The sequence below is a fragment of the Salmo salar genome, chromosome 14 (genome assembly GCF_965601325.2).
Source record: "Salmo salar chromosome 14, fSalSal1, whole genome shotgun sequence".
Classification (NCBI taxonomy): Eukaryota; Metazoa; Chordata; class Actinopteri; order Salmoniformes; family Salmonidae; genus Salmo; species Salmo salar.
This window is the reverse complement of record NC_138304.1, coordinates 15,757,585-15,901,763: the sequence shown is the minus strand read 5'-3', so window position 1 is coordinate 15,901,763 and position 144,179 is coordinate 15,757,585. Positions and strand designations below refer to the sequence as shown.

The 144,179-nt window shown below is 43.8% G+C and overlaps 4 protein-coding genes across 6 annotated transcripts in view; 2 read left to right on the top strand and 2 right to left on the bottom strand.

Moving 5' to 3' along the window:
- LOC106568923 (roquin-1) overlaps nt 1–42,937 on the bottom strand; it is a 43,706-nt gene extending 769 nt beyond the window's left edge. The window contains exons 1-20 of one of the 2 annotated variants that reach the window (XM_082960771.1): nt 42,751–42,937; nt 40,098–40,475; nt 35,811–35,931; nt 32,362–32,601; nt 31,830–32,005; nt 31,306–31,506; nt 27,419–27,551; nt 18,309–18,427; nt 16,267–16,379; nt 15,739–15,981; nt 15,305–15,525; nt 14,738–15,126; nt 14,114–14,257; nt 13,571–13,726; nt 12,765–12,990; nt 12,047–12,137; nt 11,832–11,928; nt 11,426–11,584; nt 5,985–6,085; nt 1–3,850 (exon numbers count right to left, since the gene is read on the bottom strand). The exon at nt 1–3,850 is cut by the window's left edge and continues 769 nt beyond it. In XM_082960771.1, the coding sequence (XP_082816897.1) occupies nt 3,691–3,850; nt 5,985–6,085; nt 11,426–11,584; nt 11,832–11,928; nt 12,047–12,137; nt 12,765–12,990; nt 13,571–13,726; nt 14,114–14,257; nt 14,738–15,126; nt 15,305–15,525; nt 15,739–15,981; nt 16,267–16,379; nt 18,309–18,427; nt 27,419–27,551; nt 31,306–31,506; nt 31,830–32,005; nt 32,362–32,601; nt 35,811–35,931; nt 40,098–40,328 (3,321 nt within the window). In that variant the 5' untranslated portion in view covers nt 40,329–40,475; nt 42,751–42,937 and the 3' untranslated portion in view covers nt 1–3,690. Of the gene's footprint in view, nt 3,851–5,984; nt 6,086–11,425; nt 11,585–11,831; nt 11,929–12,046; nt 12,141–12,764; nt 12,991–13,570; nt 13,727–14,113; nt 14,258–14,737; nt 15,127–15,304; nt 15,526–15,738; nt 15,982–16,266; nt 16,380–18,308; nt 18,428–27,418; nt 27,552–31,305; nt 31,507–31,829; nt 32,006–32,361; nt 32,602–35,810; nt 35,932–40,097; nt 40,476–42,750 lie in introns of both variants that reach the window. The other variant, XM_082960770.1, reaches the window with a different exon arrangement.
- A 20,753-nt stretch (nt 42,938–63,690) lies between these two features.
- Nucleotides 63,691–70,127, top strand: LOC106568924 (T-cell acute lymphocytic leukemia protein 1). Of its 2 annotated transcripts, none has more exons than XM_014139762.3 (4): nt 63,691–63,831; nt 65,385–65,925; nt 66,566–66,654; nt 67,865–70,127. In XM_014139762.3, the coding sequence occupies exons 2-4, from the start codon at nt 65,453–65,455 to the stop codon at nt 68,356–68,358; spliced, it is 1,056 nt and encodes a 351-aa protein (XP_013995237.3). In that variant the 5' UTR covers nt 63,691–63,831; nt 65,385–65,452; the 3' UTR covers nt 68,359–70,127. The 2 variants fall into 2 exon arrangements, with proteins under 2 accessions (XP_013995237.3, XP_013995236.3); XM_014139761.3 differs by having other exon boundaries at nt 66,566–66,684.
- Nucleotides 70,128–87,345: 17,218 nt separating this feature from the next.
- Nucleotides 87,346–91,764, bottom strand: otol1a (otolin 1a). Its single transcript, XM_014139950.3, has 4 exons — nt 91,171–91,764; nt 90,858–90,947; nt 89,168–89,239; nt 87,346–88,996 (listed from the first exon to the last, which is right to left on the bottom strand). The coding sequence occupies exons 1-4, from the start codon at nt 91,730–91,732 to the stop codon at nt 88,107–88,109; spliced, it is 1,614 nt and encodes a 537-aa protein (XP_013995425.2). The 5' UTR covers nt 91,733–91,764; the 3' UTR covers nt 87,346–88,106.
- Nucleotides 91,765–103,926: 12,162 nt separating this feature from the next.
- On the top strand, nt 103,927–135,461 carry LOC106568925 (protein phosphatase 1L). Its single transcript, XM_014139763.3, has 4 exons — nt 103,927–104,851; nt 122,579–122,753; nt 124,265–124,426; nt 133,744–135,461. The coding sequence occupies exons 1-4, from the start codon at nt 104,453–104,455 to the stop codon at nt 134,094–134,096; spliced, it is 1,089 nt and encodes a 362-aa protein (XP_013995238.1). The 5' UTR covers nt 103,927–104,452; the 3' UTR covers nt 134,097–135,461.
- The last annotated feature ends 8,718 nt before the right edge of the window (nt 135,462–144,179 follow it).

The window sequence follows — 144,179 nt, the reverse complement described above, 5'->3', positions numbered from 1 at the left end:
AATTAGGTTCAGGTCCATCTTTGCCATTGATTTGGGGATTGAGGCTTATAGCTGGATCTTCACAACAGATGGCATGGAATGTGGCCTCAAGTCAACAGACCACTTTTGATATCTAAAATCATTAGACAAATTTGAAGTGAACTCTCTCTTGAAGGCTCACGGCTGGAGGGACTTAAGAGTAAGCACATTTTCATGACTATTCTGAAACAAATGACAACCTGTGTGTGGATAAGTTTGACAGTTCCCCTGTGGATGGACATGATGCTTCGCCTTGGGATGCGTTATATAGATCACTGTAAGACTTGGAAGTAAGTGATTTCACTCAACGACAGGAAGAAAGAAAAACAAACCCAACTAGTCAATTACATTTTCCCCAGCAGAAACACATTTTTTGTTCTAAATATGACAAAACATGCGTCTCTGCCTGTCATGTGATTAGTGCTGGTTGTGACAAAATTAGTGTGCCAATTAAGATTGCTTTCAATTTGGTTAGGGTGCTTCCAAATGATCTCATACTGTTGGAATGAATGGCCTAGGAGTTTTCCTTGAGAATATGAAGCAAGCCTTTGACTAAATTAAAGGCTTACCCGGATTACCTCTTAAAAAGAGAAAACCCCAACACATTTCTAACATTTCCAAACCGTCACCCAGTACAGCACACTTTACTTTGAAAAAAAAGACTGTACATTTTCTACAACCTAACACACACAAAAACTTTTTTGTTGTTGTAAATTTTCATCATTAAAGGTGTCTTCTTTCGGAAGCATATTTCAGTAGAGAACTTATCTTTGTTTGAACACAAAAAGATTAAGTGAACACACGTCAATGTGCACAGAAGTCCTTCAACTGGGAAAGGATAAAGTCTGTTGGCAACCAGTGGAGAAATAAAATAAAACATTTAGCTGATTCTAAGTAGAGATCATTTAATATAAATGCTGAGCGAGTAGAATAAGAGGTGGCACATTAACAGTGCTTAGTATATTAATGTATGTATACATACTCATATGTATAAGTGAGTTGTTTACCTAAACAATAAAATATAGCAAAGAGTAGCCCAAGAGGCATGAAGTGTGGTTGAAAAAAAAAAAACGAAAAAAAAAAAAAACACCCTATAACTGACCCTGGTCCTCAACACCCATCTACACTGACAAAAACCTGACCCGTTTTTTTCCTGAACCCAAATTATGAAAACCGATCGTCACCTACATTCCGTGGATTCGTAACCGTTTGAGCACTGGGATCCACCTCTTTGCATTTCAACTCAGTTTTTTTTTCAATGGCCAATCATGACGATTGTTTACAAAAGGCAGAGAGCTCCTTAACGAGCATCAGCGATAAACATTTACCATGACAGGAACATCAATAATAAAGTAATAATGCTAATAATAAAAAGCATGAGCTGGCGCACACCCAGAGAACATTATTTAGTGTAGAGGTTTTGACTAACGGTGAATAAACTGTAAGCTACAAAAACAAAGAGAGTCGCACACTCCATACGTTTTACCTCCCAGTAATTTATTCAGTAAAAAACGAAAAAAAACACTAACGTTTCAAAAGGCACAGTAATGCCGAAAAATGTGTTTTTTTTTACCCAATAACTTACTGTGAGGTTATACATATGGAGTGTGCAACTCTTTTGTTTTTATAGCTTACAATAATAATAACACCAGAAAACGATATAGTGAAAAATATCATTAAAAAGGTCAAGACTTTGAGTAGAGGCTTTTTGAGGGGCAAGACACACTGGCTGCTTGCTTTAAGCCTCACATGTGTGGCCCAAGGTTCTGGGTTTTGAATCCACTAAGATAACCTGAATATGTGTCTTGATACAGACTTGTTCTAAAATGAACTAATAGTACACGGTTAAAAACAAAAAAGGGATAGAAGGACTTTTTTTTAAGCCTGTAGAATGACAATTATTTAAGACACTTCGCTACTCTTTAACTGTTGACATTGATGCACAAACCATTGAAAGGACTGTTTGGCAGACTACAGACACCTTTTACACACGCATTAAGAACAAGAGGACCAAAAATTTGCATATTAAACCATTTTACTTCCCCTCCAATTACGGACTAGCGTTCAGGCAGGCCACACCCCCTTAATCGCGATTTACCCTAGCAAAAAAACAAACAAGGGAACGCAACTTCATAGAAGTTAAGGAGAACCAATGACAAGATAATCCCAATGGGGAGGCCTTTTCAATGACCAGATAAGGAGCTCTGAGGAAGATGAGGAACAAAAATACCAATCACCCCATATGATTAAATTCACACTGGGAGGGGATTCAATCTCTCTCGCAACATGGAAAATGTTCTTCCTGCAGTGTGAAAATTAATGTTGTGTTACACTCCCTGGAATTTGCATATCCACACTGCAAGTTCTATTGAATTCCAGCCCATCAAAGTACAAACAAGACATTTCTGCAGCAAGTCACACCACATCCCACGAGAAGCACATAGCATGTTCCCTTATAGAAAACATGAGAAAAGCTCATTATCAAAAAGATACATTTTGCAATCTTTAAAACAGAATGCTTTGGTTAATAAGATACTGCTTTTCAAGTATGAAACAGACATATGATGTATTCATAAAATGCACTAATAAAAATCAGACTTCTCATGGCGGGTTAAAAACGGCATGCGGCTTGAAGCGACATGGTCTTGTTTGGCTCTGAGGGTTGACTGAGCGTTGGTGGAACGTTTTCACTCCCCCCCCCCCCCCAATCTGGTCAACCACGTTTTACGATTCAGGGGGTGGCGTATTCCTGAACACTAGCCTTTATTACTGAACGCCAACAGAATGGTTACTACACTGACTAACCGTTAGTTAGCTGTCAAAGGTATCAGAAAGAAACACGTGTCATACCGGGGCGGCAGGTAGCCTAGTGGTTAGAGCGTTGGGCCAGTAACCGAAAGGTTGCTAGATCGAATTCCCGAGCTGACGAGTTAAAATCAAAAAAATAAAAAAGCGGCCTTTCTGCCCCTGAACAAGGCAGTTAAACCCACTGTTCCTAGGCCGTCATTGTAAATAAGAATTTGTTCTTAACTGACTTGCCTTATAAAATAAAATATCAGGCTATAATGCATTATAAACAGACACTTACATGATACTTATGACAGCTGACATAACTACGTCGTAAAACACCAAGACTTTTGTTAGCTATGTAGTACATAAGACCAAAACGACCATAACTTGAGTTAGGATTCGATACTAAATTGGTTACAAAATTGAACGTTTACATTTCACAGCCTTAAAACCATCTTTGGGGGTATTAAGGTCCCTGCAAGTTGCTTACCCTGGTAATGTGCACAAAAATAGAGGGGGAGAATTGAGAAATACTCCACCCTTCGATCCACTACGTGTCTTGGTATGTGATATCTATGTAGGATTGATAGCCTTCTTTGAACAATTATTATCATAATCTGCTTTTTTTGACATATCTACTTTGAGAGTCTTGTTTTATAATCCCAGTAAAAAAAAACACAAGAGAAATAAATGTCATCAAATGGTTTCCAGGTGATCAAAGTCATTAAAAATAAAAAAATGCTCATTCACAGAACAAAAAGAAAGAAAATTCATATCACGGCAGATACTGCTCATCTTCTAAATAAAACAAGTATGTGTGTGCATGCTTTAGAACAAAGGCTCTGAGTGTGTGTTTGTTGTGTGTGTCGCAGTGTGTATGGTCTAGGAGCAGGAATGGACCACACCGTTCTTCTGCAGATCGGAGCCCCCGGGCCCTGGCTCAGAACACAGGCTAAGCGATGACGCCTTAGTGGTCAGTGATAGCATGGCTCCGCCCACACCGCCGTCCTGCCCTAGACCGCTGGAGCCATTCGACACCTCACTAGAGACGGGGAGAAAGACGGAGAGAGAGAGACGAAACAGAGAGGATTAAGATCAAACGGTTGAAGTCGGAAGTTTACATACACTTAGGTTGGAGTAATTAAAACTCGTTTTTCAACCACTCCACAAATTTCTTGTTAACACTATAATTTTGGCAAGTCGGTTAGGACATCTACTTTGTGCATGACAAGTAATTTTTCTAACAATTGTTTACAGACAGATTATTTCACTTATAATTCATTGTATCACAATTCCAGTGGGTCAGAAGTTTACATTCACTAAGTTGACTGTCCCTTTAAACAGCTTGGAAAATTCCAGAAAATTATGTCATGGCTTTAGAAGTTTCTGATAGGCTAATTGACATCATTTGAGTCAATTGGAGGTGTACCTGTGGATGAATTTCAAGGCCTACCTTCAAACCAAGTGCCTCTTTGCTTGACATCATGGGCAAATCAAAAGAAATCAGCCAAGACCTCGGAAAATAATTGTCTGGTTCATCCTTGGGAGCAATTTCCAAACGCCTGAAGTTACCACGTTCATCTCAAACAATAGTACTGTGGCGTACAGCAGGTCAGCCACCAGGGGGAGACTCGTAGAGGCCTGGTGACAGACGGAGTACACATCACGAGGCGATGGCGCCATCTACTGGACGTGCCAGGTCGACAGGCTCTCCGGCCAGGACTAATTGGGGCTAATTGAGAGCTGGTGAGTAATCAAGGGCTGATTGCTCACCAGTTGTGCAAGAACCATAACGCTGCCAGAAGGGCAGCACACAAAGGAGAGCACTCCTGTATAGCTGGGGACGGTTACAGAAGTATGAGGAGGGAGTTCAGTTTTTGTGCCCGACAGGATACAGCAAGACCCGGAGCCCAGAAGACGGTATCGCGGAGAGGGTCTCATGGGGGAGACCTATCCTTTTCATTTTGATTTATTAATTAAACACCCTTGAAACCGAGCTAATCACACTCTGTCCGTGTCTGATCTGTGTAAACGTCTTGACCAAACCCGCTGGTCTGCCACAAGTATAAACACCATGGGACCACGCAGCCGTCATACCGCTCAGGAAGGAGACGCCTTCTGTCTCCTAGAGATGAACGTACTTTGGTGCGAAAAGTGCAAATCAATCAATCCCAGAACAACAGCAAAGGACCTTGTGAAGATGCTGGAGGAAACAGGTTCAAAAGTATCTATATCCAAAGTAAAACAAGTCCTTTATCGACATAACCTGAAAGGCTGCTCAGCAAGGAAGAAGCCACTGCTCCAAAACCACCATAAAAAAGCCAGACTACGGTTTGCAACTGCACATCGGGACGAAGATTGTACTTTTTGGAGAAATGTCCTCTGGTCTGATGAAACAAAAATAGAACTGTTTGGCCATAATGACCATTGTTATGTTTGGAGGAAAAAGGGGGTTGCTTGCAAGCCGAAGAACACCATCCCAACCGTGAAGCATGGGGGTGGCAGCATCATGTTGTGGGAGTGCTTTGCTGCATGAGGGACTGGTGCACTTCACAAAATAGATGGCATCATGAGGAAGACAAATTGTGGATATATTGAAGCAACATCTCAAGACATCAGTCAGAAGTTAAAGCTTGGTCGCAAATGGGTCTTCCAAATGGACAATGACCCCAAGCATACTTCCAAAGTTATGGCAAAAGGACAAAGTCAAGGTATTGGAGTGGCCATCACAAAGCCCTGACTTCAATTCTATAGAAAATTTGTGGGCAGTACTGAAAAAGCGTGTGCGAGCAAGGAGGCCTACAAACCTGACTCAGTTACACCAGTTCTGTCAGGAGAAATGGGCCAAAATTCACCCAATTTATTGTGGGAAGCTTGTGAAAGGCTACCCGAAACGTTTGACCCAAGTTAAACAATTTAAAGGCAATGCTACCAAATACACTCAATTAGTATGTAAACTTCTGACCCACTGGGAATGTGATGAAAGAAATAAAAGCTGATTCTAACTGACCTAATACAGGGAAGTTTTACTAGGATTAAATGTCAGGAATTGTGAAAAACTGAGTTTAAATGTATTTGGCTAAGGTGTATGTAAACTTCCGACGTGGTATTATCCTTCAGCATGTCATCTGTCTTTATACACGTGTTCTACTATTGAGTTGTGTGTCTCCACTCACCCCAGCGCCAGAGCAATCTCCTCCAGCTGGGCCTTGTGGTCCTGCTGGCCATTCTCTGCAGTCTTCGTCTTGTACAGGACCTCATGAGCCACCTGGCTGTCCTGTAGAGACCACATCAATACACTGTCAACTCACATGTCATGGGGTGGGTGTCTGTGCACACAAGTACATGTGATGTGAATGTATTGTAATGTTTTTAAAATTCTATAACTGCCTTAAATGTTATAGAATACCTGCTGCCTTGGCAGTAGCTAATGGGGATCCATAATAAAATACAAACACATGAACACAAACCAGCTATAATACCAGACGACAACATCAATGGCGCCGGATGAGATGGCTGCCGTTTCAAGATCCCCTAACCAATTGTGCATGTTTTTTTGCGTTATTTGTAACTCGTTTTGTACATAATGTTTCTGCCACGGTGTCTAATGACCGAAAAGAGCTTCTAGATATCAAGACAGCGATTTCTCACCCTGTACTGGAGGAAAACTTTCTTTAACGACTCTGATGGGAAGAATTTACTTCAGACCCCGATAAGGCCCTCATCCTCATCATTCGCAGGAGAAAGAGACATCGGGGACAAAGGTCTGGGTGCCATGTAAGGATCCGATGACGAGCAGGTAATCGCCCTTTACCATTACTCCTATTAGCCAACGTACAATCAATAGAAAATAAAATCAACAAAATACACGTATATCCTACCAACGGGACATTAAAAACAGTAATATCTTATGTTGTTTCACCGAGTCGTGGCTGAACGACGACATGAATATCATACAGCTGGCGGGTTTTAAGCTGTTTCGGCAGGATAGAACAGCAGCCTCTGGTAAGAAATCTAAAGAAGTCTCGGTTTTGCTCGCCTGAGGTAGAGTATCTCATGATAAGCTGTAGACCACACCATTTACCAAGATAATTTCCATCTATATTCTTCGTATGCTGTCTATTTACCACCACAAACCGATGCTGGCACTAATACCGCACTCGATGGGCTCTATACGGCCATAAGCAAACAGGAAAACACTCATCCAGAGGCGGCGCTCCTAGTGGCCGGGGACTTTAATGCAGGGAAACTTAAATCTGTTTTACCTAATTTCTATCAGCATGTTAAATGTGCAACCAGAGGAAAAAACTTTAGACCACCTTTACTCCACACACCGGCATGCACAAAGCTCTCCCTCACCCTCCATTTGGCAAATCTGACCATAATTCTATCCTCCTGATTCCTGTTTACAAGCATAAACTAAAGCAGGAAGCACCAGTGACTTGGTCAATAAGAAAGTGGTCAGATGAAGCAGATGCTAAGCTACAGGACTGTTTTGCTAGCACAGACTGGAACATGTTCCGGGATTCTTCTGATGGAATTGAGGAGTACATCACATCTGTCACTGGTTTCATCAATAAGTGCATCGAGGACGTTGTCCCCACAGTGACCGTAAGTACATACCCCAACCAGAAGCCATGGATTACAGGTAATATCCACACTTAGCTAAAGGGTAGAGCTGCCGCTTTCAAGGAGCGGGACTCTAACCCGGAATCTTATAAGAAATCCCGCTATGCCCTCCGACAAAGCATCAAACAGGCAAAGCGTCAATACAGGACTAAGACTAGCTCCGACGCTCGTCAGATGTGGCAGGTCTTGCAAACTCTTACAGACTACGAAGGGAAGCAGAGCCGTGAGCTGCCCAGTGACACAAGCCTACCAGACAAGCTAAATCACTTCTATGCTCGCTTCGAGGCAAGTAACACTGAAACATGCATGAGAGCATCAGCTGTTCCGGAAGACTGATCACGCTCTCCGTAGCCGATATGAGTAAGACCTTTAAACAGGTCAACATTCACAAGGCCGCAGGGCCAGACGGATTACCAGGACGTATACTCCGAGCATGCACCGACCAACTGGCAAGTGCCTTCACTGACATTTTCAACCTGTCCCTGACTGTAATACCAACATGTTTCAAGCAGACCACCATAGTCCCTGTGCCCAAGAACACTAAGGTAACCTGCCTAAATGACTACCGACCCGTAGCACTCACGTCTGTAGCCATGAAGTGCTTTGAAAGGCTGGTCATGGCTCATAACACCATTATCCCAGAAACCCTAGACCCACTAATTTGCATACCGCCCAAACAGATCCACAGATGATGCAATCTCTATTGCACTCCACACTGCCCTTTCCCACCTGGACAAAAGGAACACCTATGTGAGAATGTTATTCATTGACTACAGCTCAGCATTCAACACCATAGTGCCCTCAAATCTCATTACTAAGCTAAGGACCCTGGGATTAAACACCTCCCTCTGCAACTGGATCCTGGACTTCCTGACGAGCAGCCTCCAGGTGGTAAGGGTAGGTAACAACACATCTGCCACGCTGATCCTCAACACGGGGGCCCCTCAGGGGTTCATGCTCAGTTCCCTCCTATACTCCCTGTTCACTCACGACTGCATGGCCAGGCACGACTCCAACACCATCATCAAGTTTGCCGATGACAACAGCGGTAGGCCTGATCACCGACAACGATGAGACAGCCTATAGGGAGGTGGTCAGAGACCTGGCCGTGTGGTGCCAGGATAACAATCTCTCCCTCAACGTAATCAAGACCAAGCAGATGATTGTGAACTACAGGAAAAGGAGGACCGAGCACGACCCCATTCTCATCGACGGGCTGTAGTGGAGCAGGTTGAGAACTTCAAGTTACTTGGTGTCCACATCACCAACAAACTATCATGGTCCAAACTAGAGGTTGACCGATTAATTAGGGCCGATTTCAAGTTTGCATAACAATCGGTAATCGGTATTTTTGGACACCGATTTGCCGATTTTTTAAAATCTTTAACTAGGCAAGTCAGATTAAGAACACATTCTTATTTTCAATGACGGCCTAGGAACGGGGTTTAACTGCCTTGTTCAGAGGCAGAACAACAGATTTTTACCTTGTCACCTCAGGGATTCGTTTTTGCAACCTTCCGGTTACTAGTCCAACGCTCTAACCACCTGCCTTACATTGCACTCCACGAGGAGCCTGCGTGGCAGGCTGACTACCTGTTACGCGTGGGCAGAAAGAAGCCAAGGTAAGTTGCTAGCTAGCATTAAACTTATCTTATAAAAAACTATCAATCTTAACATAATCACTAGTTAAACTAGTAATATCATCGACTATGTGTAGTTATCTAAAGTGTCGTGCGTTGCATATAATCGATGCGGTATCTGCTAATTTCTCATTGAATCACAGCCTACTTTGACAAACGGGTGATGATTTGACAAACGGGTGATGATTTAACAAGCGCATTTGCGAAAAAAGCACTGTCGTTGCACCATTGTACCTAATCATAAACATCAATGCCTTTCTTTAAAATCAATACACAAGTATATATTTTTAAACCTGCATATTTAGTTAATATTGCCTGCTAACATGAATTTCTTATGACTAGGGAAGTTGTGTCACTTCTCTTACGTTCCGTGCAAGTAGTCAGGGTATATACACGCAGTTTGGGCCGCCTGGCTCATTGCGAACTGAGTGAAGTCCATTTATTCCTAACAAAGGCCGTAATTAATTTGCCAGAATTGTACATAATTATGACATAACATTGAAGGTTGTGCAATGTAACAGGAATATTTAGACTTATGGATGCCACCTGTTACATAAAATACGGAACGGTTCCGTATTTCACTGAAATAATAAACTTTTCGTTTTCGAAATGATAGTTTCCAGATTCGACCATATTAATGACCAAAAGCTCGTATTTCTGTGTGTTATTATGTTATAATTAAGTTTATGATTTGATAGAGCAGTCTGACTGAGCGATGGTAGGCAGCAGCAGGCTCGTAAGCATTCATTCAAACAGCACCTTCGTGCGTTTGCCAGCAGCTCTTCGCAATTCTTCAAGCATTGCGCTGTTTATGACTTCAAGCCTATCAACCCCCGAGATTAGGCTGGTGTAACCTATGTGAAATGGCTAGCTAGTTGGCGGGGTGCGCGCTAATAGCGTTTCAAACGTCACTCGCTCTGAGACTTGGAGTAGTTGTTCCCCTTGCTCTACATGGGTAACGCTGCTTCGAGGGTGGCTGTTGTCGATGTGTTCCTGGTTCGAGCCCAGGTAGGAGCGAGGAGAGGGACGGAAGCTATACTGTTACACTGGCAATACTAAAGTGCCTATAAGAACATCCAATAGTCAAAGGTATATGAAATACAAATCGTATAGAGAGAAATAGTCCTATAATTCCTATAATAACTACAACCTAAAACTTCTTACCTGGGAATATTGAAGACTCATGTTGAAAGGAACTACCAGCTTTCATATGTTCTCATGTTCTGAGCAAGGAACTTAAACGTTACCTTTATTACATGGCACATATTGCACTTTTACTTTCTTCTCCAACACTTTGTTTTTGCATTATTTAAACCAAATTGAACATGTTTCATTATTTATTTGAGGCTAAATTGATGTATTATATTAAGTTAAAATAAGTGTTCAATCAGTATTGTTGTAATTGTCATTATTACAAAGAAATAAAAGTAAAAAAAATTCGCCCGATTAATCGGTAACGGCTTTTTTTGGTCCTCCAATAATCGGTATCGTCGTTGAAAAATCATAGTCGGTTGACCTCTAGTCCAAACACCAAGACAGTTGTAAAGACAATGCCTATTCCCCCTCAGGAGACAGAATTTTTTTTAGCATGGGTCCTCAAAAGGTTTTCCAGCTGCACCATCGAGAGCATCCTGACTGGTTGCATCAATGCCTGGTATGGCAACTGCTTGGCCTCCGACCGCAAGGCACTACAGAGGGTAGTGCGTACGGCCTAGTACATTACTGGGGCTAAGCTGCCTGCCATCCAGGACCTCTATACCAGGCGGTGTCAGAGGAAGGCCCTAAAAACTGTCAAAACTCTAGCCACCCTAGTCAGACTGTTCTCTCTGCTACCGCACAGCAAGCGGTACTGGAGCGCCAAGTCTAGGTCCAAAAGGATTCTTAACAGCTTCTACCCGCAAGTCATAAGACTCCTGAACAGCTAATCAAAGGGCTACCTAGACTCCTCTTTTACACTGTTGCTACTCCGTTTATCATCTACGCATAGTCACTTTACCTATCTACATGTACATATTACCTCAACTAACCGGTGCCCCTGCACATTGACTCTGTATATAGCCTCACTAATTGTTATTTTACTGCTGCTGTTTAATTATTTGTTACTTTTATTTATATTTTTTACTTAACACTTATTTTTCTTAACTTCTTAAAGCATTGTTGGTTAAGGGCTTGTAAGTAAGCATTTCACTGTAAGGTCTACTCCTGTTGTATTTGGCGCATGTGACAAAATTTGATTTGATATGCCATAAGGCTAGCAATAACTCTATAGGGCATTGGGAGCAGGGCAGAATGATTGCCCATTGTAATACAGACAACCTACTACTCTCCACTCAATCCATCCCCCTCACCATGTCCATCTCGCGGGTCCTCTTGCCAATCTCCCTCTCCACCTGGTGGAGCTCCATACTGAGCTGTTCGCTGGACACTGGGGCAGCGCTGCCGGAACCCCCTGCTGGACCAGGCCACTTCCCCCCCTGCTGGCCCTGGTTCTGACCTGGCTGGGAGAGCTGGTGGAAGAGGGAGTCAAGGGTTAGTAAGGTCAGTTTTCCCCCCTACAATTAACCCCATTCTCTACCAATATTTACAAGCTCGGATGCCACGCACCCCAAAAAAAAAAACACTAGGTTTTTGTCTCAATTTCAATGCAAAATGTTGATGTTGCCAGGCCTGGATTCTGGTTGAGGGTGTCTACACATGAGTTTTACAAGTGTTTGTCCCATCTCTCTGTTTGTGTGTGTGTGTGTGAATACACACCTCCATGCCGTGGATCTGAGACTGTTGGTTGATCTGCTGGTTGACCTGTTGGAGCTCAGTCTTCAGCTGCTCTCTGTCCTGAGTTGGCATAGGCAGCCTGAGAGAGAAGAGAACCGTCCCGAATTACTGATAAATATGCATTAGATGGAAGGAGTGAATGAGTGATTGATGGATGAGAGGATAGATAAATGGATGAGATGTGTGTTCGGCCGTACCTTTCACTGAAGTGTCCCTGAGAGGAGGAGACAGTTTGGTGGGAGGGGTAGGAGGCTCCGCCCCAGCCCCCGTGGTTCCCATAGGAGTACTCTGCTGTTGGCAGGACAATGACGCGTTAACCACCAATCATGTCTTAGAAACTTGGTTCAACTCTGGGTCCTATTCATTGAGGCATGCAACGGAAAACATTTTGCAACTGAAAGCGAAATTAAGTGTTCCTTAAAGGGGTTGTTCACCCAAATCACAAAATGACATTTGTTTCCTTACCCTGTAAGCAGTCTATGGACAAGGTATGACAGCAATCGATGCTTTGGTTTAGGTTACCTGGCACAAACCCCATTGAAGTCATTGGACCGATATTAGCATTTTTTGAGCATCCTGTTCAAATAATTTTATATGGGACTTAAATGAGCTTCAAACAATTTGAGACTTTAGAATGATTTGGACATGATGTGCGAATGCTAAAATGTTAGCATTTGGAACCATGCCAGGTAAATAAAACCAAAGCATGGATTGTGGTCATACCTTGTCCATAGACCGCTTACAGGGTAAGGAAACCAATGTGTCATATTGTAATTTGGGTGAACAATCCCTTTAAGGCCAGGTAGTCTAGCCCTGTTTCCTTCTGTTTGGTGCCTAATGAATACGCCCCTGATAAAGGTGACGACAGTGAATGGTCAAAGTAAAGTTGCAAGTGCCAAGTGTGAGTAACCTTACCGGCTATGGCCATGTGCTTGGGGTTGGGTCCCTGGGCGGAGCCCAAGGCCTGCATGGGGCCTGTCGTCTGGTAGCCTGTCTTGGAGGTGCGTGAGATGGCCCCGAAGCGCGACACAGTGGGCTGGGGGCCGAAAGGGATGATGGGGTCGTCGTCCTTGACCTCTGTCCCCCGCCTGACCTGGGCCTCCATGGAGGGCTCCCCCCGCCTACCTTTACCATCCACATTCTAGAGAGAGGGGGGGCATTTAGAATGGTCATTTAGCAGGCCCCTTATTTAGTCAGTAACAGTAACAGGCCCTTCATTTAACAATCATTTAACAGAGTCATTCTACAAAGAGACGCGGGAGAGAAAGATAAATAAACAAAAAGGCTGGGTTGAGAAAGAGAGCGTAGGGGCACATTTTAGAATTTAGACATTTATCAGACGAGCTCATCCAGAGTGAAATACAATAAAACAAAATGGAGAGAGGGAAAGATGGGGTGAAGGGGGAAAGATGGGGCGAAGGGAAAGTGAAGGGGGAGAGAGGAAAATGACAGCGAAAGGCCGAGGGGCAATTAACAATTTAACCATTTAACAGACGCTCTCAACCAAAGCCAATTACAATAAGTAATAGGGGAGGAGAGATGGTGAAGTAAGAAGATAAAAAAAAGTGAGGAAAACATTAGGAACAATAGAGCTCATGTAACTTATTGTTCTAATCCTCCTCATCAAGCACAACACTGCTCCTGTGACATCTGAACCAGTAACACTTTCAGACACATACGTCTCACTAAGACCCACCGGCACTATCCCGACTGTCACTCACCATCATCTCCATGGCACCGGGCGCCATGACATCTTTGGGCTTGGAGTCCTTGGTGCCGATGTAGGAGCCGATGGTGTCACAGGACCAGGGAGAGTACTGGCCCGCGTAGTCAGGCTCCCTGCACTTCCCAAAGGCTTTGGAGCTCTCCTCCCCATACTGTGGAGACAGGCAGGTGTGTTAGAAACTTACTTGTATACCCATGCTAACTAGGAAACAGCATTTAAACATGCTAAAACATAGGCATTTTGGAAAAGTGTATATAAGGGCGGAATAATATAAAATATTGAATTTTACTGAAACAGGGTCATCGCTAAATGAGTGTCATAGCTAAAACAGCACCAGAAGCCCTGTTTTGAAACTGTTAGAAATAGACAGTAGTTTCACTTCCCAATTAGATAATGTCATGACATTAAAACTACCAGTGGGGAGCTTTGAAGGCCAACACTAGTCACTTAACAGTTTGTTTCTGGACCAGGCAGAACTCTGACTTTAGTGTGTTGACCCTGAGTGACATTCTGCGTGTGTGTGTGTGTGAGGTCTCACCTCTGGGGGGTAGTCACTGGGGAAGGTGTGGGGGAGGGTGGGCGAGGGAGCGATGACCTTCCTCTCCTCCAGCTGGGCCATCAGCTCCTTACGGCGGTGGTGCAAGTAGTCTAGGCTGGGCTGGGAGGAGCGCCCGTACGGCTCCTAACAAACCACAGGACAACATTTCTAATGATTAGTTACAATTAAATAGAGTGTACACCAATGGTGCAGGTCGTCCAGACTGGGCTGGGAGGAGTGGCCATACTGCTCCTAGTTAACTCACCTCGGGACACAGTTCATGAGACAACTATTCAATATTAAATACATCGGACTTCTGGCCAACTTCTAACGACACAAATGTATAACTCAAGGGAGATGCAGCTCATATCTTATGAGCCATAAGACAACCGCATAGTAGTCAGTGTGTATGTTCACCAATGGTCACCAACCTGGACAGTTACAGGGTTTGCTAGCTTTTTGCTGAGCCCAGTGGCAACACAGCCGGATTCAACTGATCAACTGTTCATCAAGACCTTGGACTGGTTGAATAAGGTTTTACCACTGGTCCGGACCAAAAAGCCAATCTACCTTGTAACTCTCCGGGACCAGGGTTGCTGACCACTGTGGAGGAACCAAACTCACTCTGACGTAGGACCTCAAGGGTTGGGGCTGGGTCCCCGGTGGGTAGAATCCCTCTGGGGGGTACCTCTCCCTGGCAGCCTGCTCCTGGTGGTAAGGGGGCCCTTCCAGGGGCGCGGGGCTCATCCGGACCATGTCGTCCCTCTGCGAGGGGTAGGGCTGGGGGGGAGGAGGGGGGCTGGAGTAAGGGCCGTGGCGGCCCCGGGTGTCATAGTGGGATGGTGGAGGGTAGGAAAAGGGAGGGCCCGAGTGGGGGGCCGGGTAAGGGCGATCGGGTGGGCCGTAGTCGGGGTAAGGGTCCTGGTAGGGGGGTCCGGCGGGCTCGCTGGGAGGAGGGGGGTTGCGGATGTAGCGCTGGGGGGCGTACTGGGTGGGCTGCTGGTAGGGGTAACCTGTGAGGCGAGGGGGAAATGACATGTTGATTTTCTTCACACTTTTTTCTTCATATTGGTCATTCAACAATACGTTCAAAACACAATCAATGAAAGCATTGAAATAAGTCAAAGTAAAAACACGTCAGAAACTAATCAGATGTTTCAATAGCACAAAACAAGCGTTGAGCAGCCTCACCTTGGGGGTACTGCGAGGGCTCGTACTGCGAGGCGGAGGGTGGGGGGCGAGAGTCGGAGTAGTACATCTCAGGTTGCTGCTGCTGTGGGTACATCTGAGGCCCCCGGGGCACCACGCCACTGGGCATCTGCTTGGGCATGGACATGTGGTCTCCTGGCCCCCTGGAGTAGCCCATTGCATGGGGTGGCTGGGGGTACCCTTGTTTGGGCCCCGAGTCCAGACTGAGGGTAGAAAAACAGAGTGAGAGTTCTGGATACAATGTTACATAAATCAATCAAGTTTTTGCGTCAATGTAAAAAAAAAAAATATATATATATATAATTTTATTTAACCAAAACAATATAGCTAAAACACACATTTTCTTCTGTTACGAAATAGATTAACCAAATAGATATAATTATAAGGTTGGCTGAAAGGCGGTGTTTCCCACTTACGAGTCAGGGGGCGATCCCGGGGAGCTGTTGCTCCCGCCGTCCATCTTGGGCTTGCGCAACAGGTCGTAGGTCACAAGTTCAATGCCACGGGCGATGAGCTGGGGCATGGGGGGTACGGCTGAGCCGTTGGTGAGGGGCGAGGGTTTCCGGGTCACCCCCACGTCCAGAGAGAGTCCATCGTCCTGCAACAGGCCAGAGGAGCCGGGGAGGCGAGCTACCAAACGCTTGTTCATTTTACGGTACCTACGAACAGAAAATACAGTTTTACTTCTGGCCTTGGTGGCTTGCTATAAAATACAAAATACAGTTTTAATTTTACAGTAGCTATAAAACAGAAAAGTCATCCTACCGTAGATTTCAAAATAAAAAATCTACACCAAGGGGAAGAGGTTTTTAAAACAGCACCATTCTAAGTGATATGTTTAGGTGTATTGATTTAAAATGGGAAAGAGGGCAGAGAGTGCACTACTCCATTTCAATCAAAAGGGTGGTGGTTGTGAGGGGTTTATATTCCTGAAAGGGACTTACTTCTCCAGCTCCTCCTGAGAGTGGGCGAAGGTACAGCTGGCTCCTCGGGGACAGCCTCCCTTCTGCTTCATGTCCCGACACATGTAAGTCTTGTACTTACTGTGCTGGGGGGGCTGAAAAGAGAGACATTTTACAGTAACCACGTTTCCAGCCACAGTTTTAATTCGACAGCTGTGATGGAAAGTTTCAGTAGAATTTTATACATGCAGACAGATCATTTTTTCGTTCGACATGGTGGGATCTTTTTGTGTCTGTAAAATTATGTGAGAAATGACTCGGAAACGACTCGGGAAACCATGCAGTTTACAGGTTTTAAATATTGAGGGTTTTATTCTGGTGACCTGATGATCGATGCTTAACTGACAAATAAAAATATTATTGCGCTTATCCATAATAATGTCATGTAGACTAGCCTACACGCACAGCCTACCTGCACTGTAACTGTGAGCTGTTGGCTAGAAAGCACGTGGCAAGACCAGAGTGGGCACATTTGCTATTTAACACAACAGCTTCTGACATAACTGTCCGTAGAGTTGAAAATGCGATGGGCACACACTGCACTTTAGAATTTTATTCGGTACATGAAAACTTGAAGTGAAAAGGTACATTGTTTGCTCTATTTTCTTTATACACATTTTTGATCATTTGCCTGAAAATCTGTCACAAATTGGATGGAAACTTTCAGTGCCTTCAGAAAGTATTAATACCCCTCGACTTATTCCACATTTTGTGTTACAGCCCAAATTTAAAACGGATTAAAATGATATTATTTGCAGTTTTACTTCTTGCAAACAAGACAGATGTTTTGGAATATTTTTTATTCTGTACAGGCTTCCTTCTTTTCACTCTGTCAATTAGGTTAGTATTGTGGAGCAACTGCAATGTTGTTGATCCATCCTCAGTTCTCTCCTATCACAGTCATTACACTGTTTTAAAGTCACCATTGGCCTCACTGTGAAATCCCTGAGTGGTTTCCTTCCTCTCGGGCAACTGAATTAGGAAGGACGCCTTTATATTTGTAATGACTGGGTGTATTGAGACACCATCCAAAGTTAAATTAATAACATTACCATGCTCAAAGGGATATTCAATATCTGATTTTTTTATTTACTAATAGGTGCCCAACATTGCGATGCATTGGAAAACCTGTGTTTGAAATTCTCTGCTCTACAGGATAGAAGATTCTCCCAATGAGCCAATATTGTACAAACTTAGAAAATGTGAAATAATTCTGATATCTGTATCTTATCTTTAAAGTAGATTTTGAAACACCTACGCCATATTAAATCCCTTTTTGACAAAGTCAGTTTTGCCACATATTATTTGAAACATGACAGGGCAATCAATAGTACAATTGGGAAGTACATTACATTTTAGCAACATTTATATTACTCTATACAGTGCCTTCAGAAAGTAGTCACACCCTTTGGCTTGTAATCATTAAGTACTGGGGATCCTAGAGGAAAACGTGGTTCAGTCAGTCTGCTTTCCACCAGACACAGAGGTGAATTCACCTTTCAGCAGGACAATAACCTAAAACACAAGGACAAATCTACACTGGAGTTGCTTACCAAGAAGACAGTGAATGTTCCCGAGTGGGCGAGTACCAGTTTTGTCTTAAATCTACTTGAAATTGTATTGCAAGACCTGAAAATGATCAACAACCAATTTGACAGCACTCAAATCAAGTTTGGTTTTTCAAATCCATTTTGGAATAACGACTGTCCAAACAGCAAGTTACAAGGTGACCAAATCGGATGTGTGTTCAGACAGCAGTCATTGGCTGACATGGCTACGCTAGTTGTCATAGTAACGACAGGTGGTGTAGGCTGATTGGCGTTAGTCCTCGTGGTCCCTATCACTCAGAAGTTCAAAATCTGTAACACAACATGTGGAATAAATCAAGGCGTATGAATACTTTCTGAAGGCAATGTATATATTTTTTTCTCTCTGACATGTCACGACCCACTTTGGGTTGTGACCAATAAAGGCTGCTGTAGAGTGATCAGACATAGCGGGGCAAGGCGTGTGTGCTACGGTACCTGTTGTGGGTCGGCTCCCTTTTTGCTGTGGTTCTGGATGAAATCCACCAGGCCGTGGACTACAGTCTTCACCGCCACCAGTCCTTTCTCCAGCTGCTCCCACGTGGGAGGAGGGGCGTCTGGAGACCCAGAGGACGGAGGGAGATAGGAGTCAATATTTGGCTTGAAGGAGTATAACAGAGCATTACAATAGTGAGGCTGATATCTTAGACATCTTGGTCGGTTATGTCAATGATAAACAATAACAAAATATAAAGTATTTATAGGCATTGTGCTCAAAGTGCTTAACAGCCCCAAAAATAAAAATATGCACAGTGCATTTGGAAAGTATTCACACCCCTGGACTTTTCCACATTTTGTTACAGCCTTATTCTAAAATGTATTAAATCGTCCCCCCCCCCTCCCCCACCCCCCCCAAGACAATATCTCTCTCATAATCACTAAATGCCTAGGTTTACCTCCTCTGTACTCACATCCCACCATACCTTTGTCTGTACATTATACCTTGAAGGTATTTTATCGCCCCCAGAAACCTGCTCCTTTTTCTCTCTATTCTGGACGTCACAGACGACCAATTCTTATAGCTTTTAGCCGTACCCTCATACTTATTCTTCTCTGCTCCTCTGGGGATGTAGAGGTGAATCCAGGCCCTGCAGTGCCTGGCTCCACTCCTACTCCCCAGGCGCTCTCTTTTGATGACTTCTGTAACCGTAATAACCTTGGTTTCATGCATGTTAACATTAGAAGCCTCCTCCCTAAGTTTGTTTTATTCACTGCTTTAGCACACTCTGCCAACCCGGATGTCCTAGCTGTGTCTGAATCTTGGCTTAGGAAGTCCACCAAAAACTCTGAAATCTTCATCCCTAACTACAACGTTTTCAGACAAGATAGAACGACCAAGGGGGCAGTGTTGCAATCTACTGCAGAGATAGCCTGAAGAGTTCTGTCCTGCTATCCAGGTCTGTACCCAAACAATTTGAACTTCTACTTTTAAAAATCCACCTCTCCAAAAACAAGTCTCTCACCGTTGCCGCCTGCTATAGACCCCCCTCGGCCCCTAGTTGTGCTCTGGACACCATATGTGAACTGATTGCCCCCATCTATCTTCAGAGCTCGTGCTACTAGGTGACCTAAACTGGGACATGCTTAACACCCCAGCCATCCTACAATCCAAGCTTGATGCCCTCAATCTCACACACAAATTATTAATGAACCCACCAGGTACAACCCCAAAGCCGCAAACACTGGCACCCTCATAGATATCATCCTAACCAACGTGCCCTCTAAATACACCTCTGCTGTTTTCAACCAAGATCTCAGCGATCACTGCCTCATTGCCTGCACCCGTAATGGGTCAGCGGTCAAACGACCTCCACTCATTAACTGTCAAACGCTCCCTGAAACATTTCAACGAGCAAGCCTTTCTAATCGACCTGGCCCTGGTATCCTGGAAGGATATTGACCTCATCCCGTCAGTAGAGGATGCCTGGTTATTTTTTTTAAATGCCTTCCTCTCCATCTTAAATAAGCATGCCCCTTTCAAGAAATTTAGAACCAGGAACAGATATAGCCCTTGGTTCTCCCCAGACCTGACTGCCCTTAACCAACACAAAAATATCCTGTGGCGTTCTGCATTAGCATCGAACTGCCCCCGCGATATGCAACTTTTTAGGGAAGTTAGAAACCAATACACACAGGCAGTTAGAAACGCCAAGGCTAGCTTTTTCAAACAGAAATTCGCTTCGTGCAACTCCAACTCTAAAAAGTTCTGGGACATTCTAAAGTCCATGGAGAATAAGAACACCTCCTCCCAACTGCCCACTGCACTGAGGATAGGAAACTCTGTCACCACCGATAAGCCCACTATAATTGAGAATTTCAACAAGCATTTTTCTACGGCTGGCCATGCTTTCCACCTAACTACCCCTACTGCATTCAACAGCACTGCACCCCCCACAGCTACTCGCCCAAGCCTCCCCCATTTCTCCTTCTCCCAAATCCATTCAGCTGATGTTCTGAAAGAGCTGCAAAATCTGGACCCCTACAAATCAGCTGGGCTTGACAATCTGGACCCTTTCTTTCTAAAATTATCTGCCGAAATTATTGCAACCCCTATTACTAGCCTGTTCAACCTGTCTTTCGTGTCGTCTGAGATTCCCATAGATTGGAAAGCAGCTGCTGTCATCCCCCTCTTCAAAGGAGGTGACACTCTTGACCCAAATTGCTACAGACCTATATCCATCCTACCCTGCCTTTCTAAGGTCTTTGAAAGCCAAGTTAACAAACAGATTACCGACCATTTCGAATCCCACCGCACCCTCTCCGCTATGCAATCTGGTTTCAGAGCTGGTCATGGGTGCACCTCAGCCACGCTCAAGGTCCTAAACGACATCGTAACCGCCATCGATAAGAAACAATACTGTGCTGCCGTATTCATTGACCTGGCCAAAGCTTTTGACTCTGTTAATCACCACATCCTCATCGGCAGACTCAGTAGCCTTGGTTTCTCAAACGATTGCGTCGCCTGGTTCACCAACTACTTCTCTGACAGAGTTCAGTGTGTCAAATCGGAGGGCCTACTGTCTGGACCTCTGGCAGTCTCTATGGGGGTACCACAGGGTTCAATTCTTGGGCCAACTCTTTTCTCTGTATACATAAATGATGTCGCTCTTGCTGCTGGTGCATCTCTGATCCACCTCTACGCAGACGACACCATTCTGTACACTTCTGGCCCTTCTTTGGACACTGTGTTAACAACCCTCCAGACGAGCTTCAATGCCATTCAACTCTCCTTCCGTGGTCTCCAACTGCTCCTAAACACAAGTAAAACTAAATGCATGCTCTTCAACCGATCGCTGCCTGCACCTGCCCGCCTGTCCAGCATCACTTCTCTGGACGGTTCTAACTTAGAATTTGTGGACAACTACAAATACCTAGGTGTCTGGTTAGACTGTAAACTCTCCTTCCAGACTCACATCAATCATCTCCAATCCAAAGTGAAATCTCGAATTGGCTTCCTATTTCGCAACAAAGCATCCTTCACTCATGCTGCCAAACATACCCTCGTAAAACTGACCATCCTACCAATCCTCGACTTCGGCGATGTCATTTACAAAATAGCTTCCAATACCCTACTCAACAAGCTGGATGCAGTCTATCACAGTGCCATCCGTTTTGTCACCAAAGCCCCATATACTACCCACCACTGCGACCTGTACGCTCTCGTTGGCTGGCCTTCGCTTCATAATCGTCGCCAAACACATTGGCTCCAGGTCATCTACAAGACCCTGCTAGGTAAAGTCCCCCCTTATCTCCGCTCACTGGTCACCATAGCAGCACCCACCTGTAGCACGCGCTCCAGCAGGTATATCTCTCTGGTCACCCCTAAAGCCAACTCCTCCTTTGGTCGTCTCTCCTTCCAGTTCTCTGCTGCCAATGACTGGAACGAACTACAAAAATCTCTGAAACTGGAAACACTTATCTCCCTCACTAGCTTTAAGCACCAGCTGTCAGAGCAGCTCACAGATCACTGCACCTGTACATAGCCCATCTATAATTTAGCCCAAACTACTACCTCTTCCCCTACTGTATTGATTTATTTTATTTATTTTGCTCCTTTGCACCATATTATTTATATTTTATCTCTGAACTTTCTTCAAACTACAAATCTACCATTCCAGTGTTTTTCTTGCTATACTTTATTTACTTTGCCACCATGGCATTTTTTTTGCCTTTACCTCCCTTATCTCACATCATTTGCTCACATTGTATATAATCTTATTTTTTTTTTTTTTTTTTTTTTCTACTGCATCATTGATTGTATGTTGTTTTACTCCATGTGTAACTCTGTTTTTGTATGTTGTCGAACTGCTTTGCTTTATCTTGGCCAGGTCGCAATTGTAAATGAGAACTTGTTCTCAACTTGCCTACCTGGTTAAATAAAGGTGAAATAAATAAAAAAATTAAAATAAAAAAAAATCTACAAACAATACCCCATTATGACAAAGCAAAAACAAGTTAAATTTTTTTGCAAATGTATTAAATATTAAAAACTGAAATGTCACATTTACATAAGTACTCAGACCCTTTACTCGGTACTTCGTTGAAGCACCTTTGGCAGCGATTACAGCCTCGAGTCTTCTTGGGTATGACGCTACAAGCTTCGCACACCTGTATTTGGGGAGTTTCTCCCATTCTTCTCTGCAGATCCTCTCAAGCTCTGTCAGGTTGGATGGGGAGCGTCACAGCACCGCTATTTTCAGGTCTCTCCAGAGAGGTTAGATTGGGTTCAAGTCCAGGCTCTGGCTGGGCCACTCAAGGACATTCAGAGACTTTTCCCGAAGCCACTCCTGCGTTGTCTTGGCTGTATGCTTTGGGTCGTTGTCCTGTTGGAAGGTGAACCTTCGCCCCCATTCTGAGGTCCTGGAGCAGGTTTCCATCAAGGATCTCTGTATTTTGCTCCTTTCACCTTTGCCTCGATCCTGACGAGTCTCCCAGTCCCTGCCACTGAAAAACATCACCACAGCTTGATGCTGCCACCACCATGCTTCACTGTAGGAATGATGCCAGGTTTCCTCCAGACATGACACTTGGCATTCAGGCCAAACCAATCTTGGTTTCATCAGACCAGAGAATCTTGTTTCTCATGGTCAGAGTCTTCAGGTGCCTTTTGGCAAACTCCAAGCGGGCTGTCATGTGCCTTTCACTGAGGAGTGGCTTCCATCTGGCCACTCTACCATAAAGGCCTGATTGGTGGAGAGCTGCAGAACACTTATCTTGGGGACCTTTCAATGCTGCAGAAATGTTTTGGTACCCTTCCCCAGATCTGTGCCTCGACACAATCCTGTCTCGGAGCGCTACGGACAATTCCGTCGACCTCATGGCTTGGGTTTTGCTCTGACATGCACTGTCAACTGTGGGTCCTTATATAGACAGGTGTGTGCCTTTCCAAATCATGTCCAATCAATTTAATTTACCACAGGTGGACTCCAATCAAGAAGTAGAAACATCTCAAGGATGATCAATGGAAACAGGATGCTCCCTAAGCTCAATTTCGAGTCTCATAGGAAAGGGTCTGAATAAATAAGGTATCAGTTTTTAATTTGTAATATATTTGCAAACAGTTCTAGAAACCTGTTTTGACTTTGTCATTATGGAGTATTGTGTGTAGATTGCTGAGGGAAAAAAAATATTTAATACATTTTAGAATAAGGCTGTAAAGTAACAAAATGTAGAAAAAGGGTCTGAATACTTTCCAAACGAACTGTATATAAACTATATATACAAAAATGTGTGAACCTCTTCAAATTAGTGGATTCGGCTATTTAAGTCACATTAGTTGCTGACAGGTGTATAAAATTGAGCACACAGTTATGCAATCTCCATAGACAAACATTGGCAGTAGAATGGCCTTACTGAGGAGCTCAGTGACTTTCAACGTGGCACCGTCAAATTTTCCGGATTGACTGACCTTCATGTCTTAAAGTAATGGACTAATTTCTCTTTGCTTATTTGACTTTTCTTGCCATAATATGGACTTGGTATTTTACCCATCTTCTGTATACCACCCCTACCTTGTCACAAAACAACTGATTGGCTCAAACGCATTAAAGAAAGAAATTCCACAAATTAATTTAACAAGGCACAACAGCTAATTGAAATGCATTCCAGGTGACTACCTCATGAAGCTGGTTGAGAGAATGCCAAGAGTGTGCAAAGCTGTTATCAAGGCAAAGGGTGGCTACTTTGAAGAATCTCAAATGTATCTTGATTTGTTTAACACTTTTTTTGGTTACTACATTATTCCATGTGTGTTATTTCATAGTTTTGATGTCTTTATTATTCTACAATGTAGAAAATAGTAAAAAGAAAAGAAAAACCCTGGAATGAGTAGGTGTGTCCAAACTTTTGACCGGTACTGTACGTTATTAATATTTAATTCAGTGATTTAAATGACGACCCCCAGCCTATTGCAGCAGGCTATTGGGAAACACAAGCACTTCTTACTGCGAAATTGCCTCGCAACTCATGAATAAATTAGTCTTAAATTGAACTAAGCAAGCTGCTAAATCATTCAGTTTACATCTTGCCAACATCTTGTCTAGGCTACTGTAAACTATCTGAAATTAGATGTAGGCCTATCAGGGGCTATAGGCTACCTGCCTTTATCTAAGCAAACTATGGCTAAATGTAATTACAATAATAAAACCAGATTTTAGTCTGTAGCCTACGCCTATTTGAATGAAAAGTCAATCTCGCCAATGGGCCATTTATAACCGTTTGTAGTCTTATCTGGCACACAATTGCCAGAGAATAGACTAATATTAGTTTATGTTCATCCAAGTGTTTCTTGCTCAGAGATTGAGATCCTCTGTCCATCTTTCATCACTCAAACTCTGTCGGATTTATCTATAGTTATGCAAATGCACAAAGAGGGTTGATTTACATTTATAAACTTGGTTCGAGCCCTGAATGCTGATTGGCTGAAAGCCGTGGTATACTTTTTACTGTTCTATTTACAGTTGTAACCAGGTTATAATAGCAATAAGGCACCCCGGGGGGAATGTGGTATATGGCCAATATATCATGGCTAACGACTGTATCCAGGCACTCCGCTTTGCATTGTGCTTAAGAATAGCCCTTAGTCGTGGTATATTGGCCATATACCATAGCCCTTGTGCCTTATGACGTAATTCGCCCTTATAAAACTCGCCATATAATTTTCCATCAATGGATGCCGATTAACTCGTTTGACTGCTATGATTAAGCAATGTCATAGCTTGCAATAATTATTATTTTGAGGAAAACCAAATTTTGCTTCTAACGTGATAATCCTTAATTAGCTTGATAAAGTTATGGAAAAAGGGTGTATGGCAAATGATCTCGATGCAAAAACCCCCCAAAATAGGGCTAGATTTCAGGCCTTCTGGGCAGGGTTTAAATGGTCATTGAGCTAGAATGTTTTAGCTTGACCTGGCAACCCTGCATATACATTCTTATGGTACATCTTCCCCATATCATTCATGGGTTTACAAACTCATGGTAAAACACAGTGTCCTGTAGGCCTAGATGCTAACCATATACACCCCCCTTGTCTATTACTGCCACACACACACACACACACACACAAGCCAGGGCCTAAAATGAACACCTGCCACGTGCGGGTAGATTTTGGCATTGGCGGGTGAGATGTCTATTTCACCAGGCACATCGGTGTGTGATCTGGGTTCCACAGTGCGAGCATGTCACTTGCATTTGTGAATGAAAATAGTCAAGTATGATCACATTTACAGGATAATGAAAACAGCTACAGTTACATGTAAAGTATTTCTGCCGTTTTGATTCATAGCTGGTAAATTAATCGCACAAAATAAAGAACTACGAATTTTATATAGCCTATTCTACCTCGCGCTGCAACACTGTCTGGCTGGGGGCTGAGCACACGTTAAGAGCTGAGTGAAAGACTCATTCTTTAGAAGAGGTGAGCACAGGCATAAAAGTTGGTCTAATTTACTTGAAACTAAAGTCTACTGAAGTGAGACTTTGTTTTGTTCACAAGCTAGGTTGATTTTCTATGTTAGAGGTTCAATTTTTAGGGAAGAGAACAGAATCCTTCTACTAGTCAGACTCAATCTCACACGCACAAACATGACTCGAGTCGCTTTACCACGGTAACCTCCCGCCCTTAAAGGGGCAAGTGAACATTTGTCTCATCTGTGATATTTTGGTTAAAAGACACCGGCCACAAAATGAACTGAAACAATATACCACATTAGTTCTTGCTAGTAATTTATTTATTGTTTGAGAAACATTACAAAGCTCACTCATCCTCTATTTTGTTTTGGTGTAATTTTAGCAACAACAACCAAAAATCTGGTAAAAAATCTGAGTGGCTGGTAGATTTTTAAATCTACCTGTCACCGTGGCTTATAGACCAAAAAGTTAATTTTATGCCCTGATATAGGCCCCACCTGATAGAATACAGGTCTTATCTCTCTATCAGTACTAGCCTAGTTCAAGAAATAAGAAAGCTGCCTGAAAAAAGAAGGGTCACACATGCACACAAGTGCTTACACAGCCACTAAGAACCCAAATCTGATTTTCTTTCCATATCAATTTTTTTTCTGACTGTCCACACTCAGAATTACATGTGACCCATATCAGTTTTGCACACTCACACTGATGTATCCTCTGAAGTAGTACACCGATGCAAAGGTCATTTCATGTCACTTTTCCTTAAACATTTGGGGTGGTTGTCATGGTAACAGCAGGTAACGTGCAAAACAAAACCCACTTCAGAGCAAAATGATCTTATCTGAGAGTGTAGACAGAGGTCGCAAAAGGTGGATCCGGTTTGTATCAGGATTGAGATCCACATATACAGGTGGTATAAAAATCGGAAGTCAAAAGACCAGATTGCATGTGGTTGTTAAACATAAGGAAAAATACCAGATATGTATCAGATATGCAAATAATTGGGAAAAGAATTTGGCTGTCTGTGTACTTCACTCCCTCTCTTTCAAACATAGGCTACTGCTTAAAGGGCTCTGTGCTTCAATGAAACGGTACTTAACCATGATTGGAATGACAGATAGTCAAAATCCATAGGTGAGATGAGTCATAAGGGCCAATGAGTCATGCCCATTTGAATCAGTCTGATAACATCACAACTTCTCCCTGACCACAGCCACATGCAGCTCAAACAAACAAACCCAACCTGTTCTACACTGATTGATTGATTCTTTACCACTTAACTATTGGAAAGCACTGGGCTGTTATTCATTCCAGAAAGTTCAAGAAAACTCCCTCCCCTATGCACTTGTTCCCTGCCCTTCGAGGGTTTGATGGGACCTAAAAGGGGAATGCAATAATTTGGCTAAGTTCCTGGTAATGCTTTCAGCTATTTAGTCCCATCAGTCCCATAATGGGGACAACACAAAAACAGGAGTGAGTTAGAGAACAATTTTGAATGCAGAAAGGCAGCCCTGGTGTGTCTGTGGTTCGAATACAATCTTCAGTTGCATGCATCATTGTCAAGCTTTGGCCCTGAGCGGGGTGTGTGATGTGCATGGGAGCCAGCGTGTGTGTGTGTGTGTGTGTGTGTCTCTCACCGGGGCTTGGGTCGATGTTGGCCAGGAGCTCCAGGTGTGGTCGGAGGCGGTTAAGGTTGGCGGGGTCGCCCGTCCTCTGCAGGGCGATGGTCAACTCCTGGACGCTCTGGGCAAACGAAGCCGGCGTCTGCAACTGGAGGGGACACGGGATATTAATGAAAATTCTCATCAGCATTTGAGTGCCTGCGCCTGGATTTTCTACCACTCCTTTGTGGATATGATCATTCCTGCTATCCTGTATCCTATCAGCATTGTTTGCAATAACATGTTTTCTATTGTGAAGGATCGACTCACAGACAGAGTGCTGCTCCTTTAGTGGAAACTTATGGTTATTTTGTGGTTTCATGTGTGCACACAGACAGATATATAGACAAATACACAAACTGATAAGTAGATGTTTACATGAGTGAATGTGGGATTTTTGTGAATATGCGTAACTGACACATACCTCGTTGATAATGGACTGACGACATACAGTAACAGTCAAAAGTTTGGACACACCTACCCATGCAAGGGTTTTCTTCATTTTCTACATTGTCGAATAATAGCGAAGACATCAAAACTATGAAATAACACATACGGAATCATGTAGTAACCAAAAAAAGTGTTAAACAAATCAAAATATATTTGAGAGATACTTCAAATAGCCACCCTTTGCCTTAACAGCTTTGCACACTCTTGACATTCTCTCAACCAGCTTCACCTGGAATGCTTTTCTAACAATATTGAAGGAGTTCCCACATATGCTGAGCACTTGTTGGCTGCTTTTCCTTCACTCTGTGGTCCAACTCATCCCAAACCATCTCAATTGGGTTGAGGTTGGGGGATTGTGGAGGCCAGGTCATCTGATGCAGCACTCCATCACTCTCCTTCTTGGTCAAATAGCCCTTACACAGCTTGGAGGTGTGTTTTGGGTTATTGTCCTGTTGAAAAACAAATGATAGTCCCACTAAGCACAAACCGTATGGGATGGCGTATCGCTGCAGAATGCTGCGGTAGCCAGCTGGTTAAGCAAAGCACCCCCACACCTCCTCCTCCATGCTTCACGGTGGGAACCAAAGGACTGGTTTCCACCGGTCTAATGTCCATTGATCGTGTTTCTTGGTCCAAGTATGTCTTCTTATTGGTGTGGTTTCTACGCAGCAATTTGACCATGAAGGCCTGACTTACGCAGTCTCCTCTGAACAGTTGATGTTGAGATGCTTCTGTTACTTGAATTCTGAAGCATTTATTTGGGCTGCAATTTCTGAGGCTGGTAACTCTAATGAACGTATCCTCTGCAGCAGAGGTAACTGTGGGTCTTCCTTTCCTATGGTGGTCCTCATGAGAGGCAGTTTCATCAAAGCGCTTGATGGTTTTAGCGACTGCACTTGAAGAAACTTTCAAAGTTCTTGAAATTTTCCAGATTGACTAACCATGTCTTAAACTAATGATGGACTGTCGTTTCTATTTGATTATTTGAGCCGTCCTTGCCATAATATGGACTTGGTATTTTACCAAATAGGGCTTTCTTCTGTATACCAACTAGAGGTCGACCGATTAATCGGAATGGCCGATTAATTAGGGCCGATTTCACAACAATCGGTAATCGGTATTTTTGGCCACCGATTTTCCGATATATATATATTTTTTTAATTACAACTTTATTTAACTAGGCCAGTCAGATTAAGAACACATTCTTATTTACAATGACGGCCTAGAAACGGGGGTTAACTGCCTTGTTCAGGGGGATTCGTTTTTGCAACCTTCGGTTACCAGTCCAACGCTCTAACCACCTGCCTTACATTGCACTCCACAAGGATTAACAGGCTGACTACCTGTAACGCAAGGGCAGCAAGAAGCAAAGGTAAGTTGCTAGCTAGCATTAGACTTATAAAAAACTATCAATCTTCACATAATCACTAGTTAACTACACATGGTTGATGTATTACTAGTTTATCTAACGTGTCCTGCGTTGCATATGATCGATGCGGTGCCTGTTAATTTTCATTGAATCACAGCCTACTTCGACAAACGGGTGTTGATTTAACAAGCGCATTTGCGAAAAAAGTACTGTCGTTGCACCAATGGACCGAACCATAAACATCAATGCCTAACAGGAATATTTAGACTTAGTCACCCGTTAGATAAAATACGGAACGGTTCCGTATGTCACTGAAAGAAAAAAACTTTTGTTTTCGAGATAGTTTCCAGATTCGACCATATTAATGACCCAAGGCTCGTATTTCTGTGTGTTTATTATATTCTTATTAAGTCTATGATTTGATAGAGCAGTCTGACTGAGCGGTGGTAGGCAGCAGCAGGCTCGTAAGCATTCATTCAAACAGCCCTTCGCTGTGCTACAAGCATTGCGCTGTTTATGACTCAACCTGAGTGGGTATAATTTGTGGAACGTTCCAACAGGAATCTATTCCAAAAACTTCGCAAATAACAAGGTTTCCAAAAAACAACGCATACAAAGTTGTATAGCGGCAGAATAAGATACCGGGTAGGGAGTGGTCTATTTCATTGTGTTTTTCACTCATCACGTTTATTTCGAAAAATGTCTGTCCTCACATGTCTGTTTGCCTATGGACAAACATTAAGAATAAGCTACGTGGTGAGTTGATGTCTATTCGGCAGCTAGTTAGCGAGGTTTGTATGTGTTGCTACTTTGTATGCGTTGTTGGTTGGCAACCTTTTACTTTACCTTCTTTGGAACAGATTCCTGTTGGAACGTTCCACAAATTATACCCACCCCTTCAAGCCTATCAACTCCCAAGATTAGGCTGGTGTAACCGATGTGAAATGGCTAGCTAGTTAGCCGGGTGCACGCTAATAGCGTTTCAAACATCACTCGCTCTGAGACTTGGAGTAGTTTTTTCCCTTCCTCTGCATGGGTAACGCTGCTTCGAGGGTGGCTGTTGTCGATGTGTTCCTGGTATGAGCCCAGGTAGGGGCAAGGAGAGGGACGGAAGCTATACTGTTACACTGGCAATAGTAAAGTGCCTATAAGAACATCCAATAGTCAAAGGTATATGAAATACAAATCGTACAGAGAGAAATAGTCCTATAATTCCTATAATAATATAATAACTACAACCTAAAACTTCTTACCTGGGCATATTGAAGACTCATGTTAAAAGGAACCACTAGCTTTCATATGTTCCCATGTTCTGAGCAAGGCACTTAAACATTAGCTTTCTTACATGGCACATATTGCACTTTTACTTTCTTCTCCAACACTTTGTTTTGCATTATTTAAACCAAATTGAACATGTTTCATTATTTATTTGAGGCTAAATTGATTTTATTGATGTATTATATTAAGTTAAAATAAGTGTTCATTCAGTATTGTTGTAGTTGTCATAAAAAAGAAGAAAAAAACAAATCAGCCGATTAATCGGCATCGGCTTTTTTGGTCCTCCAATAATCGGTATCGGCGTTGAAAAATCATAATCGGTCGACCTCTAACACCAACCCTACCTTGTCACAACACAACTGATTGGCTCAAATGCATTATGAAGGAAAGAAATTCCACAAATGTACTTTTAATAAGGCACACCTGTTAATTGAAATGCATTCCAGGTGACTACGTCATGAAGCTGGTTGAGAGAATGCTAAGAGTGTGCAAAGCCGTCAGGGCAAAGGGTGGCTACTTTGAAGAATCTTAAATATACAATAGGTTTTGATTTTAACACTTTTTTGGTTACTACATGATTCCATACGTGTTATTTCATAGTTTTGAAGACTACACTATTATTCTTCAAAAAAAAAAAAAACATAAAAACACCCTGGAATGAATAGGTGTGTCCAAACTTTTGACTGGTACTGTAGGTGACAGCTACTTCTAGGACTAGTAACAGACCTAAACAGACGCAGACACCTTGTCGAAGACACACAGGTACCTTGTCGATGATGGACTGCATGTGGGACTTGTGTGACTGGTCCCCGTAGAGCAGGGAGGACCACTGGTCAGGGGCGATGCGGAGGCCGCCCTCCATGGCGATCTGGACAATCTGGGAGTCGTGTTCGCGCCGCAGCGCCTCGTACGTCCGGAACTCCTCCTTCAGCTGCATCAGCGACGAGTCCTCGTCCCGCTTGGTCACCTAGACAACCGGAGAGAGGGCTTTAGGTTAGAGTTTCCTAAAAACATTGGGTCAGGATCTACTGATTGGTTATAGATGGTTTAGAGAATTTTAGGGAGGTCATAGCCCAAAACATGTTTGTGAACCACGTGGCCTATGCTGGGTCATATTCATTGGAGCACAGTCTAGCAAACGTTCCAAAACACTATACAAAAGAAAACAAAACAGTGTTTGTTATTGGAGAACGTTAGATAGTACCTCTCCATTTCACTCCGGTTTGTACCAAATGAACAAGAACCAGCTCTTAGAACCGTGTTTGTGTATGTAGGTAGAGTCAGAGCTACCTTAAAGCAGGAGGCCCTGTAAAGGAGTTGCACCACGTGGCCTATGCTGGTTTTGGAGGCCTGGGGGAAGCGTGGCTCCAGCCGCTGGACCACGAACAGCACCAGGACCTTCCTGGACAGGGCCGAGCCGTCCTCCAGAGCCAGCAGCACCAGCTTCAGAGCCTCCTCCTGCATGGCTGGGAGGGAGAACGCATACAAGTGGGTTTAGACCACAAGCACACCCACAGCATTTGAGAAGATATTTGTGCAAGTTTGACAACATACAAACATTTACAGTAGTAAATGTCATTGTATAAGACAGTGTTTCTAACCTATCCTTGGGGACCCCCAGATGTTTCACAAATTTGCTGTCGTCCTGAACTAGCAGTGATTCAACTAGTCAAGAGCTTGAGGATTAGCTCTGGACGATCTGGGAGTTTGCTACGGAATAGATCAACTGGAAAATGGAATGGCTGGGGGTCTCCGAGGAGAAGTTGAGAAATTCTGGTATAGTCAAGGAGGGTGTGTGTGTGTAAACTAGATCTCATCCTACCTGGACCCAAGAACTGGCAGCCCCTGGCCCGGACGGCGGCCCACAAATTGGACGACAATTGCTGGGGGTTTTGGTGCTGCAGGATGAGCTCTGTTACCGTGCGCTCCCCCAGAGACCTTGCTGCCCTCATGGCCCGCACCCGGCCCTCCTCCTCCACCAGCTGACAGTGGACCAGGGTCACCAGCTTCCTCTGCATGGGTCGACTCAGCATACTCAGGGTCGTGCTGCTCAGGCCCACACCTGGTGAGAGACAAAGGGAAGGAGGTTGGGGGGTGGAGAGAGAGACACCATGGAATGGTTTTTTATAAAGAAATATACAGTTGAAGTCAGAAGTTTACATACACCGTAGCCAAATACATTTAAACTCAGTTTCACGATTCCTGACATTTAACCCTAGTAAAAAATGACCTGTCTTAGGTCAGTTAGGATCACCACTTCATATGTATAATCTTTGTAAATGATATTAAAAAAAAAAAAACTCAAAAAATAGTTTTTTTTATCAATTTGTATATTTGAGTTTAACCATAATATTTGTTCTGTCTTTTCTGGTGGATTAAACTGAAATTGCAATCAACTTTCTAGGCTTGTTTTACAAATAATGACATTTGAGATTATTTCATATTCAAATAACCAAGAGAGAGAGGTTCTAATCTGAATAAAGGGGAAAAGGCCATTCTTGAACATGGGGTGAGACATTCTTACTAATCTGCTAGAGAACCAGTATGAATTTAAGTATAACTTTTGTATGACTGAAGTCTTTAGATGTCTAATGCTTTAATATTAAAATAATTTCTGCCCTCCAAATTCCTATTCATTATATGAATAGGCCCAAATTAAATGAAATATTTTTTGCTGATTTGTTGTATTTTTTTTTTAACAAGTCGCTAGGTCTAGGCAAGGCCATAAGCACGGTAAATTGGCAGGTAGCCTCGTGGTTAGAGCGTTGGACTAGTAACCGAAAGGTTGCAAGATTGAATCCCCGAGCTGACAAGGTAAAAATCTGTTGTTCTGCCCCTGAACAAGGCAGTTAACCCACTGTTCCTAGGCCGTCATTGAAAATAAGAATTTGTTCTTAACTGACTTGCCTAGTTAAATAAAGGTAAAATAAAAAACTAAAATAAAATGTTTTGTGATCAAATACGTAACAGTGCAATTGGTTGTAATCCAGAGAGATTGGAAAAGTATCTAGATCCTCATGAGGCTGTGGATGGATCCAAATTGTGGATTTAAAAGAAAACATGAATCAGTGTACAATGGCACCTTTGTTTTTAAGACCTGGATTTCTAGGCCCTTGATATTGTTGGATCTGATTTTAATAGCTGACATTTCAATGGCCATAATAAATAGATATGCTGATTGTAGACAACCTTGTTTTACGCCTCTGGACAGTTTAATACTTTGAGAAGTAGCCATTATTTACTACTTTACATATGGGGTTACTATACATAACTTTAACCAATTGTATATGAGAGATTCTCCAAAATGTAAATATTCCAGGCTTTTATATATAAATTACTGTCGTACTTTATCAAAAGCCTTTCCAAAGTCAGCTATAAATACCAGGCCTGGTTTCCTAGATTTTTCATAGTGCTCCATTGTTTCCAGTACTTGTCTTATATTATCTCCAATATATTGTCCATGTAAAAACCCTGTCTGTTTAGGATGAATAATACCCGACAATACCTTTTTAATTCTATGCATATTGCTAGAATTTTTGCATCACAACACTGAAGTGTAAGGGGCCTCCAATTTCTTAAATGGACTATATCTTTATATTTACCACTTGGGTCCTGTTTCAGTAATAATGAAATCATTGTGTATCTGATAATCTACCATTTTTATAGGAGTGGTTAAAATATGCTAATAACGGTCCTCTGAGTAGAACAAAAAAAAGTAAGGTATACCTCCACTGGTATGCCATCCAGCCCTGGAATTTTCCCAGCCTTAAAGGCCTTAATTGCATCAAGAAGTTCCTCCTCTGTAATTTGACCTTCACATGAGTCTTTCTGAACAGCTGTTAATTTTACATTATTAACATTTTTAATAAATCCATACAATTTAACTTGGGTTAGTGGAAATGGAGACAAATGAAAAAATATGCTTAAAGTACTTTGCTTCCTCTTTCAATATATTGTTTGGTGAATCATGGGTGACATTTGTAACAAGTTTCAGTACATTTTTGGCAGCATTTCTATTTTGAAGATGAAAAAAGAATTGTGTATTTTTCTTAACATTTCATCCAGTTCACTTCATTTTTAAAAATGTATTACACTTAATCTTTCTTGAATAAGTTCCTCCATTTCTTTGAGTTTTTCCTATAGTACAGTTTTTATCGCTATCCATCTGTACTGTTAGTCCTTCCATTTCCTTTGTTAATATGGACTCTTTTGACCTAAATTGCTTTGTTTTAAAGATGAGTATTGAATTGCATGGCCTCTAAAAGACACATTTAAAAGTGCCCCATACAATAAGGAGACCTGCTATAAATTATTCTGTCCTGGTTAAAAACAAGTTGTCATCCAATAGGCTATGACTAAATGTCCAATACCCTCGCCCATGTGGAAATTCTCTAAGAATAATATACATGCCAATTATTTGATGGTCCGAACGCATTCTGTCCGCTATCAACACTTTTTTTTCTTCTTTTTTTAAACTTTTGGTGCTAGCAAGAATGACATACGGAAGTAGTCAAGACGACTAGCTTGATTGAGCATCCGCCATGTATATCTCACTAGGTCAGGATATTTAAGCTTCCATATATCCACTAGTTCCAATATATCCATGATAATCGTGATTTCCTTAAGCGCATGATGGTGATATTTTGTAGTGTGATTTGTTTTACTATCCATTGAGATAATCAAAACCATATTATAATCTCCCACCATAATATTAGAGTCTATTATCATAATATATGTTTGTAAACTTACCATTAAAAAGTACCATAATTATTGAGTGTCCATATATGACACCATGATATTTGCATTGCTACTAAGTAAATCTCCAATTGCTAAACCCCCCCCCCCCCCAATCCCAAATTGGATTGTCATCCCAGTGACCGGCAGACCACCCAGATCCCCCCAGAGACCGGAACCAATCCTTCAAAAAGAGCACACAGTGCCACCCACAGGACAGAAGCAGATAAACCGGCAAAAGCATTTCCATCAACCTCACCTCGATTGTATTATATACAGCTATAAAAAAGAGATTCAATCTTGCGTATCTTAATTGCCACAATTAACAAAGAAAATGCGGAATAATGTGGGCAGTTCTAATGCTTAGGATGTTTACCTATGCACCAGGATTGCCATTACAAAAATTACATTTTTGGCAATCAATTTATATTTTAGCAAACAATTATTGTGATTCATGAATTGTTAATTATTTACAATATTGTCATCATTGTCCTGAGTCAGAGTTGGTTGAACACTGTGTATGCGCGTGCGTGTTACCTCTGGTGTTGCTGAGGGGTTTGAGGTAGAGGGCCAGCTCCTCCACACACTGACTGGCCTCCTCATAGTGCTGCGCGTCTTCTGGGCTGGTGATAAGGGCCACCGGCTGGACCTTGGGAACCTGGAATTGACGGGACACACAAGTGGCACAATGGAATATTAATATATGAAAATAAACAATTAAACACGTGTCACATTTAATAGGATGCTGGGAAGTGATTAAATGGGTTAATTTACACAGTCAAATAATCAAACAAAGACCTTTGTTGGTTTATAATATAATTAGATTACGTAATCAATACCGTTGTGTTGGAGCATTGAGTGTGCAGGTTCTACTTTCCCTATACGCAGTGACATATACTGAACAAAAATATAAAACGCAACATGCAACAATTTCAAAGCTTTTACTGAGCTACAGTACATAAGGAAATCAGTCAATTTAAATAAATTCATTAGGCCCTAATCTATGAATTTCACATGACTGAGCAGGGGTGCAGCCATGTATTCAGCCTGGGATGGCATTGCCCCACCCACTTGGCAGCCAGGCCCACCACAGTGATCGTGAGGTGATATAGAGCAGCAGCTGTTGCATCCTGAGGTATCTCTGCATGAAAATACATGATCTGAGTGACTGATAGTTGGTATTCGGCAGTCATAAAAAGTACTTTGAAGAACTACAAAAGAGTGATTGTCAGACAGCAGCTCTATAGAGATTAGATTTCCTAGAAATAATAAAGTAATCAAATAAAACAAATGTAATATACACAACTGCACTGACCACACACCCGCCACCTAAACCCCTTTTTGATCCTGGAAAAACCCTGTAGTTCTTATAACTGTGTCAATGGGCATAGACACGCACTGAGCAGAGAGAATTGACCAAACTTCACAGTTATAGCATCTTTGACACCCTTGGCTGGCTATGTGTTGACACTTCCAGTCAAATTGTATCACAGATTGTCACTCTTAATAGAGGAAACAGTGTGATGACAGCGCGTCTTGGCAGTAATAGTAATGTTACCTGACAGGCCATCTGTCAACTTCACGAATAAATGGATCAATATCTGCCACACCCCTCTGCATCAGAACAATGTCCTTTCACATCGACAACATAAGCGATCCCACAACACTACCATGCCATCACCACGCCTCAAAAAACAATCCAATAAAAAAATCGAGACGCCCTGATGAGTAACATCCCAAACAGAAACTGCCTTTTGTGATTTAATATATAGTCAGGTTTCCATTGACCCAGGTTTATTCGACAAAAGCAATCTGTAATGGAAACGGCAGATATAGAATACATTTTCTAAAGGAGAGACATTTATCAATCAAATGTATTTATAAAGCCCTTTTTACATCAGCAGATGTCACAAAGTGCTATACAGAAACCCAGCCTGAAACCCTAAACAGCAAGCAACGCAGATGTAGAAGCACGTGGCTAGGAAGAACTCCCTAGAAAGGAAGGAACTTGCCAGTCCTCTTCTGGCTTTGCTGGGTGGAGATTATAAGAGTACATGGCCATTTAAGGCCAGATTGTTCAAGATATTCAAACGTTCATAGATGACCAGCAGGTTCAAATAATAATCAGTGGTTGTAGACTAGAGGGTGCAACAGGTCAGTACCTCAGGAGTAAATGTCAGTTGGCTTTTTATAGCCGAGCATTCAGAAGTCGATACAGCAGGTGCGGTAGAGAGAGTCGAAAACAGCAGGACCGGGACAAGTTAGCACGTCTGGTGATCAGGTCAGGGTTCCCTAGCAACAGGCAGAACAGTTGAAACTGGAGCAGCAGCACAACCAGGTGGACAGCCAGGAGTCAAGGGTGGATTTTTCTTTTGTTAAACTTTATTTGCGACAAATAGTTTTTCTTATAAATGTTAATTGCCAAATAGGTTTGGAAGCTCCACTCCACATTTAATTTGAAATACCCACTGCTTGCAAAATCTATTTTAACTATATAAAAATATATATATTTGCAGGACAAGGATTGTCCTGACTTTCAAGAATGCCTGAATTGCTTCAGCTTGCTTTCTGGTTGGCTGGCAAGTCTCACCATCAAATTATTTCAGATCTACAGGAGTGCAAGTTTCACCATGGCACGGACCGTGGTGATACTATTAGAATTATTATTAGAATACGGCAAATAAGTAAATTATTGCATTCTATCCATGCTGGGTTTCACAGACTACCTGAGGTGAGATGGCATACAGGCTGTTACCAATTTATTAATGCACAATTTGCCTAAATGGGTAATGGAAACCCTTCAACCACAATTTTTATGTAGTTTTATTTTTTTTAAATATTTTTTAATAGGTGTGATGTCATTACATCCAGGTGTTTTTAAATCGACAAGATAGTTAAATGGTAACGCACCCTTGTGGGCAATTATCACATCTATTTTCTTTGTGAACTTCCTAAATGTTGACGACAACAACAACAAAACAATCACTGGACAAGTTAATAGAAAACATAGGTAGTGAACTGAATAGGCTATTACTCTCAGACCATCTCTGACACACCTTTAAGTAGGGATGGGCATTTGACATTTTTTGACTGTTCTGAGTACTCACACGATTGTCTGTTCTGAGTACTCACACGATTGTCTGTCCCCCCGAGTACTTGAATGAAAAAAAGTATCTATTTTAGAACACAAGGTCCGCACTGGAAAAAAAATGGCGTGCATTTATCTGTATACCAACGGGGCGCAACATGCCTAATTTTTCAGAACATTACAGATAAATCCTAATTGTTAAATTGACCCATATATATATATATATATATATCAATAACAAAACGGTGCCATTTAAGATTAATTTACTGAAACCGTATCAACTGGTTATATTATAGCGTGGAACGCAATCTTCAAAAAAAGGCACTAACCTCAGCAGTGCTCTTGCTTTTCGCCTTATGTTAGGAATCAAAAGGACTATGTAATGCTAGCTTAAGTAATTCAATATGAGCTGAAATCACATTTCCCCATACATTTTCAGTTAATAAAAACAAGTGCCATTTGAGAATCATTAATTGAAACTGTAATGAGCTGTGTTACCTGCTCGGCTCTGGCAGGGTCAAGGCAGTCCTTTGCGGTGGCAAAAGATGTGATGCGAGATTTCTGCTACTTGTCCCCCTCTGAGAACGTTTCTTTGTGCTTGATAAGCATATGATTTCTTATGGAACTAGATGTGCTGTGATAGGAGAGCTTGATATTGCATAGTTTGCATTGCACATGGGTTTCATCAGTTTGATCAAAATACCTTGCTTCCAAACCTCACTGCGTTTGGCCACCATGCTGATAGTGCCCAGTTCGCGCTATGCGCCTGAAACAGACACCCCACAGTCAATCAGAAGCACTTGACATAAAATAGTTATTTCGATTTTTGAATCTTAAATAAGTTGTACGGTGATAGTTAATCCCGCTCTGAAAATATAACAGGTTTTAAATGTCAATGTCACGTGCACAAGTAAGGTGACATTTCTTGCAGGCTCTAAATCCAACAACGCAGTAATTAATAGCAATGCAGAACTAAAAATAAGATAAAGTAGAACAAAACCACACAATAAAAATAAGAACGAGAAAGTAAGAAGCTATATACAGGTTCAGTTCCAGTACCATATTTACAATGTGCAGGGATACTGGAGTGAGAGAGGTAGATATGTATAGGGATAAGGTGACTAGGCATCAGGGTGTATAATGAACAGTGTAGCAGGAGCGTAAATGAAGATTGTATGTGAGTGTGTGTGCGCAGTCAGTATAAATGTGTGTGGATATTATGTGTGTGTTGGTGTGTCAGTGTGTGGGAATGTGTATTGGGTAGAGCAGGAGTTCCGAAATAAATCTGACAAATAGTATTGCAGTATTTAAAGAAAAACGTGATCTCTGGGTTAAAGATAGAGTTGAGACGTACGTTCGAGTACTCATGCCCATCCCTACCTTTAAGGCGATCAGGTACATACACCACAACTACTGACCAGAAAGATCTCTGAACAACACAGATCACAAATAACTCCCCATTAGCTAGGTCTTCCTCTTATCATTAACTACTCTGTTTCTTCACCCTAAACATCAACAATCAGCTCCTAACTATCACATCTGATGGATTAATCTCCAATACTATTCTGTTGGTAGAATTCCCATGATCCTGTATCCCTAACCCTAGAGACCTTGGCACCTCATCTGAAATACAAAAGGGGGAACACTGTGGTGGGACAGCGCAAAGAACAGATTCTAACTGAATTGAGCCACCCCCCACCAACCCTGACGCCCCTCTCCCAGGTCTTACGACTCACCTGTCCCCCCACCAGCTGCAGCAGGGCTGTGTTGACGGGCAGCTGCTCGATGTCAGTGGCGATGGCCGTCTGGTCGAAGGGGCAGGCCTTGCGGTGCAGCTTGTTCAGGCACATCTTGCAGACTGTGTGGCCACAGCCCAGCGAAATGGGCCGCCGCACCGTCTCCTCGAACGTCTGAGTGCAAATGGGACACAGCAGGAACTCTGTCCATTGTGGGGCTTGCACGGGCATGGCTGGGCAGCGTGTGTAGGGGTTGGGTGGGTGTGTGTGCAAGTGGTAAAAAAATATTGGAAGATTCCACTGGAATCAAGATTTTTCTTCCGAACTCAATTGTTCTTCAAATGTGACACATCGTGGATGCGCATTACGTCACAAATCCTGAAAGAGAAGGAAAACAATCATAGTGGGTTAAAAGCAATTAATTATATATACACTAGAAGACAAATAGGGGGCGCTGTGTTGAAGTCACCATCTTGGCACGCCGCCATTGTAGCTATAGAAATCCATTTATTAATGTCTACATTCGTTTTTGGACACATTTATTATATTAGACACCTTAATGAATAATTTGAAATATATGTGAGCTAAATATAAAACTACAAAATGAAAACATTTATAAAATCATTCGATAAAGTATAATTTTTTGAGACTGCTAATGTTACTGTCCCCACTACAACAACAAAAATACATGTAATTTTCTCCTTGAAACATGTAATTGAAATACTGTAGAATTCCATTCATTCCTATAAAGGACTGCTCCTACTGGGAAGAGCCATTATGGCTAAACGGTGGCTTCACAGCCTATCCATTGCCAATACATAGCATCTGCAATCCAGGGTTTACAGAGAGAAATAGTAATGGCGTCTTTTTGTAGGCACTAACACCGCCATGGTTCGTTGGACAAAGCCTATGAGGAAAATTAATCCCATTTTTTGGATAAACGCTGAAAATAAGGTCTGTGGTAAACACAAGCTTAGGAAAACTTTAAACATTTGATTATGAGAATCTTTATCAGCTAACGTTCCTTGTGAATTTTTAAGAATTCATGTTGTAAGAAAAAGCACATAAAGGCTTCATAATTCATAAAGGTTATGTTAACCGACTGCTATAATCTCATAGCACAAAACGTATAAAATCTCCTAAACCTGTGTTAACCTCTAACCTTATTTTCGGCATTTAGTCCAAAACCTTATTATTTCCCCCATATCGATGTTTTTAACTAACCAAAGGTAACTCATTTCCGGGTTTTAGGACTACAAACTGGCGAACTCTATATACATCATTGGTTAAAAGCCTGTGGGTTATATTGTGTTGACAGTGACTCTTGCACAATGTAACATTAGCCGAGCCAATTACCTTGATACAACAGATGACTCAAACCGTCATTGTTAACATTTATGGCTGGCAATAAAATAACGTTGGACAAATCCATTGGCCAGTGTCCTGTTAGCTGACAGAAACGTTAACGTCTAGCTAACTATATTTTCATTAAAATAATACCAGGCACAATATGAACAGCTTCAATGAACACGCCTAGAGAATAGATTCTGGTTAGCTGCACAAGGCAAGTCAGTTCAATACCGCTGCCTTACAAATTCAAAATGGCTAGGTAAAAAGACAATCCACCACCGGCAAGCTGAATAGTTAGTAACGTTAGCATGATTGCCATCCAGCAGTGTCGTCTTTAGTTAACCAGCCAACTACCTGATTAAACCTGTTCTAGGTGGTTCAATAATTTTCAAAGCGCCAGAAAATTCAGCCATCAGATACATAATGAATGGCTGGCCACCCAGACGGGCAAATAACAGATCAAAACAACGACTGACGTTGTTAGCCTATGGCCTGGCTAGCTAGTGGACAAAGACGAAGAGGCGACGAAGCTAGCTACTTATGCTGCTTGAACTAACGTAGCTAGTTAGCCAACTTATGCTGCGCAGAATTAGTTAACAATTTCAGCCTGCAAGATTAGGTACAGCTTCCATATATTCATGCGTTTTATTTCAAATACCAATTGGTTAAACACGCAACACAACACGTCTAGCTAGCTTTATGGCAAGTCGCTAAATAGTTGAGTTAAATTCGAGCGACAATTAGCTAAAGATAGCTAACTGGCTACTATATATGGTAAACAACCTTCGATATCTAGCTAACGTTAGATGCTTTCATGACTGAAATGAAAACAAAAACGCATGAAACGAATGTAGTTAACGAAACTAGGTAAGTTAGCTAGCTGTTAACAAACTAGCCACATTAACATTACAAGTAAAACAAATAGCTAACTACAAGGGAAATAGGTCCTAGCTAGATAACGTAAAGCCTTTTCATGTGGCAACAGCTAAAATTGTGTTAGCTAAGCTAGCTAGATTTAACACTACTGTTTTACTATATTATACGTGTAGTTAACTGAATATTAAAGATTTAGGTAGCTATCGTTGTGTGGCAATGCAATTACTAAACCAGATTGCAGAATGTTGTTGGCAAGTAAATTGCAATTAGCCAGTTAACATACTGCTACGTAGTTAGCGAGCTGAGTGGAATACTAGCTCCCAGTCATGCCAGCTGGCTAGGCTAGCTCAGAAACAAGGCGTCGTTAACTAACATGTATTGTTTACTGTTCATAACATTTTAGCGTTTACATGCACAAATTACTCACTCATTCCAAAACACTTGGAAGACTTTTATCTGTCTTTAGAAAAATCTTGTGTTATTTTATCGATCGCCATGTCGACTATGCAGCTTGGCTGCTGCCGAAGTTTGAGGGTGTCAACTGAGTGTCTGGCTTGTTAGCTAACATTGGAGTTGGACGAAGAGCGACTGCACCCCCGGTTGGTGGGAGAATGCCAGTGCACAGGAAACATGTCGGGCAGCATCGCCATCTGTCAGGTCTTGTGTATATGGCCAGACAGGAAGCGGTAGCGGCCCATGTCGGTGGAAAATATGTGTCCCTCCAAGTAGGTGGCGTTTTTCGCCTACCAAGCAATGCTTTTTTTTGTATGGAGATCAATGAGAGTGTCGAATTTGGTCCAAAAAAAGGAATGGGTTATTTGCTATTTGCTATTGGTTTATTTGATTGAATAGACGTTTCTTAATGCTGGTTGTTACGAGTGTACTGATATAAGTAAGACACGTGACATCCCGGCAACTCTGAGAAAAACATATTTATTTCAGAGTTGTCACGGCATGGCTATTTATATTCATGACTGAGACCAGTAGCATAGTACCCCTCTCCATTGAATACAGGCAGTTGACGTCAACAATCCTAATCGTATATTCAAAGATATTAACCCTCCTGTTGTGTTCGTTTCGTGTTAATTAATTCTGTGTTCCCGGTCCAGATGACCGCCCCATTATAGCTGATTATAAATCCATAATAATACAAACATTATCACCTAATGTCGTGTTAGATCTTTTTAACTTAAGTTATTGTGAACATTACACGTTTTGAACTTCTATTTGCTATTTATGGCCTGTCGGCCTCATTGACCTGAGCTCATACAACTCGTTTTTGAGTAAAATGTATGGATTATTTTGACTATAACAAATACTCAGATGAAATATATTGTGCTATTTATCATAGACTACTTTGTGTCAAAGTTTAACAAGGACTCTCTCCTCCTCACCAGTGTCATGATCAAAAATATGCTCAGGAGCCTCACATACAGTATATCGTTTGATCATTGTGCTGCCACAGAATGAATAGTGAGCAAGGCCTCAAAAAAGCTATATACCAGAGCTACTAGAAAAGTTCCATGTATTATTGAAACAATGTTGCGATTGTTTGTGAGAATGCCAACAGGCTTGGTTCCCGTGGGGGAAGATTCTATTGGGGAAAGGTTCCCGTGGAGGTTGCCATGGATGCTAAGAAGGGGAGTAAGGTGTGTGCTCAAACACACATGCATGTGGGGGTCTGGGAGAGGAACTGTGTCCATCTGATGAATGGGCATGTGCCTGAACTCAATTTTATACACAAAATTTAGTCTTTCTCATTCATTTCTAATGACCGGTCATTTTTTTATACCAGGAACACCACAGGTGTACAAATGTTAAATAAAACACCCAACATTTAATACAAATCATCAAAATGTATATTGTGTGTTCAGATGCCCTGTGTGGACAAAGTCATGGAACCTTATGACAATCAGATTAAATGAACTACATTTTTCAGAGAGAAAACTTGTAAATCAGTCGAATTGGACCGATTTACAAGTTTTCTTCAAGGGTGGTGGATTACATCTGTCCAGGTAGGTAATTGACCTTGTTCAAATATTTTATAGTCATTTAGAAATTATTTTGTGATAGTGTATTTTTATCCTCTGGTACACTTGAAACTCAATGTCAGGGGAATTCTTTCAATTGCAAATAGGTAATTCCTTCATGTGTGATAGCCTACAGTTGGATGCTTAGTAACAAATAATTGTTGTCCTTATACTATTTACTTTTATTAATACAACTGGACAAATCCTGTGCCTAATCATTCTGCAACTGATAATAAAGAAAAATTGAACAAAATTACAAGTTATGCACTTTTTATATATATACTACTCAAAAAAATAAAGGGAACACTTAAACAACACATCCTAGATCTGAATGAAAGAAATAATCTTATGAAATACTTTTTTCTTTACATAGTTGAATGTGCTGACAACAAAATCACACAAAAATAATCAATGGAAATCCAATTTATCAACCCATGGAGGTCTGGATTTGGAGTCACACTAAAAATTTAAGTGGAAAACCACACTTCAGGCTGATCCAACTTTGATGTAATGTCCTTAAAACAAGTCAAAATGAGGCTCAGTAGTGTGTGTGGCCTCCACGTGCCTGTATGACCTCCCTACAACGCCTGGGCATGCTCCTGATGAGGTGGCGGATGGTCTCCTGAGGGATCTCCTCCCAGACCTGGACTAAAGCATCCGCCAACTCCTGGACAGTCTGTGGTGCAACGTGGCGTTGGTGGATGGTGCGAGACATGATGTCCCAGATGTGCTCAATTGGATTCAGGTCTGGGGAACGGGCGGGCCAGTCCATAGCATCAATGCCTTCCTCTTGCAGGAACTGCTGACACACTCCAGCCACATGAGGTCTAGCATTGTCTTGCATTAGGAGGAACCCAGGGCCAACCGCACCAGCATATGGTCTCACAAGGGGTCTGAGGATCTCATCTCGGTACCTAATGGCAGTCAGGTTACCTCTGGCGAGCACATGGAGGGCTGTGCGGCCCCCCAAAGAAATGCCACCCCACACCATGACTGACCCACCGCCAAACCGGTCATGCTGGAGGATGTTGCAGGCAGCAGAACGTTCTCCACGGCGTCTCCAGACTCTGTCACGTCTGTCACATGTGCTCAGTGTGAACCTGCTTTCATCTGTGAAGAGCACAGGGCGCCAGTGGCGAATTTGCCAATCTTGGTGTTCTCTGGCAAATGCCAAACGTCCTGCACGGTGTTGGGCTGTAAGCACAACCCCCACCTGTGGACGTCGGGCCCTCATACCACCCTCATGGAGTCTGTTTCTGACCGTTTGAGCAGACACAATTATCTCCTGCTCCTCCTTGCATAAAGGCGGAGGTAGCGGTCCTGCTGCTGGGTTGTTGCCCTCCTACGGCCTCCTCCACGTTTCCTGATGTACTGGCCTGTCTCCTGGTCGCGCCTCCATGCTCTGGACACTACGCTGACAGACACAGCAAACCTTCTTGCCACAGCTCGCATTGATGTGCCATCCTGGATGAGCTGCACTACATGAGCCACTTGTGTGGGTTGTAGACTCCGTCTCATCCTACCACTAGAGTGAAAGCACCGCCAGCATTCAAAAGTGACCAAAACATCAGCCAGGAAGCATAGGAACTGAGAAGTGGTCTGTGGTCTCCACCTGCAGAACCACTCCTTTATTGGGGGTGTCTTGCTTATTGCCTATAATTTCCACCTGTCGTCTATTCCATTTGCACAACAGCATGTGACATTTTTTTGTCAATCAGTGTTGCTTCCTAAGTGGACAGTTTGATTTCACAGAAGTGTGATTGACTTGGAGTTACATTGTGTTGTTTAAGTGTTCCCTTTATTTTTTTGAGCAGTGTATTTCAATGTCTTCATCCATTGTCTTTTATGGCAACACCACTTTTTTATATGGTCAGTACAATGCCAGCTATCACACATATGTTTCTTATGTACTGGTGGCTTATTTCCATTCTAAATGATTATCCATTATCCTATGTAGTAATCATTTGATAAAGGGTAGACATTGAATTAAATCCACTACTTTAGATATCCTAGTTCTAGTGAGTCTATTTTACCAGCTGCCTGCAACAATTAGTGATCCCTTTCTCCTCGTTAGGTTCCAATCAATCTCTACATTCTCCTCTTCTGTCTCTGCTGCTAAAGCCACTTTCTACCACTCTAAATTCCAAGCATCTGCCTCTAACCCTAGGAAGCTACCTTTGCTACCTTCTCCTCCCTCCTGAATCCTCCTCCCCCCCCCCCCCCCCCCTCCTCCCTCTCTGCAGATGACTTCGTCAACCATTTTGAAAAGAAGGTTGACGATATCCGATCCTCGTTTGCTAAGTCAAACGACACCGCTGGTCCTGCTCACACTGCCCTACCCTGTGCTTTGACCTCTTTCTCCCCTCTCTCTCCAGATGAAATCTCGCGTCTTGTGACGGCCGGCCGCCCAACAACCTGCCCACTTGACCCTATCCCCTCCTCTCTTCTCCAGACCATTTCCGGAGACCTTCTCCCCTTCCTCACCTCGCTCATCAACTCATCCTTGACCGCTGGCTACGTCCCTTCCGTCTTCAAGAGAGCGAGAGTTGCACCCCTTCTGAAAAAACCTACACTCGATCCCTCCGATGTCAACAACTACAGACCAGTATCCCTTCTTTCTTTTCTCTCCAAAACTCTTGAACGTGCCGTCCTTGGCCAGCTCTCCTGCTATCTCTCTCAGAATGACCTTCTTGATCCTAATCAGTCAGGTTTCAAGACTGGTCATTCAACTGAGACTGCTCTTCTCTGTGTCACGGAGGCTCTCCGCACTGCTAAAGCTAACTCTCTCTCCTCTGCTCTCATCCTTCTAGACCTATCTGCTGCCTTTGATACTGTGAACCATCAGATCCTCCTCTCCACCCTCTCCGAGTTGGGCATCTCCGGCGCGGCCCACGCTTGGATTGCGTCCTACCTGCCAGGTCGCTCCTACCAGGTGGCGTGGCGAGAATCTGTCTCCGCACCATGCGCTCTCACCACTGGTGTCCCCCAGGGCTCTGTTCTAGGCCCTCTCCTATTCTCGCTATACACCAAGTCACTTGGCTCTGTCATATCCTCACATGGTCTCTCCTATCATTGCTATGCAGACGACACACAATTAATCTTCTCCTTTCCCCCTTCTGATAACCAGGCGGCGAATCGCATCTCTGCATGTCTGTCAGACATATCAGTGTGGATGACGGATCACCACCTCAAGCTGAACCTCGGCAAGACGGAGCTGCTCTTCCTCCCGGGGAAGGACTGCTCGTTCCATGATCTCGCCATCACGGTTGACAACTCCCTTGTGTCCTCCTCCCAGAGTGCTAAGAACCTTGGCGTGATCCTGGACAACACCCTGTCGTTCTCCACTAACATCAAGGCGGTGACCCGATCCTGTAGGTTCATGCTCTACAACATTCGCAGAGTACGACCCTGCCTCACACAGGAAGCGGCGCAGGTCCTAATCCAGGCACTTGTCATCTCCCGTCTGGATTACTGCAACTCGCTGTTGGCTGGGCTCCCTGCCTGTGCCATTAAACCCCTACAACTCATCCAGAACGCCGCAGCCCGTCTGGTGTTCAACCTTCCCAAGTTCTCTCACGTCACCCCGCTCCTCCGCTCTCTCCACTGGCTTCCAGTTGAAGCTCGCGTCCGCTACAAGACCATGGTGATTGCCTACGGAGCTGTGAAGGGAACGGCACCTCCATACCTTCAGGCTCTGATCAGGCCCTACACCCAAACAAGGGCACTGCGTTCATCCACCTCTGGCCTGCTGGCCCCCCTACTTCTGAGGAAGCACAGTTCCCGCTCAGCCCAGTCAAAACTGTTCGCTGCTCTGGCACCCCAATGGTGGAACAAGCTCCCTCACGACGCCAGGACAGCGGAGTCAATCACCACCTTCCGGAGACACCTGAAACCCCACCTCTTTAAGGAATACCTAGGATAGGATAAAGTAATCCTTCTAACCCCCCCCCCCCCCCTTAAAAGATTTAGATGCACTATTGTAAAGTGGTTGTTCCACTGGATATCATAAGGTGAATGCACCAATTTGTAAGTCGCTCTGGATAAGAGCGTCTGCTAAATGACTTAAATGTAAATGTAAATCAAACTTGTCTTCTTTGCCTTGTCAGCCAATGGAGGAGGAAAAGGTGCAAATCACACAAATATCGCCTTCTGCCAGCTCTTCGCATCGGACAAAAGCCTCTGATGACCGGGGCCTCCGTCTGAGCCTCGTCCTCGAGCCTGGCACGCTCTCTGCCTCCTCTCCCTTACATTCCCCCTCCTCCCCCTCTGCACCAGGCTCTGCCGTCCATGCCCTGCAGTTCAAGGTGAAGGCACTCTCCCAGAAATCCAGCGGGAGAGAGAGAAAGAGGGAGTGGGAGGACAAGAGGGACTTAGAGCTCCAGGCAGGGGGCCCTGTCTCATCCCAGGCCCGGCCCAGGAAGAAGGCCCGCAGCAGGGTGGAGTTGCCACAGCCCGTGCCCTCCCGGTGCTTTGACCAAAGGAGGAGCAGTAGTGAAGACGATGTGGTGCAGGAGGTGGTGGCCAGGGTACAGCTCCACACCTACCTGACTGAACCACAGAGGGAGCAGGAGAGCTGGGGTACCATGGGGAAGGCAGCAGAGAAGGGGGAGAGGGGAGGCCCGGCTGGAAGTGTGCCAGGGCAGCCTCGTGGGTTCGGGGAGGGGGCCAGCTTGGAGAGCTTGGACAACATCCAGTCGGACAGCACCGGCGGAAAGAAGGAGGACCCCCCTCCTTCTCCAAAACCTGCTCCTTCATCCCCTTCTACCTCTTCTTCCTCCTCGTCTCCCTCCTCTCACAGACACAAGGCACCCCCTAAAGGCTTCTGGAGGGTGGCACGCCCAGAGACTGAACGGAGTAGCCACTCAGTCTGCCTATAGTTTTGCCCCCTATATATTCTTTATTTGGTTCAAAAATAAAATATTTTCCTCACTAGCATCATGCACACCTGAACGTTGCATTGCCATGAGGGACATGGTTGAAGCGTAAATCATTTTGAACAAATCAATGAAAGCAGGCTGGCCACAGCTGGAAAACCATGTCAAAATGAATTTTTGTCAGAGCTACAGATTGAAACATAGGCTACGTAAAGATGCTAAGAAAGCATATGACATCCGATCACACCTCTCCCATGAGAGTGGAAGTAGTGGATAAATACGAAGCATTACAAAGCTAAGCTACAGACACAACATCTTCCTCCATTTTCCTTACATTCAGGAGTCGATGAGTATGCAAATGACAGGGATAAGGGTGTGTCATGCTCTCTTGGCAACTAAAGCAGATAGAGCAGAGGATTAAGTGGAATACAGTGGATAAAGTACAATACAGGGGCTAAGCTAAGCTATTGGGCATATGACGCTCCTCTCCTAATGCTCGCCACCATGCTCCAGTCCTATCTGATTTTATATAAGAAGGCTTAATGTTGAAGATTCGGGCGTTCATAGCTCCACTCTCTATAAGTCTATCCGTAGGGCACATGATGTTCTCTGGATATGTACCGGTGCAGAATCAGCTCGGTACAACTGAAGGCCCCAGATGTGTGGTGCAGGCAAATGAGTTGAGAGAAAAATACATTTCAATCGTGTGGGTTCGGATCCCACCGCTACCATCAATTGTGCAAGGCGAGAATTCAGTAAAGGGTAGGGCAACTTCATTCTTCAATGGTGTTGTAGCAATATCATAGAGGTAGATAGACAGCGCACTTAGACCAAAAGCCTGATTTAGCATGGGCAGCGCCATTGAGGACATTCACAACTTCGAACTAGGTGGAACTTGCTATTGGTTTATAAGGAAGAATCACAGAATTCCAACCAGGTCAGCAGCTTTAAAACTGTTCAGACTATACATTCTCCAGCACATTAGGTGTTGGTATGCACCTCTTTAGTTTACAAACCGCTAATACACTAATAGAAGAAGAATAAATGGACTACTTTAAAATGGAGCTAGCCCCCAATGGTGTTGCCCATGCTGTAACAGAAGACACCTTTACGAAGATAAAAGGTGCGCTATCTTTCCATATCTACGATCAATCAATAAACAAACATGCTACCACTTCAATTGCTAGCTCAAAGACAACCCTGATCCCAAATCATCCCAAAAAACTATTCAAGTATCCCACAGGGTGATTACACCCTCTCCTGGCAAGGATTGGTAAGACATTTATATCACATATACATATATATACTATTTCTAAATCTCCCTCTCCCATTTACCCTTTGTCTCTGTGTGATTGACAGGTCACACTTCAACCCTGACAAAATTCCCCTGAGCCCCAGACACGAGTGGGCCATGCTACTGCTGGAGAAGGCTCGGTTAGAAGCCCGCTTCAATCACGCCAAAGGGGAACGCCCCCCAACCCGCCGTTCCCATTCTGCCCAGAGATATAACCCGTAAGTCAGCTGTGCCCTGCTGTCAATCAACTGTATTTGTTCCTTTGTCGATCTCTATCAACACCCCCTTCTGTTCATCTGACTACCTGTCTGACTACCTGTACCTATTGAGAAGTGTAATTTGTTCCAAAAAAGAGCACGTTTAACATAATAAAAAACATGTTTTCCCATCTCAAGAGCTTAAATTAAAAAAAAAGACTATAGTAAGTGCCTATTAAGTACCAAATAAAGTAACAGGGTTGACCGAAACAGGGTTGACCAAAACAGGGTTGACTGAAACAGGGTTGACCGAAACAGGGTTGACAATTGAATCATAAATCAGCCATAAATCCTCTCGTGACAGCAGTAATGGAAGCTTTTTGTGTGCAACAGAGAGTGGCAATTGAAGGCAAGCTTCACCAAAAAAAACTGTAATTTCTAGCCTGTCTATCTACTGTAAGTGTGCTTCCCTGTTCTATTGAGCAGGAGGCAGCAGTCTGGGAGTGGTTCACCACCGGTCCAAAAGGCTGTGGCTGTATAACCCAAAGAAGAGCTAACAGACCCTCCTTCACCGGGCCCACTCCTTATCCCACAAAGCAGAGACCCCTCCCCTGGGGGGGGCGTAATCGTCAGTATGGGAACTCGCCCACGCGGGAGCAGTTTGAGGACAAATCAGAAAACGAAGCGGCGTCTTGCTACCTGGATCGGAGGAGGGAGCGTGGGCGGGCCACGGACCAGAAATCCAGGGGCATTCTGGAAAAGAAGACAGAGCGTAGAATCAGCATTACAGACCCTACTCCAACACAGGAGGACGTCGGTTTCACGAATGCTGCTTCTACCCAGGTGACGGAGTTAGGGATGGTGGTGAGGAAATGTGAAGCTTGTGGATCTAATCTTAGGGATCCTCCGGTGCCCGAACCACAGACTGCTACGGCCCAGCCCGGCAACCCGGAGGAGAATCAGGGGAAGAAGGTCACTCGCTGTGTCCTACCACCTCAATCAGATGGGATCCCCCAACTAGAACAGCCCAGCAGTGTCCGCCCCAAAGTGGCAGGGGTCACCTTCGGGGAGGTCCTGATTCTGGGAGAGGACAACGGGGCTGGGGGTGGATGGGGGAGAAGGCCTAAGGTTTTGGGAAGCTGAGGAGACGCAGCAAGAAGGGAGAGAGCCGGCTGAAATGGGTCGGATTGGGTCACGGCCCCTATGGTGCCTCGTAGGCCCTCCGTCGAAATTCCAAACCCAGAATCAGGGTCAATGTGGGCAGGCGAGCCGTCACCTTTGCTCTGGGCAGCCCTGTAGCTCTGGACCGTCCTCTGGTGGGAGACTCCGGAAACAGCATCCCCAAGGACAGGGACGCCCCCACCCCGACGCTGCCCATTAGGTCAGCTCTGAAGTCAGGCTCCAAAAGCAGGGCAAGTGGGCAGCGTGCGGTCAAGCTCCTGCCTTCGGTTCAGTATTGTCTCATCAATCTGGATGAGGCCGGGGGGCACGATGACCTCATCACCGCAGACCTGCATGGAGAGGGTCCTATCTCTGCCCCCCCAGGGTCTCCCCCTAGCTCCGCCTTGGTCCCCTGCATCAGGCCATCCTCCCTCAGGTACTCCCCTGCCAGGATCACCCCTGACCTCCCTCCTGCGGAACTCTGGGATACTGCTGCAGATGGAGCTGGTAAGTTGAAAATATGTATTGCACTGGAAGGAAGTAAACTTGATGTGATGTGCACATTACTCTAAAATATTTTGTCCACTGAACGTCTTTCAGTCACACATCTAAAATCGCTCTCTCTTCCAGGTCTGGCGCTCAGTGGAGAAGTGTGTTGAGAAATGTTGGTGGCTCTTCCATAGTGTCGCCCTGCGCTGTGCTACTTGTCCCGAGCCAAGTCACCCATATACAGCGGTCCTGTGTGTCTCAGTCGGCATAGCATGGCGTTTGCAATGCCAAAGGTTGTGGGTTCTATTCCCGCTGGGTTCACCCATATGTAAAAATGTATGCGTACACGACTGTAAGTCGCTTTGGATGAAAGCATATACTGAATGGCATATATACTGAACAAAAATATAAATGCAACACACAACAATTTGAAAGATGTTACTGAATTACAGTTCATATATAAGGAAATCAGTCAATTTAAATTAATTCATTAGGCCGTATCTTTGGATTTCACATGACTGAGAACACAGATACCTTAAAAAAATGTCTGGTGAGTATGCAGCCCATGGAAGAACTGGGACATTTTCAGCTTCCAGGAATTGTGTACAGATCCTTGCAACATGGAGCCATGCGTTATCATGCTGAAACATGAGGTGATGATGGCAGATGAATGGCACGACAATGGACTTCAGGATCTCGTCAAAGTATCTCTGTGCATTCAAATTGTCATCGATAAAATGCAATTGTGTTCACTGTCTGTATCTTATGCCTGCCTGCCCATACCATAACCCCACCGTCACCATGGGGCACTCTGTTCACAGCGTTGACATCAGCAAACCGCTCGCCCACATGACGCCATACACGTGGTCTGCGGTTGTGAGGCCGGTTGGACGTACTGCCAAATTTTCTAAAATGACGTTGGAGGCGGCTTATATTTAATTATCTGGCAACCGCTCTGGTGGAGATTCCTGCAGTCACCATGCCAATTGCACATTCCCTCAAATCTTGAGACATCTGTTGCATTGTGTTGTGTGACAAAACTGCACATTTTAGAGTGGCCTTTTATTGACCCAAGGACAAGGTGCACCTGTGTAATGATCATGCTGTTTAATCAGCTTCTTGATATGCCACACCTGTCAAGTGGATGAATTATCTTGGCAAAGGAGAAATGCTCACGAACAGTGACGCAAACAGATGAGTGCAAAACATTTTAGAGAAATATGATTTGTGTGCACATGGAACATTTCTGGGATCTTTTATTTCAGCTCATGAAACATGGGCCCAACACTTTACATATTGAGTTTATATTTTTGTTCAGTTTATATATACAGTACCAGTCAAAAGCTTGGACACATCTACTCATTCCAGGGTTTTTCTTTATTTGTACAATTTTCTACATTGTAGAATAATAGTGAAACCATCAAAACTATGAAATAACAAATATGGAATCATGTAGTAACCCAAAAAGTGTTAAACAAATCAAAATATATTTTATATTTAAGATTCTTCAAAGTAGCCACCCTTTGCCTTGATGACAGCTTCGCACATTCTTGGCATCCTCTCAACCAGCTTCATGAGGTAGTCACCTGGAATGCATTTCAATTAACAGGTGTGCCTTGTTAAAAGTTAATTTGTGGAATTTATTTCCTTCTTAATGCGTTTGAGCCAATCAATTGTGTTGTGACAAGGTAGGGGTGGTATACAGAACATAGCCCTATTTGGTAAAAGACAAAGTTCATATTATGGAAAGAACAGCTCAAATAAGAAAAGAGAAACTACAGTCCATCATTAGTTTAAGACAGGGAGGCCGCTCCAGCAGTCAATCCGGACAATTTCAAGAACTTTGAAAGTTTCTTCAAGTGCAGTCACAAAAACCCTCAAGCGCTATGATGAAGCTGGCTCTCATGAGGACCGCACAGGAAAGGAAGACCCAGAGTTACCTCTGCTGCAGAGGATAAGTTAATTCAAATTAACTGCACCTCAGATTGCAGCCCGAATAAATGCATCTCAGAGTTCAAGTAACAGACACATCTCAACATCAACTGTTCAGAGAAGACTGCGTAAATCAGGCCTTCATGGTCGAATTGCTGCAAAGAAACCACTACTAAAGGACACCAATAAGAAGAAGAGACTTGCACGGGCCAAGAAACACGAGCAATGTACATTAGACCGGTGGAAATCTGTCCTTTGGTCTTTTTGGTTACAACCACTATGTCTTTGTGAGATGCAGAGTAGGTGAATGGATGATCTCTGCAGTGTGGTTCCCACCGTGAAGCATGGTGGAGGAGGTGTGATGGTGTGGGTGTGCTTTGCTGGTGACACTGTCAGTTATTTATTTAGAATTCAAGGCACACTTAACCAGCATGGCTACCACAGAATTCTGCAGCGATACGCCAACCCATCTGGTTTGCGCTTAGTGGGACTGTCATTTGTTTTTCAACAGGACAATGACCCAACACACCTCCAGGCTGCTCTGTCTGTATGCATTGGTAATGTGTGTGGGAGGTCTATGGCAGAGCGGGATGGTAGAACCAAACTCTCACTGCGACGGTTCTTCTCCTACGTTGGGCTGCACAGTGTGAGCAGGCTGGTGAAGGGAGGGCTGGTGAAGGGAGGGCGGTCCAGCAGCATGGAACAGCTCAGTATCTCAGCGCCTCTGGCCAGCTCCACCCACAGGCTTCACCCCAACGTCCGCCTGCAGAGGACCCCCTCGCTACAGGCCCTGTGCACAGTAAGCACCAGCCCTTCAATTCAGTTCAGGTCAGTTGTATTCTCACTAACTCATTAAGCAACAGAAAGGCCTATGACACTTTACTTTTATACCATTCTTTAACATTTTCATGTTGAGATGCAATTTTCATTGCTGACATACAAGAGACTGTCTGTGGCTGTCAGCACTCAGGAGACAACATCAACTGCACGGATGATGACACCTTGTTGCAATGTGCTTCTCTGTCACCAGGTGTCCCCACTGGCCCAGCTTCGGAAAGCCTCCTCTGTGCAGAGTCTGGAGAGGAGAGTGGAGAGTTCGACCATTCTGGGAGGGGTGCCCGTGCCTTAAAGCCTGGCACCCAGGTACAGAGAGAGAGAGAGAGTGTGTGTGTGTGTGTGTGTGTGTGTGTGTGTGTGTGTGTGTGTGTGTGTGTGTGTGTGTGTGTGTGTGTGTGTGTGTGTGTGTGTGTGTGTGTGTGTGTGTGTGCTTGCGTGTGTGTGTGTGTGCTTGCTTGTGGAGAGAGAGGACAAAAGAGATTTATCATTGTGTATAGGCTCTAAATCAACCCGCTCTGCCAATAGAATTCTGTACTTTACAATCTTTCAAACGGTAAAATAAAAAACTATCATGAAACAGAAATTCAATTCCAATCAAGAAATTTCAGGACAACATAAGGAACATAAAGGGAAAGGGGGAACGTGAATACTGTCATCCTTTTTGACACAACATTACAAACACAGGCAGTTCTTCATCATCTACACAGAACAAAAATATAAACTCAACATGTAAAATCTTGGTCCCATGTTTCATGAGCTGAAATAAAATATCCCAGAAATGTTCCATATGCACAAAAACCTTATTTCTCTCAAATGTTGTTGAGAAGTGTGCTCTTCACGGATTAATCCAGGTTTCAACTGTACCCGGCAGATGGCAGACAGCGTGTATGGCATTGTGTGGGCGAGTGGTTTGCTGATGTCAACATTGTGAGCAGAGTGCCTCATGGTGGCGGTGGGGTTATGGGCAGGCATAAGCTACGGACAACGAATAAGATTGCATTTTATCGATGGCAATTGAATGCGCAGAGATACCGTGACAAGATCCTGAGGCCCATTGTCGTACCATTCATCTGCCGCCAAAACCCCATGTTTCAGCATGATAATGCAAGGCCCCTTGTCGCAAGGATCTGTACACAATTTCTGGAAACTGGAAATGACCCAGTTCTTCCATGGCCTGCATACTCACCAGACATGTCGCCCATTGAGCATGTTTGGGATGCTCTGAATCGACATGTACGACAGCCTTTTTCAGTTCCAGCCAATAGTTGGAGACTTCTATCTCCCTCACTAACTTAGGCGTCAGCTGTCAGAGCAGCTTACCGATCGATGCAGCTGTACACAGCTCATATGTAAATAGCCCATCCAACCAACTACCTACCTCATCCCAATATTTGTTTTTGTTTTTCTGTTCTTTTGCACACCAGTATTTCTACTTGCACATTGTCATCTGCACATACAGTTGAAGTCGGAAGTTTACATACACTTAGGTTGGGCTAATTAAAACTCGTTTTTCAACCACGCCACAAATTTCTTGTTTACTAACTATAGTTTTGGCAAGTCGGTTAGGACATCTACTTTGTGCATGACACAAGTAAATTTTCCAACAATTGTTTACAGACAGATTATTTCACTTATATCACTTGTATCACAATTCCAGTGGGTCAGAAGTTTACATACACTAAGTTTACTGTGCATTTAAACAGCTTGGAAAATTCCAGAAAATTAAGTCATGGTTTTAGAAGTTTCTGATAGGCTAATTGACATCATTTGAGTTAATTGGAGGTGTACCTGTGGATGTATTTCTAGGCCTACATTCAAACTGAGTGCCTCTTTGCTTGACATCATGAGAAAATCAAAAGAAAACAGCCAAGACCTCAGACAAAAAATTGTAGACCTCCACAAGTCTGGTTCACCCTTGGGAGCAATTTCCAAATGCCTGAAGGTACCACGTTCATCTGTACAAACAATAGTACGCAAGTATAAACACCATGGGACCACGCAGCCGTCATATCGCTCAGGAAGGAGACGCGTTCTGTCTCCTAGAGATGAACGGACTTTGGTGTGAAAAGTGCAAATCAATCCCAGAACAACAGCAAACGACCTTGTGAAGATTCTGGAGGAAACAGGTACAAAAGTATCTATATCCACAGTAAAACGAGTCCTATATCGACATAACCTGAAAGGCCGCTCAGCAAGGAAGAAGCCACTGCTCCAAAACCGCCATAAAAAAGCCAGACAACGGTTTGCAACTGCACATGGAGACAAAGATCGTACTTTTTGGAGAAATGTCCTCTGGTCTGATGAAACAGAAATAGAACTGTTTGGCCGTAATGACCATCATTATGTTTGGAGGAAAAAGGGGGAGGCTTGGAAGCCGAAGAACACCTTCCCACTTGTGAAGCACGGGGGTGGCAGCATGATGTTTTGGGGGTGCTTTGCTGCAGGAGGGACTGATGCACTTCACAAAATAGATGGCATCACGAGGAGGAACAATTATGTGGATATATTGAAGCAACATCTCAAGACATCGTTCAGGAAGTTAAAGCTTGGTTGCAAATGGGTCTTCCAAATGGACAATGACCCCAAGCATACTTCCAAAGTTGGCAAAATGGCTTAAGGACAACAAAGTCAAGGTATTGGAGTGGCCATCACAAAGCTCTGACCTCAATCCTATAGAAAATTTGTGGGCAGAACTGAAAAAGCGTGTGTGAGCAAGGAGGCCTACAAACCTGACTCAGTTACACCAGCTCTGTCAGGAGGAATTGGCCAAAATTCACTCAACTTATTGTGGGAAGCTTGTGGAAGGCTACCCAAAACATTTGACCCAAGTTAAACAATTTAAAGGCAATGCTACCAAATACTAATTGAGTGTATGAAAACTTCTGACCCACTGGGAATGTGATGAAAGACATAAAAGCTGAAATAAATCATTCTCTCTACTATTATTCTGACATTTCACATTCTTAAAATAAAGTGGTGATCCTAACTGACCCAAGACAGGTCATTTTTATTCGGATTAAATGTCAGGAATTGTGAAAAACTGAGTTTAAATGTATTTGGCTAAGGTGTATGTAAACTTCCGACTTCAACTGTATATCACTCCAGTGTAAATTGCTAAATTGTAATTACTTTGCCACTATTGGCCTATTTATTGCCTTACCTCCTTACTTCATTTGCACACACTGTATACAGATTTTTCTATTGTGTTATTGACTGTATGTTTGTTTATCCCATGTGTTACTCTGTGTTTTTGTCACACTGCTTTGCTTTATCTTGGCCAGGTCGCAGTTGTAAATGAGAACTTGTTCTCAACTGGCCTACCTGGTTAAATAAAGGTGAAATAAAATAAATTAAAATATCCAGCAACTTTGTACAGCCATTGAAGAGGAGTGGGACAACATTCCATAGACCACAATCAACAGCCTGATCACAACAAGGCAAATGGGGGTCACACCAGATACTGACTGGTGTTCTGATCCACGTCCCTACTTTTTTTTTAAAGGTATCTGTGACCAACAGATGCATATCTGTACTCCCAGTCATGTGAAATCCATTGATTAGGGCCTAATTATTTTATTTCAATTGACTGATTTCCTTATATGAACTGTAACTCAGGAAAGTCTTTGAAATTATTGCATTGTTGTCACGGCTGTTCAAAGGATCGGACCAAAATGCATCGTGTTTCATAGTTCCACATATTTTATTACCGTGAAACAAAATGCAAACACTAAATACTTGAATACACAACACAACAAACCATGACGCAGAGAGAAAACACACTACTCAAGAATTAATCACCCACAAAAACAGGTGGGACAAACATCAACTTAAATATGACCTCCAATTAGAGACAACGACAACCGGCTGCCTCTAATTGGAGATCATACCAAACAAAACCAATACAAAACTAGAAACTGAACATAGAAATACAAAACATAAACAAACACCCCCGTCACGCCCTGACCTACTCTACCATAGAAAATAATAACCCCCCCCGAAAGGTGCGGACTCCGACCAACAACAAAACCCAAAGGGAGGGTAGGGTGGGTGACAAAAGTCTATGGCGGCTCTAGTGTTACACCCAGAACCTTCCTCTCCCTCCGATCCTCCAGCAATGGAGATGGCTCCGGCTCAGGGCGTGACCCCCGTTCCGCCCGCAGATCCCTCCGCTTCTGTAACACCGGCCTGTGGATCATTATCAGAGGAATCGGACTGTAAATCATTACCAGAAGCTCTGTGCTGCAGACCACACCTGGAGGTTCTGGCCTACAGACCGCCGCTGGAGGATCCGGGCTGCAGGCCGTCGCTGGAGGCTCCGGACTGGGGGACGTCGCTGGAGGCTCCGGACTGGGGGATGTCGCTGGAGGCTCCGGATTGGGAGGCGTTGCTGGAGGCTCCGGACTGAGGAGCGTCGCTGGAGGCTCCGGACTGGGAGGCGTCGCTGGAGGCTCCGGACTGAGGAGCGTCGCTGGAGGCTCCGGACTGAGATCCGTCTCAATAGGTTCCGGACTGTAGACCGTCTCAGTAGGGAGCTCTGGACTGTCGCCGGAAGCTCTGGACTGGGAATGTGCACTGGAATCCTGATGAGTGGTACTGGCATGGGTGGCGCCAGACTGGTAACCCCCACCTCAGGACGAGTGCGGAGAGCAGGAACAGGACACTTCGGACTGGGCATGCGCACTGGAGGTCTGATGCGTGGGACTGGCCTAGGTGGCGCCAGACTGGTAACACGCACCTCAGGGCGAGTGCGGGAAGGAGGCACAGGACGTACCGGACTATGGAGGTGAACTGGAGACCAGGCATGCTGAGCAGGCCTACTCCTTCCTGGCTGAATGACCATCTTCGCCCTACACCGGTGAGGAGCTTGCACCGACCGCACCGGGCTGTGAGTGCATATGGGCAATATAGTGTGCATCACACCATAACCCATTGCTCGTTCATCCACTCTCTCCTCAGCACGCCCACTCCGCAGTGCTCTCGATGCAAGTACCTCTCTCCGGAATCTTGCGTCGAGCTCCGCGCTTGACTCCTTGACTGGCTCCGGTTCACTCCACGGCTCTCTCCGATAAGCACGGGAAGTTAGGTCTCCCCCCTGACATCACCAAACTCTCCGTGTGCCGGCTGCCTCTCAGCCTTGCCTCTCGGTGCATATAGAGCCTCGTAGTATCATCGCGATAGAACCCAATTTCCAATAGGAACCTGATTTTGACGAACTGCCACCAATTTTTCATGAAGGTAAATATACGCCCACTACATTTCACCGAAATGTCTGTATCCTACTATCTCTACAGTGATCCAGAGAGCCCTGAGTGTGGAAGAGGTGTTAGCCCCACGGGTGGTGCGTCCCATGGGGAGGGCTTGTCCAGTCCTTCCCTGATGGGACCCTTCTCCTAGAGCTCACCAGACCCCCAAATGGCCCCTTTGGTTTTGTCATCTCACGAGGCAAAGGTCGACCGGTCACAGGTAGATTAAAGCACCTTGACGGTATAACTGGGTTCCATTAGATGTTCATGTTAAAGTGTGGATGTGAGGGTGCATATTCATGGAACACCTAATTGAATGGATTTTAGTTGGGTGCTTGGATGGGCATTTTACCTGAGTGTGCAATGACATACTATTTCATGATTTTGAATGTACATATTCTGGTGTTTGTGTACCAATGCCATTACCTATTGTGCATATTCTTAGGCTTTGTGGAGAAAGTAATTGTGTCCTCTATTCTTTCTCTTTCTACCTTCTTCCCCATTTATCTCCATCCCTCTATCGCCCTCCCTCCACCCTTCTCTCTCCACCCCTCTCTCTCATCTCAGGTGTGTATGTGGAGCAGGTAGGGGATGGTTCCTGGGCGCTGGGGATGAGATCCTGGAGGTGAACGGGGAGGCGGTGGCTGGACTGACCCTGGATCAGGTGTCACGTCTCATGACCCGCAACAGCACCGCCTCTATCCATATATCCTGCCACTGCGCCTCTATCCATATATCCTGCCACTCAGTCGGAACCAGCGATGAGCAATGCAATACTGGAATATTCCATTGTCCATTTAAATAAATAAAAACACATTGGACACTGCCCCGTGATGATGTCATGACGAAAACATGAGAATGGAAATAAGCAAGCATAATTCGTTTTTTTTAACTCTGGGAGAACCAAAGGAAGGACATAATCAATCTAATTATACTTGTCCATTAAAGGCCTAGTCTTTGAAGATTCAGGCAAATGTAAGTACCGGTAAATCAAAACTGATGTCAGATAAAACAGAGGAGAAAGAAGATGCTGCACCTAATGGTCATTTTGCATTTCACAATAAATAACAACTTGTTTCGAAGGTGATAATGAAATCTGTTTATTAATTAGGCTACCTGTTTAACCTGCACTCACTCGTCCTATGCAATATTTGGTAACTTGCTAAATTACAGTGCAACCCAATAGTTTACCGTTTTCCAAAACACAGCCTACCTTACGAATCTAATTGCAAGCTTTGTTGAAAAAGCTAATTCATCAAATATGTCTACTACCGAGTTAGCGGACTTTCTTATGAACTTTACCAACAGCTTGGAGCTCGAGACCAGGCTTTGTAGAATCTAGCTCCAACTACATTGATTCGCCGAAGGTCAATACTTAAATATATATATATATATCAAACGTTCACCTTGTACCTATGTTTGCACTCTGTAGTTGCGTGCCTTTCTTTGTTTGCTGAAATCCTTTCTCAATAAAAGTTGTAGGCTATTTGATTAACGTTTATTGAAAACGTATCGATTTCAGCAAACAAAGAAAGGCACGCAACTACTGTGGGCAAACACGTACGAGGCGGGCGTTTCCTAACGTACTTTTTATATTTTTATTTACCTTGGGCGAATCGATGTAGCCTGGTCTCAGTTCCACGCCGTTGGTGAAATTCATCAGAAACTTAATTCACAATGGAGTGAAGTTTAGTCCGCTACTACCAAGGTGGTTCATTTCTTTCTCAAAAGTTATTAATCAACGCTATAGACCTACCGTATGTTATTCTTTATTTTTTTTGTGTGGCAGTGTCTCCTTCTGCAGTCAATGTATTGACTTTAACGAAAAAGGTTGGGAAATAGGCTAGTGTTTGTTTTTCTCTTTTTGTATAGCCCGCAGCTTGCCCAGTCTGCTTTTACTGGATGTAGGAGGATGCTTGTCTTGACCAGTGATCCACAGCACGTGATATTATGTCAAAGGTCGTGACAGTCAACTTTCAAGGCCTGAAAACAGAGAGCTAGTGAATGAGTGGACATTGGTGGGGATTTTTATCAATGCAAGTGGCTCTAATGTGTTCCGTTTATCCGACGACGGTTTCTCCACAGTCTGAAGCTTATACATGTCAGTAAATATGTCTCTGGAGGCGAAAGAAACGCACACCTGTTTAGGCGAGGTGCTGGCTAGCGGAGTAGAACACTTGAAAAAGAAAAGGAGAGCCGCACACTCCGTCTCAACTTGTCTTTGTAGAATAGGCCACATATTAATGGCCAAGTAAGTCTTATTATACATTATACTAAGTTTAAGAATAGGCCTAAACCTTGCCACCTCTGATGGTTGGACAAAGTAGGTTAGGCTATAGACACAGACTGTAAACCAAGGCCTATATTCCTAATCGTAGCCTACTAGGCTATAGCCTATCCTTATCGAACACGGGGTAAGATATTCCAATAAAACTGAATTATGATAGGCTAGTTGCGCCCTTCATTTGAATTAACAAAAAAAGCGTGGAAAATACCTGACCATTTAGCCTATAGCCTATGCTGTATGTCCTCCAGTGATGGTGCGTCACTGCTGATTTCTCCCTCCGCTTATCCGATGAAAGCGAGCTGATATGGGTTTTTATCTCTCTCAGCCATGTCACCCCGGGGGACTCCCGCTAAATTTGCTACGAATACCAGGCATGGCTACCCCACAGATAAGCTACATAAAAACAATGACAGTGAACAATTCCTCCCAGCATCAGAAGTCATTTGGTATTGGGTCCATTTGTGTGTTCAACTTAGACAAAAAAAATGACACATTGGTCATCTCCAAAGTACTGATGTTGAAATTAATAGAATAGAATATTAGAGAATAGGCCTAGATTCAACTGAAATGTATATTACTACAGCCTAATGATTATGATTAGTTTATAATTATGATTATTAGGATATTATTGTTATATCCTATGACTATTATTATCAGTCTCAGTCTACAAATTATAGGGTTTTATTGCCTAATTCTAATTGGAAATTAAGCCTTATGCAGGACAAAGATAAACATATTGTACCTTAAAGACTTGTTTGTTTGTTTCCCAGGGGCGGAATAATATCAGAAAAATATAACCACCTAGATTCACCTCGCATCGTTGTAGTTATTGGAGCTGCATCCGTATGTCTTTATGCTTTGCCCTCCACAAGCCTATATAGCCTACGACAGCCAAATAATAATGAATCATTTCATAAATAATGGGTTTAGTGGCTTATCAGGAACGAAGAGTCCGCTGCCGTGCGCTTATCTCGCCTGGCCACATTGCGCTCGTGTTCCGCTCCCCATACTGAGCGGGCGCGCTGGACGCAGTGAGGAATAACTCAAACCTCACTTCCAGTTCCACACTGCACTTCACCGGCACTAAAAAAAACCTCAGACATGGATGACCCACTCACAAAATGGCTCCACTTTCACACTAGCATCAACAAGACGTCGGGAACGGTAAGCGCATAAAATTAATCGATATTTCCTTTTTCCATGCCTGGGGTTTGACCGGTAAATATTTTTGAATTACAATTAGGAGTGTGTTTGAAGTGTTTTTTCGTTATTATTCGTTGGTTGGCCACTTTAGAATACATTAGGAACGCATTAGGCCCTATTATTTTCTTGGATTTATTTTTAAACAATTATAGGCTAATCATAAATAATTATGTGGCTATTGGTTCGAAACGGTTTTGTGTGATTGTTTTGGCCTATTTTAATGATTGTATGAATAGGAATAATTATTGTTATTGTCTCATTGACAATGGTAAGCTATATTATTATCCTACAGTTCAAAATGATTGGCTTGTGGTTTCTTCGTTGTTTTGGGTTATGGTGGGCTACACATGTCAGTACTACAGCATCGATAGAACCAAAAAAGGAACGAAAAATGAATCAAACATTCGAACAATAGCTCGGTTATGTCAACCTTTGTTCCAAATGTCTGATGCAATCTATAATCGAAGTGACTGCCTATTGAATCGTAAGCTATAGCTTTAACCATAGAAAAGAAAATCCCCCAGAGAAAAGCCATTTTGATGAGGTTTGTTTCAACAATAACGACAATTAAGAATGAGATTCACTTACTCTCTTGTTAATAATACATTCATTCATATGATCAAATTAAATAGGCCTAATAGCAAATATTTCAAGTTAATGCTCACAATTCAGGCGGCTTTTCTCACAAAATGTTTTTTTTTTTAATAGGATTTGAATATAAGGTCATTTTCGAAAACAGCAGCACCAATTTTCATTTCAAATGTCACATTGAATGCTTGCTCCATATAGGCATTGGTCACTGTTTTTCAAATGACAATAACGGACGTTTAAAAACAGTAGTTTGAGGTGGAAAGTATTTCGCTGAACAACACCATTGACCATCAAAAGCAGTCAATTATGTTTTTGACTGATCTCTCGTAACGTGCACTGCGCTTTATTCACATTCATTGTGTTTGCTATTTACATTATATTTATTACTTATTTTCGGAAAAATATTCAGTGTGGTGCACTCAAACATGCCCATGGGTAGGCTATTTGGAGAATTACAAGGCCTAGTCTATTTTTGTTCTTAATAGCGAACCCTTCGATCAGCCTTATAGGATTTATTTGTCCCCCAAAATGTGGGGGACAAATAAAACAACCATAGCCTCCAAAACAACATGGCAACGAATTGCGAATCACAGTATATTTATAGCGTTGATGAGGACATTTACCTCCAGTTGTGAAATGAAAGCATGTTAACAATTGGTGCGCGGATGCCTGCATTTTAGGGGCTATTTTCTTGATGGTCTATACGGAATGAATACATTCTCTCTTTAAATGTGGTGCTTTATAGGCTACATGTAGGCTTATGCCAACTGCCCTTCACAGAGTAATAACAGCCTTATAATGATGGAATCATGGAGTGATGAAATTATCGGGAAATGCCTGCCTTGACCTGAATCAAACACAATAATGTTTCTATATCAGTCCTCTTTATTGCATGCATTTACAAAGTGTTTTCTGCCCCACAGTGTGGTGTTTTCGACAGCTGATTTATAGAGAGACATTTCATAGGATATAACTGCAACGTGATGAAATTATGGAAAAAATGAAGCTGGATCTTTGTCCTGGAAGTCCCGGTGCCAAATCGTGCATCCCGCCGAAGCAGGATTCCGTCAGGGAGAATGGATGCCAAGACCTGGAGGACTCGAAGGAGGGGAACTTCACTGGGGAAGGGGTTAAGACAGATGACGTGCCTCTGCGGAACACGCGCAACAGGACCATCATCCTCAACGGCGTTGCCAAGGAAACCGCTTACGACGCCCTTGACCTGAAAAGGGAAGTACCAGTGATCGAGCTCTTGAGGAGAGACGATATAAAGACGGGACAGCAGAGAACCGACAGTCAAACGGTACCGATCACGGAGCTTCGCAGACCACCCGTGCCGTTGCCGCTGCCGCACCGAGACGCGCTGATCGACGCTCGAATGGTTCAGCTGAGCCCAAACGCGTTCCCTCTCCCGGCGCGAGCAATGCTCTACAACTTGGCGCAACCTCTCGCTGCCATCAACAGGTAAAGTAAAATAAACTATAAAATGGCTTTGAAAAATATTATCCTGATTGCCTCCCCCCCCCCCCCCCCCCCCTAAATAATATAGCCTATAATTATAGCCTATAGACGTCTATACGTTATTCATCTTCGTTTATTTTTGTGGCAGAATAGGCCTAATCCTTTGTAAGCTATTACTTACAGGTATAGCCTATATCAAAACATGTTTTTTTTTATATAGCCTACCTATAAACCTAAATAACGGAGAAACAGAAAAGTGAATGTAGTAGCTTGTTATCTAGGCTATTGGCTCATTCACCTTCACAAAGGTATTTGTCAGAGCCTTCACCTCTAGGCTACCTGTGTTGATTAATTGCAGTCAGATTTATTTCTGTTTATTAGTTTGAATAGCGAAGATTTCAGGTTAGACTACTTGTGCCTATAATACCCTTACACTTTATGTGTTTTTGTTGCAATTTTGGACACAGAGACCATCTCTATGTCATATATTATACAGGCTATAATAAGGCTATCAATTTCATGAAAGATTTTGGTATTGCCTATGCCTCATATTGGTAAGCTGTTGTATATGTGCCTGTGTGTAAGTAGTTTGTGTGTATTGTAGTGTGTGTACCTATTTCTCATATCTATTCTCTGCCACTAGTCTTGGAGGGGAGTCGGAACAGTACGGCATGTACCCCAGCAACAGGGTAAAGCGCCGTCCTGCGCCTTACGAGGTTGAGCTCGACGAGGGTAGGCGCATTTTAGATCTTTCTAAGTATGGTAAGACGCACCTCTGCTGTGTCCTCCTGCTGCTTACAGTCTTCTTCTCAATCCTCTCCTCATCCCCATATCATCCCATTCTGTTAATCCAACGACATGGCCGCAACATGGGCAGGAATTGAAGAAAACAGGCTACCGACCATCAATTTATAGAGCACTCCGAAACATATCTCCAAAACTAGTCAATGATGTCGTATATGATACCTATGGTTTTAGCTTATTAGAAACATCTGTAAGATACAGCATCTCGTGTTCTCGATCAACCACTCACAGTCCAATAGCATGGGGGAGGGTGGAGGGAGTTAGCTGCCACCTTGCCAAGGCTTTGCTGCATAGTAAACTGGCAGATTACGGGTGGCTGGGTGTGTTCCGAGAGGAAGAAATGGTATACTGTACACCAACGGGATATTGGATTTCTCAAATACATCCCACAGTTTCCGACGCGAGACGCAGGTATCATTCATTGGCTATATGTACCATTATATCCAAAACCACATTGGGAAATATAAGATAATGGATACCGTACATTTATGTTACCCACTGCGTCTCCTATCCCACTTCTGACATCAATGTAGCAAAGCCAAGATTAGAGTCCATCCAGCGGCACTGTGCTTGCCAACCCAATAATGTAATCGGTGTGACAAACTCAGGAACCTCTTTACATATGGCAGAGCATAGACAAATACATGTATACAGATTATAAAAGTGCCGTTGTCTAAATAAGTTGGTCAGCTCACTACGTTATATCTTGTGCTAGTGTATAAAGAGTCCCACTTCTGGTTGCTTTACAATACATAACCAGCTCGTTAACCAAGGCACCGTATAGCTGTCTTCAGAAATGGAAAATGCAGTTACCCGTCACCACCTTTACGCTGGCTTCTGTCATGCCACTATTCTCGTTTTGTATCTCACTCGACTACTTTACCACCATTAAAACATTCTCATCACTTTGTCGCTTTTCAATTTACTTTGTGAAGAGGAAGGATTACATCTAAAGTGACCAAGTATATTCTGTAGAGCAGATAAGACAAACATCAAGCCAGAATTCGAGAGAATTCAACATTTGGACTGACTGAGTCTTACTCTTCATTTGTGCATCCCCTTTCCCACATCCCGTATCTTTCCCATTACTCCTCCTTCCTCCCCTCCACTCCCCTCCCCTCTTCCTCTCCTCCGCCAGCTGGCCAACCAAAGATCGTAAGGCGGATCTTCACCAACAGCCGGGAGCGCTGGCGGCAGCAGAATGTCAATGGGGCGTTCTCCGAGCTCCGCAAGCTCATCCCCACCCACCCACCGGACAAGAAGCTGAGCAAGAACGAGATCCTGCGTCTGGCCATGAAGTACATCAGCTTCCTGTCCAACCTGCTGGACGACCAGGACGGAGGGGCCACCGTGGGCGTGGGTGATGGGACAGGGCTGCTGGTGGGGGGCCGTGAGGGTGGACCCCAGGGCCCCCGTCAGGACGGGGTAGGACTGGCCAGAGAGGACGACCTCCTCCTCCAGGGCACGTTGTCGCCCGGGTCCAGCTGCGGGAGTCTGCCAGATGGGGACGGCAGCCCCGAGAGCTTCACCGAGGACCAAGACTCACCTCCAGCCCCGAGAACTGTGCCCGTCCCGCGCGGTAGGGACCTACGACGCAATGCACGGCCACAAGATGGCGGCAGCCAGCGATGACGGTGATGATAATAGTGGTGGGGATGGTGGTGACGTGGTGTCGGTGATGACGATGGTGGATAAGGAGTTGGAGGAGTTGATGGTGGACCGCAGGAAAACAAAGGGATTGACTTATGTCCCCAGAAGAGGGATGACTCAAATATGGATGAGTGTGAGAAGGGCCCTAGCATCTCTGAGCTCTATCTAAAGAACGGTGCATCAGGTTCTGGGAGCATGCTGATGCCAGAATTTCACTTTATCAGGATTCTAATGTCCTTTTTTGGTCCTTTTTTGGTCAGTTGGTTAACAAAATGAAAGACTTGTAAATTCTGCATGCTTCATGCTGTCTAGGACCTGGGTTGAGGAACACCTCATATTTCCTGCATTATGAATGTTCAAATATAGTGTGCTTCTGTTACACTATCATGTTATCAGTACGCATCCTATGTCATCGTCATAAAAGTAATTGATGCCGTGGTACCAGCAGGCGACGCATCAGTCGACACCAGGAAATGTCAATAGGAATGCCATCATGCTCTCACCTTGGGTTAAGAATAAGATCAATCTTTGCCAGTTGTCAATGAGGGGCATTTGAACTGTTCAGAAAGTTTACGACAACACGACAACAACATAACTGTTTCGCTGATAGCAATGCCTTGATGCCAAATCCTCACAAAACAAAAAATGCACATTTAATCACACATTGAAGACCATTATTATTTGCTTGAAAATGTGTTATCTTTAGCAAGGATTTAGCACTCTCAACACATGATCAAACATGTACATATAACATTAGCCTACCTTCCAAAATATTTTGACAGTGGTTCATGTCAAGTGATGTGATTAGGCAGTTTGATATAGTGGCCTATATTTTAGACAGGGCTTTCAGGCAGGTGGCTTTTTGAGAAAGATTCTGCTCTGTGCTCCTGATGACATACTATTCATTCAACAGTGGGTGAACAACAGGTCAACTAGAAAATGAATGTCAAACTCATATAATGATATAACAAATGTGGTACCTTATTTATTTATTTCCGTCACACATAACTGATTAGCGTTGAGTAAAACGATGCAGAGTAACATGGCAACTGACCGTTAAGCACGCACACACACACACACACACACACACACACACACACACACACACACACACACACACACACACACACACACACACACACACACACACACACACACACACACACACACACACACACACACACACACACACACACACACACACATATCGAGTACAATCTGTGTGAACAATTTTGATTTCTGAGACACATTGCCTAAGCATGTAGATGGACATATGTGCGTAGCTAGCAACTACAACAGCCACAGGTCTAAAAATTCAAAATGAATCATGTCACGAGGTACAAATAGTATTTCTGTAACTGAGATCCAGTGAAATCAAACGCTCACTTCCAACCATTTTGTATATTATAAATATCTATTTTAATGTTTTTCTCACTGTATTGCAGTTGTGGTTTGGTATGGTACACTAAGTATATCGCCTCCTAAATACGCCCTCCTTCTCTCTGTTGGAATGATCAATAACACCAGCAGTTTTTTTGTCAGTAAGCAGTGAGGTGTACATCACTGTAGTTTGGTTATTTCATTACGGCTTTTTCAACATACATTTAGTAGCCTATCTTGGTACCTTTGGTTACTATTTTATGAACTACAGTAAAGCAAAGGGACATTGTATGTTCTGTTTAGTAAAAAAAATAACATGTTTGTTGTATGATAAATATATCTATGACTATATGCAATGTTAACTTGATGACTTTTATATAAAATGCTGAATAAAATGAACACAGGAAAAGGCAACAAAATACTGATTATGTATGTTATAAGTCATGTGTATCACATACTATTTTTTTCCAGCGTTCTTATGATTCAGTTTTCTTTATTTACTTTTTTTTTTTTAGGAAGCATCACCCATCACATAATTCAGACTATTGAACAACAATTGCAAGAATTAAAAACCAACTCATTCCTATATTTTGGGGCTAAATTAAGCACAAATGCAGTGAGCCACCCCCTTCAACACAGCCTGGACAGTGTGCAGTAAATCCATATCAAGGCATGTAAAACACTCCCACTGGAGTCTGGAATCCTCACTTCCTCTTAGCAAGTGACAACTTCCTGCAAAGGTCAGAGTGGCTCAGTGACCTTCAGGATATCCTGCCATTGTGAAAGTGGTTCACACTCTTTAGAACTTCCACACTCAGTCCGTCTGGAGCATTACCAAACAATCACATGAAACATGAAGAGTTATTCATTCATGATGATGCGGCACAAAACTAAAAAGTAAACTACAGAAGCCATTATAATGCATAAACGCTACATCGACCATTTAACTTAACGATCATCTTGCAGTAAAAATATGTTTCCTGTTTTTGTATGAATTATTGTGATATCGGCTCCACTTGCAGATATAGCAAAACCAAAGTGCAGTGTTTCTGGTAAAGCGGAGGCACCCAGGTGTTCTAGGACCTCTCCAGTATTCCACATCAGGCTATGACTGACTGGACTGTGACCTCGATAACTAACTCTGTGGCTCGACTGCCAAACATTTACCTGCAGCCTGGAGACTGCAGTCATACTGTCCATCCAAATAGAGAAACAGGAAAACAGGGACAGAGAAGTGCATGAGAGAGAGTGACAGAAAAAGGCAGGGGGGACTGTGTGTGTGTGTGTGTGTGTGTGTGTGTGTGTGTGTGTGTGTGTGTGTGTGTGTGTGTGTGTGTGTGTGTGTGTGTGTGTGTGTGTGTGTGTGTGTGTGTAGTGTGCGTGCGTGCGTGCGTGCGGGTGTCTATGTGTGTGGGTGTGTGTGTGTACGTGCATGTGTGTGTGCACGTGCGCGTGTGAGCGGATTTATCAGCTCAGTGCAGATGGATGGCAGAGTGGCTCTTGCAGCCAAATGATTCTGTATGTTAATGAGTTGTTATCTCCTGCGCTGCAGGAACAATACACTGCCTCTCACACAGTGGGGATCCAGCCTGCTGGGTACAGATTACACTGCCTACACCGCCATGGCAGTTATTTATATTTTCACACACAGTATATACCAACACACACACATACACACACATAAATGGTTTATGTCTTTTGACCTGGAAAAATAGGACGGTGGAAAGCTGCTTTTCTCGTTCTCTACCCACAGGTGGCGATGTCACTCCTTTTTATGGTTTCTATTAAATGACTCAAGACCGTTACCAGGAGAAGGGCTGACTTGTGATTTACTCATCATCCAAGTGATGGTACACACACAACTGAAATTATTTCCTTTATTTGGACTTTGATCAAACGTGGTCTTCTTGTGCATGGACATTCTATGGCCATAATATCCTATATACAGAGAAAGGGTAAACAGCACAGGCAGTGCTGGTGCACAAATATCAATCAATCAATCAAATGTATTTATAAAGCCCTTTTTACATCAGCCGATGTCACAAAGTGCTGTACAGAAACCCAGCCTAAAACCCCAAACAGCAAGCAATGCAGGTGTAGAAGCACGGTAGAAGCATGTGAGGCAACATAATCAGTTGGTCAGCAGACAGAAGCAATTGAGTCTAAACCTGGCATGAGATGATTGATTAGATGTGATGGCTAGTATAACTGGTTTGTTAGACTTGTCACAAAGTCCCATCTACCTTTTCTTGCACCCTTTTTGTTTTTATGCTGGTGTTGTATTTTTTATAATATTAAAAAAAAAAAATGTACAAATTAAGTTTAGGCGCTTCTCATTCACAGAGCAATACTGGCAAGAGAAGAAACCTTGAGAAGAACAGATAATTGTAGATGAAGACAACCACTTGAAGAGATAATTTACAACAAATAAAAATGGTCAGAAAAGCGAGATTGGAGTTTGTTTACACCCGTTTGGGTAAATGTGTGCTGTCGTTCTGCATGCAATGCCTATCAATAACACGATGAGCAAAGTCTACCTAAAATAGGCTATGTATCATGTGAAAGTCTTTGTCGCAACAAGCAGAGTGAAGTAAAAAAAAAAAAAAAAAAAAAAAAAACGGTCCCAGTTACCATTTATTTGGCATCGTTTCGGTTTCTATTTTCACAAACGCAGAACATTTAAAAAAAAAAAAAAACCATGGAGGATCACATTCATTATTTTAATTGCCCAGGTCAGTAGGTGTAACAAAACAGGTACGCAGGAGACAAATGTTTCAAACAATAACACTGTTTTCTTTTTTATATTTCATTGTGTGAAATTCATAGTCACTTCTATATAACCTACTACAAAAATATTCTTTATTGATTGCATTGATAGAAGTTACTGTTTTCTATTTTGTTCGCTAGTAATGATATGGGTCCTCTTTTCCTCTGATTAGCACGCCTGTTTAACGTAACTGTTTACATTGTTCCTGAAGGTTTTAAAATAGAAAGTATTTGACACAGATTGTAAACAATGACCTGAATCCTTTCATCTAATCCTCCAGTGACAGTTGTTTTCCAGTCACCCACTTCGCGGTTTAGGTGTTAATACCAGTAAACATTGTTACTAAGTGTCACATTTATTTTAAATAAAATAAAATTGTATTGTATTTGTCACAAGCGCCGAATACAAATGGTGTAGATCACAAAGTGAAATGCTTGCTTATGAGCCCTTACCAATAACGCAGAGTAAATTTTTAAAAAAAAATTATGTCTAACATAAAAGGAATAAAATACACAACAATTAAATTGTATTCAGGGATGAACAGATTCATGCGCAGGGTTACAAGGTGTTTGAGATAGATATGTACATAAATGCATGATGAAGTGACTAAGATTCACAATAGATAATAATAGTAAGAATAAATAACAGAGTAGCCACAGCGTATGATGAGTTAAAAGTGTCTGTATATGTGTGTGTGCGTTATGTGTGTGTGTATGTAGTGTAAGTACAGTATGTGAATGTGTGTGGGTTTTGTGTGAGCGTGTCAGTGTAGTGTGTGTGTTTGAGTGTGTATATACAGTTGAAGTCGGAAGTTTAAATACACCTTAGCCAAATACATTTAAACTCAGTTTTTCACCATTCCTGACATTTAATCCTAGTAACAATTCCCTGTCTTAGGTCAGTTAGGATCACCACTTTATTTTAATAATGTGAAATGGCAGAATAATAGTAGAGAGAATGATTTATTTCAGCTTTTATTTCTTTCATCACATTCCCAGTGGGTCAGAAGCTTACATACACTAAATTACTATTTGGTAGCATTGCCTTTAAATTGTTTAACTTGGGTTAAATGTTTTGTGTAGCCTTCCACAAGCGTCCCACAATAAGTTGGGTGAATTCTGGCCCATTCCTCCTGACAGAGCTGGTGTAACTGAGTCAGGTTTGTAGGCCTCCATGCTCGCACACACTTTTTCAGTTCTGTCCACAAATGTTCTATGTGATTGAGGTCAGGGCTTTGTGATGGCCACTCCAATACCTTGACTTTGTTGTCCTTAAGGCATTTTGCCACAACTTTGGAAGTATGCTTGGGGTCATTGTCCATTTGGAAGACCCATTTGCGACCAAGAATTTACTTCTTGACTGATGTCTTGAGATGTTGCTTCAATATATCCACATAATTGTTCTTCCTCATGATGCCATCTATTTTCTGAAGTGCACCAGTCCCTCCTGCAGCAAAGCACCCCCATAACATGATGCTGCCACCCCCGTGCTTCACGTTTGGGATGGTGTTCTTCAGCTTGCAAGCGTCCCCCTTTTTCCTCCAAACATAACGTTGGTCATTATGGCCAAACAGTTCTATTTCTGTTTCATCAGACCAGAGGATATTTCTCCAAAAAGTACGATCTTTGTCTCCATGTACAGTTGCAAACCGTAGTCTGGCTTTTTTATGGAGGTTTTGGAGCAGTGGCTTCTTGCTGAGCAGCCTTTCAGGTTATGTCGATATAGGACTCGTTTTACTGTGGATATAGATACTTTTGTACCTGCTTCCTCCAGCATCTTCACAAGGTCATTTGCTGTTGTTCTGGGATTGATTTGCACTTTTCGCACCAAAGTGCGTTCATCTCTAGGTGACAGAACGCGTCTTCTTCCTGAGCGGTATGACGGCTGCGTGGTCCAATGGTGTTTATACTTGCGTACTATTGTTTGTGCAGATGAGCGTGGTACCTTCAGGCGTTTGGAAATTGTTCTCAAGGATGAACCAGACTTGTGGAGGTCTACAATTTTTTTTCTGAGGTCTTGGCTGATTTCGTTTGATTTTCCCATGATGTCAAGCAAAAAGGCACTGAGTTTGAAGGTAGGCCTTGATATACATCCACAGGTACACCTCCAATTGACTCAAATTATGTTAGTTTGCCTATCAGAAGCTTCTAAAGCCATGACATCATTTTCTGGAATTTTCCAAGCTGTTAAAAGGCACAGTCAATTTAGTGTAGGTAAACTTCTGACCCACTGGAATTGTGATACAGGGAATTATAAGTGAAATAATCTGTCTGTAAACAATTGTTGGAAAAATGACTTGTGTCATGCACACGGTAGATGTCCTAACCGACTTGCCAAAATTATAGTTTGTTAACAAGAAAATTGTGGAGTGGTTGAAAAACGAGTTTTAATGACTCCAACCTAAGTGTATGTAAACTTTCGACTTCAACTGTACACTTTCAGATTTTTTTTTGATGTTGGTCAGGGGCCGGAACATAATAATAAAAAAAAAAAAATTGACTGCAAACTGACATCATGAAGCCTAAACAGATAAAAAAAATTGACTAAAACATAATCACTTCAAACCTTGATTATATTTGGGAACATTGTCCTGCGTAGGGTACCGTCTTTCAGATTGGATGTTAAAACGGGTGTCCTGACTCTCTGTGGTTATTCAAAATCCCATGGTGCTTACTGTAAGAGTTGGGGTGTTAACCCCGGTGTCATGGCTAAATTCCCAACCTGTAAACTATCAAAATAAAGAAAGTCGCACACTCCATGTATAATCTCCCAGCAATTTAATGTGTATTTACCAACGTTTCGGCATCACTGTGCCTTCCTCAGGGTAATGTCATGAATACTTGAACCAAGTTATGTAGACATACAGTGCAATTAGTGTAACCAATGACAGTAGTGAGGGGTGTGTCATAATGATTAGGTTAATTAAAATGAATCGGTGAAACTGTTAAAAGATTGTATATGGCATATTAAATATATTACGCTATTGTTATCATATAGAAACATAATGGAATATTGTACATCATATTAGCATCAACATACACTGTTTCATTCAATTTCACATAATCATTTCATATTTCATTTTTGTTAATGTAATCTTTTGGTTCAACCTTAATATATAATGAACATCAACAGGGGGAACATATAAGGTGTACGCTAATAAGCTGTAAAAAATATTTTTCAATTTATAACACTTGTTCATTGAGGAAAATGGTGTTCATAAGAAAGGCCTGAGATCAAAGTCAATATTCAGACTGCTAGGGGTCAATGTTTTTAGATAGGATCTCCAGTAAGCCTCTCTTTGTAGTAGTAGGGCCTCAATGTTACCTCCTCTCCTTGGTAGAGCAACATGCTCAATGCCTGTGTGTTTGAGGGAGGAGATGGGATGGTTAGCTTCAACAAAGTGAGCTGCTACTGGAGAGTCAATGTTCTTACACCTGATTGAGCTGCGGTGTTCAGCTATGCGTTGTTTTAATTGTCTTTTCATTTGTCCTACGTAGGCTTTTCCACATGAACAGGTGATATATTACTCCCTTGGTCTCGCATGAGATGATACCCCTAACAGGAATCTTTTGACCTGTATGTGGGTGTCTGAAGAAATACGTTTTTATAGTGCTATTGCACTGCGCATGAGTCACATTTGTAGTTCCCATTTGCAATAGGTGTCAAGAGTGTCTGAATAGGCTCAGGGGGCAGGTCAGAGCTCATCAAACTATCTCCAATATTGCGACCACGCTTATAGACCACCAGTGGGGGTTCCTTGAAGAGGTGTGCGATTTTTTTGTCTGATTGCAGAATATGCCAGTGCTTTTTCAGGATTGCTTTCATTTTCTCTGAACCCTTGGTGTGTTTAGTGCAAAAGATGGTTGCGTTGTTTTTCTCCTTTAGTTGAGTTTTTAGTAATTCCGCTCTTGGTTTTTGAGATATTTTCATCATTGCAGCATCAAGAGTTTTGTCTTTGTAGCCTCTCATTTTGAATTTATCTGTCATTTTTTTTGCATTGCTGTCAAAATCTGACTGGTAGCCACAGATTGGTTTAACCCTGCATAACTGGCTATATGGTAGACCATTCTTGAGGGGAAGGGGATGCATACTATCCGCACATAGCAAGGTATTGCGGTCTGTGGGTTTTGTATATAAGTCTGTGTGTAATGCATCATTCTCTTTGATAATCCATAAGTCCAGGTAGTTTATTTATCTCTCATCAGTCTGCATGGTGAATTTGAGGTATTCAGAGCTCTCGTTTAGTAGAGTTTGGAATTAATTTAGTTCCTGCTGACTTCCTTCCCAGAGCACAAAGACATCATCTATGTATCTCTTCCATAGAAGTATTTTAGAAAGTAAGGGGTGTTTCTCTGTTTTATAAAGGAATGCTTCTTCAAATTGTCCCACATACAGGTTTGCATAGTTGGGGGGAAAAGGGGAGCCCATGGCTACACCCCGAATTTGAAGGAAAAAGTCTTACTCAAAGACAAAGTAGTTATGGGATATTACCAGTTCAGTAAGTTGTAAGATGCAATCATTGGATGGAGCAAGGGTAGAGTCTCTCTGCTGAAGGAAGTGTTGTAGCGCCTGCAAGCCTCCAGTGTGTGGGATGTTAGTGTACAAGCTCTCCACATCAAAAGTGGCCAGCAGGGCGCCCTCTGGTATCCTTCCTAAGCCCTCTATCAATGAGATCATGTGATCATCCGTTTAATTTGGTAATCCACAAATTTACAAATATTGCATGTCATAGAGTCGATTGCTGCTACAATGGGTCTACCTGGAGGAGGAGACACTTGTTTGTGTAATTTAGCGACTGTATAGAAAGTTGGTATCTTGGGAAATTTCACACATAGAAATTCAACTTCTGTTTTAGTGATTTGTCCTGATTACAAACAGCATTCCACTGTGGATGAGATATTTTGCTGGAATTCCAGGGTTGGGTCACAATTCAGTTTGCGATAGAAGTCACCTTTAGATAGTTGTCAGCGACATTCATTCACATAGTCACATTTGTTTTGTACACAAATTCCTCCTCCTTTGTCACATTTTTTAATGATAATCGAAGGATCTGACTTTAAGTCCTTAAGAGCCATTCTCTCGTCTCTGCTCAGATTATAGTAGGATTTGTGTTTCCGTTTGTCTTTCAGTAAGTCACCTACATTATTTTCAACAATCCTACAGAAGGTTTCTATGGATGCATTACGTTTGGGGGAACTACAAATGAACTTTTTGCTCTAAATGTGGTTCTCTCAGAGTTCTCAGATAAATCAGCTGGGTTAATGGCTCCATCTCCTCTTTGACCCACGGTAGGACAGGTAAGTCTATTGGACAGCGTGGTAGACCTATGTATACATCTCACTGAGGATGACATTTCAACTGGAGTCATGTAAGTTTCACTCTTATCAAAGAACTCATGCAATCTCAGATTACGGATAAACTTGAATAGATCTATCTGGACATCAAAGTCAGTGGGTACAAATGTTAACCCCTTATTGAGATCACTGAGGTGAGCTGATGTCAGGGTCATAACCCCTTATTGAGATCACTGAGGTGAACTGATGTCAGGGTCTTACTTGATCAGTTGAAGACATTTAGCTCCTGTTGGACTGGGGGCCGTCCTGGGTCTCAATTGATAGGTGTCGCGGGATGGTAGTGGATTTCTTCCTCCGACGTATGCGTCGAACCCTCTTACGTGCTGGGGGTGTTGGCCTCGACATTGTCCCCGGTGTCCCCGCCCTCTGTTGTAGAAAAAGCGCTTGCCGTTGATAGAGGAGCCAGAGTTAGCGTTGTCTGCGGATAGTTGGTCTGACAGAGGCACACGACGTCTGTCATTGGCTTGTCTCTTCCGTTTTTGGGGTTTCTTGGGCTCAGAGTCTCGCCAGAGATATAGTAGTTCGTTGTTGTTATCTTCCAAAACGCGTTATACTTCTTGATTTTCCTCTCCTTCAGTTCGGTCGAAATCTTAGTCTGAAGGTCAGCGTTACTCTTAATGAGATCATCCAGTTTAATAGGGTCATTAAGCTCGTCTCGTAGTCTACGAGTCGTAGAGCTTTCTGTGAATTTTCAACTGAGGTTGCGATCTCGGTAATATCATTTTTAAGTTGTCATCAGGTCCAATGAACATTTATTTATTATAGCACACCATCGTTCAAAAAACATTGAGCCATAGTGCTCTGAATATTGACTTTGATCTCAGGCCCTTCTTATGAACACCATTTTCCTTCATGAACAAGTCTTATAAATTGAAAAATATTTTTTACAGCTTATTAGCGTACACCTTATATGTTCCCCCTGTTGATGTTCATTATATATTAAGGTTGTACCAAAAGATTACATTAACAAAAATGAAATATGAAATGATTATGTGAAATTGAATGAAACAGTGTATGTTGATGCTAATATGATGTACAATATTCCATTATGTTTCTATATGATAACAATAGCGTAATATATTTAATATGCCATATACAATTTTTTAACAGTTTCACCGATTCATTTTAATTAATCTAATCATCATGACACACCCCTCACTACTGTCATTGGTTACACTAATTGCACTGTGTGTCTACATAACCTGGTTCAAGTATTCATGACATCACCCTGAGGAAGGCACAGTGATGCCGAAACGTTGGTAAATACACATGAAATTGCTGGGAGATTATACATGGAGTGTGCGACTTTCTTTATTTTGATAGTTTGTACTTTATTCTACGTTAGTCCGCACCTCCACACACACTATTATTTTTTGCATTGTTTATAACTTATTTTGTACATAATGTTGCTGCTACCATCTCATGTGACCAAAAAGAGCTACTGGATATCAGAACAGAGATTACTCACCTCTAACTGGATGAAGATTTATTTTTTGAATGAGTACGACACCAAGGATATACTGCTTCCCTGAGACCAAACCCATATCCCCATCATTCACGTGAAGAAAAGATGGAAATACAGGGGGTTAAGATCGGGGTGCCTTGTGAGAATTCACGGCGAGTGGGTAAGCCGTCTCTACCATCCGTTTTCTTGGCTAACGTGCAATCACTGGAGAATAAACTGGATGATCTCCGTTCGAGACAATCCTACCAGCGGGAGATTAAAAACGGTAATATCTTATGTTTCACCAACTCGTGGCTGAACGACGACACGAATAATATACAGCTGGCTGGGTTTTTCCGTGCATCGTCAGGACAGAACAGCTACGTCTGGTAAGACGAGGGGTGGGGATGTGTGTATATTTGTAAACAACAGCTGGGTCACGAAATTTAAGGAAGTCTCGAGGTATTGCTCTCCTGAGGTAGAGTACCTCATGATAAGCTGTAGACCACACTATCTACCAAGTGAGTTTTCATCTTCTTTTTTTGGTAGCCGTCTATTTACCACAACAAACTGATGCTGGCATTAAGACAGCACTCAACGAGCTGTATAAGGCCATAAGCAGACAAGAAAATGCTCATCCAGAAGCGGCTCTCTTACTGGCCGGGGACTTTAATGCAGATGATGTGGATGCTACGCTACAGGACTGTTTTGCTAGCACAGACTGGAATATGTTCCGGGACTCATCCATTGGCATTGAGGAGTATACCACCTCAGTCACCAGTTTCATCAATAAGTGCTTCGACGACGTTGTCCCCACATTGAGCGTACGTACATATCCCAACCAGAAGCCCTGGATTACAGGCAACATCCGCACCGAGCAAAAGGCTAAAGCTGCCCCTTTCAAGGAGTGGGACACTAATCCGGGTGCTTATAAGAAATCCCGCTATGCCATCAGATGAACCATCAAACAGGCAAAGCTTCAATACGAGACTAAGATTGAATCCTACTACACCGGATCTGATGCTTGTCAGATGTGGCAGGGCTTGCAAACTATTACGGACTACAAAGGGAAACCCAGCCACGAGCTACCCAGTGACGCGAGCCTACCAGATGAGCTAAATGCCTTTTATCCTTGCTTCGAGGCAAGCAACACTGAAGCATGCATGAGAGCACCAGCTTTTCCGGACAATTGTGTGATCACTTTTTCCATAGCTAAAGTGAGCAAGACCTTCAGCAGGTCGACATTCACAAAGCCGCAGGGCGGATTTCAAGCAGATAACCATAGTTCCTGTGCCCAAGAAAGCGAAGGTCATCTATCTAAATGACTACCGCCCCGTAGCACTCACGTTGGTAGCCATGAAGTGCTTTGAAAGGCTGGTCATGGCTCACATCAACACCATCATCCCGGAAACCCTAGATCCACTCCAAATCGCATAACCCCTAACAGATCCACAGATCACGCAATCTCAATCGCACTTCACACTGTGCTTTCCCACCTGGACAAAAGGAACACCTATGTGAGAGCGCTCTTCATTGACTACAGCTCAGCATTCAACACCATAGTGCCCACAAAGCTCATCACTAAACTAAAGACCCTGGGACTAAACACCTCCCTCTGCAACTGGATCCTGGACTTCCTGACGGGCCGCCCCCAGATGGTAAGGGTAGGCAACAACACATCTGCCATGCTGATCCTCAACACGGGGGCCCCTCATGGGTGCGTGCTTAGTCCTCTCCTGTACACCCTGTTCATCCACGACTGCGTGACCAAGCACGACTCCAACACCATCATTAAGTTTTCTGATGACATAACAGTGGTAGGCCTGATCACTGACAATGATGAGACAGCCTATAGGGAGAAGGTCAGGGACCTGGCAGTGTGGTGTCAGGACAACAACCTCTCTCTCAACGTGAGCAAGATAAAGGAGATGATTGTGGACTACAAGAAAAGGAGTGCTGAACACGCCCCCATTCACATTGACAGGGCTGTAGTGGAGCGGGTCGAGAGTTTCAAGTTCCTTGGTGTCCACATCACCAGCAAACTATCATGGTCCAAACACACACAGGTTGCATCAACGCCTGGTATGGCAACTGCTTGGCATCTGACCGTAAGGCGCTACAGAGGGTAGTGGGTAGAGCCCAGCGCATCACTGGGGCCAAGCTTCCTGCCATCCAGGACCTATTTACTAGGCGGTGTCAGGGGAAGGCCCAAAAAATGGTCAAACACTCCAGTCACCCAAGTCATAGACTCTTCTCTCTGCTACCACACGGCAAACGGTACCGGAGCTCCAAGTCTAGGTCCAAAAGGTTCCTTAATAGCGTCTACCCCCAAGCCATAAGACTGCTGAACATTAAATCAATTGGACCCGGACTATTTGCATTGACCCCCCTCCCTCCCCCTTTTGTTTTTACAAATGCTATTTGATTTGATTTGAAACTTTTGAGCATGAAAAACTCTGCAGTGTTGCAGTTCTTGACACAAACCGGTACGCCTAGCTCCTACTACCATACCCATTCAAAGGCACTTACATTTTTTGACTTGCCCATTTACTCTCTGAATGGCACACATTCACAGTCCATGTCTCAATTGTCTCAATGCTTAAAAATCCTTCTTTAACCTGTTTCCTCTCTTTCATCTACACTTATTGAAGTGGATTTAACAAGTGACATCAATAAGGGATCATAGCTTTCACCTGGAATCACCTGTTCAGTTTATGTCATGGAAAGAGCAGGTGTTATTAATGTTTTGTATACTTAGTGTATATTTTTATTCTTGACTCTCATCCAAAAGCTACACACCGCATATTTATTTATATACTTGACATAGCTCACTCTAGTATACTCTCAGTTTATTAGGTACACCACCCCGTTCATGAAAATGGTTCGCTCTTACAATAAGTGAGTCACATGGCCGTGGCTTGCTATTTAAACCAGGCAGACAGGCATTGAGGCATTCAGTTACTGTTCGATTAAACGTTAGAATGGGCAAAATGAGTGACCTAAGCGACTTTGAGCGTGGTATGATTGTCGGTGCCGGGCATGCTGGTTCCAGTATCTCAGAAACGGCCGGCCTCCTGGGTTTTCACGCACGACAGGGTCTAGGGTTTGCAGAGAATGTTGCGACAAACAAAACACATCCAGTCAGCGGTAGTCCTGTGGGCGAAAAAATCTCATTGATGAGATGTCGAAGGAAAATGGCAAGAGTCGTGCTAACAGGCGGGCCACAAACAGGCAAATAATGGCACAGTACAACAGTGGTGTGCAGAACGGCATCTCGGAACACACAACTCGTTGGTTCTTGTCACGGATTGCCTACTGCAGCAAACAACCACCGGGAAAAGTCACTGGAGGGCGCCATTGGTCAATTTATGGAGGTTTTAAAAAATATGCAGAATTCACTCTATGTTCAAATTCTCTGTTCATTGCACTACGTTTGGCTGTGGGCATGGTGATTGAATGGGTTACAAGGCGTAGATTTAACTTGTTATGGATAGGGGGCAGTATTTTCACGGCCGGATAAAAAACGTACCCGATTTAATCTGATTATTACTCCTGCCCAGAAACTAGAATATGCATATAATTATTAGCTTTGGATAGAAAACACTCCAAAGTTTCTAAAACTGTTTGAATGGTGTCTGTGAGTATAACAGAACTCATTTGGCAGGCCAAAACCTGAGAAGATTCCAAACAGGAAGTGCCCTCTCTGACTATTTCTTGGCCTTCTTGATCATCTCTATCCAAAACAGGGGATCTCTGCTGTAACGTGACATTTTCTAACGCTCCCATAGGCTCTCAGAAGGCGCCAGAACGTTGAATGATGACTTTGCAGGCCATGGCTGAAAAACAGTAGCGCATTTGGATAGTGGTCGATCTGAGAACAATGAGACTGGGGGCGCGTGCACGAGACGACTCCATGTTTTTATTTTTTCGTCTTTGAACGAAAACAGGGTTTCCCGGTCGGAATATTATCGCTTTTTTACGAGAAAAATCGCATAAAAATTGATTTTAAACAGCGTTTGACATGCTTCGAAGTACGGTAATGGAATATTTAGATTTTTTTTGTCACGAAACGCGCCGGGCGCGTCACCCTTCTTTACCCTTCGGATAGTGTCTTGAACGCACGAACAAAACGCCGCTATTTGGATATAACTATGGATTATTTGTAACCAAACCAACATTTGTTATTGAAGTAGAAGTCCTGGGAGTGCATTCTGACGAAGAACAGCAAAGGTAATCCAATTTTTCTAATAGTAAATCTGAGTTTGGTGAGTACCAATCTTGGTGGGTGTCAAAATAGCTAGCCATGATGGCCGGGCTATCTACTCAGAATATTGCAAAATGTGCTTTCACCGAAAAGCTATTTTAAAATCGGACACCGCGATTGCATAAAGGAGTTCTGTATCTATAATTCTTAAAATAATTGTTATGTTTTTTGTGAACGTTTATCGTGAGTAATTTAGTAAATTCACCGGAAGTGTTCGGTGGGAATGCTAGTTCTGAACGTCACATGCTAATGTAGAAAGCTGGTTTTTGATATAAATATGAACTTGATTGAACAAAACATGCATGTATTGTATAACATAATGTCCTAGGAGTGTCATCTGATGAAGATCATCAAAGGTTAGTGCTGCATTTAGCTGTGGTTTTGTTTTTTGTGACATTATATGCTAGCTTGAAAAATGGGTGTCTGATTATTTCTGGCTGGGTACTCTGCTGACATAATCTAATGTTTTGCTTTCACTGTAAAGCCTTTTTGAAATCAGACAGTGTGGTTAGATAAAGGAGAGTCTTGTCTTTAAAATGGTGTAAAATAGTCATATGTTTGAAAAATGTAAGTTTTTGGATTTTTGAGGAATTTGTAATTCGCGCCACGCCTATCATTGGATATTGGAGCAGGTGTTCCGCTAGCGGAACGTCTAGATGTAAGAGGTTAAAATATGGTTTTTAATGCATTTAGGGGGGATCCAGGCCTTACTGCCCGCTATTGGAGCACCCCACTACGGGCCCAAATCAATGGGGGCTGCCCCTAGTGATTTATGGAGGTTTTAGAAAAATCTTCAGAAAAACGACTATGTCCAGTTGTGGGCCTGGTGAATAAACGGGTCACCACGTCTATATTTTGGGATGGTTCTTAATGGCTTCAGGGGGGTGTAAAACAGCATTCTGACTACTACCCTAAATATCCTTGCTCCCGAAAAAAACATGAAAGTCACCTCACAACACTTCACCCTGGTTCACTGATGCACTGCGCAGAAAGAAGACTCTTGGCCGTAAGCTTGAGATGCGTTGGAGGAAGGATGGCCTCACTGCCCATCTACTGGCCTACAAAGACCACCAAGCAAGCTACTATGCTTCCTTAAGCACAACCAGCCTTCTACTCCACCACGATTGACAAGATCAAAGATAACCCTAGAACCTTGTTCTCAATCATCAACCGCCTTCTCAACTCTGCAAACTCATGCCCTCTTGCGGCCTCATCTGAGCAGTGCAATCGTCTCTCAGAAAATGTTCAAGAGTGAGATTTTCAGAAGAAACATCATGGCCTCTAAGATGACCTGCACGCCACCTCCTGAGCCCCCAACTCAGACTGCCCCTCCCCACAGCAACTTCACAGAAGTCACATCCACTGCTGTGTAGTCAATCATCTTTAAAATTAAGGCCACCACTTGCTCACTTGACCCTATCCCTACATACCTACTCAAAACCTGCTCATCTAACCTGCTTCAGTTTGTCACCACCCTCATCAACAAGTCCCTGCTGCCCAGGGAGGTACCTTACTGAGGAAACTCAACTTTGGCCATGACATCCTATTCAACTACAGGCCCATCTCCAACCTTCCCTTCCTATCAAAAGTACAGGAGAAAGTAGTTGCAAACCACCTTCAATCAGCTGTACAACGTTTTCCAGTCTGGTTTCCGGCCCTTGCACAGCACTGAAACGGCTCTGGTGAAAGTTACCAGCAACCTACTGATAGCTTGAGATTTTAGATCATCTTGCCTCCTCCTCTTAAATCTCAGTGCTGCCTTTGACACCGTTGACCACAGCATCCTCTTGCCGTGCCTCAGAGAGCACACTGCAGTGCTCCTCCTACCTCTTCAACAGGAAGCGATACATCACCATTGGAGAGTCCAGGTCGGAGGAGTCTACAGTCACATGTGGTGTCCCACAGGGGTCAGTGCTGTGATCTATTCTACATGCTCCTTCTCGGCCAAATCCTCAGAGACTATAACTATAACTTCCACCGCTACGCTGACGATACCCAGGTATATATTAACACCAAACTGGACACCATCTCAGCCTTATCAAAACTTGGCAGCTGCCTAGATGACATCAGGGCATGGATGAAAGAGAACTTCCTCCAACAGCAGCAAGACTGAGGCTATGCTTATTGGGACACCCAAGCTGGTCACCAGTGGTAGAAACATCTGCCCTACAATTGACGGTCAAGCCATCCATATGTCTTCTGTCATCTCCAACCTGTGAGTCAAGTTTGATCCTTCTTTGTCATTTGATGCCCACATAAAACATAACTGCAAAACATATTTTTTCCATCTAAGAAACATCGCCCAGCTCAAACCATCGCTCTCCCAGCCAGATGCAGAGAAACTCGTCCACGCCTTCATCTTCTCTCAGATCAACTACGGCAATGCTCTGTTTGGGGGCCTTCCAGCCAAATCACTTCAGAGGCTACAACTTCTCCAGAATAGTGCTGCTAGAGTCCTAACCAGGACCAAAAAGTTATCCCACATTACTCCCTTCTTTGCTGAACTCCACTAGCTACTGGCCAACTATAGGATTGACTTTAAAATCCTCCTCCTCGTGTTTAAAGCCTTGAATGGATTGATTCCCACCTACAACAGCGATCTAATTTTTATCAAAGAGCCACCTTGCACTCTCCGCTCCAGCAACTCACCACTACTTCAAGTCCCGAAGACACGTCTCCGTACTATTGGGGACTGGGCATTCTACTGCCTTCCCCCTCGACCTATGGATTGCTCTCCCTGACCATCTGAGACCACTCCATCAATCAGAACTTTTAAAATGAGCCTTAAAACACATTTCTACAGACTGTCTTTCTTATAGTCCTAATCTGGAAAGTCATTTTAGCACCTAGCCTACTATTGCTTTTTCCTGCCTTGATACTAAATGTATGATGTTTTTATAGTTTTTGCTGTTATTTATTTTTTCATTATTTTTTCCTATGTAGAGCTTTGAGATAACACTGTAATTAAAAGACCTATACAAATGAAATGTATTATTATTATTTTAAAAATTATATCATACACCAGCTTAAATATTCAAAACAAAAATACTTGAAATAGAAATTAAGTTATTCTGAATGATATTTTCTTCCATGCATTTCTGTTTAGCTTTTTTTAATGGCTTTTTAAATAATTAATATCATAAACAAATAGTCTGCTTCCCCTCCATCCAACTCCAAGAAGATGACATCATGTAGTTATAGGGAGGTCATAGACTGGTCATAGATTCTGCGTTGCATCGTGCCGAAGAACAGCCCTTAGCCGTGGTATATTGGCCATATACCACATCCCCTCGTGCCTTATAAAAACAGAGTATAAACCTGCTTTATTTAGATTTCTACTTCTATTTGGCTATCGGTGCTTGGATAGTGTAACACAAATATGTATAGCATGTGTGTTTGTGCTGTTGATATTCCTTTTCAGGAATATCAACATTATTTTCATGTATTTAAACATGATGTTTTTACATGATACCGTACAATCAATACAATCCTCATTCAGCCCTCCTCTTCAAACTGTGATATCCCAGTGCCCTCTAGTGGGAGAAATAAAATGTACGTTTCAGTCAGACACATTTTGGTGGTGACCATATACTAGTACATTAGTAGGCTGTAATACATAATGCATTCATATATCAACCACCATCACTCCCAGACCTTGGAGCTGTAGTTCTATGACACAACAATGATGAAGGCTCATTACTGTAAGGAGCACATTCAAGTAGTACTGGGTGAAACTGTCCCTAATCAGAGCTGGGATTGGGCAGTTGACAAAAATCAGATCCGCTTTAGCAGTGTTGGAGGTGGAACTGCATTAGAGCTGTCATATCCACAAGTAGCTCCTGATATTATACCTAAACCGGACATTGCCATTGGCTGCATGGAGACGCATTAGGAGAAATTCCTTGCAGCCTTGTTTACAAGTTCAAACACTGGAATGTGAGATGTAGTCTACACCTCGATTAGGCTAATAGAAATCCTCATTATTTTGTTTTATGATTTTGCGACATTGTTTATGTATAGACTACACTTTCTCACTCTGAACTTCTAATGCGAGTTGGACAGGTATGGCTTTGTGACAATTATTAAGAGCAGCTGCTCACCGACTTGACAGCTCCAACACAGCTACATGTCTGACACCGCCAAAACATTAGCTATGCGGGTGTTGGCTATCGCCGGTTAACGCTTGATCTGATTGAATCTAAGGCTAAGATCAGTAAAGTCTAGATATGTTCAAATCCATAAACTCACACAATATTCATTTCAAGCATTAGCAGTGTTTTATTGCATTGTCAGAACGCGTAAGCGTTGCATAAAGTGTTACAGCCTTTCCCATCCAAATACAGCAAGCATTTGGTCAGATTGTTTTGATAGCAATACGCAGAAACATAGGCAGTAGCAGTAGCAATAGCAATATTGACAGAGATGATTTAGCAGAGTAGTGCAAAGAGTTTGGAGGGGATGCGGAGTTGTCAGATAAAGGTTGTGCAGAGGTCAAGCCGGGTTCACAGGCGAGGTCGTAGGTCAGGCCTTGGGGTCAGCATAAAGCAGGAAGCCAGTGAAGGTGCTGTCGTCTTCGCTGCTGGAGTAGACTCCGTTCCAGTCCCTCAGCGTCTCCAGCCATACCTGGTCCCCTGATGCCAGACGCAGCAGAGCCAGATTGGACGCCTGGTCGATGTCCTGACCGTACAAGGAGTCACGCGTCCGCAGCTTCTTCACGCCGTTAATCACCAGTGCGGCACGCAGGGGCCGATTGCGCACGGTGATGTGGTAGGAGAACACATAGACCCCGGGGTGGGTGCAATTGAACTTGCTGAGCATTGGGTCCCAGTGTTCCTCTTCGTTGTAGAGGACCTTGTCAAACTTGACGGGAAGGCCTGGAGGGGGGAAGGACTTGCTGGGGAAGAGGCCCACGCTGAAGGCAGAGCGTATTTGCTCTGCGGTCTCCCCCTGGGGGCCCTTGGGACCCCGCACACCTCGTGGGCCCTTGGGGCCTTTCTCTCCTTTCGGCCCAGGCATGCCCCTCAAGCCTGGGGGACCCGGAGGCCCCCGCCCCCCTGCCTCCCCTTTCCCTCCCGGGGAGCCTAGCTGACCCCTCAGACCTACAGGCCCTGGTAGACCATTGCTTCCATTTACTCCCGGGGGTCCCACCAACCCCCTCGGCCCAGGGGGGCCAGGTAAGCCCACCTCCCCTTTCTCTCCCTTCTCGCCAGTTGGACACTCCCCCATCTCTCCCTTTTGGCCATTCTGTCCCATTGGGCCAGTCAACCCGGAGGGACCTGCAGGGCCTATTCTACCCAGGTCACCTTTCTCGCCCTGGGTCCCATTCCACCCAGGCTTTCCCCTTTCTCCCAGGTCTCCTTTCAAGCCAGGGAGGCCTGTTTCTCCTTTTTCTCCTTTGGGGCCCAAGTCACCTGTGAGAAGGAAATTAGTCACTTACTGTAGCAAGAAAGTCTGATAGTGAAACAACAGTTGACATTCAGTCTAATAAGATGACTGTTCTCCTCTAATAGAGTGTGGTCTTCTAGCAATAGCATTATACTAGGGCTACTCTACTCTGATGATATCTAAGGAACATTGTATACCTTTCTGCCCCTGTTTCCCAAGTATCCCTGGAGCACCAGGCATCCCTGTGTCTCCTTGATCGCCTTTGTCACCTATCAAATAGAAAGAGAGAAGGATCGGTGTCTTAAACGTGTGGGTATAGATATCAGCCCCCAGCATTAATGCGCCATTTTAGATCAAAGTTACAGATTTGTTGAAATCAGCACCAGAAAGCGACGTGTTCAAGAACGAGATAACAGATGGTATAGTAGCTAACACTTTAGAAATCCACTTTTTTGAGCTGAAAGATGATGGCCAGAGCTTACCCATGATGTTGAACAGCGATTTAAGTCAATAAGTCTTCCTTACTTTTAGTCAAATTATGATATATTTGGGCTTGAAGTGACAAATCTGAACTGCCCACTTTGTGAAAATCCATGTAAATGCGGTGTCTTTACAAATGACTTTCTCTCTAGGTTTCAATTCAGGGCTGGGTTTTGTTTTAATGTCACCCCCCACCAGCATGGAATTGTTAATGAATCAGAAACAGCTTCAAAGTTATTCCTCTTTGTGACTGAGATGATCGAAAAAGCCTTGTGTCCCCTTGGCCGCCTGATCCATGGCGCAATAAACGTATGTTTTTGCACCTCCACATTCTTTACCAGAAAATTATCATAATCCATTGGATAATTTTTCAATTTGTCACTTATTTTTAAGCTCGTCTGTATAAAACATATATATACACTACCGTTCAAAAGTTTGGGGTCACTTCGAAATGTCCTTGTTTTTGAAAGAAAATCGAATTTTTGGTCCATAAAAATAACATCAAATTGATCAGAAATACAGTGTAGACATTGTTAATGTTGTAAATGACTACTGTAGCTGGAAATGGCAGATTTTTTTATGGAATATCTACATAGGCGTACAGAGGCCCATTATCAGCAACCATCACTCCTGTGTTCCAATGGCACGTTTATCATTTAAAAGACAAATTGATCATTAGAAAACCATTTTGCAATTATGTTAGCACTGCTGAAAACTGTTGTCCTGATTAAAGAAGCAATAAAACTGTCCTTCTTTAGGCTAGTGGAGTATCCGGAGCATCAGAATTAGGGGTTCGATTACAGGTTCAAAATGGTCAGAAACAAATAACTTTCTTCTGAAACTCGTCAGTCTATTCTTGTTCTGAGAAATTAAGACTATTCCATGCGAGAAACTGCCAAGAAACGGAAGATCTCTCATAACGCTGTGTACTACTCCCTTCACAGAACAGCGCAAACTGGTTCTAACCAGAATAGGAAGAGTGGGAGGCCCCGGTGCACAACTGAGCAAGAGGACAAGTACATTAGAGTGTCTAGTTTGAGAAACAGACGCCTCACAAGTCCTCAACTGGCAGCTTCATTAAATAGTACCCTCAAAACACCAGTCTCAACGTCAACAGTGAAGAGGCGACTCAAGAATGCTGGCCTTCTAGGCAGAGTTGCAAAGAAAAAGCCATATCTCAGACTGGCCAATAAAAAGAAAAGAGTAAGATGGGCAAAAGAACACAGACACTGGACAGGGGAACTCTGCCTACCCAATTTGTGAATATGTATAAATAGCCTTCGTCATTCTTCGGAGGTCAAACCAAAATGGGCATTTCCTCTCTAGGTCATGAAATTATGTCGAAATAGTGGCCTCTGGGGGGGGGGGGGTCCTTTAAAAGCTGTATTTGAGAGATGGCAAGCTAACCTTTATCTCCTTCAAGTCCAGTAGCTCCAGGCATACCATCCAGTCCAGGAGGTCCCATGAATCCCACATCACCTTTCTCTCCAGGTACACCTGAAAGACGACAGGGGGAAGGAGCGGAAGAGCAGAGGTAGGGGAGTTGGGGATATGAGGAGCTATTTAGGAGTACACACCATGCACACACACAAAATACTGTATGCAAGCTCACCGAACACAAACTACGAGTCATGGTCACTATCCAGTACAGTCACGATCCCGATGTATACTTTTAGTCACTCTGTACTAAAATCAACATAATTTATATTCTTTAGTCTACCTGGAAGTCCCCTCTCTGCTCCAGGCCCTGGGGGCCCCCTCTCCCCTGGGGGCCCCATGGGGCCCTTTTCAGGCGGGCAGCACTCGCAGACGTTTAAGTAGCAGTGGCTGTAGTCCAGGGTATAGTTTCCCATGCCGGCCCCAGGGAGCGCCATGGAGTCTGTGTGGAACTCTGTGGGGTAGGCGTCGCCTGCGTAGGTGGTGCTGTCAGTGGGCGACAGGGAGTAGGCGTCCGTCATGGTATCCTCTGTGGTCTCGTCGGTGCCCAGGCTACTGGAGGGGGCCATGGTGGTGGTGGTCTGCCTGAAGCCCAGACGGGCCGGCTGGTCACCACCTCCTCCCCCTCCACCACCTCCTCCGGTACCACCTCCACGAGGGGGCTTCTTGGTATTCTGAGGCTTTGGTCTGCGGGTTGTTCTGGTTGCGGACGACTGGGTCGCCATCAAGACTACCGCCAGCAGGGTTGTGAGAATGGCGAGCAAACGAAGAGAGGGCATGTCAGCGGTTTTTGGTGTGCATTGATCTGAGAAGTAGAGAGAGAGAGAGAGAGAGAGAATAAACATAGATGAAGGTAGTAAATCACATTTAGTAACAAGTAGCTATCAATTCATGAACAATTCTGAGGACTGACCTAAACAAAAAAGTTACCTCACATAAAAAGTGACCTCAAATGAAGCACTCTGTGCTTACCTTTAAATTAAATGGTTTGCTGTTCACTCCATTCCCTGCATTTGGTAGTTTCAACAACAAACCTCTTCCCTTTTATTGTGTCTGCTAGCCTCTTGCCTCCGTAGCTTGACCAATGAGAGGAGACTTAAAGGACACACTGGGGATTTGGAGGAAGGGTGGGTTGGCACGGACACAAGGTGAGAACCTGAGGGATATGGTCATGAAGTGCTAGAATAACATACTACAACACAGGACTTTCTTTCCTTTCACCTTGTGTCTTTGTGATGTGTGATATGATGTTCTATATGGCTGCCACAAACAGACGTGCATGCATACGAACACACACACACACACACACACACACACACACACACACACACACGCAGACACGTGCACACACACACACCTGTTAGTAATGGATCATACCCCATATGAGATGGTGGCAGGACCGTACGGTCAGGCATCAGGGCGACCACACCACATTGGCACCGCCTCAAAGCGGAAGGGACCACAACACAACCGCAGAGGGAGGGATACATTTCTCAAACGAGCGTCCATAACCACCTTGATCTAACATCCCACCAACTTTTAGGAAACCCAGTACTGCTGACTTTTACAACTCCTCTCAGAGGGCTTTATAGGTAGGATGTCAACCCTCTATCTTGACACCGGATGGTTTGAGGTTTGAAGTTTGAACCCCCTCTGATGCTGTACTGTGGCCCCGTCTGTGAAACCAACACCAGCAGTCGCTATTGGCATGTGCTCCTCTGAAGCTTTAGGTGCCTCATGACAGGTTCCTTCTCAAGGCTCTGATGAAGGTCTCCTACGCCGAAACATGACCCTGGCTTTAGAACTCTAATCACATTCTCAATGTGCTTTTTTTCTGAATGTCCACTAGTCATGAGCTACAGGGTTGGGGTAGGCCGCAACTATGTTCTTCATTCAACAGAGAGGGAGAGAATCAACCAAAGGACGTTAAGATAGAGAGACCTTTGTTAAACAAATCTAGGCTCACATTTGATATCCAGCGGCTGTTGCCTTAAGATCTTATTCTTGAAAGTGAGAACGTCTGATGAATATGCATGTGTGACCATTGTGTGGCGCAAAATTGCAGTCAATTCTCTGGGTTCGACCATTTCTGTCTTGTGGAGTGAAACCTGCAGACCCACGGCCTTCCAGGAATTGAGTTTGACACCCCAAATCCCCAATATATATCTCAATGAGAGCTTCGTAATAATTCGGTCCATATTATAGCCTGGCTAACCCTTAACTCAAAGTATTCCTGACTTCAGAGTCTGGAAAGGCTCCAGAATGTTGTATGCAAGATTAGTCGATAATTACTGATTGGTTCTCCTCTGTCTCTTTCTCACTGTGACGACCCTCCCACTCTGTCTGCCGTATTCTCTTTGTTCTTGTTTCCTTATTAGGATGCCGGTGGGCGGAGTTGGGAGGGTCGTCAGCGACATGGGAAACACCTGGGCCCGGGTGTGTCCCAGGATATATGCACCTCTTCCCCATTCATTGGGGAACTCTCTCCATGCAGAAACCATAGATTTTGTTGTGGTATTTTTGTGGCCTTTTGGTTGTTTGCTTTGGCACCTTTCAACACCCAGCATTATCACATTTATGCATGCAAAACACTCACATTACTGATTACACACACCATTGTTAATTGCATTTAGGTTACCTCAGTTAATAAATATATATTTTGTTATTCCTTGTCTCCATGTTGTCTCCCTTTTGTTACGAACTTTGAGCCGGTTCGTGACAAGTGGGGGCTTGTCTGGGATTTTGAACATATTGTGTTTGGGAGAAAACGTGGAGTTAAATTCTGTATGTGCTTTGTTTGCATATTTTGTTAGTTTGAGTTTGATAGGCCCAGTATTGGTTGCCTTTTGTTGTTTGGTTTGTGTGCTACGTTGGAGAGAGTACAATGGTTAGTTTCCAGGCCCCTGCCCAGCCTGGAAACTCTTGCTCTACTCGCTGTTGGGACATTGGTCTGAGGTGAGTACAATTGGCTGTGTACCTCGGTGGGAGATTTGGGTAGGGTAGTCAAACTTGCTACCCGGAGCTATAGCCTTTTTCTCCTGATAGGCGTAGCGACATGTTTAATTTTTGGAATATGTTGGGCATGGATAATGTTTTATTTTTGTGTGGTGTCTGTGGACTGAGCAGTTGTCTCGGGCACATCCGTGGCTTGGGGGAATCTGCCAGCGTGCTGGGGGGTTTATTTCCTTGCCAGCGGGCTACAGTGTGTAAATACCCACCGCAAATCCGCACTGACTAGAGTTGAGTTATTGCAGGTTTTGGGGAAGCTCCGTATCATCTCTTCTGTGGTGCCCAGTGTGATTGTCATTTCTCTGGTTGTGGTCTGGTGTGCCCAGCAGAGGGGAAGAGCGAGATTTTTCTTTTTTGTATTTTCTTGTGACTATGGCGTCTTGTGTAGACGAGTTCATTGACTTTCCATCAGAGGAACTGTTAGACTTATGTACTAAAGAACAGCTGTTGAAGGTCACTGAACACTACAAGGTTGAAATTAGTGATAAACGTCTGAAATTCTATAAGGTTGATATTGAAGGCCAATCAGATGGAGAGTGGTATTCTTGACGTTACCACTGGGGCAGCCTCTGCTGAGGACTCGCCGTCTCCCTGTAACGTTACAATGGCCATTCCATCGGTTAGTCCTAGTAGTCTTCTTTTTGAACAGCAGAAAGAACTGCTGTTCTGCCTGCGGCTATGGAACCCTGACCTGTTCACCGGACGTGCTTGTTGCACCCTCGACAACTACTATGATTATTATTATTTGACCATGCTGGTCATTTATGAACATTTTAACATTTTAACATTTTGACCATGTTCTGTTTTAATATCCACCCTGCACAGCCAGAAGAGGACTGGCCACCCCTCATAGCCTGGTTCCTCTCTAGGTTTCTTCCTAGGTTTTTGGCCTTTCTAGGGAGTTTTTCCTAGGGAGTTTTTCCTAGCCACCGTGCTTCTTTCACATGCTTTGCTTGCTGTTTGGGGTTTTAGGCTGGGTTTCTGTACAGCACTTTGAGAATATCAGCTGATGTACGAAGGGCTATATAAAAATAAATTTGATTTGATTCTGTTACAGCTAGAGCATGATCGTGAGAAGCTAGAGCATGATTGTGTAAAATATGAAAAGGAATTGGCATTTAAACAAGATATGAAGCGTGCTAAAATCAAGCTGCAACAAGAGCGGATAGAGTTGGTTAGGGAAGGAAAGATCTCAGGGGAGAGTTTGTTCTGGGAAGGTGACCCAGATTTACCTAGGGGTCGTTCCTCTTTTGGTCGTGCACCGGACACATTTGATATTGTTGGGAACTTACGGTTGTTGCCTCAATTTAATGAAAAGGACCCTGAGACATTCTTTTTGTTGTTTGAGTGTGTTGCTGAAGCTAGGAGTTGGCCTGATTCTGACCGCACTTAAATGTTGCAGTGTGTGCTGACTGGTAAAGCACAGGAAGCATATTCAGCTCTTAGTGTATCCGACAGTCCCAGTTATGATAAGGTTAAAACAGCTGTGTTACAGATTTACGAATTGGTCCCTGAGGCTTACCGCCAACAATTTAGAACTTTAAAAAGGGATGATAAACAGACTCATGCTGAGTTTGTGCGAGAATTATCTTCACAGTTTAATTACTGGTGTTCCGCCTCTGCAGTTATGACTTTCCAAGGGCTGTGTGATCTGATTATGTTAGAGCACTTTAAGGACACAATCCCTGATCGTATTGCCACGTACATTAACGAACGAAATGTAAAGACTGTCACTGAAGCTGCGGTTTTGGCGGACGTATGTTTTGACTCACAAAAGTGTTTTTGCAGAACCCCGTATTCGGAGTGAGTGGGGGCGTTCGGAGAGATTTGGGCCTCGCTCACCGAGATACTTTGGTTCACGGGCAGAGTTTCATTCAGCTAGGGTTGAGCCTGTTCCACATCAGTTCACTCATGACACATTGTCTCATGCCCAGGGGCATGTGAAAGTCCATACTGACCCAGACTATTTACCTTTCATTACGGAGGGTTTTGTGTCTGTTAGGAAGTAAGGACCTAGTGCCAGTGAAGATCCTAAGAGAGACAGGTGCCTCTGAATCGTTTGTGTTGTAATCTGTGTTACCCTTTTCTGCTGAGACTGATTCGGGGAATAGTGTTCTAATTAGGGGAATAGGTTTGAACACTGTCAGTTCCATTACATAAACTGATGTTGGATTGTGGACTGGTGAAAGGAGAAGTTGTTGTGGGGGTGCGTCCTTCATTGCCTATTGAGGGTATCGACGTTATCCTTGGGAATAACTTGGCTGGTGAGTGTGTGGCCTGTCGTGTTTCCATCTCTAGTGGTTTCCACTAAGCCGTCATTTGTTGGGATTCCTGATGAGTGTACAGAGTTTCCCAGAGGTGTTCTCTGCGTGTGCAGTGACGCGGTCTATGAGGCGTGGCGAACTGGTCACTGCGCCGACTAATGAGAATAACACAAAGAAGTATCACTGCTTTCCCTGTTATCCCGTGATCTGAGCGGGTTACAGATATAATCAATGCGCAACGGACTGACCCCACATTAGAAGAGTTGATTGACCAAATTGTGCCTGTGGAACAGTTGGGAGATGTCGCCCATGGCTATTTTCTCCAAGAGGACGTCCTGATGAGAAAGTGGATGTCTCATGGTAGTTGTTTTCTGGGGAGGCGATTAGTCAGGTTGTGGTGCCAGTGAAGCTTCGTGAGTTGGTGTTGACAACTTCTCACAACGACATTGCTGGACATATGGGTGTGAGGAAAACCTACAATCGCATATTAAGACATTTCTTTTGGCCTAAATTAAAGAGGGATGTTTCTGATTTCATCAACTTGTCACCTGTCAATTAACTGGTAAAACTAGTCAAGCTATTAAGCCGGTACCACTGTTTCCTATTCCTGTACTCAGCCAACCTTTTGAGTATTTGATTATTGACTGTGTTGGTCCTCTGCCTCGTTCTAAAAAGGGTAGTAATTATCTGTTCACTGTGATGTCAGACCACTAGGTTCCCTGCTGCCTATCCTCTCTGGTCTATCACCACTAAGTCTGTGCTAAAAGCTTTGACTCAGTTTCTCTCACTGTTTGGAATCCCTAAGGTTATTCAGAGTGATCAAGGATCTAATTTCACATCTAATCTGTTTGGTCAGGTTTTCCAACAGCTCCATATTAAACACAATTTGTCTAGCGACTATCATGCTCAAAGTCAAGGAGCGCTGGAACGTTTCCACCAAACACTTAAGTCTTAGAGCTTATTGTAGTGAGATGGATAAGGATTGTGAGGAGGGGTTGCCTTGGTTACTGTTAGCCGCTAGGGAGGTTTCACAGGAGAGCACGGGTTTCAGTCCAAATGAACTTGTGTTTGGACATGGGGTGCATGGACTTTTATCTGTTCTCCAGGATGACTGGAAGTCTCACGAGCCTCGTCAGTTCCTGTTATCATGTGTGATTTCCGGCGACGCTTGTACGCTGCTGGTGAAATGGCTAAAGAGAAGCTATCATCTTCACAGGACAGGATGAAGGGCATATTTGATCGCCGAACTGAGCCTCGTCACTTTAGTCTGGGTGACCAGGTTCTTACTCTGCTGCCAATTGTTGGTTCTCCTTTTCAAGCCAAGTTTCAAGGTCCATATACAGTGGTGCACCAGTACACTGAGCAAAATTATCTAGTTGCCACTCCAGAACGGAGGAAAGCACACCAACTGTGCCATGTAAATTTGTTAACCCTATTATGCACATTCCTTTGCGACTGAACAGTGGGAGTTTACAGAGGATGGTAAAACCTGTTCGTTTGGCTGTTACCGTTATTTCCCTTGGTTCTTGTAATGCTAGGTCTGTGCATGAGGAGGAAGATGTTCCTGGTCCCGATGATTGCATACTGCAGAGTAGACTGAAATTCAGAGACACTGGATATTTTAGACAGCCTTCTCACTCATCTACCTGTTGATGGGCGGAAAGAGATGGTTGGTCTGATTGTGAGATTTCCAGGCTTGTTTTCTAATACACCTACACGTACAAACTTAATAGAACATGATATTGACATTGGAGATGCTGAGTCCATTCGTCAGCTGTTCTATAGTTTCTGCAGAGAAACTGCGTTGTCTGGATGCTGAGGTCAGGTACATGCTGGAGAGTAAGATAGCAGAGCCTTTCTCCAGTTGGGCTTCTCCCTGTATCTTGGTCAGTAAACCGGACGGAAGAAACAGATTTTGTATGGACTACCGTAAGGTAGTGTCACTAAGCCAGATTCATTTCCTCTTCCTCGGATGGGGGACTGCGTTGATCAAGTGGGCGCAGCTAAGTTTGTGCAAATTTGACCTGTTAAAGGTCTATTGGCAGGTGACACTGACGAGTAGTGGACACGTGAAATCTCTGCCTTTATTACACCCTCTGGTCTGTACTCGTATTCGGTTATGAGTTTCGGCCTGCGTAATGCACCTGCCACTTTTCAGCGACTTATGAACAGGGTTGTCGCAGGTCTGGCTGGGTGTGCTGTTTATCTGGACGATGTAGTGATATATGCAGATACTTGGGAGGAACATCTGTCCCGTATTCAAGCATTGTTCGAACGTCTGGCTGCAGGTCGCCTCACGATCAATCTGGCTAAATGTGAGTTTGCTCAGGCAACTGTTACATACCTTGGAAAGGTGGTTGGGCAGGGTGAAGTGCGTCCTGTTTGGGCTAAAGTGGTAGCTATTGATGCTTTTCCACCACCAACTACTAAAAAGGAACCGATGTGTTTCTTGGGCATGATTGTTTATTACCGTAGTTTTTGTAAAAACTTCTCTACTGTGGTCGCTCCCTTGACAGATATTCTGAAAGCTAAGGCTGTTTACATATGGTCTTCTTGTTGTCAACAGGCTTTTGAAGATGCAAAGAGGTTGCTTACCTCCAGTGCTGGCTGCTCCTTGCGTGGATTTGTCATTTACCTTACAGGTGGATGCTAGTCATGTGGGGGCAGGTGTAGTTTTGCTGCAAGCAGATGTGTCTGGGGTTGAGAGGCCTGTTAGTTTCTTTTCCAAAACGTTTAACCATTATCAGTTGAACTATTCGGTCATTGAAAAAGAAGCGCTAGCACTCATTTGAGCGCTACAACACTTCGAAGTGTATGTCGGGTCTGGAGTAGTACCTATTGTGGTCTACACCGACCATGACCCTCTCACCTTTTTGAGGTCCATGATGTGTCCTAATCAGAGGATAATGAGATGTTTATTTTTAACATCCTTCCATCACGATGTGCGGCACATCCGGGGGACTGATAACGTGATTGCTGATGCGCTCTCTCGTGCGCCCTGTGCCTGAATGTTTATGTGACTGACCATTGTTTGGTATTGTCATGTTCTATATTTCCTGTCTGTTCCATCCTGGTCTTGTTTTCTTCTTTCCTCTTAAACGTTGCTTCGAAGGCGCAAAGGTTGCTGAGGTTTGGGGAGGAGGAGGAGGTTGGCTGGGGCAGGGTACGTTGTTCCGGGGTCCTTGTTGGTCCCCGGTTTTATGGGGGGGTGTGACTCGTCAGTGACATGGGAAACACCTGGGCCCGGGTGTGTCCCAGGATAAATGCACCTCTTCCTCATTCATTGGGGAACTCTCTCCATGCAGAAACCTTCGTAGAGTTTGTTGTATTTTTGTGGCCTTTTGGTTGTTTGCTTTGGCACCTTTCAACACCCAGCATTATCACATTTATGCATGCAAAACACTCACTTACACTACTGATTACACACACAATTGTTACTTGCATTTAGGTTACGTCAGTTAATAAATATATATTTTGTTATCCCTTGTCTCCACGTCGTCTCCCTTTTGTTACGAACTTTGAGCCGGTTCGTGACATCACTTAAACACCAACATGGAAAGACGCATACAGCCCCCGAGCGCTGCCCCTTCCAATACATATGTTGGATTTTCAAATCCAAACAAGGGCTCTCAACCCCCCCCCCCCCCCCCATGGACAAAACTGAGAGAACCAATCAAAGCTCAAATCAAATGTTATTTGTCACATGTGTAGCAGATGGTATTGTGGGTGTAGCGAAATGCTTGTTTCTAGCTCCAACAGTGCAGTAATATCTAACAATTCACACATCCTAAAAGAATGGAATTAAGGAATATATAAATATTAGGATGAGCAATGTCGGAATGGCATAAACTAGAATACAGTATATACAGTTGAAATGAGTAAAGCAGTATGTAAAGAGTGTTTAAACATTATTAAAGTGACTAGTGTTCCATTATTAAAGTGACCGGTGATTTCAAGTCTGTTTTATGGGGCAGCAGCCTCTAAGGTGCAGGGTTGCGTAAACAGGTGGAAGCCGGCTATTGATGGCTAATTAACAGTCTGATGGCCTTGAGATAGAAGCTGTTTTTCAGTCTCTCTGTCCCAGCTTTGATGCACCTGTACTGACCTCGCCTTCTGGATGATAGCAGGGTGAACAGACAACTTCTGTACGAATACTGCACTAACAACGGGCTCCTTTCCAGACCAGTGTGTCAGTTCTCTCTGTGTCCCACGTGAGTCGCGTCAGCCAGGCTACCCATGTTACATTACATGGTGCTAAAGTGTGTATTCACATGTTATATATACTGAGTGTACCAAAAATTAGAACACTTTCCTAATATTGAGCTGCACCCCCTTTTGCTCTCAGAACAGCCTCAATTTGTCGGCATGGACTCTACAAGATCTTGAAAGCGTGCAACAGAGATGCTGGCCCATTTATTTATTTTACATTTATTTAAAAGGAAAGTCAGTTAAGAACAAATTCTTATTTACAATGCCGGCCTACCAAAAGGCCTCCTGACAGGAGGGGGGCTTGGGATTAAAAATGTAAAAATACAATATAAATATAGAACAAAACACACATCACAGCGAGAGACAACACTACATAAAGAGAGATCTAAGACAACATAGCAAGGCAGCAACACATGACAACACTGCATGGTAGCAACACAACATGACAACATGGTAGCAACACAAAACAAAGTACAAACATTATTGGGCACAGACAACAACACAAAGGGCAAGAAGGTAGAGACAACAATACATCACACAAAGCAGCCACAACTGTCAGTATGAGTGTCCATGATTGAGTCTTTGAATGACGAGATTGAGATAAAACTCAAGTTTGAGTGTTTGTTGCATCTCGTTTTAGTCGCTAGCTGCAGTGAACTGAAAAGTGGAGCCCATGTTGCCTCCAATGCTTCCCACAGTTGTGTCAAGTTGGCTGAATGTCCTTTGGGTGGTGGACCATTGTTGATACACATGGGAAACTCTTGAGTGTGAAAAACCAGTGGTTGACTTGGGCAGGAGCTCACCGGAGCAGAGTACCGGCACCTCAAATGTTCTACTGCTGGAGCTCTGGTTTCTCTTATAGAATATTAGCTCAAAAGTTTAGTGGAGCTCCTTTTTTAAACAGCACCGGCACACAAAATGAGTACCGGCACCTATTTCAGTCCAAGTCAAGTACTGTGAAAAACCCAGCAGCGTTGTAGTTCATGACACACTCAATCCGGTTCGCTTGGCACCTACTACCATACCCCGTTCAAAGGCCTTTGTGCAAGGATGGAGCAGGGGAAGCACTGCCAGAGCCCTGCAAAATGACCTCCAGCAGGCCACAAATGTGCATGTGTCTGCTCAAACGGTCAGAAACAGACTCCATGAGGGTGGTATGAGGGCCCGACGTCCACAGGTGGGGGTTGTGCTTACAGCCCAACACCGTGCAGGACGTTTGGCATTTGCCAGAGAACACCAAGATTGGCAAATTCGCCACTGGCACCCTGTGCTCTTCACAGATGAAAGCAGGTTCACACTGAGCATGTGACAGACGTGACAGAGTCTGGAGACACCGTGGAGAACGTTCTGCTGTCTGCAACATCCTCCAGCATGACCGGTTTGGCGGTGGGTCAGTCATGGTGTGGGGTGGCATTTCTTTGGGGGGCCGCACAGCCCTCCATGTGCTCGCCAGAGGTAGCCTGACTGCCATTAGGTACCGAGATGAGATCCTCAGACCCCTTGTGAGACCATATGCTGGTGCGGTCGGCCCTGGGTTCCTCCTAATGCAAGACAATGCTAGACCTCATGTGGCTGGAGTGTGTCAGCAGTTCCTGCAAGAGGAAGGCATTGATGCTATGGACTGGCCCGCCCGTTCCCCAGACCTGAATCCAATTGAGCACATCTGGGACATCATGTCTCGCTCCATCCACCAACGCCACGTTGCACCACAGACTGTCCAGGAGTTGGCGGATGCTTTAGTCCAGGTCTGGGAGGAGATCCCTCATCAGGAGCCACCTCATCAGGAGCATGCCCAGGCGTTGTAGGGAGGTCATACAGGCACGTGGAGGCCACACACACTACTGAGCCTCATTTTGACTTGTTTTAAGGACATTACATCAAAGTTGGATCAGCCTGTAGTGTGGTTTTACACTTTAATTTTGAGTGTGACTCCAAATCCAGACCTCCATGGGTTGATAAATTGGATTTCCATTGATTATTTTTGTGTGATTTTGTTGTCAGCACATTCAACTATGTAAAGAAAAAAGTATTTAAAGATTATTTCTTTCATTCAGATCTAGGATGTGTTGTTTAAGTGTTCCCTTTATTTTTTTGAGCAGTATATTTTGTCTTGCCCCATTCACCATCTGAATGGCACACATACACAATCCATGTCGCAATTGTCTCCAGGCTTGAAAATCCTTCTTTAACCTGTTTCCTCCTCTTTGACTTCACTGATTGAAGTGGATTTAACAGGTGACATCACTTTTACATGGATTCAGCTGGTCAGTCTATGTCATGGAAAGAGCACGTGTTCCTAATGTTTTATACACTCAGTGTATGCCAGTATTACAGCGTAGGTTTACATTGTTGCATTGTAGCCTACTATAGCCTGTGACAATTTATTTGCAGTTTGTGTAATTACAGAATAAAATGTTTATGTGTATTATAATTCATTAACTTAATTGTGGTTAGACCTTCCCTTACATGATCATTATTTCCATTGTGAGTTTATTTTCAAATCTTTGATAACGGGCCACCCCACAAACAGGTATATAATTTGTAAGAGGTCTGTAACAACGTGTACACAATGTGTGTGCCTATGTAATTACGATGTAAATACATATGTAACTTTGAATTCCATTTCCATACAGGATTTACTACAGTGGTTAGAGCGTTGGGCCAGTAACCTAAAGGTTGCTAGTTCGAATCCCCGAGCTGACAAGGTAACAAATAAAGGTTAAATAAAAAATGAAATATCCAAAAGGCTCAGACATTTCTGTTTCCATCTATGCGGGCCAGTACTTGTGTCTCACTGGGCCATGGCTCAGCTGGCATTATATAACAATGGCTAACTGTGAACTTTCACACCTTCTCACAAATCAATTCAATTCAATTGACTTTATTGACATGGCAAGTTCATTATTACTTACATTGTCAAAGTATACATATAGAAGAAAAAAATAATATTTATATATCATTTATATATATTTATATAGCAACTGTTTTGATTATGCAGACTGTTTTGATCACAATCAGCCCTAGCTATGGAAACAATTTCCCTAGTATTATATGGATATATACACTAGTGAAACACTGGTGTTACAGTCGAAAAGCAGTTTAGAGGGACTATTTGTATTTCATCTCAATAAGAGACAAAAGGAAATTAGTTTCAGCCACCAGAGGGCTACTTTACTTGTGGTACTGTTTGATAAGGCTCGTGTTCAGTGGTCACTAACCCTTTCCCCGACAGCCACCAATGTGCATCCCAACACCAACACACCTGATACCCAAGTGTAATAAGTGGAATAGCCCTAACATTTCAATAAAACATTTAATGATAATACAACTCTACAGTTAATGACATTTTAGTAAGCAGATAGGACTGAAATGTGTCATATTCCTCAAGAAAACTAAATAAGCCTACTGGAAGAAAAAAAAAGAAAGCTATATTTAAGAAATAATTAATAATAAGGCTATTCCCCCACTTGCTGCAAGTGTGGTGATGATCCATCAGGACGTTCTGCCGCAGCTGCGCATGCTGTCATCCCAGACTAGAGTTGAAAACTGAGGGAGGGAGGAGAGAGAGGGGGGGGGGTGTTGTTGATGCGGGTGAGTAGAAGCTGAATAGGAGCATTTCCCACACAAGAAACGGGGTAAACGCAAAAAGAGGCCACCAAACCCCTACGTCGCCCCCGGTGACAACTCCTCACATTCCGCAGGGTCTTCGCCCGTTATTCGCGAAGCCTGCAATGGGCTACAGACGAAAGCGGCTTCATAACGGTTTTTTGTCGGCAGATTCTCTTGCTGCAGCTGTCCTTCGGAGAGCCAGGAGGACAGTCTCGCGTGTATATTTCAAGACAGCGGGCCTAGCCAATGACTGTGACCACGTTCGTCCTTTGCTCTTCACTTCACTGTGGTTATATTCGGCTGAGTAAATCGTGGGAATACATTGACCATTTAAATCCAATTTGATATATTTATAGCAGTTCTGACATCAGACATTTTTTTTTATGGTGGACGTTTTTTTATTGTCCCATTTGAACGGATATAATGGAGTGAATTGCACGAGGGGAGCGACAGTCAGTAGTTTTCTTGCGTGTGATGATAGGAGACACAATGACGCTGTTGTCTCTTTTGGGTCGGATCATGCGTTATTTCCTCCTGAGGCCAGAGACATTGTTTCTGCTATGCATTAGCTTGGCCTTGTGGAGTTACTTCTTCCACACGGACGAGGTGAAGACCATCGTCAAGTCTAGCCGGGATGCCGTGAAGATGGTGAAGGGGAAAGTGGCGGAGATAATGCAGAACGACAGGTTGGGGGGCCTGAACGTCCTAGACGCGGAGTTCTCCAAAACCTGGGAGTTCAAAAATAACAATGTGGCGGTGTACTCCATTCAGGGGCGGCGTGACCACATGGAGGACCGCTTCGAGGTGCTCACGGACATCACCAACAAGAGTCATCCGTCTATATTCGGGATATTTGACGGTCACGGTGGTGAGGTATGTATCAAAGGCGTGGGTGTCTTTCAAAAACACAGCCTAAAATAGGACTGAACGGTCAGCACCATTATCATCATTTTCCTCGGAGTTGGTCATTTTAGGGAATGGGAATTTTAATCTAGGTTGGCTATCCGCGGCCTCAAATCAATTTAAGAGTATATGCATTCATTTTATTCGGACTCAATTGATCTCAAAACCAACATGGCTAAATGTGAAAAAACATGTTAATTCCTCATTGATTTATTTAATTCATACTAACAACTTCCATAAATATTTGTCCAGGAGACACCTGAAACCCCACCTCTTTAAGGATTAAGTAATCCTTCTACCCCCCCCCCCCCCAAAAAAAAATGGTTATCATAAGGTGAATGCACCAATTTGTAAGTCGCTCTGGATAAGAGCGTCTGCTAAATGACGTAAATGTATTTGGATATGATCTCAGTGGTCATTGTCCCATAGTATGTATTAGAGATAAGAAACCGCAAAATACTCATCGTTTAATTACCCGCAAAATACTCATCATTTAATTAAGAAGACACATGAGGAGACATGACATGTATTCCTCTTGGGTTGGTTCTACAAAATGTATCCCCCATATTTATTCCTCTAGCAGATAAACACGCCCATTTTAAACAATTCAGAGTGAAATATAGATCTAACCCTTGCTTTTCTTCTGAGCGCATTCAAATGAGAAATCAGCCCTGGGCCAAATCAAGTTGACTAGCAATCATTCAGACAATTGAGAAACAGATGTAGTCAATTAATAAAGCTAAATCAAGCTACTTTTTAAGCTCTATCTCAGCCTCTGCTGGAGATCCTTTAAAATGTTGGGAAACAGTAAACGCACTGAAGTGTACACATTCCTCTTCCTCCCAGCTTCAGCAGTTCTGTCTGACTCTGGCGTCCTAACGGAGAAGAATGGGATAAGTGATGCTTTTAATCATCATTTTATCTCAGCAGGCTTTTTATTTGAGAGAAACAGTGGTTTAATTGACCCTGGTCAGTCAATCGACTGCTCTTCCCTCTGCCAGCCTACTGTAGCTGACTCGACGGTTTACCCGTCAGCTTCTAGTGAATCTTTGTTTTCATTTCATCAATTTACTATCTGTGATGGGCTAGAGGCCTTGCTTAAGACTGATGCAAAGTTGGAAGTACAGAATCGTCTAGAATTTCATTGCATGCTGTAGCGTTAAGATTTCCCTTCACTGGAACTGAGAGGCCTAGCCTGAACCATTTAAAAACAGCCCCAGGCCATTATTATTCCTCATCCACCAAACTTTACAGTTGGCATTATATATTGGGACAGGTAGTGTTCTCCTGACATCCACCAAACTCAGATTCGTCCGTCGGACTGCCAGATGGTGAGCGATTTCATCACTCCAGAGAACGCATTTCCACTGCTCCAGTCCAATGGTAGCGAGCTTTACACCACTCCAGCTGATGCTTGGCATTGCGCATGGTGATTTTAGGATTGTGTGCGACTGCTCGGGCATGGAAACCCATTTCATGGAGCTCTCGACTAACAGTTCTTGTGCTGACGTTGCTTCCAGAGGCAGTTTGAAACTCGTGTTGCAACCGAGGATAGACGATTTTTACACGCTTCAGCACTCGGCGGTCCCGTTCTGTGAATTTGTGTGGCCAACCGCACAATGAGCCATTGTTGCTCCTAGATGTTTCCACTTCACAATAACAGAACTTACAGTTGACCGGGGCAGCTCTAGCAGGGCAGAAATGTGATGAACTGACTTGTTGGAAAGGTGGCATCCTATGACGGTGCCACGTTGAAAGTCACTGAGCTCTTCAGTAAGGCCATTCGACTGCCAATGTTTGTCTATGGAGATTGCATGGCTGTGTGCTCGATTTTATACACCTGTCAGCAACAGATGTGGCTGAAATAGCCAAATCCACTCATTTGGTGTCCACATACTTTTGTATATACTGTATATTGTAGTTAAAAGTATGAGAATAAAAATGGTACTTTTCTATATAAATAGGTCCTGCCTTTCACAAAATAGTAGAAAGCAGATTATTCAGTCGATGTTCCTATCGGTCCTAGACTATGGCGACGTCATCAATATGAACACAGCAGCCACTTCATTAAAGCCGTTAGATGCAGTTTATCATAGCGCACTGCGCTTTATTACGGGCAACAATTCTAGCACTCATCACTGCACTCTCTACCAGGAAGTTGGTTGGCCCTCTTTGATGTCATGTACAGGTTGATATATTGCTATGTTTTCATTTATAAAGCCCTTCTATAAAAAGTCCTACTGTACCGAACATCTTTACTAAACTTTAGACAGAGTTACCACACCTGATCTCAGGGATGGTTAACTCTGGAAATTCCTTTGGTGTCTACTGAGTTAGATAAATCAGCTTTTAGTTTTCTTGCACCTTATTCGTGGAACAACCTTTAAAATGTTCTTACATTTAATGTTTTGGTGCCTCTATGGCAGTTCAGAAGGCTGATTGAGGACCTTATTACTGATGAATGTTTTTGTTTTTATGACCGCCCAGTATGACTCCCTGATAAAATAAAGGTTAAATAAATATCTATGGTCATTACAGCATTCTCATTAGATTTGGAGTGAGAGAGGTAAGTCCAAACCAAATGTGTTCCCACCCCAGCTTTCAGGACACATAAAACTAAATCACTCAAACAGAGAATTGTGAAAGTTACATAGTCTGGGGACATGCTAACCATGACCAGAATAAGAGTGAAGTTGAGTAGGCAGCATCTGAATCCTCTGCAATATAATTTGTCATACAGTTTCCACTGACCTATTCACTATTTAGTAGGCCCTGTGTGTGCAGCCTACCAGTACCTTTTGATGGAACTAGAATCACTCCCTTTGTGCTCTTTTTGTTTTTCTTGTGATGTCATCAACACAAATACATGGGAGTTGAATTGCATATACACACAAAGAGGCTGTCTTGAGGCTTTGTGTGTCACACACATGGGTGTGAAACTTTTTCTCCCTTTTTCTGTCAAGGGTCAATGAATTCCCAAAGGAGCCTCCAGACCACATGTCTGGTGAACCATCTGCCCACTCCAGTGTCCTTAGTGAGCCTGGAAGCAGGATTCTCTTTCTCACAGACGCTATTGCACACTATTACGAAGCTATTACACACTATTACACACTATTACGAAGCTATTACACACTATTACACACTATTACGAAGCTATTACACACTATTACGAGCACCCTATTACACACTATTACGAAGCTATTACACACTATTACACACTATTACAAAGCTATTACACACTATTACACACTATTACGAAGCTATTACACACTATTACACACTATTACGAAGCTATTACACACTATTACACACTATTACAAAGCTATTACACACTATTACACACTATTACGAAGCTATTACACACTATTACACACTATTACGAAGCTATTACACACTATTACAAAGCTATTACACACTATTACAAAGCAATGATGTACTATTACACGCTATTACAAAGCTATTACACAAACACTATTACAAAGCTATTACACACTATTACAAAGCAATGATGTACTATTACACGCTATTACAAAGCTATTACACAAACACTATTACAAAGCTATTACACACTATTACAAAGCTATTACACACTATTTCAAAGCAATTATGTACTATTACACGCTATTACAAAGCTATTACACAAACACTATTACAAAGCTATTACACACTATTACAAAGCTATTACAAAGCTATTACACAAACACTATTACAAAGCTATTACGCACTATTACACAAACACTATTACAAAGCTATTACAAAGCTATTACACAAACACTATTACAAAGCTATTACACACTATTACAAAGCTATTACAAAGCTATTACACAAACACTATTACAAAGCTATTACACAAACACTATTACAAAGCTATTACACAAACACTATTACAAAGCTATTACACACTATTACAAAGCTATTACACAGACACTATTAAATCAAATCAAATTGTATTGGTCACATACACATGGTTAGCAGATGTTAATGCGAGTGTAGTGAAATGCTTGTGCTTCTAGTTCCGACAGTGTAGCAGTATCTAACAGTTCCACAACAACTACCTAATACACACAAATGTAAAGGAATGGGATAGGAATATGTACATATAATTATATGGATGAGTGATGGCTGTGCAGCATAGGCAAGATGCAATAGATGGTATAAAATACAGTATATACACTACCGTTCAAAAGTTTGGGGTCACTTAGAAATGTCCTTGTTCTTGAAAGAAAAGCAAAAAAAATTGTCCATTAAAATAACATCAAATTGATCAGAAATGCAGTGTAGACAGTGTTAATGTTGTAAATGACTATTGTAGCTGAAAACGGCTGATTTGTAATGCAATAGCTGCATAGGCGTACAGAGGCACATTATCAGCAACCATCACTCCTTTGTTCCAATGCCACGTTGTGTTAGCTAATCCAAGTTTATCATTTTTAGAGGCTAATTGATCATTAGAAAACCCTTTTACAATTATGCTAGCACAGCTGAAAGCTGTTGTCCTGATTAAAGAAGCAATAAAACTGGCCTTCTTTAGACTAGTTGAGTATCTGGAGCATCAGCATTTGTGGTTTCGATTACAGGCTCAAAATGTCCAGAAACAAATAACTTTCTTCTGAAACTCATCAGTCTATTCTTGTTCTGAGAAATGAAGGCTATTCCATGCGAGAAATTACCAAGAAGCGGAAGTTCTCTTACAACGCTGTGTACTACTCCTTTCACAGAACAGCGCAAACTGGCTCTAACCAGAATAGAAAGAGGAGTGGGAGGCCCCGGTTCACAACTGAGCAAGAGGACAAGTACATTAGAGTGTCTAGATTGAGAAACAGACGCCTCACAAGTCCTCAACTGGCAGCTTCATTAAATAGTACCCTCAAAACACCAGTCTCAACGTCAGCAGTGAAGAGGCGACTCCGGGATGCTGGCCTTCTAGGCAGAGTTGCAAAGAAAAAGCCATATCTCTGTCCAGTGTCTGTGTTCTTTTGCCCATCTTAATCTTTTCTTTTTGTTGGCCAGTCTGAAATATGGCTTTTTCTTTGCAACTCTGCCTAGAAGGCCAGCATCCCGGAGTCACCTCTTCACTGTTGACGTTGAGACTGGTGTTTTGCGGGTACTATTTAATGAAGCTGCCAGTTGAGGACTTGTGAGGCGTCTGTTTCTCAAACTAGACACTCAAATGTACTTGTCTTCTTGCTCAGTCTTGCTCTATTCTGGTTAGAGCCAGTTTGCGCTATTCTGTGAAGGGAGTAGTACACAGCGTTGTACTTCTCTCGCAAGAAGCACTGCTGACTGGTGTAACAACAGAAATCGTACAAAGTCGAAATAGCTCATGGAAGACCTCTTTATAAGATTCTAGAAACACAACAAAGTCAAGGAGAGTAGACGGGCTGTCCCTTCCACTTTTCTCTCCTTTCAAGAAGCCGCTTGGTTTGATGAACCTCATGTTTGGGGTCCTCTAAATCTGACTCAAAGGTCTAAGCAAAGGCAAACAGAGGCTCCTCATTCAAGAATGTTGTACTCTTTGGGTTGAGAGACTGGACCCCTTGCATTATCTCGCAATTCTTTTTAGAAAAAGTCCTCTGCAGCTCAGCTGTGAGACTGTCAAGCACCTGATAAAAGATAGCTCTTTGGAAGCTCTCACCATCACTTTGGTCACTATTTTTCTGTCCTAGAGTGCTCATCATCAATGAGTCATGAAATCTTAAGCTGTCTTTTACACACTGTTTGTACACACATTTTGCAGTGCTCTGCAATCTCTTCAACCGCTTTCCATAGTTCTCCAAAGTAGCGCTCACTTCTGTAGTCCTGTAATGTGTCTGTAAGGGCACCTACTAGATCCACAGTCCTTGCTAGGTCAAGAGAGCTTGATTGGAGCATGTCAGAAAGACATTTGGCATCACCAAGCACTTTACAAAAGGTAACCAAAAGCCCTATGAAATGTAAATCTGAGTAAGAAGGCCCCTTGCCTCCACTGATCTATCACCACTATTTTCAAGTGTGATATCCTGTAGCACTCTCAGAACTGCTGGAAGCCTGTCCCTCAGATTACGGCATGCCATGTATCTGTATTCCCACCTTACATCCGTAAGTCTCTGTAGTTCCCTGGGCTGCTGCTGTGGATACAGCTCTTTCTGAACTGCAAGCCACTTGGGATGAACGTACGAGCCAGATACCACGTTATAAAGCTTCTGCAGGAGAGCAAAAAAGTGAACTGCCTCAGGCACTGATTTTACAGCATCGACAAGAACCAAATTCAAACAATGTGCATTACAGTGCACATAAAATGCAAATCGTGCACTGTTTTTAATCCGTGCAGACACACCAGAATGCTTTCCGCTCATGGTCGGACGCACCGTCATAGTCTTGCCCCACAAGATCATTTCTGTAGTCCAGACCATGTTTTTCAAGGCAATCAATTATCATTTTTGTGAGACCTGCTGCATCTAAGCTTTCAGCTGCCTGAAAGTGTAAAAGGTTTTCGTGGATGGCCCCGTTGTAATAGTACCTCACAACTAAAGACATTTGTTCTTTTTTCTTTAAATCTTTGGTTTAATCTGCAATGACACTGAAAACGTCACTTTTTTAAACTTCTCTTATTATTTCACTTTGTACCATGTCAGCTAAGCCCTCAAGAACTTCCTTCTGGATTTGGTGGCTTGTGTACTTAGCATTGCCACAGGCATTCATCCTTTTCTCTATGAGAGGGTCATGCTTTGCAATTTCTTCTAAGATTGTCAAAAGAATTACCCTTGTTGTGAGAGACCAGACTCTCGATGACCTCTCTGCTCTATATTTTGAGTGATAGTTAATAGGAGCACATCTGCATTTGTTTTAATATAAGTACAGTTTTCCTCCACTTTCTTTTTCCGGTCCTCATTTATGACATCTAACATTGATGAGTTGCTGTCAATAGCCCTTTTATTCTGACTCCAAGCATATATAGCATTGATATGATGCTCGGCCTTCGAATGGAGCTTAAACCCAGAATCTTTAAACAGTGCCTTTTTCCAGTTACAAAAACCTGACTGTGATGTGAAGACAGATTCAGGTGTATTGGGCAGAGACAAATGCCTACAGACGAAACAATAAATTGAATCTTGACTTACAGAATATTCAAGCCATGAATTGTCCTTATACCAGGAATTGTTGAAAGCCCTTTTCCTAGTACCATGCTGAATTCTGGGAAATGTTTTCAAACACGGCTGTACAGGACCCTCTTCTCTGGATCTTGAAATGTCTGAAATACACGTTAAATAATGTGTCATATCTCTATGGAAATGTATAATTAAGAGATCCACAAGATTAGATACTAACAGCTGTTAACTAAAATGTGTAGTTTAAAGTATAGGCCTGGCCTACCATTGGGTCCTCTAGGAACAGAAGTCTGATATCTCTCCCTTTCTTTTCATGTTTAATTGACCCTATGCAAAAATAAGACAGTCTATGGTTACATCTAAGCATACAATTACCCACATTTTAGTCCAATCTTAATTACAAATCCCTATTATCATAACTGTACCTTAAAATCAACTACCAGCCTAAGTTACTAGTTAGATCATGGCTAGCCCTACTTTGCAGTAAGTATCTTAGCTAGCTATAATTTCTTACACCTTTGCAATAGCAAACAGGCTATTAGCAAATTGTGGTCATCTTTTGAGTAACATTAACAGATTGATAATAACAATTGTTCGTTTTGAGTTAAAGTACGAAAATCTAACTGAGTTAATGCTTTTCAAATTGCTGAATGTTAACTTGCTGAACACTGACAGCTGTAGCCTACTAGTTACCCCACATTAGCTAAACATTCGTATACTGTAACTTACGACACTGCACTGTATATTCATGTATTACTAGCACAGATGTAAACATAATGTTAGGCTAAATTGGGAACCGATCTCTCTTATCTGATTAACTGTCTGTTAATGGAGCCAAAGGTCTAATGTTAACTTACACAGCGACTCAATGTTCGTAACAGTTGTTCAGGAAACCTAAACCCAATGCTAAACCTTAAAACTTACTTCAAATATGATGCTTTCGCCAATCGCGAAAAGAGCTCGTGGAGCTGTGGAAATATTCTCTCTTCTTCTTCTGTATGTTCTTCTTATTCTTCTGTATCTCGCAACCAACTTAATATTCTCTCGACCTCGATTTGAAAAATGTGCTGCCGAATGTCAAAATAAATGCTTCTTTCAACAAGAGGTGAAATGAGATGTCAATCAGCATCAAACTGCCAGTAGCGAATGAAATTTTGGGGTGGCACCCGGGGTGGCCAATCAGATGTCAGGGGTGTCCAATGCCACCCCAGACACCCCTCTGGCTCCGCCCCTGTGCACCGGGGCCTCCCACTCTTTCTATTCTGGTTAGAGACAGTTTGACATTTACAACATTAACAATGTCTACACTGTATTTCTGATCAATTTGATGTTATTTGAATGGCCCAGAAATGCTTTTCTTTCAAAAACAAGGACATTTCAAAGTGACCCCAAACGTTTGAATGGTAGTGTACATATGAGATGGGTAATGTAAGATATGTAAACATTGTTAAAGTGGCATTATTTAAAGTGACTTGTGATCCATTTATTAAAGTGGCCAATGATTTGAGTCTGTATGTAGGCAGCAGCTGGGTTAGTGATGGCTGTTTAACAGTCTGATGGCCTTGAGATAGAAGCTATTTTTCAGTCTCTCGGTCCCAGCTTTGATGCACCTGTACTGACCACGCCTTCTGGATGTTAGCGGGGTGAACAGGCAGCGGCTCGGGAGGTTGTTGTCCTTGATGATCTTTTTGGCTTTCCTGTGACATCGGGGGGTGTAGGTGTCCTGGAGGGCAGGTAGTTTGCCCCCGGTGATGCATTGTGAAGACCGCACCACCCTCTGGAGAGCCTTGCGGTTGAGGGCGGTGCAGTTGCCGTACCAGGCGGCTCCCTCTGCTGTTTCCTGAAGTCCACGATCATCACCTTTTGTTTTGTTGACGGTGAGGGCCTTCATGGGTACAGGAACAATGGTGGCCATCTTGAAGCATGTGGGGACAGCAGACTGGGATAGGGAGCGACTATTACATAGCTATTATACAAACACTTTTACACACTCTTACACGTGCATTTTAGAAGTCACAAATGCCACTTTAGTTTACTCATTAAGTATGATGACTGTGTCTATCTTCATAAATGAAAATACTAAAAGATTTATGTTGATGAGGAGTTCTCTTAGGAGTTTGTCCACCATGCATGCATTGTAAGATGAGACCCAGATTAGACCTTATATTGACTACAGAAGAGAGGTAATGAAGTCTGCCATTTTGAGGTTCATGTGGTAGTCGTTAATCCTCTCTGCTTTTTATCTTTTGGTAATGCTCATCTCCTGTAGCCTAATAATTTAGTCCACAAACTGTTGGCATCATCTTCAGGCAGATTTTACTGTGTTCTCTATGTTATTGGCTCTTTTCTTATGATAAAAAAAAAAACGGATTAAAAAAACGTTTTATTTTGTGTTGTGTTACCAGTCTTATATGTACACTGAAAACGAAAGCCAGTTCAACCTACATCACCTTTCAGCCATTAGTAGTACTATGTCAGTCATACTATTCCTTATCTAAATAGGTTGGCTACTTCCTGTTAATACAAGGGACCTCCTTGGCCTTAAGGCTTTGAATAGGGTTGTTGTTGTTGTGTAGTGAAGGCTGGAGGGAGTTTGATTGGGCATTCTGTTTACATATCTATCTGTACCTTTCTGCCTATTCCTGTCTGGTCCGCCATCCCTCTGTGGGCCAGTTACCACCCCTGCTGTGTGTGTGTGTTTTCTGTGGTCATGGTGACAGAGTGACATGCATTAGCTATTACTCTGCAGGCTGGGCTACTTTGACCTTGTTCTCAGTGGGATTTTTGCCAGAAACACACAAATCGGAGTCCACACACACACACACACACACACACACGCACAAACTTAACACACAACAAATTCCAGAACTGCAAATGTTAAATCCGTCCCAATATAAAATAAATAAATAAATAATGAACCGAAGATCGTCATGCTCCTCTGATGCTTTTAAAAGCAGACAACGTGGTTCGTTGTATACACACCATGTTCATTTATTTGCATCAGTGTGTCAATGTACCGACTCCAACTTCCTTGCCTGGTTTGGTTTACTAGAGACGGTTATGTGGAAACATGGAAGACGCCACGCTGTAACTATAAAGGCGTCAGGTTCCCCTGGATGCCTGTGATCTGCTGGTGGTTGGTGAACGCGACTTAGGCCTCCTTGATCATGTGAGGGAAATGTACTGTTTTATGGATCAAATCAATGCTACTTCCTAATCACTAATTAGATGGGTTCGTGCAGGTGACGGACTGATTGCAGATGGAGGAATCCTCACTGTCACTGATCCTCAACTTGGCAGTCGACCAGAATATTGCTATGGGAACAACCGAGTTGTCTCAAGTAATGATAATGATGAATTAATTATGCTAAATCATGCAAATATAACTTGTCAGTGTATAGCTGTATATAAGACAGCTGCTGGGACTGCCCCAACAGAGCTTCTGATAGACCTGTACGGTGTGCAGAGTTTGTTGTAACCTCTCCAGCTTGCTGATAATAAAAAGTGATTCATTTTAAGATTGGCTTCAGGTGTCCCTTGTGTTGAATGTCCACCACAATCTGTTGGCAGAAGTCTCTTGGTAGTTCCCATCCATCTTTTTCATTTGGAGTGGAATTCTTTGTGTCTCGCCTGTCTCTTTGTCACAAAAAAGGACCTGGCCAACTCCCGTACCAAACATTCACCTGCCTCTTTCCTCGGCTACTCTTGTGACATGAAGCGAACAAATCGAACCGTAGGTCTTTCACCATTTAGAGGCTGGAGCTTGGTGCACCAGCATCTGAGAGTGGAAGGCGGCTCTGTTGACCCAATGCTTAGGTACACTGTGCCCGGGCTGGCCACATGGGCAATAAACCTGGCTGTCAGCCGCTGGGCAGAGTGGTCCTGCAGCAGGACCAAGGAGTTGAGCCCAGAGTACCACAGGAGAGAGTTGTCAATGCCTACATGAGGCAGGTCCCATTTACAGTATCAGTGTAAAGGGGATCAGTGATAGTGAGGCGGTCCGCCTGAGAAATAACTAAATCAAATAAAATCAAAGTTTATTTGTCACGTGCGCCGAATACAACAGGTGTAGACCTTACAGTGAAATGCTTACTTACAAGCCCTAACCAACAGTGCGATTTTTAAGTAAAAAAATTGGTATTAGGAACACAATACATAAGTAAAGAAATACAAAATAAAAACAGTGAAAATAACAGTAGCGAGGCTATGTACAGGTACAGAGTCAATGTGTGGGGGCACCGGTTAGTCTGGCTAATTGAGGTAATATGTACATGTAGTTATAGTTAAAGTGACTATGCATAGATGATAAACAGAGTGTAGCAGCAGCGTAAAAGAGGGGTTGGCGGGGGGGGTGCTGGGACACAATGCAAATAGTCTGGGTAGCCATTTGATTACCTGTTCAGGAGACTTATGGCTTGGGGGTAAAAACTGTTGAAGCCTTTTTGTCCTAGACTTGGCGCTCCGGTACAGCTTGCCATGCGGTAGTAGAGAGAACAGTCTATGACTGGGGTGGCTGGGGTCTTTGACAATTTTGAGGGCCTTCCTCTGACACTGCCTGGTGTAGAGGTCCTGGATGGCAGGCAGCTTAGCCCCAGTGATGTACTGGGCCGTACGCACTACCCTCTGTAGTGCCTTGCGGTCGGAGGCCGAGCAGTTGCCATACCAGGCAGTGATGCAACCAGTCAGGATGCTCTCAGTGTTGCAGCTGTAGAACCTTTTGAGGATCTGAGGACCCATGCCAAATCTTTTCAGTCTCCTGAGGGAAAATTGGTCTTGTCGTGCGCTCTTCACGACTGTCTTGGTGTGTTTGGACCATTCTAGTTTGTTGGTGATGTGGACACCAAGGAACTTGAAGCTCTCAACCTGCTCCACTACAGCCACGTAAATGAGAATGGGGCGTGCTTGGTCCTCCTTGTCCTGTAGTCCACAATCATCTCCTTTGTCTTGATTACGTTGAGGGATAGGTTGTTATTCTGGCACCACCCAGCCAGGTCTCTGACCTCCTCCCTATAGGCTGTCTCGTTGCTGTCGGTGATCAGGCCTACCACTGTTGGGTCATCTGCAAACTTAATGATGGTGTTGGAGTCATGCCTGGCCATGCAGTCATCGGTGAACAGGAAGTACAGGAGGGGACTGAGCACGCACCCCTAAGGGGCTCCAGTGTTGAGGATCATCGTGGCAAATGTGTTGCTACCTACCCTCACCACCTGGGGGCGGCCCGTCAGGAAATCCAGGATCCAGTTGCAGAGGGAGGTGTTTAGTCCCAGGATCCTTAGCTTAGTGATGAGCTTTGAGGGCACTATGGTGTTGAACACTGAGCTGTAATCAATGAATAGCATTCCCACGTAGGTGTTCCTTTTGTCCAGGTGGGAAAGGGCAGTGTGAAGTGCAATAGAGATTGCATCATCTGTGCATCTGTTTGAGTGGTATGCAAATTGGAGTGGGTCTAGGGTTTCTGGGATAATGGTGTTAATTTGAGCCATTACAAGCCTTTCGGAGGACTTCATGGCTACGGATGTGAGTGCTACGGGTCTGTAGTCATTTAGGCAGGTTACCTTAGTGCTCTTGTGCACAGGGACTATGGTGGTCTGCTTGAAGCATGTTGGTATTACAGACTCAATCAGGAACATGTTGAAAATGTCAGTAAAGACACCTGCCAGTTGGTCAGCACATGCTCGGAGGACACGTCCTGGTAATCCGTCTGGCCCCGCAGCCTTGTGAATGTTGACCTGTTTAAAGGTCTTACGTCGGCTACGGAGAGCGTGATCACACAGTCGTCCGGAACAGCTGATGCTCTCATGCATGCCTCAGTGTTGCTTGCCTCGAAGCGAGCATAGAAGTGATTTAGCTCGTCTGGTAGGCTTATGTCACTGGGCAGCTTGCAGTTGTGCTTCCCTTTGTAGTCTGTAATAGTTTGCAGGCCCTGCCACATCCGACGCGCGTGGGGACGATGTCCTTGATGCACTTATTGATAAAGCCAGTGACTGATGTGGTGTACTCCTCAATGCCATCGGAAGAATCCCGGAACATATTCCATTCTGTGCTAGCAAAACAGTCCTGTAGTTTAGCATCTGCTTCATCTGACCACTTTTTTATAGACCAAGTCACTGGTGCTTCCAGCTTTCATTTTTGCTTGAAAGCAGGAATCAAGAGGACATAATTATGGTCAGATTTGCCAAATGGAGGGCAAGGGAGAGCATTCTACACGTCTCTGTGTGTAGAGTAAATGTGATCTAGAATTTTTTTCCCTCTGGTTGTGCATTTAACATGCTGATAGAAATGAGGTAAAACTGATTTAAGTTTCCCTGCATTAAAGTCCCCGGCCACTAGGAGCGCCACCTCTGGGTGAGTGGTTCCTGTTTGCTTATTTCCTTATACAGCTGACTCGGTGCGGTCTTAGTGCCAGCGTCCGTCTGTGGTGATAAATTAACAGCCATGAAAAAAATAGATAAACTCTCTTGGCAAATAGTGTGGTCTACAGCTTATCATGAGCTACTCTACTTCAGGTAAGCAAAATCTAGAGACTTCCTTAGATTTCGTGCACCAGCTGTTGTTTAGAAATATACACAGACCCCTCGTCTTACTGGAGTGTGCTGTTCTGTCTAGCCGTTGCAGCGTATATCCCGCTAGCTGAATGTTTTCCATGTCGTAATTCAGCCACGATTCGGTGAAACATAAGATGTTACAGATTTTGATGTCCCGTTGGTAGGATATTCGTCATCGTACCTCGTCTAATTTATTGTCCAATGATTGTACGTTGGCAAGTAATATTAATGGTAAGGGCATATTTCTCACTCGCCATCGGCGGATCCTTACGAGGCACCCCGCCCTGTGTCCTCTATACCTGCGTCTCTTTCTCCTGCCAATGACGGGGATTTTGGCCTTGTCAGGTGTCTGAAGTACATCCTGTGCGTCCTGCTTGTTGAAGAAAAAAATATTTTGTCTAACCTGAGGTGAGTGATCGCTGTCCTGATATCCAGAAGCTCTTTTTTTGCTGTAAGATACGGTTGCAGATGCATTATGTGCAAAATAAGTTACAAATAACGCGGAAAAAACACATAATAGCACAATTGGTTAGTCACCCGTAAAATGGCTGCCATTTCTTCCGGCGCCATCTTCAACTAAGAGAAGGTTGCACAACATCCTGACTAGTGCCAGAGACACGTCAAGAGAAGCACACGCAGTAGACTATAGACCACTGAGTGAATGAGTTATAAGAACATGCATATAGGAATGTGTTGTGGAACTTTTTGTCAGAAGGGGGCCGTGTGTTGAATTAACTTATCCGGAGCTGAGCTCTTTTGGCAGGCATGTGGTGAGAGTAACAGAGGAGGTGTGTTAGTTTGAGAAAGCATGTGTATGTTTGTATGCACCAAACCCAACAGACTCAGACGGCTAAATGTTCACCTTTTCAGTATGAACCTTAAGTTACCCAAGTCTCAGGAATTAAGAAAAATCTTCCACTCTTCCGCCTTAAAGTTGCAGGAGGTGTTTGTGTTCAAGGGCTTTTTTCCAAATAATTTTCTGCAAGTTGGTAAATATAAATGTTTGCTTGTCCCCCAGTATCAAATGGAGCGAAATGTCTCCAAAACAAATATCTGTGTACAGAACAGCTTGTTCCAAACTGAGCAGTGTGTCCATAAACTACAAATATGTTGCATATTCTCAACTCTCTTTCTTTTTTCAACCTTTTAGCAGTCCTTCTTTTGACCAAAAGGTAAAAGGCCAGTAAAGTAGCAGGAGCCTATCTCCTGTTTCTCTAATGTGAGACAACTTGACGTACAAGGACAGGATGCTAGTCTATCACAGGACCTAACCTCCAATCTCTCTCCTTAATGCTGAACTTCTCTCTGAAAGGTTTTCTACCAAGCTAAGTTGAGTCTACAGCCATGAAGACTGCATTGACTTTTACATGGCTCAGTCATTTGGGCACTTGGATGGGTAACTACTGTTCAATGCTCCCGGAGGGAGAGAGGGAGGGAGGGAGAGATTCTGATAATTTATTTATACCATTTCACCCCCCTCTCCTTTTCTCTCTCAAATGAATCTGCTCCTATAATTATCACGGTGGGTGAAATGAGTTTGTTAGTTAATATCTCATCTGCCTCGGTTAATTGGATGCCTTGATTACAGGACTGATGAAAACACAACAACTGTTGATTGCAAAGTGTAACGAATATGCAAACGACATGAGCATTGGAGCCTCAGGTTTGAGAGAGTTTTGAACGGCTCTCTACTGAAATATTTCTGAACGTCTAGCAGCTGAATTAGTGTTCAGTACGGCGAACACGATCCCAGGAGAAAGTAGGGAGCAGGGGAAATAAGGAAAGGGCTTGAAAAATAGAGCAGGGAGGAATGGAGAGGAAGAGAGGTTGTTGAATAATTAAGCACAGAACACCTGTTGAACCATCCTTCATTTTCTCTTTCACCTCTCAGACCAAAGAATAACCACTAAGATACTGAAAACCATCCTCTTAATGTCAATCCAACTAATATCACATTTTTACTTGTGGTGAAACTAAGAGGATTTACTGTGCTTACCTGAGTAAGGTAGCCTTGTCGGGTAGGAGCGTTGGGCCAGTAACCGGAAAGGTTGCTGGATCGAATCCCTGAGCTGACAAGGTAAAAAATCTGTCATTCTGCCCCCGAGCAAGGCATTTAACCCACTGTTCCCGGGCACTGATGACGTGGATGTTGATTAAGGCAGCAACCAGCACCTCTCTGATTCAGAGGGGTTGGGTTAAGTGCGGAAGACACATTTCAGTTGAATGCATTCAGTTGTACAACTGACTAGGTATCGTCCTTTCCCTAGTACACAGTAATCTCAATATACAGAGTCTTTTTAACATCATCACTGGAAACCAATGTTAACCTTCATGCACACTGTAGAGCTCTTCCCATGGTAATTGATTAGTCATTATTAACTATTATAAACTGGGTGGTTCGAACCCTGAATGCTGATTGGCTGACAGCCATGGTATATCAGACCGTATACCAGGGGTATGACAAAACATTTATTTTGACTGCTTTAATTGCGTTGGTAACCAGTTTATAACCAGTTCAATAAGACAAATCAAATCAAACTTTATTTGTCACATGTGCCGAATACAACGAATACAACGAGTGTAGACCTTACAGTGAAATGTAAAATGTAAAAAAAAATGCTTACTTACAAGCCCTTAACCAACAATGCAGTTCAAACCCTCGGGGGTTTGTGATATTTACATATTATTATTATACATTTTTTGGGGGTGATATATCGCCAATATACCACGGCTAAGGACTGTGTCAAGGCACTCTGCGATTCGTTGTGCCTAAGAACAGCCCTTAGCCGTGGGGTATTGGCCATATACCACACCTCCTCGGCCCTTATTGCTTAACTATACCATGGCATTGTTTACCGGCAAATGTGTTAAATTATAGCCATGGTATAAAAATGATAATGAACTCGGGGCTCTATGCGTTTTCTGGAAAATAATGCAACTCTGTGGAAAGTCAGTTCCACTCTGCTAGCGCGTGGTGGAATACACCTTCCACGTCGTTCATTATTTTCCATAGAACGCATAGCCTCTCGTTGATTATCCCTCACCCAATTAATTCCTGAACAGCCAGGCATGATTCATTGAAATTAGCAACTCAACCAAGTGTGCGTTTGGGCACACATATTAAAAAATCTTACAAATAGCCTCCATTCACTCAGTGCTGTATGTAAACACATTAATTATGTGTAGACATACTGCCATATACATTGAAACCATTTCTACACTGTATATATAAAATGTGATTGGTCAAATATAACTTCTATGGTCCTGCACTATGTATAGATTTTTGTTTAGATATGCTCTTAAAAAGTACTGGGTCTTACTGTAAATAATGAATAGGCTCCCTCTAGTCTTTATGAATATTTCTGGTAGCTCCTAGAAAGCATTGGTGTCTTTGAGTGTCATGTCGTGCCTTTGGTGTGTATAAAAAAATGGTGTTTTCAACTTTGTATTTTGGGGTCAAGTCTATTTCAATGTATTTAAATTTGAAGAACTTGTTTTGACTTTCAGTTTAAATTGAACCATAATATAAACGGACATTTTGAAACTAAACATCTGATACTTTGTTTACCTTGGCAGCTATCTCCTGAGTGGCGCAGCGGTCTAAGGACCTGCATCTCAGTGCTAGAGGTGTCACTACAGACCCTGGTTCGATTCCAGGCTGTATCACAACCGGCCGTGATTGGGAGTCCCATAGGGAGGTGCACAATTGTCACAGCGATGTACGGATTAGGGTTTGGCTGCTGTTGACTTGCCTAGTTAAATAAAGGTTAAATATAAAATCTCCTGTTTGGGCTCTTGTAAAAGATGGGCACATAGAGTGTCTATCTCAAGGCCACCATTAATTTACTCAGAACACTGCTGAGTATAGACAATAATCATGTACGTCTTTCAAACGTAACAAAGTTGAGTCTGGATGAATTTGGCTATAAGAAAAAAAGCTAACATTCTGTACTTGTAACGGCACGGCGTTGTATCAACAAATCGTTGGAATGTCGACCAGTCAAATAACTGAAATTCAACCAAATAAGGGAAATTCTCTCTCTATCCTCCCTTCTCTCTCTCAGGCTGCAGCTGACTACGTGAAGGCCCACTTGCCCGAGTCTCTGAGGCAGCAGCTGCTGTCCTATGACAGGGAGAAGAGGGAGGGCGTTCTCTCCTACCACAGCATCCTGGAGCAGCGCATCCTGGCTGTGGACCGAGACATGGTGGACAAGCTCTCCGCCAATCATGACGAAGCAGGTGAGGGACCGGATGAGTGCTGACCTAAGATCAGTTTTGCCAATAATGAATAAGATTACATGTACAGGGGGAACCTGATCCTAGATCAGCACTCCTACTCTGAGACGTTTTGTGAATACGGGCCCAGGTGTCACACATTAAAAAGCTGGCAGCAATGGGGGAGGGGTTAAGACCGTAGGTCAGATAGTTATCTTCAGTAGGAAATGAAAATATGTGTTCTTATTGGACAAGTTAAGGTAGTACCTACCTGTTTCACTCTGTTTTCCACCTATTGAACATAACCCAGGTTAAGACTGGTCAGAGTTGCCCCTCTCTGTAAAACATCCTAATGACGTTCTGCGTAGAGAAAACAGAAAGACAAGGAACACTTTTTATAAATGTAAAGCACTTTTTAGATGTTTTACAGATTTTGTCTGTGAAGAAGAAATGCCGTATACATCAAATGTTGTATTATTTGTTATGGCGGCCGTGAAATGTCTCCATGTACAAGGTCAAGACACAAAGTCAGTGTCGTTACCCTTTGTTGCCCTGGGAGATTTATTGTCAGCCCTGAGAAATGGATTAAATGCCTGTACTGGAAACAGTACCTTATAAATCACTGGATTTCCAATGGAAGAGGAGGACAGGGGCAGAATGAAAAGGTGAACCTTTGTCAGATAAGTTATTAGGGCTAAGAATAGCATTCACTCCTCTTACTCGGATGCTTTCATTGTTATGATATACACAGAGTGTACAAAACATTGGGAACACTTACCTAATATTGAGTTGCACCCCCCTTTGCCCTCAGAACAGCCTCAATTCATCAGGGCATGGACTCTACGAGGTATCTAAAGCATTCCACAGGGATGCTGGCCCGTGTTGACTCCAATGCTTCCCACAGTTGTGTCAAGTTGGCTGGATGTCCTTTTGGGTGGTGGACCATTCTTGATACACACGGGAAACTGAAAAACACGGCAGCGTTGCAGTTCTTGACACACTCAAAGCAGTGTGCCTGGCACCTACTACCATACCCCATTTAAAGACACTTCAATCTTGTGTCTTGCCCAATCACCCTCTGAATGGCGCACATACACAATTCATGTCTTAATTGTCTCAAAGCTTAAAGATCCCTCTTTAACCGGTTTACTCACCTTCATCTACGCTGATTGAAGTGGATTTAACAAGTGACATCAATTTCACATGGTCAGTCTGTGTCATGGAAAGAGCAAGTGTTCTTAATGTTTTGTACACTCAGTGTATATACACTGGCGTTCAGTATTGCGGTTGATTAGCAGAATAGGATACACATATTGTATTCTGAGAATGAGAAACACAGGTGAAAAATGTATTCGAATAAACTTAAAGGGACATCACATAAAAAAAATCTAAGTTCGTGAAATGTTTTCAGTACTTCACAGTAGTGTAATATCAAAATAGATCCACGTCCCAGGCCATCGGTTGTGTAGATCTAGCTATGGTTTTGGAATGTAATGTCCCTTTAAAAAAAATATCTATATTTCTCCCTCTCTTAGGCACAACATGTCTGGTGGCCCTGCTATCAGACCGGGAGCTGACGGTGGCCAACGTTGGGGACTCGCGGGGCGTGCTGTGTGACAAGGATGGGAATGCGGTGGCCCTGTCACATGACCACAAGCCCTACCAGCTCAAAGAGCGCAAGAGGATCAAGAGGGCAGGTGAGCGGAGCGCTGCATGGATCAAAAGGACCACAACGCTATGGGGACGTTGTAGAGACGTTTGTGTCAAACCTAGCTAAACTGTAAATACTACAGAGTGAAGTCACGCTAAATTTCACAGGGCTGTTTTAGAACGGAACTAAAAAAGCATGAATGAAAAAATCTCAATTGAAAATGCTTCTCAGTCCAGCACCAGTGCTGTCAAAATTCTGTTTTTTTCTGTGTTTCCAAACCTCTCTGCCAATAACATCTAGTTTTCCCTTCTCAAGTCAGACCACTCCCAGACAGTCCTAGCAAAATTCTTGCTTCAGAAATAGTGTTTTGCTAAAAAGCAATTTCTTTCTTTTTGACCATTTTAATGGAATGCACTTAATTTTTACCCAGAAAGGATTTGATATTGATAATAAATATCTGCTGCATTGGGCCTTCAAACTGTCCAGGAAACAAACTGTCACAGAAACAAAACACACATACATTTCCTTGGCTGTGGCAGGCAGTGTATAATTATTCTCATAAAATGTTTCCCACATTTCAGCAGATCACAATGGCATGCTAGGATGAATCACTAGAATGAATCAGTGTCAAACAGAGAGACTAAGAATTGCAGCCTTGAGTCGCCACCTGTTGGCCCTCTTTGGAAATGCAAACAGTGATGTCTTATCAAATCAAATTGTATTGGTCACATACACATATTTAGATGTTATTGTGGGTGTAGCAAAATGCTTGTGTTCCTAGTTCCAACAGTGCAGTAGTATCTAACAATTCACAACAATACACACAAATACAAAAGTAAAATAATGGAATTAAGAAATACATAAATATTAGATCGAGCAAAGTCGCATTGGCATTGACTAAAATGCAGTAGAATAGAAAACAGTATATATATATATATGAGAAAACTAAAGCAGTATGTAAACATTATTAAAGTGGCCAGTGATTCCAAGTCTATGTATATAGGGCAGCAGCCTCTAAGGTGCAGGGTTGCGTAACCAGGTAGAAGCCGGCAAGTGATGGCTATTTAACTGTCTGATGGCCTTGAGATAGAAGCTGTTTTTCAGTCTCTCGGGCCCAGCTTTGATGCACCTGTACTGACCTCGCCTTCTGGATGTTAGCGGGATGAACAGGCCGTGGCTCGGGTTGTTGATGTCCTTGATGATCTTTTTGGCCTTCCTGTGACATCGGGTGCTGTAGGTGTCCTGGAGAGCAGGTAGTTTACCCCCAGTGATGCGTTGGGCAGACCGCACCACCCTCTGGAGAGCCCTGTGGTTCGCTGGCAGTGCAGTTGCTGTACCAAGTGGTGATACAGCCCGACAGGATGCTCTCAATTGTGCATCTGTAAAAGTTAGTGGGGGTTTTAGAGGCCAAGTCCCTAAAATTTCATCAGCCTCCTGAGGTTGAAGAGGTGCTGTTGCACCTTCTTCACCACACTGTCTGTGTGGGTGGACCATTTCAGATCGTCAGTGATGTGTACGCCGAGGAACTTGAAGCTTTCCACCTTCACTGCGGTCCTTCGATGTGGATAGGGGTGTGCTCTCTCAGCTGTTTCCTGAAGTCCACGATCAGCTTCTTAGTTTTGTTGACGTTGGGTGAGAGGTTATTTTCCTGGCACCACTCTCCCAGGGCTCTCACCTCCTCCCTGTACGCTGTCTCGTCATTGTTGGTATCAGGTCTACTACTGTTGTGTCTTCTGCAAACTTGATGATTGAGTTGGAGGCGTACGTGGCCATGCAGTCATGGGTGAACAGGGAGTACAGGAGGGGGCTGAGCACGCACCCTTGTGGGGCCCCTGTGTTGAGGATCAGCGAAGTGGAGGTGTTGTTTCTACCTTCAACACCTGGGGGCGGCCCGTCAGGAAGTCCAGCTTAATGATGAGCTTGGAGGGTACTATGGTGTTGAATGCTGAGCTATAGTCAATGAACAGCATTCTTACATAGGTATTCCTCTTGTCCAGATGGGATAGGGCATTGTGCAGTGCGATGGTGATTGTATCGTCTGTGGATCTATTGGGGTGGTAAGCAAATCGAAGTGGGTCTAGGGTGTCAGGTAAGGTGGAGGTGATATGATCCTTGACTAGCCTCTCAAAGCACTTCATGATGACAGAAGTGAGTGCTACGGGGCGATAGTCATTACGTTCAGTTACCTTTGCCTTCTTGGGTACAGGAACAACGGTGGACATCTTGAAGAAGGTGGGGACAGCAGACTGGGATAGGGATAGATTGAATGTGTCCATAAAGACACCAGCCAGCTGGTCTGCGCATGCTCTGAGGACACGGCTAGAGATGCTGTCTGGGCCGGCAGCCTTGCGAGGGTTATTAGCTCTGACAAATGATAGGAAGCACTAATATAGTGAGGGGAAAAAAGTATTTGATCGCCTGCTGATTTTGTACGTTTGCCCACTGACAAAGAAATGATCAGTCTATAATTTTAATGGTAGGTTTATTTGAACAGTGAGAGACAGAACAACAACAAAAATCCAGAAAAACGCATGTCAAAAATGTTATAAATTGATTTGCATTTTAATGAGGGAAATAAGTATTTGACCCCCTCAATCAGAAAGATTTCTGGCTCCCAGGTGTCTTTTTATACAGGAAACAAGCTGAGATTAGGAGCACACTCTTAAAGGGAGTGCTCCTAATCTCAGCTTGTTACCTGAATAAAAGACACCTGTCCACAGAAGCAATCAATCAAGATTCCAAACTCTCCACCATGGCCAAGACCAAAGAGCTCGCCAAGGATTTCAGGGACAAGATTGTAAACCTACACAAGGCTAGAATGGGCTACAAGACCATCGCCAAGCAGCTTGGTGAGATTATTCGCAAATGGAAGAAACACAAAAGAACTGTCAATCTCCCTCGGCCTGGGGCTCCATGCAAGATCTCACCTCGTGGAGTAGCAATGATCATGAGAACGGTGAGGAATCAGCCCAGAACTACACGGGAGAACCTTGTCAATGATCTCAAGGCAGCTGGAACCATAGTCACCAAGAAAACAATTGGTAACACACTACGCCGTGAAGGACTGAAATCCTGAAGCACCCGCAAGGTCCCCCTGCTCAAGAAAGCACATATACATGCCCGTCTGAAGTTTGCCAATGAACATCTGAATGATTCAGAGGACAACTGGGTGAAAGTGTTGTGGTCAGATGAGACCAAAATGGAGCTCTTTGGCATCAACTCAACTCGCCGTGTTTGGAGGAGGAGGAATGCTGCCTATGACCCCAAGAACACCATCCCCACCGTCAAACATGGAGGTGGAAACATTAAGCTTTGGGGGTGTTTTTCTGCTAAGGGGACAGGACAACTTCACCGCATCAAAGGGACGATGGACGGGGCCATGTACCGTCAAGTCTTGGGTGAGAACCTCCTTCCCTCAGCCAGGGCATTGAAGGTGGGTATTCCAGCATCACAATGACCCAAAACACACGGCCAAGGCAACAAAGGAATGGCTCAAGAAGAATCACATTAAGGTCCTGGAGTGGCCTAGCCAGTCTCCAGACCTTAATCCCATAGAAAATCTGTGGAGGGAGCTGAAGGTTCGAGTTGCCAAACGTCAGCCTCGAAACCTTAATGACTTGGAGAAGATCTGCAAAGAGGAGTGGGACAAAATCCCTCCTGAGATGTGTGCAAACCTGGTGGCCAACTACAAGAAACGTCTGACCTCTGTGATTGCCAACAAGGGTTTTGCCACCAAGTACTAAGTCATGTTTTGCAGAGGGGTCAAATACTTATTTCCCTCATTAAAATGCAAATCATTTTATAACATTTTTGACATGCGTTTTTCTGGATTTTTTGTTGTTGTTATTCTGTCTCTCACTGGTCAAATAAACCTACCATTAAAATTATAGACTGATCATTTCTTTGTCAGTGGGCAAACGTACAAAATCAGCAGGGGATCAAATACTTTTTTCCCCTCACTGTGTATCATGTGCTGGATTTGGTAAGTGGTGGAAAAGTACCCAATTGTCATACTTGAGTAAAAGTATTGTTACGAACCGGCTCAGAGTTCGCAACAAGGGAGACAACGTGGAGACAAGGAGTATCAAAATATATATTTATTAAATAAAGTAACTAAGTAATTAACAATGGTGTGTGTAATCAGTAGTGTAAGTGAGTGTTTTGCATAGCTGAATGTAATAATGCAGGGTGTTGAAAAGTGCCAAAGCAAATAACCAAAAAGCCACAAAAACTACACAACCAAAATCAACAAAGTGTCTGGGTGGAGAGAGTCTTTCCAATAACTGTGGAAGAGGTCTCTTTATCCTGGGACACACCCGGGCCCAGGTGCTTCCCATTTAGCTGACGACCCTTACAACTCCGCCCACCGGCATCCTAACAAGGAAACAAGAACAGAGAGAATACGGCAGACAGAGTGGGAGGGTCGTCACACACCCCCCCATAAAACCGGGGACCAACAAGGGCCCCGGAACAACGTACCAGCCTCTGCGTCCCAAATTGACACAGGCCTCTGCGTCCCAAATTGACACAGGCCTCTGCGTCCCAAATTGACGAGAGGTTACATGTTCACCTTCCACTTGCCCCAGCCAACAACCTCCTCCCCAGACCTCAGCAACCTTTGTGCACAGGAAGCAACATTTAAGAGGAAAGGAGAACACAAGACCAGGAGGGAACAGACAGGAAAGTTAGAACATGACAAAACCAAACAATGGTCAGTCACATAACACTCAGGAACAGGGCGCACAAGAGACCACATCAGCTACACACGCAAACAACATCTCCCAACGGTTCATAGTCACTTCTCAACGGTTGTCATTTCCAACGATTCATAGTCACTCCAATGATTCATAGTGACTCCAACGATTCATAGTCACTAAACTCATAACCGAATACGAGTACAGACCAGAGGGTGTAATAAAGGCAAAAATGTAATGTGCCCTACTCGTCAGTGGCACCTGCCAATAGCACAATAACAGGTCAAATTTGCTCACAAACTTAGCTGCGCCGACTTGATCAACGCAGTCCTCCCTCCGAGGAAGAGGAAATTAATCTGGCTTAGTGACTCCGTTTACCTTACGGTGGTCCGTTCCATCCGGTTTACTGACCAAGATACAGGGAGAAGCCCAACTGGAGAAAGAAGGCTCTGCTATCTTATTCTCCAGCATGTACCTGACCTCAGCATCCAGGCAACGCAGTTTCTCTACAGAGACTCTATAGAACCGCTAACGAATGTGGTCAGCATCTCCAATGTCAATATCATGCTCTATCAAGTTTGTACGTGTAGGTGTCACAGAAAACAAACCTGGAATTTTCCGAATCAGACCAACCAGCTCTTTCCGCCCGTCAACAGGTAGCTGAGTAAAAGGGCTATCCAAAATATCCAGTGTCTCTGAATTTTTCAATCTACCCTGCAGTAAACAATCATCGGGACCAGGAACATTTGTCCTCATGCACAGACCTAGCATTACAAGAACCAAGGGAAGTAACGGTATCAGCCAAACGAACAGGTTTACCATCCTCTGTAGACTCCCACTTTCTCATCAGAACATCCTCTTGGAGAAAATAACCATGTGCGACATCTCCCAACTGTTCCACAGGCACAATTTGGTCACGCAACTCTTCTAATGTGGGGTCAGTCCGTTGCGCATTGATTAGATCGGAGCGGAATACAGATAACGGGATAACAGGGAAAACAGTGAGAGACTTCTTTGTGGTATTCTCATTTACCGGAGCAGGGACCAGGTCGCCATGGCTCATAGACCGCGTCACTGCACCCGCAGAGAACACCGCTGGGAAACTCTGCGCACTCTCATCAGGAATCCCTACAATTGACGGTTTAGTGGAAACCACTAGAGATGGAAACACGACAGGCCACACACGCTCACCAGCCAAGTTATTCCCAAGGATAACGTCGATACCCTCAATAGGCAACGAAGGACGCACCCCCACAACAACCTCACCTTTCACCAGTCCACAATCCAATATCAGTTTATGCAATGGAACTGACAGATTGTTCAAACCTATTCCCCTAATTAGAACACTATTCCCAGAATCAGTCTCAGCAGAGAAAGGTAACACAGATTCCAACACAAACGATTCCGAGGCACCTGTGTCTCGTAGGATCGTCACTGGCACTAGGTTCTTACTTCCTAACATAGACACAAAACCCTCCGTAATGAAAGGTAAATAGCCTGGGTCAATATGGACTTTCACATGCCCATGGGCCTGAGACAATGTGTCAGGAGTAAACTGATGTGGAACAGACGCAGCTAACGCCGTAGGCCTACACTTAACGTTAACACACGTACTGAATTTACCCCTAGACCTGAGAACCGGACATTCGTTTTTCCAATGACCTGAGCCTTGACAGTAGTGACACTCTTGACCAAAGTCAGTTTTACCACGGGAGTCAGGCTCAACCCTAGCTGAATGAAACTCTGCCCGTGAACCAGAGTATCTCGGTGAGCGAGGCCCAAATCTCTCCGAACGCCCCCACTCACTCCAAGTACGGGGTTCTACAAAAACACTTTTGTGAGTCAAAACATATTCGTCCGCCAAAACCGCAGCTTCAGCGACAGTCTTTACTTTTCGTTCGTTAATATACGTCGCTATATGACCAGGGATTGTGTCCTTAAATTGCTCTAGCATAATCAGATCACACAGCCCTTGAAAAGTAATAACTGCAGAGGCGGAACACCAGCGATTAAACTGTGAAGATAATTCTCGCGCAAACTCAACATGAGTCTGCTTATCATCCCTTTTTAAAGTTCTAAATCGTTGGCGGTAAGCCTCAGGAACCAATTCGTAAATCTGTAACACCGCCGTTTTAACCTTATCATAAATGACACTGTCGGCTACACTAAGAGCTGAATATGCTTCCTGCGCTTTACCAGTCAGCACACACTGCAACATTAAAGTGTGGTCAGAATCAGGCCAACTCCTAGCGTCAGCAACACGCTCAAACAACGAAAAGAATGTCTCAGAGTCCTTTTCATTAAACTGAGGCAACAACCGTAAATTCCCAACAATGTCAAATGTGTCCGGGGCACGACCAAAAGAGAAACGACTCCTAGGTAAATCTGCATCACCTTCCCAGAGCAAACTCTCCACTGAGAGCTTTCCTTCCCTAACCAACTCTAGTCGCTCTTGTTGCAGCTTCATTTTAGCACGCTCCATATCCTGTTTAAATTCCAATTCCTTTTCATATTTTACACGATCGTGCCCTAGCTGTAACAGAAGCAGCTCTTTCTGCTGTTCAAAAAGAAGACCACTAGGACTAACCGATGGAGCGGTCATTGTAGCATATCGGGGAGACGGCGAGTCCTCAGAGGCTGCCCCAGTGGTAACGTCAAGAATACCACTCTCCATCAGATTGGCCTTCAATATTAACCTAATAGAATTTTTTTTGACGTTTATCACTAATTTCAACCTTGTAGTGTTCAGCAACCTTCAACAGCTGTTCTTTAGTACATAAGTCTAACAGTTCCTCTGATGGAAAGCGAATGAACTCGTCTACATTAGATGCCATAGTCAGAGAGAGAGAGAAAAAAAAAGAAAATCTCACTCAACCCCTCTGAGCACACCAGACCACAACAAGAGAAATAACAATCACACTGGCACCACAGAAAGAGAGATGAGATATGGAGCTTCCCCAAAACCTACAATAACTCAACCCTAATCTTCATGCAGATTTGCGGTGGGTAATTATGCACTGTAGCCCGCTGGCAAGGAAGTAACCCCCCAGCACGCTGGTAGATTCCACCAAGCCACGGATGTGCCCCCGAGACAACTGCTCAGTCCACAGACACCACACAAAAATAACAATCATTAACAATGCCCAACATATTCCAAAATGAAACACGTCGCTAAGCCTATCAGGGGAAAAAGGCTATAGCTCCTGGTGGTAAGTTTCACTACCCTATCCAAATCTCCCACTGAGGTACACAGCTGATTGCACTCACGTCCTCAGACCAATGTCCCAACAGCAAGTAGAACAAGCGTTTCCAGGCTGGGCAGGGGCCTGGAAACTAACCAATGTACTCTCTCCAACACAGTACACGAACCAACCAAACAAAAGCAACCAGTACTGAGCACCAAACTCAAACTAACAAAATATACAAACAAATTACCTACGGAATTTAACATACCTCCACGTTTTCTCCCAAACACAAGTTCAATATCCCGGACGAGCCCCCACTTGTTACGAACCGGCTCAGAGTTCGCAACAAAAAGGGAGACAACGTGGAGACAAGGAGTATCAAAATATATATTTATTAAATAAAGTAACTAAGTAATTAACAATGGTGTGTGTAAGCAGTAGTGTAAGTGAGTGTTTTGCATACCTGAATGTAATAATGCAGGGTGTTGAAAAGTGCCAAAGCAAATAACCAAAAAGCCACAAAAACTACACAACCAAAATCAACAAAGTGTCTGGGTGGAGAGAGTCTTTCCAATAACTGTGGAAGAGGTCTCTTTATCCTGGGACACACCCGGGCCCAGGTGCTTCCCATTTAGCTGACGACCCTTCCAACTCCGCCCACCGGCAACCTAACAAGGAAACAAGAACAGAGAGAATAAGGCAGACAGAGTGGGAGGGTCGTCACAGTATAGATTCCTTAATAGAAAATTACTCAAGTAAAAGTGAAAGTTACCCAGTAAAATACTACTTGAATAAAAGTCTAAAAGTGTTTGGTTTAAATATACGTAAGTTTCACAAGTGAATTCAATTGCTAAAATATACCGAAGTATCTCAAAAGTAAAAGTATAAATCATTTCAAATTCCTTATATTAAGCAAATCAGGCGGCAGCATTTTCTTGTTTTTAAAATGTATGGATAGCCAGGGGCAGACTCCAACACTCAGACATCATTTACAAACTATGCATTTGTGTTTAGTGAGTCCGCCAGAATAGGCAGTAGGGATGACCATGTGTTCTCTTGATAAGTGCGGGAATTCATTTTCATCATTTTCCTTTTCTGCTAAGCATTCAAAATGTAACGAGTACTTTGGGTTGTCAGGGAAAATGTATGGAGTAAAAAATACAGAATTTTAGGAATGTAGTGAAGTAAAAGTTGTAAAAAATATAAAAAGTAAAGTACAGATACCCAGAAAAACTACTTAAGTAGTACTTTCAAGTATTTTTACTTAAGTACTTTACACCACTGGATTTGGTAAATATAATATTTATAGATATATAGATATTATGTACTTTGACTAGGATACAGACATTTCTATGCTCAGTCTGCACTTTTTTCTGTGTTGTTTTCTGTGTACACAATGAATGACCAATGACTGACCAATGTCCATAACAAAGTTACAGATAGTTTAATTCAATTGCATGGCACTTCCATTCCTTCACCACCAGGGGGCTTCATAAGCTTCAACGGTTCATGGCGAGTCCAGGGCATCCTGGCCATGTCTCGCTCACTGGGCGACTACCCCCTGAAGAACCTCAACGTGGTCATCCCCGACCCTGACGTGTTGACCTTTGACCTGGACAAGCTGCAGCCCGAGTTCATGATCCTGGCGTCGGACGGCCTGTGGGACGCCTTCAGCAACGAGGAGGCGGTGCGCTTTGTGCGCGAGCGCCTGGACGAGCCGCACTACGGTGCCAAGAGCATTGTGCTGCAGTCCTTTTACCGCGGCTGCCCAGACAACATCACTGTCATGGTGGTCAAGTTCAAGAGTGGTCCTGTGGGGAGCAGGGCCGGGGAGTAGAGGTGGTGATGAGGTCACAATGTCATGATAGGGTCATCATTATTGTTATGTTATAGATTGTCTCTTCTCCCTTGTTGATAGTGTAGCAAGTGATCAACCTGGGGAGGATCGGGAACTGTTGCAACCTGGATACCTGGCATTCTCTTTGACACACATGTACACCTACACCCAAAACGATTTGTTTTCATTTCTGACCATAACTTTTGGATAGATACACATTTTTGTTTGATATATGGATTTTACTCTGAAGCTGGAGTGCTAGATCGTCCTGACACGCATACGTACACACACACTTCCGTCTCACACGTTGGCATTCAGCATGAACACTAATCTCATCCATTCAGTCTTTACTGACCCACAACTGGAGATCACCCCTTCTGCATCAATGAGAAGATGACTCTCTGACTCAACCAGCACTACATACTGTGATCTACTGTTCTCTACCAACAAACAACAGCAGTGTGTTCTACTGTCAAAGGACTGACACTCCTAAAGATAATATTTTTTTTTTTTTAAGTACCTTTTTGAGACTTTTAATTTTGTGGAATGATAAGCCCTTATATCAGCCCATAAAAATACTGTAAGTCCTTGGTCGTATACAGGATCAAACCCTGACTTAGCTCCAGCCATTGCCTTTTTTTGTATAACAGTCTTACCAAGCCTGATGTATAGTTACTCTATTATGGTACTGGACCTGTATAGGATATTTGTTTAGCCTATCCATGTTTGGGAAAGATCTGTGAATGTTAGCACCCAGGTGTTGGTGCTTCCGTCGGAATCGACTGATTCAAAGGTTACACAGCTGAAACAGGAAGGCTAATTGCCAGTAATATGCAATACGATTGGAGTGAATACTGATGTGTTAATAAGGTCAGGATCATGTTAGAGACGAAGGATGGCCAACTTTGCTCCGAGAGTAGCAGCAGTGTGTGCAGGGTTTAATTCCAGCCCAGCACACCTGATTCAAAGAGTTTTAAGTAATAAAGACTGCACACACTGGTTATCCAGGAACAGTTGGCCATCCTTGTGTTAGTTTTACTACTGTACTACTGTATTGAATACTACAATTACTACTGTATTTCATAGGTACATTTTATGCTTGAAATTATGTGGCAAGCCTTTTATAATTTAACAATGTACCTTATTTGCCTTATTTATTGTTTCCGTTTTAATATTATTTCCAAAATAAAACAAATACAGCTGTTTATTGTTGACCTTTACACATGCATAAGTCGATAATGTAACAACAAGCATCACTTGTAGACAGCTCACCAACAAGTCACTCATATACTCTGCCAAACACAAAATGTATGACTTTGCTGAATACAGTCTGTCAGTATTAAAATTCAATGCTACCTTGTGAAATGTTTTTGTTGTTCTTATTCTTGCCAATTTGAAAGAGAATGTGCAGAGAGTTAGCTGCAACTGCCCTCTCAGATATAACACGGTCAATTACTTATAAAATATGTATGTTGGGTCCAATCACAATTTAGGCCTATTTTAATTGTATAAGATAGCAAAAATAATAAGTAATTGAAATCTCGAGTCACAGTTTTGACCTCTGTTGCCTATTCATGTATAGCCATGTGTATGTGCAGGGTCGGACTTAGTGATTTGGAGGCCCCAGGCAGAGGCCAGTCTGAGGCCCATAAGCGAGTGCACCAACATTTTCAATGGGTTTTATAGTGAAGACGTAATTTAACTATACTTTTTTATGTACCATGAACACAACCAAAAAAATCACTTCAAAAAGTTGCTTACCATCGCACATTCATCCAAAATAATTCCAGCATCCGAACAGTGTGTAGCAGGGTGCGTAATTGGCGGCAGAGAAGTCATGCGCAGGAGAGCAGAAATGGGTAATAACCGGAGATTTATTAAGCAAAACCAACGGCATCCAGAACAAAAAAAGATAAATGGCCACAAAAATAACCCGTCGTGCGCTCACGGGGAACGTGCACAAGCACTACAATAAACAATCCCACACTTAAGACATGGGGGGAACAGAGGGTTAAATACACAACAAGTAATTGAGGGAATTGAAACCAGGTGTGAGGAAAAACAAGACAAAACACATGGAAAATGAAAAGTGGATCGATGATGGCTAGAAGACCGGTGACGCCGACCGCCGAGCACCGCCCAAACAAGGAGAGGACCCGACTTCGGCGGAATTTGTGACAGTAACCCCCCTTGACGCACGGCTCTAGCAGCACTCCGACGCCGGCCTCGGGGACGACCCGGAGGGCGATCCGGACGGAGACGGTGGAACTCCCGCAGCATTGAAGGGTCCAACACGTCCTCCACCGGAACCCAGCACCTCTCCTCCGGACTGTACCCCTCCCACTCCATGAGGTACTGAAGGCCCCTCGCCCGACACCTCGAATACAGTATATAGCGAACGGAGTACGCCGGGGCCCCCTCGAGGGGGCAGAGGACATCGAGGGGCGGAGGACGAGGGGGCGGCGGAACCTCCCGCACCTCAGACTCCTGGAGCGGGCCAACCACCACCGGCCTGAGGAGAGACACATGGAACGAGGGGTTAATACGGTAATCAGGGGGAAGCTGTAACCTATAACAAACCTCATTCACTCTCCTCAGGACTTTAAATGGCCCCACAAACCGCGGACCCAGCTTCCGGCAGGGCAGGCGGAGGGGCAGGTTCCAGGTCGAGAGCCAGACCCGGTCCCCCGGTGCGAACACCGGGGCCTCACTGCGGTGACGGTCTGCGCTGGCTTTCTGGCGCAGCACGGCCCGCTGGAGGTGAACATGGGCGGCATCCCATGTCTCCTCCGCGCGCCTGAACCAGTCGTCCACCGCAGGAGCCTCGGTCTGACTCTGATGCCAAGGCGCCAGAACCGGCTGGTACCCCAGTACGCACTGGAAGAGGGAGAGGTTAGTGGAGGAGTGGCGGAGCGAGTTCTGAGCCATCTCGGCCCAGGGCACGAAAGCTGCCCACTCTCCCGGCCGATCCTGGCAATACGACCGCAGAAACCTGCCCACATCCTGGTTCACTCTCTCCACCTGCCCATTACTCTCGGGATGAAACCCCGAGGTAAGGCTGATCGAGACCCCCAGATGTTCCATGAACGCCTTCCAGACCCTCGAAGTGAACTGGGGACCTCAATCAGACACTACATCCTCAGGCACCCCGTAGTGCCGGAAGACGTGCGTAAACAAGGCCTCCGCACTCTGTAGGGCCGTAGGGAGACCGGGCAGAGGGAGGAGACGGCAGGACTTAGAGAACCGATCCACAACGACCAGGATCGTGGTGTTTCCCTGTGAGGGGGGAGGTCGATAAGAAAATCCACCGACAAGGCCATTGTGGAATGGGTAAGGGGTGTAGCTTCCCTCTGGGCAGGTGCCTAGGAGCCTTACACTGGGCGCACACCGAGCAGGAGGAAACATAAACCCTCATGTCCTTGGCCAAGGTAGGCCACCAGTACTTCCCAACCAAACAGCGCACCGTCTGACCAATCCCAGGATGACCAGAGGAGGGTGACGTGTGTGCCCAATAGATCAACCGGTCACGGACAGCAGACGGAACATACAGATGCCCCGCGGGACACTGGAGGGGAGCGGGCTCTGCACGAAACGCCTGCTCAATGTCTGCGTCCAGCTCCCACACTACTGGCGCCACCAGGCAGGAGGCGGGGAGTATGGGAGTGGGATCCATGGGCCGCTCCTCTGTGTCATACAGCCAGGACAGTGCGTCTGCCTTCACATTTTGGAAACCTGGTCTGTAGGAAAGGGAAAAAACAAAACGGGTGAAAAACATGGCCCACCTTGCCTGGCGAGGGTTCAGTCTCCTCGCTACCCGGATGTACTCCAGATTGCGGTGGTCAGTCCAGATTAGAAAAGGGTGTTTAGCCCCCTCAAGCCAATGTCTCCATGCCTTCAGAGCCTTGACAACAGCCAACAGCTCCGGGGGCCCACGTCATAGTTTCGCTCTGCCAGGCTGAGCATCTTTGAGAAGAAGGCACAGGGGCGGAGCTTCAGTGGCGTACTCGAGCACTGAGAGAGCACGGCTCCTATCCCAGCCTCAGATGCGTCCACCTCCACTATGAACGCCAAAGAGGGATCTGGATGGGCCAGCACGGGAGCCGAGGTAAGCAGAGCCCTCAGGTGACCAAAAGCCCTGTCCGCCTCAGCCGACCACTGCAAACATACCGGGCCCCCCTTCAGCAGTGAGGTAATGGGAGCCGCTACCTGACCAAAACCCCGGATAAACTTCCGGTAGTAATTGGCAAACCCTAGGAATCACTGCACTTCCTTTACCGTGGTGGCCAATTACGCACGGCTGAAATGCGGTCACTCTCCATCTCCACCCCCGAGCTGGAAATGTGGTACCCTAGGAAGGAGACAGACTGCTGGAAGAACAGGCATTTCTCAGCCTTGACTTACAGGTCATGCTCCAACAGTCGACCAAGCACCCTGCGCACCAGGGACACATGCTCGGGGCGTGTAGCGGAGTATATCAGAATGTCATCAATATACACCACTACACCCTGCCCAGGCAGGTCCCTGAAAATCTTGTCTACAAAGGCTTGAAAAACTGATGGAGCGTTCATCAACCCGTGTGGCATGACGAGGTACTCAAAATGCCTTGAGGTTGTACTGAACGCTATCTTCCACTCGTCTCCCTCCCGGATACGCACCAGGTTGTAAGCACTCCTGAGATCTAGTTTGGTGAAGAAGCGCGCCCTGTGCATTGACTCAATCGCCGTGGCGATAAGAGGTAGCGGGTAACTGTACCTCACCGTGATCTGATTTAGGCCTCGGTAGTCAATACACGGGCGCAGACCTCCCTCCTCCTTCTTCACAAAAAAGAAACTCGAGGAGGCGGGTGAAGTGGAGGACCGAATGTACCCCTGACGCAGGGATTCGGAGACATATGAATACATAGCCGCCGTCTCCGCCTGTGAGAGGGGATACACGTGACTCCTGGGAAGTGCAGCGTCTACCAGGAGATTTATCGCACAATCGCCTCGTCGATGGGGTGGTAATTGAGTCGCCTTCTTTTTGGAGAAGGCGAGAGCCAAATCAGCATATTCAGGGGGAATGCGCACGGTGGAGACCTGGTCTGGACTTTCCACCATAGTAGCACCAACGGAAACCCCTAAACACCTCCCCGAGCACTCTTGCGACCACCCCGTGAGAGTCCTCCATTGCCAAGAAACAGTGGGTCATGACAAGCTAACCAGGGTAGGCCTAGCGCTACGGGAAATGCAGGAGAGTCAATGAGGAAGAAACTGATTCTCTCCTTGTGACTCCCCTGCGTCACCATACCCAGAGGAGCGGTGGCCTCCCTAATCAACCCTGACCCTAATGGTCGACTGTCAAAGGCGTGAACGGGGAAGGGCACAGCCACGGGAACGATGGGGATCCCTAAACTAAGGGCGAACGATCTGTCTATAAAATTCCCAGCCGCGCCTGAATCGACGAGCGCCTTATGCTGGGAATGCGGGGAAAACTCAGGAAACATGACATGCAAAAACAGGTGTGCAACCGAGGGCCCTGGGTGAGAATGGTGCCGACTCACCTGGGGTGACGCTAGAGTGCCCTGCCTGCTGCTTCTACCCCCAGAGGAACCAACTCGACACCGACTGGCAGTGTGCCCTCTGCGGCTACAGATGGTGCACGCGAAGGCCCCTCCTCCGGCCTCCCTAAGTGCAGCACCTCCCAGCTCCATAGGTATCGGAGCGGTGGTGCTGGGGGATGGAACCAACAGAGCCCGATCTGGACGTCCGCGGGTGGCCAGCAGGTTATCCAGCCAGATGGACAGGTCCACCAGCTGGTCAAATATGAGGGTGGTGTCCCTGCAGGCCAACTCCCGGCGGACATCCTCGCGCAAGCTGCAGCGATAGTGGTCGATCAGGGCCCTGCCGTTCCATCCCACTCCGGCGGCCAGGGTCCGAAAGTCCAGAGCGAACTCCTGGGCGCTCCTCGTCCCCTGCCGCAGGTGGAAAAGACGCTCTACCCTCAGGCGGGTGGTCGAAGACTGCCTGGAAACGACGGGTGAAATCCTCAAAGTGGTCCAGCACGGTATCTCCTTCCACCCACACAGCGTTGGCCCACTCCAGGGCTTTCCCCGAGAGGCATGAGACGAGGGCGGACACCCTCTCACGGCCCAAAGGAGCCGGGTGGACGGTCGCCAGGTATAACTCCAACTGCAGCAGGAAACCCTGGCAGCGGGCAGCCGTCCCATCGTACTCCCTGGGGAGGGCGAGGCGAATCCCACTGGAACCGGGTGCAGGGGGAGCGAGTAGTGGAGGCCCCTGTTGTGCTGGAGGGACTCCCTGTCTCTCCCAGCGGTTCTTAGTTTGGACGACGCGGTCCATGGCGGCGCCGAGATGGTGGAGCATCGTTGCGTGTTCCTGGACGCGCTCCTCTACCCCAATAACAGGCACCTGCTCCTGCTGACTTCATCGAAGGGGGGGTATTCTGTCAATGGTGGGTGTAGCTGGTGCATGGAAATCAGGCGCAGGAGAGCAGAGTTGAGTGGACAAAGCACTTTACTTAGGCAATCATATGAACAGAACGCAACTGTGTCACAAAACAAATGCCCAAAGAACAAGTGAAGCAGCACAAAGTACAAAACTCAAGTACAAAGTACCGGCTGCCACAAAGCACGGGTATAAAACAAAACCCGGCGCAAACCAGCCGGAAGCATGCCAACCTTGACAATAAACAATACCCCACACAGACATGGAGGGAACAGAGGGCTAAATACACATAGTAATGATGATGAGATGTAAACCAGGTGTGCAGGAAAACAAGACAAAACAAATGGAAAATGGAAGGTGGAGCGGCGATGGCTAGAAAACCGGTGACGTCGACCGCCGAATGCCGCCCGAACAAGGAGAGGGACCGACTTTGGCAGAAATTGTGACACATATGGTGTCCAGGGCACAGCTGGGGGCTTTGGAGGGTCTATAACAAGCGGCAACGGTGAGAGACTTGTTTCTGGAAAGATGCATTTTTAAAAGTAGAAGCTCGAATTGTTTGGGCACAGACATCTCTATGTTTACAGAAAACAAAATTAAGCTTTCAAAGAAAAGAACACCTTCCCTACAGTCAAACATGGAGGAGGTTCAGTTATGTTTTGGGGTTGCTTTGCTGCCGCTGGCAGTGGGTGCCTTGAACGTGTGCATGGCATCATGAAATCAGGTGAATACCAAGGAATTTTGGAGCGCAATGTCAGAAAGCTGGGTCTCCGTCGAAGGTCATGGGTCTTCCAGCAGGAAAATGACCCCAAACACACTTCAAAAAAGCACCCAGGAATGGTTCAAGACAAAACTCTGGACTGTTCTGAAGTGGCCAGAAATGTGTCCAGATCTAAATCCCATTGAAAACTTGTGGAGAGAGCTGAAAACAGCAGTTAGGAGAAGGCACCCTTCTAATCTGGGAGAACTGGAGAAGTTTGCACAAGAGGAGTGGGCCAAACTGCCAGTATAGAGGTGCAGGAAGCTCTTCGATGGTTATAGGAAGCGCTTTATTGCAGTTATTTTGACCAAAGGCTGTGTAACCAGATATTAAATCTAGGGTGTTAATAATTTTGTCAATGCCATTTCTGTTTATTTTCTGATTTAAATGGATATATTAGGTTCTGAATCAAAAACAAAGGTTCTGTAATATTAACAGTGAAATAAAGAATTGTGTAGACCAAATACTGTGGGTGTTACGAAATGCGGTTTGGCAGGTCATGTTTCGGAGGACGCATCACTCGACCTTCGCCTCTCCCGAGCCAGTTTGGGAGTTGCAGTGATGAGACAAGATCGTAATTGGATATCACGAAATTGGGGGGGGAAAGGCACCAATGCCCACTACAGGTAGCCAAGCCCACTCCCTTTCCATAACGGCATTCGATGGGAATCGCAGCAGCATCCAATCTGTGAACACCATAAGGAGAGAGTGCAAGTGAATAGTTGAGTACGCTGGAATCTCAAACAGACTGTTTAAAAAATGCTTGCTATTTCCTCATAGAACATTATGTCATGTTGGCTCATTGGCTGAGCTGGCCAATCAGTGGTCTACTCACGTTAATATTTTGAATATTACCAGTATACACCCACACCATTCAAACACAGAAAAGGCAGGGTAGCCTAGTGGTTAGAGCGTTGGACTAGTAACCGAAAGGTTGCAAGTTGAAATCCCCGAGCTGACAAGGTACAAATCTGTCGTTCTGCCCCTGAACAGGCAGTTAACCCACTGTTCCTAGCCCGTCATTAAAAATAAGAATTTGTTCTAAACTGACTTGCCTAGTTAAATAGGCAAGTGTTTTAACATACATAATTGACATTTTTTTGGAAGGAAAACTATTTCACTCATATTATAATTAATCATAGGTCATATTTCTTAGAAATCTGGAAACACCGGACAGTTACTTTAAAGGGAAATGTCAACATTTTTCAATTTCATATTCATCATCTTCGGCATCAACATATGTGGAAATGGCCCATTTCTATGTTTCGTAGTAAAAAAAAGATGGAGGAAGATAAGTGTTTCCAATGACATCATCAACCAATTAGTAGACAACTAGTAGCCAATACCTACTCATAATTGGTAGAAATCACAATGCACTCAGATGTCATTGGAAACACTTATCTTACTCTATCTTTTTTACTACAAAACATAGAAATGTGCCATTTTCACATGTTGATGTTGGGGTGGTGCTGGAGATGATGAATATGAAGTAGAAATGTTTTGAATTATTCATTAGGGAAGTTTTGCAAATTATTTCCCTCAATTTTTGCTTGAGCGGTGGGTGTGATGTATATGCAGAAAATAAACTTCTTAACTCTGAACTTCTGAACCACACAAACCTTAGGTGTTAGGCTAACAATAAATGTTCTCATGGCCGTGAGGAGGTTAGCCCGATATTAGACCTCTGATCATTTATTTTATTAATGAGACAAGGTCTAAGGGCATTCCATAGTGACAGCGTGCGAGATGAGTCATGGTCCAATAACTGTACAGGTACAGTTGTACCTGTCTGCTAGCAACTTGTGTCCCACATCCTAACTTACATCCATAATCAGTAGATGGTTCTGATTGGAGAATCACATCACCGAGCAGTGAACAAGATACTATTAAATCCAGTTTTAAGGTTGGATGGGGAACATCACAGCACAGCTATTTTCAGGTCTCTCCAGAGATGTTTGACCGGGTTCAAATCCGGGCTCTGGCTGGGCCACTCAAATACATTCAGAAACTTGTCCCAAAGCCACTCCTGTGTTGTCTTGGCTGTGTGCTTAGGGTTGTTGTCCTGTTGGAAGGTGAACCTTGCCCCATTCTGAGGTCCTGGGCGTTCAAGGATCTCTCTGTACTTTGCTCCGTTCATCTTTCCCTCGATCCTGACCAGTCTCCCAGTCCCTATCGCTGAAAAACATCCCCACAGCATGATGCTGTCACCAACATGCTTCACCGTAGGGATGGTATCAGGTTTCCTCCAGACGTGATGCTTAGCAATCAGGCCAAAGAGTTCAATCTTGGTTTCATCAGACCAGAGAATCTTGTTTCTCATGGTCTGAGTCCTTTAGATGCCTTTGGCAAACTCCAAACGGGCTGTCATGTGCCTTTTACTGAGGAGTGGCTTCCGTCTGGCCACTCTACCATAAAGGCTTAATTGGAGGAGTGCTGCAGAGATTGTTGTCCTTCTGGAAGGTTCTCCCATCTCCACAGAGGAACTCTGGAGCTCTGTCAGAGTGAACATAGGGTTTTTGGTCACCTCCCTGACCAAGGCCCTTCTCCCCCGATTGCTCCGTTTGGCCGGGCGGCCAGCTCTAGGAAGAGTCTTGGTGAGTCCAAACTTCTACCATTTAAGAATGATTGAGATCACTGTGTTTTTGGGGACCTTCAATGCTGCAGAATTGTTTTGGTATCCTTCCCCAGATCTGTGCCTCGACACAATCCTGTCTTGGAGCACTAAAGACAATTCCTTTGACCTTATGGCTTGGCATGCGCTCAGCAGACCTGAACCTTGTTCAGTGCCGCAAAAATGTTTAGGGAATTTTGACCATGAGGTCAATGGGGACTTTAAAACAGTCACAGAGTTTAATGGCTTTGATAGGATAAGACTGAAGA

Bases quoted from the DNA above. Each gene is read 5' to 3' on its own strand.
- LOC106568924 (XM_014139761.3), top strand. From the start codon at position 65,453: ATGGAAAAAATGAAGCTGGATCTTTGTCCTGGAAGTCCCGGTGCCAAA. The intron at 65,926-66,565 runs GTAAAGTAAAAT...CTCTGCCACTAG, and splicing joins CCTCTCGCTGCCATCAACAG to TCTTGGAGGGGAGTCGGAAC. The intron at 66,685-67,864 runs GTAAGACGCACC...CTCCTCCGCCAG, and splicing joins TTTAGATCTTTCTAAGTATG to CTGGCCAACCAAAGATCGTA.
- LOC106568925 (XM_014139763.3), top strand. From the start codon at position 104,453: ATGATAGGAGACACAATGACGCTGTTGTCTCTTTTGGGTCGGATCATG. The intron at 104,852-122,578 runs GTATGTATCAAA...TCTCTCTCTCAG, and splicing joins TTGACGGTCACGGTGGTGAG to GCTGCAGCTGACTACGTGAA. The intron at 124,427-133,743 runs GTGAGCGGAGCG...CTTCACCACCAG, and splicing joins CAAGAGGATCAAGAGGGCAG to GGGGCTTCATAAGCTTCAAC.
- otol1a (XM_014139950.3), bottom strand. From the start codon at position 91,732: ATGTTTATTCTCTCTCTCTCTCTCTCTCTCTACTTCTCAGATCAATGC. The intron at 90,948-91,170 runs GTAGACTAAAGA...GTCGTCTTTCAG, and splicing joins AGCAGAGAGGGGACTTCCAG to GTGTACCTGGAGAGAAAGGT. The intron at 88,997-89,167 runs GTATACAATGTT...TCCTTCTCACAG, and splicing joins TGGGAAACAGGGGCAGAAAG to GTGACTTGGGCCCCAAAGGA.